General features: G+C 50.2%; 9 protein-coding genes across 13 annotated transcripts; 6 read left to right on the top strand and 3 right to left on the bottom strand.

Annotated features, from left to right (window-relative positions):
* The first annotated feature begins 2,654 nt into the window (after window positions 1-2,654).
* DPP3 (dipeptidyl peptidase 3) lies at window positions 2,655-23,933 on the top strand. The gene is made up of 18 exons (XM_016208360.2): window positions 2,655-2,706; window positions 3,857-4,134; window positions 10,837-10,926; window positions 11,489-11,626; window positions 12,211-12,285; window positions 12,786-12,879; window positions 14,526-14,656; window positions 14,766-14,896; window positions 14,972-15,030; window positions 16,468-16,662; window positions 16,841-16,953; window positions 17,281-17,373; window positions 18,035-18,097; window positions 18,195-18,319; window positions 18,429-18,549; window positions 19,623-19,802; window positions 22,568-22,730; window positions 23,384-23,933. The coding sequence occupies exons 1-18, from the start codon at window positions 2,655-2,657 to the stop codon at window positions 23,554-23,556; spliced, it is 2,274 nt and encodes a 757-aa protein (XP_016063846.2). The 3' UTR covers window positions 23,557-23,933.
* A 604-nt stretch (window positions 23,934-24,537) lies between these two features.
* BBS1 (Bardet-Biedl syndrome 1) lies at window positions 24,538-41,092 on the top strand. Its single transcript, XM_016208358.2, has 17 exons — window positions 24,538-24,584; window positions 24,885-24,961; window positions 25,079-25,113; window positions 28,277-28,549; window positions 28,658-28,704; window positions 28,839-28,877; window positions 28,982-29,054; window positions 30,936-31,067; window positions 31,784-31,890; window positions 33,238-33,358; window positions 33,524-33,682; window positions 34,634-34,703; window positions 35,140-35,298; window positions 35,860-35,993; window positions 36,976-37,110; window positions 37,541-37,627; window positions 37,872-41,092. Exons 1-17 carry the CDS (start codon window positions 24,538-24,540, stop codon window positions 37,956-37,958), a joined length of 1,782 nt encoding a protein of 593 aa, XP_016063844.2. The 3' UTR covers window positions 37,959-41,092.
* A 77-nt stretch (window positions 41,093-41,169) lies between these two features.
* Window positions 41,170-49,076, bottom strand: ZDHHC24 (zDHHC palmitoyltransferase 24). Its single transcript, XM_016208359.2, is given in 4 exon segments — window positions 41,170-43,498; window positions 43,501-43,773; window positions 47,225-47,502; window positions 48,796-49,076. Coding segments are annotated over 4 exon segments (852 nt in total). The 3' UTR covers window positions 41,170-43,478.
* Window positions 49,077-50,032: 956 nt separating this feature from the next.
* ACTN3 (actinin alpha 3) lies at window positions 50,033-63,350 on the top strand. 2 transcript variants are annotated; one of them, XM_016208301.2, is made up of 21 exons: window positions 50,033-50,173; window positions 54,244-54,358; window positions 54,532-54,651; window positions 54,985-55,071; window positions 55,158-55,245; window positions 55,723-55,801; window positions 55,888-55,969; window positions 56,713-56,798; window positions 57,087-57,179; window positions 57,613-57,843; window positions 57,968-58,115; window positions 59,350-59,500; window positions 60,052-60,160; window positions 60,262-60,402; window positions 60,652-60,834; window positions 61,250-61,384; window positions 61,461-61,640; window positions 62,049-62,195; window positions 62,282-62,347; window positions 62,875-63,033; window positions 63,114-63,350. In XM_016208301.2, exons 1-21 carry the CDS (start codon window positions 50,033-50,035, stop codon window positions 63,270-63,272), a joined length of 2,700 nt encoding a protein of 899 aa, XP_016063787.1. In that variant the 3' UTR covers window positions 63,273-63,350. The 2 variants fall into 2 exon arrangements, with proteins under 2 accessions (XP_016063787.1, XP_087678556.1); XM_087822430.1 differs by lacking the exon at window positions 50,033-50,173 and having other exon boundaries at window positions 54,299-54,358; window positions 62,282-62,374.
* Window positions 63,351-63,547: 197 nt separating this feature from the next.
* CTSF (cathepsin F) lies at window positions 63,548-68,449 on the bottom strand. The gene is made up of 14 exons (XM_087822431.1): window positions 68,198-68,449; window positions 67,898-67,996; window positions 67,530-67,614; window positions 67,379-67,440; window positions 67,176-67,251; window positions 66,511-66,624; window positions 66,242-66,387; window positions 66,056-66,152; window positions 65,896-65,976; window positions 64,989-65,108; window positions 64,843-64,907; window positions 64,656-64,746; window positions 64,191-64,249; window positions 63,548-64,107 (listed from the first exon to the last, which is right to left on the bottom strand). Exons 1-14 carry the CDS (start codon window positions 68,405-68,407, stop codon window positions 64,033-64,035), a joined length of 1,380 nt encoding a protein of 459 aa, XP_087678557.1. The 5' UTR covers window positions 68,408-68,449; the 3' UTR covers window positions 63,548-64,032.
* A 4,266-nt stretch (window positions 68,450-72,715) lies between these two features.
* Window positions 72,716-75,433, bottom strand: CCDC87 (coiled-coil domain containing 87). The gene is given in 1 exon segment (XM_016208268.2): window positions 72,716-75,433. A coding segment is annotated over 1 exon segment (2,718 nt).
* A 236-nt stretch (window positions 75,434-75,669) lies between these two features.
* On the top strand, window positions 75,670-85,069 carry CCS (copper chaperone for superoxide dismutase). Of its 2 annotated transcripts, none has more exons than XM_016208353.2 (8): window positions 75,670-75,734; window positions 76,067-76,139; window positions 79,234-79,371; window positions 79,586-79,763; window positions 80,301-80,361; window positions 84,392-84,469; window positions 84,544-84,647; window positions 84,754-85,069. In XM_016208353.2, exons 1-8 carry the CDS (start codon window positions 75,696-75,698, stop codon window positions 84,905-84,907), a joined length of 825 nt encoding a protein of 274 aa, XP_016063839.1. In that variant the 5' UTR covers window positions 75,670-75,695; the 3' UTR covers window positions 84,908-85,069. The 2 variants fall into 2 exon arrangements, with proteins under 2 accessions (XP_016063839.1, XP_016063840.1); XM_016208354.2 differs by having other exon boundaries at window positions 75,706-75,792.
* A 6,892-nt stretch (window positions 85,070-91,961) lies between these two features.
* RBM14 (RNA binding motif protein 14) lies at window positions 91,962-101,334 on the top strand. 2 transcript variants are annotated; one of them, XM_016208346.2, is made up of 3 exons: window positions 91,962-92,382; window positions 98,227-99,688; window positions 100,447-101,334. In XM_016208346.2, the coding sequence occupies exons 1-3, from the start codon at window positions 92,046-92,048 to the stop codon at window positions 100,652-100,654; spliced, it is 2,007 nt and encodes a 668-aa protein (XP_016063832.1). In that variant the 5' UTR covers window positions 91,962-92,045; the 3' UTR covers window positions 100,655-101,334. The 2 variants fall into 2 exon arrangements, with proteins under 2 accessions (XP_016063832.1, XP_016063833.1); XM_016208347.2 differs by lacking the exon at window positions 91,962-92,382 and adding an exon at window positions 92,594-92,883.
* Window positions 101,335-107,926: 6,592 nt separating this feature from the next.
* On the top strand, window positions 107,927-116,017 carry LOC107533594 (RNA-binding protein 4). 2 transcript variants are annotated; one of them, XM_087822013.1, is made up of 4 exons: window positions 107,953-108,085; window positions 109,039-109,461; window positions 112,796-113,489; window positions 115,581-116,017. In XM_087822013.1, exons 2-3 carry the CDS (start codon window positions 109,050-109,052, stop codon window positions 113,479-113,481), a joined length of 1,098 nt encoding a protein of 365 aa, XP_087678139.1. In that variant the 5' UTR covers window positions 107,953-108,085; window positions 109,039-109,049; the 3' UTR covers window positions 113,482-113,489; window positions 115,581-116,017. The 2 variants fall into 2 exon arrangements, with proteins under 2 accessions (XP_087678140.1, XP_087678139.1); XM_087822014.1 differs by lacking the exon at window positions 112,796-113,489 and having other exon boundaries at window positions 107,927-108,085.
* The last annotated feature ends 723 nt before the right edge of the window (window positions 116,018-116,740 follow it).

A 116,740-nucleotide genomic window follows, 5' to 3' on the forward strand; every position in this document is an offset into this window, starting at 1 on the left:
GGAGTGAGGGCTGAGGACTTTGGGCTGGGGCCTGGTGGGCTTTGGTTGCCATGGAGGCCAAGTCTGAACTGGATCCTTACTCATCTTGTATTCATCTTGGCTAACTAAGTGTCAGCTCTCCCTGAGAGCCAAGGCAAGCTGGGGGGCTGCTCAGGTTGCCCCCAGGCCATTCCTAGGGGGAGCGAACTAGGAAGACAGGTAGATAGAGGTTCTGGAGATATAAAAATCTGAAGAAAAGGCTCTGAATACAAGCCTGACCTAGGCATCATCCCCAGTGGAAGACGGCTGCCTTAGGGAGTACAGATTGCTAGGGGAGGGACGTGCCCCAGGCCCCACAGCCTGTTGGAGCCACAGGGACCAGACCTGGGGCTATTGAGAGGACAGAGGGCACCCATGAGTAGTGAGAGGGGGATGTGATCAGTCTTGCTTCCAGAGCATCACACTGCCACAGTAGGGGAGCCCAGCTGGGGATGCTGGGGTGGGTATGGAAGTATGACAACCACACACACACACACACACACACACACACACCCCGCACTAGGAATCCATCTCTTCCAGTGATTTTCTCTTTTGACCTGGTTGGGAATCAGATGGGAACATTCTGGTCCCATTTCTAGCAGGGAACCTCAGATCTGGAAGAGAGGTGAGCAAAGGACACAGGCACAACCTCAGGGAGAACCCAGAAGTGATGCTGGAGGGGGTCAGACAGCCCTGGCCGTGGCCCAGCTCTGCCCCTTTCCAGCTCTTGGAGTCTCCATTTCCTCAGCTGTTAAATGGAATAAAAGTCCCGTCACCAGGTGGTTGTGAATTATGGAGGGCCCCTGTAATACAGCAGGTACTTAATAATGTTACTTTTTCACCTATCTCTTCTTCATTCCCATGGAAAGAGGCAAGGCTGGGACAGTCATGACTCCAGTGAATTGACTGCTTCGTGTGTGTGTGTGTGTGTGCGCGCGCGCGCGTGTGCTGGGGCAGGTGGAGAGAACTGTGGTGGAAAGTCTGAGGAAGGCTCAACTCCCTTTCAGGGACACCTGAGGATATGCTGGGTGGCTTTAGAGAAGTCGATGAACCTATTAGCCTCAGTTTCCCCATCTGTCCAATGGGCAGAATGATGATATCCTATCTCAGGTTTTTTGCAAAAATAAAATGAGATCCTCCATGTGCAGCTGCTAGCACAGGACCTCAGTAAGGCTCAGAGTAGCTGTGATCATAAAAATGCAGCTTGGTTGAGGCTCTCAGGAGTACCGGGATCTTTTGCTGGCCTGAGCTACCCACTCGTGGAAGTGGACAGCACTACCTCCTTTACCAGTGTACATTTCAACTTCACCCAAGTCAGGCAAGAAAGATTTTATACTCAAAGACAATGAAAACAGGCACAGAAAGAAGAGGGTGATGTTTCTAAGGACATAGACCAATTTATTGAGCTCTTCCTGTGATAATCATATCAGAGCTAATAGTAGCACTGTTTCAAGTAGAGCTTGGGCACTTTTGTGAACAAGCAGCTGGTGCTCATGTTGGGCAGATGCTGCTCTGAGGCTAGACACAGGTGCCGCCAAGGCTGGCGAGGAGGGGGTGTGTATTTCAGGTATTCCCTTCTCCCCGCACGACTCTCCGCACAACACTAGGGGGCAGCACTGACCAGTCAACACTTCACTCAAGCAGACATCCCTCAGAGTGGAAACAATTATTAGCCCGGTTTTTCTGCTAGGCAAGCCAGGACTCAGAGAGGTAAAGTGACCCACCCAAGGACACAGCCAGCAGGCGGTGGAGGCCAGATTCGACTTCCGATGGCCTGACTCCGCCCCCACTCTGACAGGGGACCCTCAGGATACTCCCCAGTCGTTCCCGCTGGGCCCCAGGCACTTTCATAGCCGCACCCCACCCAGGCCGCGCTCCACTGAGACCATCCGGACAAGCAAGGGTGGATCTCGGGCCCGGCTGTGCCGGGCAGCCTTCCTGGTCGCGGGTGACTTTCCCATCCATCAGGCGCCCGGCAAGCGCCAAGAAATTGCCAGGCCCCTCGCGTCCTTGTGCTGAAAACACTGAGGCTCAGAGATGTTTAGCGGCTGCCGCCACCCCCCTTTCTGCCCACGGTGGGTCAGTGGTAGTGCAGGCACCGGGGGGACCATCTCGGCCCCGGCAGCAGCCTGCTCTTCTGCAGCCTGGATTCCCTGCCTGGAGCTCTCGGCCGACTCCAAGGAACCTGCACCCACTGGCCATCGAGTCCCGTGAGGAAGGGGGAGCCACATCACCCCCCCTGTGCAGGCTCCCACCTGCAGAACACTGAGGTCAGGGACTGGGAAAAGCCCCAAAGGAGCGCGGGGTCGGGGCCGTCCGTGTGGGGCGGGGGCGGGGCTCCCTGGTGCCCCGCGAGTGGCACCCATGCCGCCCCGCCCGCGCTAGGGGGACTTTGTCAGGCCGCCCTTCCAGTACCAGGCCCGCCACGCAGGTCCCCGCCCCCGCGCGAGCGCTGCGGGCGGACAAAGGCCAAGGCCGCAGGGCCATCCCCCCGCGACCCCGTGGAGTCGCGAAGAGGGGAGCCCGCGGCCAGGCGGAACTCGCCTCAGCGCTCCTATTGGCTGGAGCCGACGCCCATCTGAATCCCGAGGCCAGACAATTGGCTGGTGGGGGCGGAGTTCGCGGAGCCCCAATGAATGGGGGAGCCGGAAGCAGGAAGTGAGTTTGCGATCGGAGCAGCTGCTGCAGGTGAGGCGCGGCGCCCGGGTTTTGGGTCACCGTGTGTCATCCTTGGGGGACAGGGCGAATCTGGACCGGGTGCAAGATCATTCCCTTTCTTTCCCCCATCCAGTAGCCCTTCTAAAGTCATCGAGGCCCAGAGGCTGAAGAAAGATCTCGCAGCAAAGGGTTAACACCCCTTTCGGAACCCGGGTGGTTGTGCTTTTGGGGCGGAGCATCGGGAGTGGCGGGGGATGCTGGAGACACTTTACCTGTAAGGGAGGAAGGTGTGGAGAATGCCCTGGGTCCCTAGGGGCTCTGAGACCTTCGTAAGTTGCTTGGTCTCCCCAAGCCTCAGCCTCCCCATCTGTAAAGTGAGTTTTCTTTCAGCTCTGAACTTCTGTGGCTCTGCAGCTCCCCTGGCCGAGCACAGGGAGAGAGCAGGAGCATGCTGGACCGACTGAGAGTGGGACAGATCCTGGGAACACTGAGAGAGGAAAAGAGCACCAGGAAAATCATTAACCGTTGTAGATACATTCCACCAGGTGTGACCTTATCTAATTTGCACACCCACCTGGTGAGGTTGGGGTTGTTATCACCCCCACTGTACAGAGGTGGAAACTGAGGCACAGAAAAGTGAAAAGAAATGAAACAGTTGACTTGATTTTAGGAGCCTGGGGCTGAGCCAGGATTGGAACCTGGGTCTTCCAGCTGGTAGCCTTGGACTCTGTCCTTGTGAACATAGCGGTGAATGGAATTGAAGAACATGCAGGAGAATTTTGAAGAGGAGGCTAGGAGGTCAGAAAGAGGGGGTAGCCAGAGAGGAACCTGGGCTGGGAGTCTAGAGATGCAGATCCCTGCATCTGACCCTTGCCTTGTGTTATTAGGCAAAGCTCCTAACCTCTCTGGGCCTCAGTTTCCCCATCTGTAAGACTAGGTAGTTGGATTTAATATTTAAGGTTGAGGAGCCACTGGCCAAATATGGCCCACCAATGTAATCTCCTTGGGTGAGTCACCTAACCTTCCCTGAGCCTCAGTTAGTTTACATGGTGAATGGGTACAATGGCATTTCCTTCCTCATGGGCTTTTGGGAGGATTAAATGAAGTCATGAGAGTGCAGAGCCAGGTGTGCAGTTGATGTGGGGTAAATGATGGCTGTGATGATGGTAATGGTTCTCAGCAGGACCCATGGCGGACACCCAGTACATCCTGCCCAATGACATCGGCGTGTCTAGCCTGGACTGCCGGGAGGCCTTCCGCCTGCTGTCGCCCACAGAGCGCCTCTATGCCCACCACCTGTCACGCGCCGCCTGGTATGGAGGCCTGGCTGTGCTGCTGCAGACTTCCCCCGAGGCCCCGTACATCTATGCCCTGCTCAGCCGCCTCTTCCGTGCCCAGGATCCTGACCAGCTACGCCAGCATGCCCTGGCTGAGGGCCTTTCTGAGGAGGAGTATCAGGTCAGTTCTTTCAGGCCAACTTGCATTTTTTAAATGGTTTGTGGGTGGGAGGAATCAGGAAGCAGAAATACAAAGGTCTTTCTCTTTGGATTAAGACCCAAAATTACAAATACTGGAACTTTCCTCCTGGAGCCTCAGTCTTCTCATCTACAAATATGCATGAGGGTAGTTTATACCTCTTGGAGTTGTGGTGACCCGACTTCAAGATAAAGTGTGGCTGCTGTGATTATAAAAGGGCTGTGACTAAAGGAAACAGCAGGAGACTCCGATGGTAGAAGAATGAGTCCAGGTTAGGAATCACATCCGTGTCTGGACCAGGTCTCCCTTTATTGTGTTTTGTGTCCCTGGGCAGAATATTCTTCCTGTCCCTGGTTTTTGTTTGTTTGTGGGTCTATTGGCCAAGTAATACATAAATGCATTTTTTTTAATCCTTACCTGAGGATATTTTTTCCCATTGATTTCAGAGGGAGTGGAAGGAAGGGAGGGAGGAAGAGAGAGAGAGAGAGACATCAATGTGAGAGAGAAACATTGATTGGTTGCCTCCCACACGCCTGGACCAGGGCTGAGATCGAATCTGCAATCCAGGTATGTGCCCTGACCAGAAATTGAACCCGTGACCTTCCATTGCACAGGACCATGCTCTAACCCACTGAGCCACACCTGCATCCTTAATGTATTACAACAATACAGAAAGACAATAAGCAAAACACAAAGATCATTCATTATCAGTGCCTTTCCCAGAGGTCACCACTGAGGACGGCAGGGTATCCAGCCTTTTCAATACTCTCTATTACGTACTTCCACACACACATGTGTCAGTTCCTTATTTTCTCTTTTACATAAATGAGATAATTTTCTCCATGTTCTGATCCCTGCTTTTTCCACTGACCACCATGTCTTGGAAAACTTTCGTGGGGTGCATAGAAATCCACCTCATTCTTTCTTATTGGCTGTGCAGCATTCCGCAGCAGTGCACACCATAGTCAATATGATTTTTTCTTTATTGCTGGACATTTAATTGTCCCGGTTCCTACAAACAGTACCACAATGAACATATCTGTGCACATGTGTGAGTAGGATCTATTTCTGAAAGTAGAATTGCTGGGGCAAAGGCTCTGTACACTTACCATTGATTGGTGCTGCCAGATCATCTTCTAAAAAAGCTTCACCGAGAATGTATGAGACTGTGGCTTGTCTTTCGATATGTAAAATAAAGGGATTGGATTGCTTATCTCTAAGCTGAGGCCCAGGCTGTTTTTTCCATCTTTTTTGAACTTTTCATAATCACATCCCACCTCTAGGCCTTCATTTACTCATCAAAAGAGCTAAAAGCTGGGGAAGTGCTTATAAGTGGAAAAGCGCTACCCAAGTATTACTATTTTCAGTGGGATTCCTTTGTAAGAAGCAGAAGCCCACCTCAAACTAGCTTAAATGAAAAAGGGAATCATAATTTCTAGTTTCTGGCCCCACATGTAAGGAACTTAGAAGTTGCCAGTCTCTTTTAATGACAAATAAAAAGCTGGACAAACTGAAAATGAACAGCTCTTCTTAGATCATTAAGAGAATGAGGTCACATGGCAAACTGTTGTCCCCCAAATTGGAGAGAGACAGGCAGGTACAGAGAATTACAACTTCTCAGAGCAAAAGTTCATGAGCAGAAACCTCCACTGGAACCAGTGCTGGGGTAGAAAAACCCGAGCTATAATTGACGACTTGCTATACACGCAGTGTAGATGACTCTTGAGTTTTAAAAAACCCAGAGGGACCCAGTTATAAGGGGGCCCCCACACTTTGGGGATGTTACCTCCAGGAACTTGATTTTGTTCTCACTATGAATTTCAGAGGTAAAGCCCCTCGTGCCACTGGCAGGAGGAGGCGAGAAGGAACCATTTTTGAAATGTGCTAAAAATTCTGTTCTTAACGTGGTCTACCCTCAGGAGAAACTGTTTAACCAGAACATTATGCTAGGGTTTAATCAGAACATAACTGACCTGGGGGAAGGGAAATAACCAACTCCAGCCTGCTCTAACCATCCTATCCCACCTAAAGGGGAGGCAGGGACATGGGACTGAGAAACACACGCAAAATTCTCAGTCCAGAGGCAAAGGACAGAGCAAACATCAGAACCAGACTCAAATATGGCTGGGATGTTGGACTAGGAATTAAAACAACTATGATCGGTATGTTAAGGGCTCTAATGGATAAAGTAGGCAACATGAAAGGAAGATGGTCAATGTAAACAGAGAGGTAGGAATTCTAAGAAAAAACCCCAAAATGCTAGAGGTCAAAGACACTGTAATAGAAATGAAGAATGCCTTTGAGGGGTTTATTAAGAGACTGGACTCAGCTGAGGCAGGAATCTCTGAGTTTGGGGATATCTCAATAGAAACCTCCAAAACTGAAAAGCAAAGAGAAAAAAGATGGGGGTGGGAAACCAGAATAGGATATCTGAGAACTGTGGGACAACTGTAAGAGGTGTAATGTATATGTAATGGGAATACCAGAAGGGGAAGGGAGAAAGGAACAGAAGAAAAATCTGAGACAATAATGACTGAGAAATGTATTGCCAGTAAACTTGCTTTACAGGAAGTGTTAAAAGTTCTTTAGAGAGAAGGAAATGATAGAGGTCAGAAATGCCTATCTACATGGCAGATGTAGGAAGAGCATTGGAGAGGGAATAAGTGAAAGTAAAACAAAAGCTTCTTTTTCTGATTCTTAATTGATCTAAGAGATAGCAGCTTGTTTAAAGTAATGGCAAAAGTGTGTTCAATTATATATGTGTATATGGATATAAGTAAAATGTAGATATGCTATGTATAAGTGAGATAGATGACAGCAGTGACATGAGGGGGGAGCAGGAATTAGGATTATTTTTTTATGATAAGGTACTTCCACTACCCATGAAGCAGTATAGTGTTATTTGAAAGTAGACTTGGGTTAGTTGTAAATGTTGCAAATTCTAGAGCAACCATTAAAAAAAGTAAAAAAAGAGATAAAACTAGTATGCTAAGAAAGGATAGAAAATAGAATCATATAAAAAGTTCAGTTAAGAACCACAAAAGGCAGAAAAAGACTGAAGAGAAAAATAGTAACAAAGAACTAGGACAAGCAATAACAGACATGGTAGGTATTGATCCAACTTTACTAGTAATCGCTTTGAATGTCACTGGCTTAAGTGTATCAATTAAAGACGTCAGAGTGGATCAAAAAAATAAGACCCAACTGTATGTTGACTACAGGAGACCCACTTTAAATATAAAGACACATACAGATTAAAAGGGGTGGAGAAATATATCCCATACTAACGCTAATCAAAAGAAAATAGGTAGCTATATTAATTTTGGAAAGACCAAACTTAAGAGTCTGGAAAGTTATCAGGGATAAAGAGGTGCATTACAAGTGATAAAAAGGTCAGTTCTCCAGGAAGACATAATAGTCTTCAACATGTTGTATGTGTCTAACAACAGAGCATCAAAATATGTGAGGCAAAAGCTGACAGAACTGCAAGGAGAAATAGATAAATCCACTATTATAGTTAGAGATTTTAACACCCCTCTATCAGAAATAGACAGATGCAGCAGGCAGAAAACCAGGAAGGACATATTTGAATTCAGCAATTCCATCAAATCAACTGAATATGTACGACATCTATAGACTACTTCATCCAACATCAGAGTACACATTCTTCTCAAGCTCACATGGGACATTCACCAAGATAGACCACATTGCGGGCCATAAAGTAAATTGCCTTCTTATAGACCAGCAATGAACAAGGATTTCAAATTAAAAGCAATACCATCTACAGTACAAAAAAAGGAGAATACTTAGTTATAAGTTCAATGAAATGTGTTTAAGACCTATATGAGAAAAATGACAAAAGTAATGAAACATATCGAAGAACTAAATAAATGGGGAGGTGTTCCATGTTCATGGATAGGAAGGCTCAATATTGTCAATATGTTATTTCTTCCCTACTTGATTTATAGCAAATCCAATAAAAATGCCAGCAAGTTATTTTGCGGTATTAACAAATTGAAACACTAATGTTTATATGGAGGCAAAAGACCCAGAAGAGCCAACTACAGTAGTGAAGGAAAACAAAGTTGGAGGATTGGCACCACTTGACTTTAAGACTTATTATAAAGCTACAGTAATCAAGACATTGTGGTATGGGCAAAAGAATATCCAAACAGATCAATGGAATAGAATACAGAGCCCAGAAATAGACCCCCATAAATGTAGTCAACTGATCTTTGACAAAGGAAGAAATGCAATACAGTGGAGCAAAAATAGTCTTTTAGCCCAATGATGTGGGAGCAACTGGACATCAACATGCAAAAAACTGAAACTAGACACAGATTTTACATTATTCACAAAATCAAAATGGATCACAGGTTTAGGTGTTAAATGCAAAACTATGAAACTAAAAGATAGCAATGGACAAAATCTATGCCCTTAGGTATGGAGATAACTTTTTAGATACACCACAAAGCGTGATCTGTGAAAGAAATAATTGATAAGGTGGGTTTCATTAAAATTTAAACATTTCTGCTCTGTGAAAGACACTTTCATGAGAATGAAAAGACAAGCCACAAACTGGGAAAAATATTTTCTTTTTCTTTTCTTTTTTAAATCCTCACCTGAGGATACCTTTTCCACTGCTTTCCAGAGAGAGTGGAGGGGGTAGGGAGAGAGAGAAACATCAGTGTGAGAGAGACACACTGATTGGTTGCATCCCACATGGTTGCATCCCGCATGGACCCCTGGACTGTGGCCAGGATTGAGACTGCAACCCAGATTCTGTGCTCTTGGCCAGAATCGAACCCTGGATCCTTCAGTCCGCAGGCCGATGCTCTAACCACTGAGCCAAACTGGCTAGGGCGGGAAAAATATTTTCAAAAGATTTTTTGATAAAGCACTGTTATCCAAAATATACCAAAAAAAACTAGCAAGCAACCTAATTAAAAAGTGAGCGAAACTCCCTAACAGATACTTCACCAAAGAAGATACACAGATGGCAAATAAGCCTATGGAAAGATGCTTCATGTCATATGTCATTAGGGACATGCAAATAAAAGAAATGAGATACCTCTCTACACACCCATTAGATTGGCCAAAATCCAAAACATTGACAACACCAAATGTTAGCAAGGATGTGGAACAGCAGGGACTCTCATTCATTGCTGGTGGTACAGCCACTGTGGAAGAGAGTTTGGCAGCTTCTCGCAAAGCTAAACACTCTTAACATACAATCCAGCAATCGTGCTCCTTGGTATTTACCAAGGTGAAAACCTGAAAGGATATGAAAACTTATGTCCACGCAAAAACCTGCACGTGGATGTTTTGGCAGCTTCATTCATAATTGCCAAAACTCAGAAGCAACTGACATGCCCTCCAGGAGCCCAGTCGATCACCTGTGGTCTGTCCGGACAATGGAATGTTAGTCACTGCTACAAAGAAATGAGCTGTCAAGCCGAGAAAAGATACGGAGCAAGCTAAATTCATATTATGAAACGGAAGGGGCCAATCTGAAAAGGCTACGCACTGTCCGATTCCCACTGTCTGCTGTTCTGGAAAAGGCAAAACTATGGGGAGAGTAAAAGGATCAGTGATCTCCAGGCATTGGGGGGAGGGAGGGGGAGGCACAGAGGATTTTTAGGGCAGTGAAACTACTCTGTGATACAGGGTGATGTACCTATCATATGTAATGGATATATGTCATGCACCTGCCCAAACCCAGAGAATGCGCACCCAGAGTGACCCTAATCTTAGCTGTGGTCTTTGGGGGATAATGATGGGTCAGTGCAGGCTCAGCAGTTGTAACAAATGCACCCCTCTAGCAGGGGATGTTGATAAAGGGCCAGACTGCACGTGGGGGGCATGGGAATACCTGGGAAATCCTGTACCTGCTATTTAATTTTTCTGTGAAACTAAAACTGCTCTAAAAAAAAATAAAGTCTATTTTTTAAAAGAGAGAATTATTGGCTCACATAATTGAAAAGTCCAGAGCTAGGGGAGGCTTCAGGCATGGCTAGATTCAGGGGCTCAGTGATACCACTGCGATACCATCTTCATCTCTCAGCTTTGCATTCTTTCCTGACCCCAGCAGGGGAGCTCCAGGGACTCCAGGCTCAGTGATCCCTAGTATGGAACAGGCTCTTTGCACCTGGGAAATTACCTGGGCTGGCAGGGCTCTTACCAGCTAGAGCGGATTCCCACCCCTGCAGTGGGGGAAGGGAGATCCTCCCCCCCAAAGGCAGATGTGAGGTTTTGTTGCCAGGGGGGAAAAAGAGACTAGCTTTTGGGGGCAGCAAAAGCCATAAAGTAGATGGCCAGTACCCCTCCAGCCCTGACATTTGATGCTTCCGGTGCCAGCTGACTGCCAGGCTGGGGGCAGAGGACAGCAGGCTTTCTGCATAAGGAGGTGGTGATCGAACTGGGCCTTAAAGGTGGCCGAGAGGATTCTGGGCGAGTGGAAACGAAGGTGGATGATGCTGAGACCAGTTTGGCGGGACAGTGGGTGTGTGGATTGCTCTGTGAAAACACATTGGGGCTAGATGGGGGAGTCTCAGGATCTGGATCCTGCCCCCAGATTTCCCAGCCTCACCCATACTGGTTCATCTGGATGTTAACATCTCAGGAGGGAACCTCCCTGGGGCTGGAGGCTGTGCCTCTGGGTGTCTGATGCCCACCTCCCCGCAGGCGTTCCTGGTCTATGCCGCAGGGGTCTACTCCAACATGGGCAACTACAAGTCCTTCGGCGACACCAAGTTTGTTCCCAACCTGCCCAAGGTGAGCTGAGGGAGGGCTGGGGAGGTGGGGATTTCATGGCTGGCAGGGTGGGAGTGGGGCCCTGAGTGGAGCCTTGACTCTGTCACTGCCACGCTGTGTGAACTCGGGTCAGCCACCCAGCCTTGCTGGGTGCTGCAGCCTCCTCCTGGCTGTGCTGACCCAAGAAGCAGGCAAGGGGGGGGATGTGAAAGTGCTCTAGAAACTGTTAGGTACTTGCAGAAATTGAGCCTGTTGGTCATCACGGGACAGTAGAGAAGCCTGGGCATGGGGAGTCCCTGGGACTGGAGCTCCGGCCCACCTAGAGCCCGGGCAGCTGTTACATCAGGGCTCCCGGCCTTCACTGTGCACATGGACTGCCTGGCAATCTTGTAGAAATGCAGCTTCTGATCAAAAAGCCTGGGGTAGGGCCCGAGGTTCGATATTTCTCAGGCAGTGCCAACGCTGCTGGCCTATCAGTCGCTGGAAGGTCTTAGATTGTGGGATAAGAGCTTGGGGCAGACGATGAGGCTCCAGAGGCAGGTTTGGGCAGTGTAGCCAGGCCAGTGGACTCCTTCCCCTGCAGGAGAAGCTGGAACGCGTGATCCTGGGGAGCAAGGCCGCAGAGCAGCACCCAGAAGAAGTCAGGGGCCTCTGGCAGACCTGCGGGGAGCTCATGTTCTCTCTGGAGCCGAGGCTTCGACACCTTGGGCTGGGGAAGGAGGTAAGGCTCCCAACCAAGCATGAGAGTGGAGGGCTTCCTTTGAGGCCACCTGGTGGTGTGGAGAGAAGGGGCCTGATGGGCAGGCAGTCAGTGGACTCTACCTTACGCTATTGAGGCAAAGCCGCTCGCCACTGCAGGCCTCAGTTTTGCCATCTATAAAATGGGAAGCAGGTTGGATGGAAAGCTTTCTGACATCCTGGGAAGCTGTGTGCAGGAGGGAAGGAGGAAAGAGCTGAGAGCTAGAGGGAGTTGCGGAGGGAAGGAAAGGAGGGGGGCTCAGGCTTCCCACCTCTGGAGGCTGCTTGAGAGCTGTATGAGGTGAACGACATGACCAGCCTTAGGGTTGGGTCTGCCTGAGAGGCTGGAGCGGAGCCGCAGGAGGCTGGAGATGGGCCTCTGATTCCTCTGTTGTTTGTGTTACAGTTTTTTCCCCTGGAAAGGAATGGAGGGGGGCAGGGTGGAGGCTGCTGAGAGGAGAGGCAGGAAGCCTGGAGCTGGAGAGGGTGCGCTGGGAAGAGATTGACCAGCAGCCCCGGCAGCCCCGGACCTCAGCAACTCCTTTCCATCTGCCCCCTTCCCCACAGGGCATCACCACCTATTTCTCTGGGAATTGTACCATGGAAGATGCCAAATTGGCCCAAGACTTTCTGGACTCACAGGTTTGGGGAACTTAGGGCAGTGGTTTGATGGGGCCCCCTTGCCACTGGCACTTCCTGCTGGGTCTCAGTTTGGGTCCTCGAGGTAGAGAAGACTTGAGGGTCCTTGTCTAAGAGTCAGCCTGGCTGCAATGAAAATGCCCCCCACTCCACCCCAGGCTGAAGAGCCATATGACAGCCTCAGGGGAGTCACGTGTGGGGTTCACCTCCCAGCTCAGCCGCTCAGCAGCTGTGTGACCAGTTTTTTTGTCCGCGAAATGGGGCCTGCCTTGTGCAGCCCTGAGTTAGCTGAGGTTATGCAGTAACCTCGACTGGCAGTCAAGTCAGTACTTAGTAAAAGTTAGTGCTCAGTGCACTGAACAGAGCAGGAGAGTCTGCCCTGGCTCTCTCCCCTCCCAGCTGACTCGGGCAGGTCTGAAGAGGTCCTAGCACTCTTCCTCCCCCTCCCCCACAGCCCTATCTAAACTTACTGTCCCCCAAACCCCTGCGCTGGTCTTTTCCAGAACCTCAGTGCCTACAACACACGGCTGTTCAAGGAGGTCGACCAGGATGGGAAGCCCTGCTATGAGGTGCGGCTGGCTTCTGTGCTTGGCACAGGTGAGCTCCTTGACTCTGTTTCCTAAATATCTCTCAAGGTACCCTCAGGATAAAGCCCAAATCTACCTTTAAGGGCTTTGTTGATCAGAACTCTTTGGTTACAAGTGAAGAAACCTATTTCAAATTTGCCTAAACCAAAAGGGGACTTTACAGACTTGGGTAATTAAGAAGCTCAGAGTATGAAGGCGTCAGACACACAGTCGTCTCAGAAAATGTCTCCATCTCTTGACTGGGCTGTCTGGCTGCATCCACAGCAGGCTGCTCTCCCACAGTTCTGCTGATACTGGACACAAAAGGGCCTGAGCTGCCCGCTGCAACCAGAGTCAAAAAGTAGAGACGAGGTTGAATCATTTTAAAAAATATATATCTTTATTGATTTCGAAGAGAGGAAGGGAAAGGGAGAGATCTAGAAACATCAATGATGAGAGTCATTGATTGGCTGCCTCCTGCATGCCCCCCACACTGGGGATCGAGCCGCCATGTGCCCTCATCGGGAATGCTCAACCGCTGAGCCACACCGGCAAGGCGAGGTTGAATCTTTATGGTGCATTTTATTTATCAGGTAGCTGGCAATCTAGGAGAATGGCAAGTGTAACACCCAGAAAAGTCTGCTCTGACATTTCATTTCAAATAAGCTCTTATATAGGATTAGTGGGTGGGGGAAAATCTGGTTAGTGAGTTCCCAGGGTCTGCCGCCTTTCAGTGTCCTTGCAAAGATTAGCCTCCAAACGCTGCAAAGATTAGCACCAACACTGTCTCCCTTCAGACAGGTCCCGTCCTTGATCTAGGCTCTAGCTGCCTTATCTCCAGGGCCTGTTCTTCCTTTTGCAACGCATCCTCCAGTTTCCCAGGGTCTGTAAAAAAAAATCTCTTTATAGTGAGTAGCTATTAAACAACAGCGATTCTATTTCTATCACGTGCGCCTCCCCTATCACTGCTGGCCACAATCCTGGCCATTCCAGCAGAAGGAGGTTCCTTTTCCCTCGGAATTTTCTTAATAAGGTCCAGGAGTGGCTCTAATTTCTCTATTTTGGGTCCCATATTTATCTGTGAACCAATCCCTGTGGTCAAGGGCCAAAGTCTAAAATAAGACTCCAGTTCCTTCTAGAGCCTTGGGGGTTGGGAGGGGCGGCTCTGTTTCCTAGTCTCTTTCGGCATCTAGAGGCTGCCTGCATTCTTTGGCTCATGGTGTTTCCTCAGTCTCTCCAACTTCTTTCTTCTCTTACCACACCTACTTCCCATTTATCTTCTTGTCTCCCTATAAGGACCATTGTCATTACATCTAGGGTATGGCTGTCTTTTGAAAATACAATCTGACACATTGGGTTTGAATCCTGCTTGCCATTTGCTGCTTGTGTGACCTTAGAAAATTTAATTAACTTCTTGATGCCTTCGATTCTCCATCTGTAAAATGGAGATAATAATTTTCCTCCTCCCCCAGAATTGCTGTGAAGTTGCCACATGTAAAACACTTAAAACGTTTCATGTTACATAATATGTTTACTTTTTAAGATGAAAGTTTATACTAATTTCTGTAGGCAATGGGCAGCCATGGAAGAGCTTAGAGTAAACATGTCATGGTTAGAAGCCTGCTGGGGTGTCTTACACTCGCCTTTTCCCTGAGCGATCCCCCTTTTTCCCCTCAGAGTCTGCTCTAGACTCTGAAATGACTTCCAAGTTGAAGAGCCACGAATTCCAGGGGAGCCATTTCCAGGTGACCCGGGGGGACTATGCACCCATCCTCCAGAAGGTGGTGGAGCACCTGGAGAAAGCCAAGGTAGGGCTGACTGGGGGTTGAGGTGTGTGGGCTCCAGACCCCTGGGCAGCAAAGGGGGATAGGGGGTGGGTGGGTGGCCTGAGGCTGACCAACCCCTGCTCACCCCCAGACGTATGCAGCCAACAGCCACCAGGAGCAGATGCTGGCCCAGTACATAGAAAGCTTCACCCAGGGCTCCATTGAAGCCCACAAGAGAGGCTCCCGCTTCTGGATCCAGGACAAAGGCCCCATTGTGGAGAGGTGAGGGGCCCAGCCTTCACCCAGCCTCACCCTTCCTGCCCACCCCTCCTCCATCTCTGTCCTTCTCTCCCCCAGTTACATCGGGTTCATTGAGAGCTACCGAGACCCCTTCGGTTCCCGTGGAGAGTTTGAAGGTAACTTCTGGGAGGCGGGAGGTCAGATTGGAAACCCTTTCCCTGTGTCCTCTGAGGGGTCTCCCCTTTCCCCTTGGCAGTAATAATAACAGTGACAACTGCCAACATGGATGATGTGCCGTGTACAGGGCACTTACCTATATTAGCTCATTAGACACCATTATCCTGTGAGGAATTCTAAACTCACTTTACAGATGTGGGAACTGAGGCACAGTGGGTGGGTGGCTGAACCCAGGTGCCTTGGCTCTGAGCCACCTTGGTGCCGCCTCTGGTGTCTGGGCCAGACACAGGCTCTGTCTGTTCCAAGCCTGGCTTTGCTACGCACCGGCTATGTGACCTCGGGCCAATTAACCCCATGTCTGGGCATCAGTCACTCCCTTCTGGTGTCAGGGGACGGGGGCAGTGAGATGTTATATGCATACTGCTCAGCACAATGCCAGGCACATAAAAGCGCTGGGCGGTTGGAGCATAACTGTGAACTTGACTCTGCTGCTGCCGTCCCAGGGCAGGTGGCAGGCTGCCTCCGCCCCCATGCCCACCCCTCCCACAGTACCCACCTGTGCAAGGCAGGGCATCCAGCCTGAGGATTTAGACTTGTCTCTGCCAAGCTCCTGGACATAGAGTCTGGAGCATCCAACTGCCAGAAGCCAGAGAGATTAATGTGGGAGGAGAGAGGAAAGCCCCAGTAGCCAACGGGGGCCTTGGATCTGAGCCCATAGATCCAGGCCCGCGAAGAGGTGTAAGGGAGCTGGCGGGCCAAGGGCCTGAGGGAGGACAGGTGTGCACAGCTGCAGCTTTCCTGCCCGGGGCCTGATTCACCAGGGCTGCTCTGAGGGCTGAGACCCTTGGGCCTCCTCAGCAGCCTCAAGCTGAAATGTGAAATTCCTCCTTTACTACCCTTGCCTGTGTCACTCCCCTGTCACTCCCCTCCAGAGGTCACCGCAGGTCACAGTTGATGAGAGGCTGCTGAACAGAAGGGCTGGGACTGGTCCTGTTGATTTATGTAGTTAGAGCTTCTGACTCAGCAGTGTTTCCAGAATTACACCCACAGAACACGTTTTCTGTGAGGCCAACACAAGCCAGGTGCTCTCACCAGCAGGACAGCGCACAGCTCCCCGCAAAGAAGAGCGCCTGTGTTTGTCCTGCAGTCCCTTCCACTGGGAATCCGGCCTCTCCACCCCCCCCCACATACTCCCTTTAAGACCCATCTTAGATGTTACCCACTGAAGCCCTTCTCTCCAATTCCAACCACCCCGGGCAGTGACCTTCATGAAGGCAGGACCTAGCCCTGGGTCACCGCTCTCCCCGGTGGCCAGCACAGGGTCCCTGCACGCAGTGGGCGTGCACTCATTGCATGAAGCCTGGAGTGTAGAGGGGTTGAGTAGGGTGAGGACCCCTCCCAAACCCTGCCAGCCCACAGCCCCCTCTCCCCCGCAGGCTTCGTGGCCATGGTGAACAAGGCCATGAGTGCCAAGTTCGAGCGGCTGGTGGCGAGTGCGGAGCAGCTGCTGAAGGAGCTGCCCTGGCCCCCAGCCTTCGAGAAGGACAAGTTCCTCACCCCAGACTTCACCTCCCTGGATGTTCTCACCTTTGCTGGCTCCGGCATTCCTGCTGGCATCAACATCCCCAACTGTGAGCTTCCTCCGGCCTCAGGCCACTCGAGCCATGACAGTATCCCCCAAACCCCCTGGAGCCTCCATTCACAGTCGCCCCCTCCCCCTCCAAATTGCCTTGCTCTACTCACCATCCCAGCCTGTTGCTCTTGTCTGGATTCCTTGTGTGTGACCCTGGACCTTCGCCCCTTCTCCAGATGATGACTTGAGGCAGACAGAAGGCTTTAAGAATGTGTCACTGGGGAACGTGCTGGCCGTGGCCTACACCACCCAGCGGGAGAAGCTCACCTTCCTGGAGGAGGAAGACAAGGTGGGCACCGGCAGCCCAGGGACAGGGACGGGGCTGTGCCTGGCCTGGCCTCCAGGAGGGCAGACCACCCAGCGCAGGTGGGGAGAGCCCGGCTTCCGTCCTGGCTCTGCTGCTTCTTGGCCACATGACAGTGTGACTTCGGAGCCTGTTTCCTCACCTGTCAAAAAGGGGAGGCAGTCCATTCCTGCCGGGCTGTTGCGGTGCCCGGTATGGAGCCTGGGGTGTCGTAGGCCTCTATTAAACCTGTATCCTGATGGGCCCTCGACTTGTCAGGCTGTGTGGCTGTGGTGGCACAGGGGACAGTATGGGGCTCTGATTGTCTTGCAGGACCTCTACATACGCTGGAAAGGGCCCTCCTTTGATGTGCAGGTGGGTCTGCACGAGCTGCTGGGCCACGGCAGCGGCAAGCTCTTCGTGCAGGTAAGGATGCGGCAGGTGAGCCCCCAGGCGCAGGCCCACAGCTCCCCTTCCCCACCATCAGCCCTGCTCAGGGGTGAAGCTGCTCCAGTCTTTGCCTTCAGGGGCTTTGGGTCAGGTGACAAATATGGCCCCTTAAGCAGTCCCTGTCTCCTCCTCCCCCAAGATGTCCCGGCAGCTCCAAGGATTGAATGAGACAGTCCAGCTGAGGTCCCCCCACCGCAGAATCTCCCCCACAGTTGGATTGCTGGGCTCATGCCAAGGAAGCCGGCCCTGAGGGTGGGACTCAGGCAGCCCTGGGGACAAAGAGGCTGGCAGGGGACAGTCACTGATGCTTGTGGCCCTGAGGCTGTAGTACTGTCTGTCTTTGTACTCAGTCCCTAGAGCTTGTACATTTTCAGGCGTTGTAGGGAGCTGCTGCTCCCCAGAGTGGTCTCTTCCTGCCAGCTGGCAGGAGTGGCTACAGCCCCTGCGACACCCACTCAGGGGATATAAAAAAGACAGGATAGGCTTTCTCCCAAGCTGAGTAATGCCCGTTATGTGCGCCCAGCACAGAGCTGCAGAGAAGAGATGACTGGAGGGTGCGGGGTGAGGACTTGGGAGAGTGTGGGCTCTGGGCTGGGCACCTCTTCCTCACACACCCGTGTCAATGGCCCTTCTGCAGGATGAGAAGGGAGCATTCAACTTTGACCAGAAGACAGTGGTCAACCCAGAGACGGGGGAGCAGGTGAGGGTGGCCTCAGCGGAGCCCAGGGTGCAGGGAGGGTGGGCACAGGTGGGGTGGCGGCCGCCCCTAAACCTGCCTCCTGGGCCTCGCCTCCCAGATTCAGAGCTGGTACCGGAGCGGGGAGACCTGGGACAGCAAGTTCAGCACCATTGCCTCCAGCTATGAAGAGTGCCGGGCCGAGAGCGTGGGCCTCTACCTCTGCCTCCACCCCCAAGTGCTGGAGTATGAGTGGCAGGCGTGGGGTGGCCTCCTCTTTGGGCAGAGGGGGGGCCGCAGGGAGGGTAGGGCCCAGGCAGCCTCTGACCCCCCTGCCTCCACCCTCTTCCCCCAGGATCTTTGGCTTCGAGGGGGCCGACGCGGAAGATGTGATCTACGTGAACTGGCTCAACATGGTTCGGGCCGGGCTGCTCGCTCTGGAGTTCTACACCCCCGAGGCCTCCAACTGGAGACAGGTGGGGCCCCGGGGAGCCCTCGGGAGGGAGCCTGAAGAGAGGGCCAGGATCAGGATTCTGGGTACAGGGATGGGACGACCTACGAGGCACATGGACTGGGTTTAATCTCAGACTCCACCACGTATGGGGACAAGTCACACCACTATTGTGAGCCTCAGTGTCTGTCTGTGAAACAGGAGTAATAATCTCCCTGCCCACCTTTGAGGGCAGATCAAATGAGATGCTTTATTATGACTCCTAATAGATGACTCATAGGACTGACTCCGTGCCACACACAGTTCTGAGCACTTTCCATGAATTAACTCATTTGTTCCCAGTACCAACCCCGGGAGGTAGGTACTATTATTGCTCTCATTTTAGAGATGAGGAGATTGAGGCACAAAGAGATTAAGTTACTTGCTGGTAAGTAGCAGAGCCAGGATTCAGATCCAAGCGTCTGCCTCCAGAGCTGTCAGGCGAGACTGCTCGGTTTTGAGATGCCCTTTGGGAACAGGGTAAGCAGTAGAAATGTTTTAAAAGTCAGGCAAGCATGCTTTAAGGAGGCAATGTTACATCATCAAAAGAACTCACATTTTAGAGTCAGGAAACTTGGATCTGAGTGAGTCCTTGCTCTCCCTTAGCAGCTGTGTGACCCTGAGCAAGTCACTTTGCCTCTCTGGGCCTCTGTTTTGTCATCTGTAAACTGGGAATAATGATGCCCTCTTGGTTGTCTGTTGAATGCAAACAAAACTGTGGAGGAGAAAGTGCCTGGGGTCCGCGTGGTGAGGTTACTTGGGGATAACTGCTGTCATGAGGGCAGAGTTTGGGGCAGCAGAGGGCATACAGGTGGCAGAAGGGTGCACAGGTCCTGCCTGGAAATGGTCTCCCTGTCCTCCAGGGAAGCCTGCGCTCCCTTATGAGCAGAGGAAGGAGGGGGCGTGTGAGGGAAGAGGGGTAGGCAGAAAAGAAGAGACTAAAAGAGGAAGAGGAACTGACAGTTAATGAGCATGTGCTATATATCAGGCCTCAGAGCAAACATTTAATACATCTTGTCTGGGGGCTGCAAATAACTCCTTTCTCCCTGGCCCCTGCAGGCCCACATGCAGGCCCGGTTTGTGATCCTGAGGGTCTTGCTGGAGGCTGGCGAGGGACTTGTTACCGTCACCCCCACCACAGGCTCAGATGGACGGCCGGATGCCCGGGTCCGCCTTGACCGCAACAAGATCCGGTCGGTGGGCAAGCCTGCCCTGGAACGGTTCCTACGGAGGCTCCAGGTAAGCAGAGGCTCCAGGTAAGTGGAGGCCTCTTGCCTTGGAGTCCCCTCACCTTGGAGTCCCCTCACTCTATTTCCCTACCCTCTAGCACTGCCTCATAGCCTCTTGATTGATTTATGGATTTTTTCATTCATTCGCTCTGCAAGTCTGTACACTGAGAGTTACCTACCATGTGCCAGGCACTGAGAATACGCTGTGAGCAGTTTCTTATATTGTAGTGAGGGGTGGCAGACGACAGACGTGAACAAGATAATTTCAGGTCATGACAAGAGCTGTCAGGGCAATAAAACTGGGTGATGTGACAGCGAGTGAGACTGGAGGGGAAATTGAGGTTGCAGAGTGAGATGTGCTAGCGAGTGAGATTGCAGAGCCACCTTAGCCTGGGTGATCAGGGAAGGCTTCTTGGAGGAGGTGGCATTTCAGTGCCAAGAACTCTGAGAGCAGAAGCTAAAAGCACAAAGGATGGTCTTAGGACTAGAATGAGCTTGGGTTGAGGGACAGAAGGAGGCCTAGAGCTTGGTGAGTGCAGGAGGAAAGGACAACAGTCAACACAGCCCTGCTCTCCTTTCAGGAAGTTGGGAGGCCTTTTGGGGTTCTGGTGCCAGTACTCACCAGCCTGTAACTGGGGCAACATACTTCTCCTCTCTGGGCTCCGCTTTTCTCATCTGTCCAATGGGTTTATCCTAGAAATGCAAGGTTTATTTAACATTAGAAAATATACTGTATTTATGAAAATCACCATATTAATAAATTAAAGGGGGAAAACCATGATCATCATCTCAATAGATTTATAAAAAGCTCTTGAAATTAATTTATATGCATTTATGATAAAAACTTGTAGAAAGCTCAAAGGTGAGAAGAATTTTTGTAACTGATAATGCCCCCACTCCCAAAATAAAAAAAACAATAAATGGCATCTGGTGAAACACTAAAACTTCCCTTTAAAATAAGGAAACAGAAAAAAAATGTTCCCTATTTCCACTTCTGATTAAATGTACTGAAGGTCCTAGCTTTCGGAAGGAAAAAAGGAAAGTAAATGAAAAGTTTAGGCCTCACAAAGGAAGAAACAAAACTCATGTTTCTGCAGTGGTAGGACCGTCTGCATAGACGAGCCAAAAGAATCTGCAGGCAGGTTGTTGAAATTCATGGGTTCAGCAAGGTTGGATCGAGTCCCAAGAGGGTTTTCATGGAACTTAACAAGCTGATTTTAGAAGTCAGGTGGAAGCATAGAGGACTGAGTAAGAGCCGAGACACTGCTGAAGCAGAACAGGCTGGGAGACTTGTTCTCCTAGGTATCAAAATTTTTCCAAGGTTACTGGGTTCAGGGTTGCACTGGGGCAGGAATGGACAAGATGACCAGTGGAACAGAACCAAAAACCAGGCATCGACTGTTTGGCTTATGACAGAGGTGGCATTGCAGAGGACGGGAAAGGAGGGACCGCTCAGTAAGTGGTGCCGAGACAACAGGTTATCCTTATGGAGACTAGTTGGATTTCTTCCTTACACCACACACAAAATCTGCCCCAGAGGGTAAAGGCTTACATATGAAAGGGAAAGATTTAAACTGACCTCAGGGTGGAGGTGAGTTTCTCCAAACAGGAGAAGCAAAGCCATCAAGGAAAAGACTGATCCCTTTAACTCCATCAGAAATAACTTCTGTTCAGTACAAGTTACCATATAGGAAAGGGTATTTATCACATTTATGTGAACAAAGGCTAGTGCCTAAATACATAAAGGACTTTTTAAAAGTGAAAAGGAAAAGACAATGCAACAGAAAAGTAAGCAAAGCTCATGAACAGAAGAGGAAAGCGAGAAGCCACCAATTTATGGGAAGATGTTAGAGCTCGTTAGTAATCAGGGAAGCACAAGTTAAACCACATGAGATTTATGCCCGCCCACTTGGCAGAAATGAAAACTGCCCGCAGCAGCCCGGCATGCGGAGCAATGACTGCCTCCTGCTTCCCCGACCGGGAGCCAGTGCGATTTCGGAGGACATCCTGGGCATTGCCTGTAAGGTTGTGCTGTCACCGGCCTCCAGATCGAGTCTCCTGGGCAGTTTGTCATACAAGGATATCCCAGCAGCACTGAAAGCACAGGCTACCCATCAGCAGTAGAAGAGGTTCACTGGTGTGTGTGTGTTTTGTTTTTAATATATTTTTGTTGATTTCAGAGAGAGGGAGAGGGAGAGAGAGAGAGAAACATCAATGATGATGATTGATCGGCTGCCTCCTGCACACCCCCGGCTGGGGATCCAGCCTGCAACCGGGGCATGTGCCCTGACCGGGAATCAGACTGTGATCTTTTGGGTCATAGGTTGACACTCACCCGCTGAGCCACACCGGCTGGGCTGGTGTGTGTTTTAAGTGGAATACTGTACAGTGGTATGAACTAGGGCTGCGTGCATGAACGCAGGTGAATCTAAGACATAGCTCCAGCAGATAAAGCAAATCACAGAACACGGCAAAATTTACATACTATATGGTTGAGGGGAAACGGGAATAAAAGCACAGAATTGAGGGCTGTTTCCTCAGCCCGGAGGCCGCAGGCCGCAGGGTGCGGTCTCAGAAGGGCAGTTGGACTAACTTAAGCTGGGCGGCGGTTGTGTGGGTGTCTAGTTCTTTATAAATATGCGCTAGACATTTTAATGAGCATTTACTCTGTGCTAAGCAGTTGGTCTGCGTTTTGCCATCGGCTGTGGCCCCGGAGGAGCACCGCGGACGCAGGTGGGCGCCACCCAGGCACTGACTCCTTCTGCCGTCCCGCAGGTGCTGAAGTCCACAGGGGACGTGGCCGGCGGCCGGGCCCTGTATGAGGGGTACGCTGCGGTCACTGATGCACCCCCCGAGTGCTTCCTCACCCTCAGGGACACCGTGCTGCTCCGCAAGGAATCTCGGAAGCTCATCGTTCAGCCCAACACTCGCCTCGAAGGTAACGGACTGCTGAGCCCTCTTTGGTGGGGGCCGTGCAGCCGTACTCCAGCACAGAGGCCCACAACCAACCAGGGGTGCAGGGAAGGCTACCTGGGGTGACTTCTACCTCTCTCCCCATGCCGAACCTCAGGCCAAACCTTGGCCTGTACCATCACCACCATCACTACCACTGTACACAGCCGTGCTGGTTGTAAGATGGCATTATTGTATTTAATCACTATAGCTTCTTGAGAGAAGAGGCACTGTGCTCACCCCTATTTTACGGATGAGGAAACTGAGGCTTAGAGGTTGAGAAACTTGCCCAAGGTCCCACAGCGGACAGAGGTGAAGCAATTGCCAGACTGTAAGCTCCTGGAGGCCAAGGACTGTGTCTGTTTCACCTAGGATAGCACCTGGTATAAATCTTTTATTAAATGAATGAATTAATGAATGCAGAAATTCATTAAATATTCCCCCTCTAATGTTTCCTTCCTCATAGGGTTATTGTGAGGATGAAATTAGATAATAAACCTAAAACATGGGAAACAGTTTTTGGCACATGGTAAGAGCTCAGGAAGAACTAGCAGCTCTGATAATGGTGATGGTGATGATAATTCTGCTTCCCTATTAAGACCTTTCCTTGCTGCTGTTTTCTCTCCATCTCCTCCCCAGGCTCAGAAGTGCAGCTTCTTGAGTATGAGGCCTCTGCTGCTGGTCTCATCCGATCCTTCTCCGAGCGCTTCCCAGAGGATGGGCCCGAGTTGGAGAAGGTTCTCATTCAGCTGGCCACAGCTGATGCCCGGTTCTGGAAGGATCCCAGTGAGACCCCATCTGGCCAGGCTTGAAGCAGATTTGTACAGCCCCTCCCCCCACTCCATCAAACCAAGGCTGCAGTGGCCCCATTTTCGTGTGTGCATTAGGGGCTAGGGAGGGGCAGGAGCTCGGGCCTTGGTGCTACCTCAGCTGAGGGTGGTGACACTAACCCCTTCCATTTGTCAGCACTTTCCACTTTACCAAGTACTTTTTCCCTGTGTTATCTCATTTGATCTGTGCTGCCCTCTGTGGAGTGGGCAAGGCAGGGTGCCTTATCCTGCTTCCCAGAAGAGGAAATGGAAGTTCTGAGAAGTGACCTGTCTAGAGCCTGCAGGACTCAAAACCTCTCCCTGCCCAGTGCTCTTCATGTATTACTTTTATAACCAGAAAAATAAATATTAGAAACAAACACCATCTTTGCGGTTCAGCAATTTCTCCTTGTCTTTGGTTCACTTCTGTTCTGTTCCTAGCAGGTAATGAGATCAAGGGCTGGGGAGGGGGCGGGAGGGTCGTCTTCAGGCTTCCATCCGCCACAGGACATTGGCATCACCTCTGAGGGTACGCACACAGTTACGAAAACGAACACAGCACATTTTTGGCAGCCCTCCTTTGCGGCATTTCTTGCATTCTGAAATATCCCGGGAACCTAAAAACGGGAAACCGTCGGCTTCCGTCAGAATCCTAGGATTTAATCTCTTGAGCCTTGTGGTTGGTTTTTCTGAGCCTGGACCTGGTCCCTTACTTTTGAGGCTCATGAACACTGGAAGGGCTCCTCTCCAGGCTTGAAGCCAAAGCGCCCTGCCGCTGACCCAGAGACTACAGGGCCCAGGACCTGCGGCTGGGAAGGAGCAGAGATACATCCTAGGAGCTGGGATGCGGGGCTGCGCTCCAGCCCGCACACGCCCTGCTGCTGCGCGCCCGGAACCTTTGTACGCGGGCTTTCCGGAACCCGGAACTCTTGGGTGTTGCACGACGGCTGGCCAGAGCCGGTTGCCAGGGCGACGCCCGCGAAGATGGCTGCGGCTGCTGCGTTGGATTCCGACAGCTGCAAAGCCGAGAGGTGAAAGCAGGGGCGCTCTCGGCCTCCTTTCCTGCAGACGTGAAGAGGGTGCCCTGGTTCCCTGGATGGGGGCTTCTGCGGTTCTTGAGCAGCGCTGGCTTTCCTTGAAGGGCTCTTAGAGATCAAATAGGGAAACTGAGGCCCAGACGGGTGTGTGTGTTGCGGTCACTGCGTCAGTGGTGGAGCCTGGGCTTGGACTCAGACGTCCTGTACCCCCAGTTCGGGGCTCCCCACATCTCCCTCACGGTTTTGTTCCCCTCCCTTGGTGCTCACTCCCCAACTCCTTCCCTCCTCTCCCAGCAACGAAGCCAGTTCCAAATGGCTGGACGCACACTACGACCCCGTGGCCAACATCCACACCTTTTCCGCCTGCCTGGGTGAGTCAGAGACCTGGAATCCCGGGTTCTGGGGAGATGGAGGAGTCAGATAACGGTTCTGTAGTGAAGCCTCTGGGGTGCTGAGACCCTGACTTATGGCCCTTTTGTGTTTTCCAGCGCTGGCAGATTTGCATGGGGACGGGGAGTACAAGGTAAGGTGTCACCCCAGCAGAAAGATAATGCCAGAACTGAAGGGAAAATGCCAGAATTAAGATTTCCTGGAGGCTCCAGAGAAGCTCAGCATACACTGGAATTCATGAGTACTCTGAAGAAGCACATTTAGTGTTAAATTTTATCTTTATGTGGAAGGTGAAGAGATCCCATAGGTTTCATAATTCAGATTGCAGAGAGTAAAGCTGAACAGTTGCTGCTGGGGATTTGACTAAGACAAAGCCTCTTAATTTTGTTAACTTGACATAATTCTTTGCTAGAAGGGCAGGCACATCCCTTGGTTGGATGTGAGGTGTTAGAATCTGGAGGGGAAGTAGAAGGAAATTGAAGTAACTTTTATGTTTATCAAAAGGGCATAGATTTTAAGATTAGCCGTGAGCTGATCATTGTTGAAGCTGGATGATGGGTATTTGGGGGTTCATTATAGGAGTCTACTTTTGTGTATGACTGAAAATTTTCCATAATAAAAGGTTTAAATTTAAATTAAATTATTATTTTAAATTAAAATATGAAGATAAATAAAATGTAAACAAAGAAATAAATAACTTTAAAGGCACAGGTTAGCCCTGGCCAGTTAGAGCATCAGCCTGTGGACCAAAAGATCTCTGGTTCAATTCCCAGTCAAGGTCACACACCTTGGTTGTAGGTTCCCTGTACCCAGTCGGGGCATGTGTGGGAGGCAGTCAATCCACGTGTCTCTCTCACACCCATGTTTCTCTCTCTCTCTCTGCCCTCTTCCTCCCTCCCTCCCTCCCTCCCTCCCTCCCTCCCTCTATAGAAATCAATGGAAAAAATATTCACGGGTGAGGATTTGAAATATGTATAAACGGACAGGTTCTTTGTTTTTATTTATTTAGTCCCTATCTGAGGACTTTTTTTTATTTTTTATTTTTAAGAGAGAGGGAAAGGAAGAGAGAGAGAAACACCATGTAAGAGAGAATCATCGATTGGTTGCCTCCCATACATGCCTGGACTAAGGATCAAACCTGCAACCTAGGTATGTGCCCTGACCAGGAATCGAATCCGTGACTTTTCAGTGTATGGGATGACACTCCAAGCAACTGAGCCACATCTGCCAGGGCTAGGCACAGTTAATTTTTTTTTTAAGATTGAAAAATATATTGGGCTAAAGAAAGGAAGTTAACATATATTGAGTATCCATTTCTGGACTAGCCCCTCTTCAAGGTATTCTCAATACATAGATAGTATTGATCCCCATTTTCATTAATGTGAAAATGGATTCAGAAAGGCTAAGTTTACTGTTTGTAGAAAGTGGCAGACCTGGGTCTGTCATATTCCAAGTTATGTATTGGTTCCTTACATAGCTCAACCTTTGCCATGGGCAGTGAACCCACAATGGGCGTATTAGGTGAGCAGCTAAAGGATAGCCCTGGAATCATACCGTACATGGAAAGTAGAGTAGGATTTGTTGCCTTTTGCCCCCAAATTCCTAACTAAAGCATTCAGCAATTCAGCGAACATACAGTGAACCCCTACAGTGTGTCAGGCATTGTGGAGACACTAAACTCAGAAATGAATCAGTACACAGTTGGGAGAAGATTGAGACACTGTCCTTAATTTATCTGTGATATTAACTGAACACTAGTGTGTACTTGGCATTGGGTTTACAGCAGTAAAGGGTAGAGAAATCCAATCCACTATCATGAAATGTTAAATGCTTTGATGTGATAACTTTTTTAGTGGCTAGTTTGTTTACTGTTGGTTCCCAACATCTAGCCCAGTGCCTGGCACAAATTAGGTACTTGATAGATGTTTGTGGGGTAAATGAATGGGTGCTAAAATAGAGTAAATGGAAAGCATTATAGGAGCACCAGTGAGAGAATAAAGAAACCTATCTGGAGGCACCAGGAGGCAGTTACATGTGAAATAGGTGTTGAAGGATGAATGAAGGCACAGAAGAGAGGAAGAGGAAGGCAATCCAGTATCACAAGCAGAGGCACAGAGGCACACTTGGAAAGAGTACATTTGGAGTTAGAAGTTGAGGCCAGTATAAAATAGTAGTTGAGGCCCCTGGCTTTGGATTCAGACAGACCTAGGTTCCAGTTCCAGCTCCACCACTTACTAGCTGTGGGACTTTCATCTAACATCCCTAAGTAACAGCTTCCTCATTTGTGAAAAGGGGCTAATAGTACCTACATCATAGGCTGTTGAAAGGACTAAATGAACCTCCGGGCACACTCCTGGTACACTGCGCATGCTCAGAATCCAGCCGTCGTGTGGCAGCCTGCATTCTGGCTGGAGCATAGCATGGGTGGGGAGGTGACGGAAAGCAAGTTGGGAAGCAGGTCAGAGGGGCCTTGAAGGCCTCAGTCTGGAGAGTGAGCAGCTGCAGTGACTTGCAGGATGGGTTGGAGGGTGAAACACAGAGACTGACCCTGGCCCTTGGCTCAGTTGGTTGGAGTGTCGTCCTGCACACCAGAAAGTTGTGGGTTTGATTCCCAGTCAGAGCGCATACCTAGGTCGCAGGTTCAATGCCTTGTCGGGGTGCATGCGGGGGTCAGCGATCAGTGTTTCTCTCTCATGTAAGTGTTTCTCTCTCTCTCCCCCTCTTTCTCTCCCTTCCTCTCTCTAAACATATCCTTAGGTGAAGATTAAAAACATACACACAAATAAACAACAGAAACTGAAGATCTTGGCCACTTTCACAGAGCATAGTCTACTCTGCATGCTCGCTACTGCTTCCTTAGTTCTGTTCCCATTTGGAAATCAGCCTTGGAAGCCCAGATAGGAGTTCCCAGTGCCCCCTAACCTCTGCCACTGTCCCGGTGTCTAGACAGTGGCAGGCACGGAGCAGGCCCTGAAATGTTTACTGAATGAATAATGAAAACTCCAGCTGCCACCTACTCCTCACTCACACTTGCCAGGTTCTGTAATTCATTTTCTCACTTGATTTTCACTGCAAGTGTCATGAAATTGATATTCCCATTTTGCTGGTGGGAAAACAGGCTCAGGAAGTTTCATCAACTTTCCCAAGGTCACAGAGCTTGCAGGCCTCATTGCAAAGCATTCATTGTTGTGTGGGAGTGAATGAACATGCACCAGCAAAAAGACTGAGCCCAGGAAGAGGGTCAGTGGCAAGGTCTTTAGACTCTGAGCCTGGAGTAAGCCTGCCTTTCTCTACAGCTGGTGGTGGGGGACCTTGGCCCAGGTGGGCAGCAGCCCCGCCTGAAGGTGCTCAAAGGACCCAGAATAATGACCGAAAGCCCACTGCCTGCGCTACCAGCCGCTGCTGCCACCTTCCTCATGGATCAGCACGAGCCCCGAACACCGGCTCTGGCACTTGCTTCAGGCCCCTGTGTGTATGTTTATAAGAATCTAAGACCCTACTTCAAGTTCAGCCTGCCCCAGTTGCCTTCAAACCCCCTGGAACAAGATCTTTGGAACCAAGCCAAGGAGGTAAGTGATGTGGGGTATGGGAACAAGAAGGCAAAGTGGCAGCCACTGAGTCATCCTCCTCTGCCTGGCTCTGGAGCTCACAGGCTTTACCTTCTCGTACTGTCACAGGACCGGATCGACCCCTTGACCCTAAAGGAGATGCTGGAGGGCATCCGGTGAGAGCCCACCTCCACTTCAAATGCACCCCACCCCTCCTTCCTCCTTCCCAACTCTCATCCCAGAGCTCTTGGTCTGACCTCGGGGCCCTGTTCCTCAACTAAACCTGCCATGGTTGCCCCTTTCCTTGCAGGGAAAAGGCAGAGGTGCCTTTGTCTGTACAGTCGCTCAGGTAAGCGCCAGGGCTCCGGAAGCTCCAGGGGAAGGGAGTGGCTGAGGAGTGGCCTGTGGAGGACAGGCAGGCCCAGGGCATGCAGCTGCCGATTCTCTGTCCAGGTTTCTGCAGCTGGAGCTGAGTGAAATGGAGGCATTTGTGAACCAGCATAAGTCCAAGCCCATCAAACGCCAGGTAACACCCCTTCTCTTTTTATTTCCCCATAAAAAATATGGATAATTTTTTTAAAACCATGTAACATCAGTGGCAAATTCTATAACAAAACCTGACTAGTTTCACTTTGCAGTTTCCCTTCCACCTCATGCCACTCAGATATGACCACAAAGCTGCAGGGCCTTCTAGTTTTTAATTAACAGGGACAGCTTTGAGTTGATCTATAGTTATATAACTTTATAGAACTTTCATTGTCTTAAGGGTAAAGGTAATATAGTCTCATTAGAGAAAATTTGGAAAATAGGGAGGAGTATAAAGAAGAAATAGAAATGACTACAGTCTCACTACCCAGAGGTACTCACTCTTACTGTTTGGTACATTTCTTTCATAAATATGCTTTTATATCCTGTTTCCCTTGGCACGTAGCATGACATGTTAAGCATTAGTCTTTCAGAACTACATTTTTAGTGGCCACTTGATCATTTCATTGATTGTTCATTATCTTGTTTAGGGCTTATGTAACTACCGTATTCCCACGCAGGCCATCGGGCAAGGAATGCTCCCTCTTATTCTCTTCATAGCCTTTTTGTTAGTTGTACATATGTGTGTGTGTGTGTGTGTGTGTGTGTGTGTGTGTGTGTGTGTGTGTGTGTGTATATATATATTGATTTCAGAGAGAGGAAGGGAGAGGGAGAGAGAGAGAGAAACATCAATGATGAGAGAGTCGTCATTGATCGGCTGCCTCCTGCATGCCCCTGACTGGGGATCGAACCTGCAACCCTGGCATGTGCCCTGACCGGGAATCGAACCTCGATCTCCTGGATCCCAGGTTGATGCTCAGCCGCTGAGCCACGCCCAGCTGGGCATTAGTTATACTTTTAATGGCTTCATTGGTGAACCTATTCACTGATGAACTCTAGTGGTCCCTGACCTAGGGACTGACCCTTAGTCCAGGAACAGTCTCCCAGAGCTGCTCTCTGCATTTTAGAAAGCCTCGTGAGAGCCATCCACTTTCTGTAGAGGTCACTTGAGCTAAACACATTGACCAACACAGTCCTCAGCTTTTGGATAGTCTTAGACCAATTCTGTGAGAAACAGATTCTCCCCTGCTGATCAGCAGCTCAGATCCACAGTTGTCAATATCTTTGAATATTTCTAAAATCAGGAAGTTAATTAATTGTTGCTCAAAAGATGCAGTTTGGGGTAGGGGGACTATCTTTCCAAATGTGTGTCATGGTTACATGATCAGGAACCACTAAGTTCCACCTTTCTGTAACCTTTCTCCTTCCACTTGGCATGAGAATGATTCCTCTTTGTTAATCTTAAAGATAATCACACAATGAGCAGCTTTACCCAAAGAAACATTTTAGTCCTGCTAAAATATTTCCATAGGAGAAATTCCTAAACAAGGGATCATTCCCTTCTCTTTCATTTTCTCTCCAATCACAAAAGGAACATGTGCCCACTGTAGAAATTACAATGAAGCACAATGAAGAATTTCAACATCGCTGTGATCTTGTTGCCCAGAGATAACCAGTGTTCATATTTAAGGGGTTAGCCTTTCAGCATGTTTTTCTATTCATGTATTTTTTAAAGTGGGATTATACTAATGTAACTTTTCACCTATTTTTTCTCTCTTAATACATTAGAAGTATTCTCCCTGTCATTGAATCTTCTTTTAAAATGTGATTTTTTAAAATGACTGCATGGTTTAGGATCATATGGATAGTTCATAATTGACTTAGACAATTCACTTTTGTTAGAAAGTTAGGTTTGTTGCAATAAACACCTTTGTACAGAAATCTTTTGCATCTCTGATACTCTTCCTCCTGTGGTATCCTGGGGGCACCTGGGAGGAATAGTGTATGGAGATCCTGGGGTGACCCTGGAGTCCTTCTGCAGACAGTCATCACCACTATGACCACCTTAAAGAAGAACCTGGCTGATGAAGATGCTGTGTCCTGCTTGGTGCTGGGCACTGAGAACAAGGAGCTCCTGGTGCTGGACCCGGAGGCCTTCACCATTTTGGCCAAGGTCAGTGTGGGGCCTGACACTGGGCACACCTGAGGCCCAGGCTGCTCCCCCACATCTCCTGCACCCAGTTCTTGGTAATATATGCTCATTGTAGAAAAATTATAAAATATAGATAAGCATAAAGAAAAAGTATATATCCCAAGATCCCACCACCCACAGATATCTACTATTAAAGTTTCATCATATGTCTTTCCTAACATTTTTATATTTAGACAAGATATATACTATATATGTTTTTTACAAAAACAGCCTTGTGGTACAAGATCATGTAACTTACTCTTTTCATGTAGCAGTAGCTCATCAGTGCCTTTCCACATCTATATAAAACCACATCCACCTTTTCAAAGGCCACACAGTATCCATTTTATAGATGTGCCATCATTTATTTACCCTGTCACCTATTTAGGTTTCAGTTGTTTTCCGTTTTCACCATTATTAACACCGCTGCAGTAGGCTTTCTGGATTGAACGTCTTTGCGTGCTTGTTTAAATGCTTCAGTAGGATGCATTCCTAGAAGTGCATAGTTTAGTCCAAGGCTTGTGCTACATATTGCTGAGTTTCCCTCCAGAAAAACTACGAGTTTAAACTGACCAGCTGGGTATAGTGAGGAAGTTGGGACTTCAAACAAGGAACTGACTTGGAGTAGTAGGTTCCTTCAAGGTAGGGAAGGACTGGGGCTCCAGAGAAATCTGGGTATTCAAGCCTCTTCTTTGCAGATGAGCCTCCCCAGTGTCCCTGCCTTCCTGGAGGTTTCTGGCCAGTTCGATGTTGAGTTCCGGCTTGCCGCTGCCTGCCGAAATGGGAGCATCTATATCCTGAGAAGGTAGCCACGTGGTCTCTGGGGCCGGAAGGAACATCTCAGATACCTGGTGGTTTGGGGGGTTTGCAAGATGAGTGGGGATTTGGGGCTGGAATGTGGGAATGGAAAGAGCTGAGAAGTTTACACAGGAGGCTGAGCCCAGGAGCGCAGAGGGTATCTGGAGGCTTGTGTGATGGGGGCTGGCAAAGTGAGATACCAGGCTGGGTAGCTGTAACGCATCAGCAATGCAATCTGAAGTTGGAAGAAATAAAAATAATTTCTCATATCTGTTATATTGCTTTATAGGTATGTGACACTTCCCAGGACAGTAGTTTGATATTCCTTCACCATTCATTTTTTAATTCAGAAATGTTTTTGAGCATTGTATATAAGCACTGTATAAGGAAAGTACTGATGAACAAAATAAACATAGTTCCTGCCCTCATGGGAAGGCAGATATTAAAGTCAACAAACCAAGATAATATTGCAAATTGGATGCATGCAGTGGAGGGAAAACACAGGCTCAGTAGGAAAAAGTAATGGAGTCAGGGCAATCACTAAACGCCTGTCTGTGGAAATGACTGGAAGGTGAAGAAGGGGCCAGTTGTTCACAAAGTACAGAAAGAGTGTTGTAGGCAGAGGGAACTTAAGCAGACTCAAGGTGGGAAAGACACTGGCATGTGCTGCTCGAGCAGGGTGGGCAAGGAGGGTGGACAGAAGTGATGTGGAGACCAGGCTGACTCATGCAGGACCCATTAGGATGTGGTCAAGATTTTGGATTTTATCTGAAGTCCAGTAGAAAGCTGCTATGAGATTTTAATCAGAAGAATGACGGGATCCTTTTGCATGTTTAAAAGATTACTCTGCTGGGTGGAGGGTAGATTGGCAGGAGGCCTAGAGACCAGTGGAGGTTCTCGGCTGGGACATGATGTTGGCCTAGACTTGGTGATGAAGAAAAGTGGGCCATAGCCTGTGGTTGGTAGGCAGGAACTACCCTACTTTCTGGGTAAGAGAAACTAAGATTCAGAGGCCAGGACACGGGAACAGTGCACTTACACAGAGCAACTCCGTGCTTTTCTGATAAATTACTAATCGCCTAAGTCCGCTAGCCCTTCGTCTAGCTTCACTCACTGTAAAGTCAACTGCCAGGGTATCATACAGATCACTGCAGTACAGGCGGAGAGAGATCAGGAAGGAGAACACACTTCATATTATTCAAGGTCTCACAGCTACCAGGTGGTGCAGGTGGAAGTAATACCATGATCATCTGCCTTGGGGCCGGGACGATCTGTGGGGCTTAGAAAGAGGAGGGTCAGCCAGGGAGGGAGAGAGGGTTTCTCTGGGCTGGGAGAATCTGTCTTTACTCCACAGAGACTCCAAGTGCCCCAAGTACTGCATCGAGCTGAGCGCCCAGCCTGTGGGGCTTGTCCGGGTACACAAGGTCCTGGTGGTGGGCAGCACCCAAGACAGCCTGCATGGCTTCACCCACAAGGTGTGGCCTCCGGGCAAGCACCCCACCCCACCCCTCCACGCATGTCTCCCAGGTCCCCCTTAGCAGGGAAGCCCTTCTCGTGTCACCTTTCCAGCAATTCCAGCCACCCACTCTTTCTGTTCTAACCCCTGAGCCCCCTGCAGACATTTGGCTGCTCCCTCCCAGGGTAAGAAGCTGTGGACTGTGCAGATGCCCGCTGCCATCCTGACCATGAGCCTGCTGGAGCAGCACTCCAGGAGCCTGCAGGCTGTCATGGCGGGGCTGGCCAATGGAGAGGTCCGCATTTACCATGACAAGACCCTGCTCAACATCATCCGCGCCCCTGTGAGCCCTGACTCCTTACCCCACCCCCCTCTCTAGGGCTGCTTAGCTCCCTCCTTATTCCACTCCATCCGCAGTCCTCGGCTCTTAATGCATTTCAAAAACATTTGTTCAAAAACATTTGCTGAGCACCTCATATGTACAACTCATTGTATGGGGGATAAAACAATGACTAAATCCTTGCCTTCGGGGAGCTTAATATCCAGGTGGCAGCCAGCCAGGACACAGTTAATTCAAATACAAGACAGAAGCCAAGTGCTGAAAAAGCAGAGCAGGCTGAGTATTGGGTGGTAGATAAATGGGGATGGAACTCACGGGACACTTCACAGAGCAAGGGACAATTCAACTGGCCTCAATGCAGTTTGCCAAGTGGCTCAGTGGAGGAACAATATCCCAGACAGGGAACAGCATGGACAAAGGCTGAGAGGCACGAGTATTCTTGATTAGGGAACCCAGGTAGTTTGATGAGTTTGGACCAGAGATTTTTAAACACTAAGTTGTGAGTCATTAAATCAATTTAATGGGTCACAACCAGCAACATAAAAAAATTCAGTGTATATTACGTGTGAAACTTACGTATGTGTGTGTACAGAGTGTCCTATGTCAAAATAGAAAATATGAGGGCAGGTGTGTCCGTTGGGAGAGGTAAAGAGTGGAGAACTGACAGAAGAAGCAGGTTGGAGTCACATGTAGAAGGGGGACAGGGAGGACAAGAGCCATGGAAGGTTTTATAGAAGAGAATTGACATGACCATGTTTGGTTTTGAAAGGCAGCAGAGGCAGCCATGAAGGACAGGGTAGGAGAAAGATGGGCTGACCCCCAAAAGGCCAGAGCTGCTTCAGAGGCAGCACAACTCACAACTCACATCTGGGGTCCCCCAACCTTATCCCTCCATCCCCAGTCTTGCTCTCTCCAAGATACTTTCCCAGATAAACTCAAGTGTCTCCACCATAGGACGCAGTGACCAGCCTTTGCTTTGGCCGTTACGGGCGGGAAGATAACACCCTCATCATGACTACGCGAGGTGAGGGGCGTCAGACCTGGCAAGGGTTTTCAAATTGGAAGTGAAGGGGACAGGCCAAATCCTGGGAAGAAGAGCAGGTGGAGGTGAGGCACGGGAGGACCTAGGTGTGGAAAGCAAGGCTGGCAGACACTGGGGACAGCTCATCGTGACCTTGGGGCCAGGCCCTGGGTTGGATTGTGTCTCCGGTTCACCCAGTATCCCCAGTGCCTGCCACACCACCGGAACATCACGCTAGTCAACAGATAACTGTGAAATGCATAAATTAACTATGGTAGGAGGTTATTTAGACAGACTTCATTCCTCCCTGACACTCAGAGTCAAGGCAGCGAGACCAACATGTACAGAAATGGGTCTATATGAGGCAGACTGTTGAGGGAAGAAAGACTGAGATCAGGGTGACTGGGGAGGACAGACCTTTTCTGTTTCCACTTCCCAGGTGGTGGCCTGATTATCAAGATCCTGAAGCGAACAGCAGTGTTTGTGGAGGGAGGAGGCGACCTGGGCCCCCCACCAGCCCATGCCGCAAAACTCAGTGTGCCCCGAAAGACCCGGCTTTATGTGGATCAGACTCTGCGAGAGCGGGAGGCTGGCACTGGTGAGACTCGGGCTGGGCTCTGCCTCTTCCTCGCTGCTCTGAAGCAGCCAGAGTTGGGTGAATGCTGCCTGGGGCCTGAGCAGTGGGAGGAGGCCTGGGAGAGCTGCGTGGGCTTTGTGCCTCTGGCAGTCCAGGGACAGCCTAAGAGGTACATCCTGCCTACAAATAACTGTACCCAGGAGGAAGGTGCTGTGGGTGAGGGCAGGAGCCCTTGGAATTCAGGGGGAGTGGTCGTGTCTAGGTGCAGTTCTCGTGAAAGAAGCCGAATATGACTGAGGTTCTTCCTTTCCTGTCAGTTTTTCCTGCCATTTATTCATTCGAAACCTATGATTATGCCCGCCTTGCACCAGGTGACTTGAATTAACTCCTACCCAAGGAGCTCAGGCTACCTGCTAACAAGGAAGCGGGGAGTGGCCAGCATCCAGGGTCAGAGGCTGGGCTGGTGGCCCTCGGCCCTCCCTTGGCCCACGTTCCCAGCCTCTGTAGACCCTGCGCACTGTGCCTTCCCCTTGTACTCTCCCCTCCTCACTTCCAGCAGCAGCCCTTTGTGTCTCCCCTCAGCCATGCATCGGACCTTCCAGACTGACCTCTACCTGCTGCGCCTCCGGGCTGCCCGCGCCTACGTGCAGGCCCTCGAGTCCAGCCTGAGCCCTGTATCTGCTACAGCCCGGGAGCCACTCAAACTACACGCTGTGGTGAGCACCCAGGTGTGGGGGGAAGTCAGCAGCCTCAGGGCCAGAGTGGCAGAGGTCAGAGGTGGGTGGGAACCCTTCAGCCCCAGAGCCGATTCCAAGCCAACTAGGTTCTGTTCCTCTCACCCACTGCACCCTCTCACCTTCCCACAGGCTCTGTGAGAGTGCGCTCACCTTCTCTCCTGCTGCGCCTCCTCCCCCAGCTGGCTGCACAGGGACAGGCTCTGTAGCCCCTCATCCTGTGCTGTGCCTCAGACAAGCCCCAGACTTGGGGCCGGGCACACAAGTCTTCACCTTGGGATGTTTCTTCCCAGGAGCCTGGAGGGACCCTTCCCACTATGGCTCAGGGAAGAAAGCTGTTCGTGTCAGTAACTGTGGCTGCCCAAGGTGTCAGGACTGCAGGGTACAGGGAAGGGGCCCTCCTGAGGTTTGCACAGGCACCAGGAGGAGGAGCCCACACACCCAGACACAAGCGGCCTCGAGTTCATCAGGGCTCCAGCCAGGTCTCAGTGGGTCCCCGAGGTGTGCCCTCTGTCCCAACTGGGTTTCTGATTTCTCTTTCCCGAAAGAAAGTGGAGAGAGAGGAATAAGCTACAGAGCAGCTGAGGGTAAGAGGGAGGAAACTGAAATTGACGTGGATACCACAGGTTGAGAGGGGAGGTGGGCCTGGCCCTGGGAAGAGGGGCAGCGGCAGTGGTGGGGACACAGGTGGAAGTTGGGGCCTGTGTCCCGAGGCCAGCTCTTCCTCTGACCAACTTGCCCAGTGGCCTCTATCAAGCCTCTTCCCCTCCCCGGCCTTTGCTGATCCCTGTACCCACTGGCGCCAACCTTCTGGGCCTTTTGAGGGGTACATGGACAGTGAGAACAGTTGGAGGGGGACTTGACATTGACGAGGAAGCAGGCAGGCAGGGCCAGAGCACTTTGTATTCCACGCCCAAGGCCATTTGGTCCTAAGGGCTTTCTCTACCCAGTCCACCTTCCACAGGTTCAAGGCTTGGGCCCCACCTTTAAGCTCACACTTCACCTGCAGAACACCTCGACAGCCCGGCCCATCCTGGGACTGCTGGTCTGCTTCCTGTACAACGAGGCACTCTATGCTCTGCCCCGGGCCTTCTTCAAGGTGCTTGACCTACCTCCGTGAGACATGGAGTGAGAAGGTGGGGTTGGGCCTGATGAAATGCCCACAGTGCCTCCACTAGGTGAGGTGAGGCCTGGCAGGTGGCTGCAGCCACAGGTCAGGCTAGGGCACAGCAGGCGCCTCTGGGGGAGCACCCAGGACCCCTCAGCTGCCTCATTCCAGCCTGCATGAGGTCTCAGAGCCACTCAGCAAGTGCTGGGAGAACAGCTGAGCCAGGTCCCTCTGTGTCTCTCCCAGAAGCGTGTTGATGCTGGTGGGGGGGGTGGTCCCAGAGCCCACCCTGCTTCACAGCCTCTCCTGCAGCAGCTGTGGGAGCCTGTCTCTGCTTCCAGGACAGTCTTCCACAGAGTGAAGGCCTGGTTTTCCCCGGGCATGAGGGCTGATTTCCTAACCTCTTTGTCCTGGAACTTAGGTCCCCTTGTTGGTGCCAGGGCTCAGCTACCCCCTGGAGACCTTTGTGGAGAGTCTCAGTGACAAGGGCATCTCAGACATTATCAAGGTAGGTTGTCATTGGCACTGCCTGGGGAGGGCAGTGGGAGAGCGTGTGGACAAGGCCCCCAGGTCGCTGCCTGCCGGGTGGCGGGGTATCTGCGCAGTAGAGGCCTCTCAGCCTCCCCATCCCTTTTGACAGAACCCTTATGGCCTGTCATTGGGGCCAGTGCAGACCAGGCCAGGCTTGGCCTTTGCAGGGAGCAGGGGCTAAATGGGGCATAATCCCACTGCTATGGGCACCTTTTGCACAGGTGCTGGTGCTTCGAGAAGGCCAGAGCGCACCCCTGCTGAGTGCCCACATCAACATGCCTGTGAGCGAGGGGCTGGCAGCTGCCTGACCCCTGGGCTGTTGTTAAAGTCCCTGTGGAATCAGGACCAGAAGATCCAGCCCCTTCCACTGAGCTGGGCAGTTAGTGGCCCAGGCCACTCCCTGTGCAGCAGGATGCTGGACGACAGCTTCCCTCTCCTTGCCTAAGCTCCCTTTTCTCACCACCCTGACTGCTGGATGACCTTTAGCAGCAGGTCAATGTACCCAGGAGGTTCAGCTCCGTTCTTCTCATGAAGATGCAGGCACTGGCTCACTGGGCTACTCCATCCTCTGCACTTTCCTCCAGAAACCACATCAGGTCCCAAGGAAGAGCTCTGAAGTGGTCAAGGTGAGATGAGGGGCCCAGGCCCAGCCATGTCCTTTGCCACTCCCCTGAGGCACATCACTCATTGCTGCTGGTCCACGCTGGAGTTGGCTGGGGCCTGGCCTGGGACAATCAGAGGATTTTCTTGGATGAGACTGAGCCCCCAGTTGCTCCCTGGGGTTCCAGAGGCTTGGCTACTGCCAGTTCAGCTTGCAAGAAAAACACATGCTCTGATCTCCCCTCATGAACTGAGCAGGGGCCCTTCTTTCTATTCAGGGGGCCCAGACAATAGTTGCCTCCCTGTAGGGGGCTTTTCTGAAATCTTGGGCTCAGTCAACGTCTCAGGCCTGCGACACTCCATGCAGAGGGCCAAGGGTGCCCATGCAGGGACCTGGTGGCCCCCACCCCAACCAGGGTCCTGAAGAGCACACAGCCACTGCTCCTGACTAGAACAAGCACCCAGGATAGGAAGGCTCAGCTAGACAGAGCAGAGAGGGCGTTGGAGGGTACAGCAGGGGCATTTCTGGGGCCCTGGGAGGTGGCACAGGAGGCAGAAGCCCAGAGCTGCCAATCAAGATGCTCTTCTACGCCCTGGAGCCCAGAGCAGTCCTATGAGTGAAAAGTTCACCTGGCAGTGATTAGATGGAAAGTATGAACCAGAGGCCTGAGTGAGGCAGAAGATAGAACAAAGGCACATGTTTAGCCCTCAAGGGCCAGAGACCCACAATGTGGCCCTCGGTGCCTCGGAGCCCTGGGCAGTCTGCCTGGCCACCTCACAGCTACTGGGAGGCCACTTATGAGCCAGGAGCCCTGTTCCCGGAGGACCTACCTCTTCCCCTCTGTGACCAGGAACAGCCCAGTGTATGGTGACAGCTCAGGCTTGTGGGAAGTAACCCAATCCCCGGGGACCTCAGTTTCCCCTTGTGTAAAATGAGACAGTTTGACCGGATTCAGCTCTAAGATCCTGTGAGCTTGGCAGCCCCTCTAATGGAATGAGTCAGCTCCAGACAAGGGGTACAGAAATAACTGCCTCTGTGCCCAAGACACAGTGAGGGACTGGGGTGACAGCCCACAGCCACTTCCCCAGGAATGCATTCTGGGGCCAGGTTAAGAGAAGCAAGGGGTCTAGACCAAACAAGAGCTCCCACTCCTCTGTAGGTCCAGCCACTCGCAGATCTAGACCAAGTGGGTGAGGACAGTGAAGGGTTTCTGGGTCAAACCAACTGGGGCACAGGCGGAACCAGCAGGAGGTTTAACCTGGAAATGGACAGATGGGTAGAGGGGGTGTCACTGTCAGTCAGAGAGACTTCAACTTAACCTGAAGAGCTTTCTGAGAGAGCTTGTCCAAGAAGGAAGGGCCTGCCCTAGAAGGCATAGCCCCATCACTGGCGCTGTGTCACTGGGGCTGGGTTGTCACTGCTCAAGTGGGTATGCTGAGCCAGATGACCTCACAGTCCCTTTCACCGCAGTCAAGTGATGATCTGTGTGAACTTGGAACAGAAATATCTGCTCTGGGTTCTCTGCATAGCTGTTCACAGTAAAAGCAGAGAAACTGCTCCATGCACAGCAACTAACATGAATGTATCGGAGGAATAGCATGTACTGTGACTAAAACACGCGACTGTGCTGGTGTGGTGTACATGGAGCAACATACAGCAGGAAACTGCGCGGTACGCAGGCCCTCACTAGTTAGGACTCCAGGAAACTGCGTATGTTAAGGATGAGGAGTTGGTGTCTTTAAAAAAAATATTTATCTAAAAACATGTACCTACTTAGTACTATGGAATTAGTTCATATGAAGACAAGAGCCTCTTCCCATCCCCGAGTGCTGCTCCCCTGCTGGCCACTTTCAATGATCTTAGCTGTTTATTTCTGTGATATGCTTACACTAGTCTCGCTTGATTTGTCAATCTCAGACACTATCTGGTGGCTCTCTGTCATAACAGATGAGGCTTTGGCTCTCCTGTGACAGCACCCCATCCCCTCCTTCTCTCCAGTTTTAAGTAAATTGATACTCAGTTTGGATTACATTGTATATTACTATGTGAAAGTTAATTACTTCGAGCCAAGAACTGGGCTATCAGTAAACTACTTTTGGGGTACTTTTTAATTTTTCATGGGATTAATAATTACCCTGTTTTTTTTCATTTGCTTAGTTTTCTGTGTATACCAGGTGCTAATTCTTCCCCCACCGGGTCTGACAGTCCTTTTTTCTGGACACTTGCCTCCATCTGCTGCTGCAGGGAGGACTGGGCATGCTCTAGAGCTGCTGCAGGGCAAGTCTCCCGGGCTCCCTTTGCTGGTCCTGGGCCAGCGCCCGATTTCTGGGCCCCTCCTCCATCACTCTGTACCCCTCATCTGGTGAAGCATATCTGCAGGTACCTTCTTTAAAAAGTCACTAAAGTTAGCATTTTTAAGGCACTGTTTGTACAAAATTTTCTTTATTCAATTCATACATGTATGTGATAGTCTGGATCATAAAACTTGAAGTTGAAAATTATTTTCATGCAAGAAGATCATTTTGAAGCAGTGCTCCCGTGTATTTTACCTTCGGTAATGCTCCTGAGAAGTCCCGTGACCTGTGTGCCCTGACCTCTTTCTCCGAGGCCCTGAAACGTCAGGACCCACCTCAGCGTGTCATTATCCGCTGTGCTGAGGGTGGAGACGCACCTCCTTCCGTGCCGGAACATTTTCCCCATTTTCCCTGTTCTCACTGGAATTCTGATTCAGCCCAGCATCTGATAAATCCGGAGAGAACAGGATCGATCCTCTGATTTTCTTCTCTCTTCTCTCATATTGTCTTTTTGTTCTATTTTTTGAGAGTTTTATCTTCTAGTTCTTCTCTGAAATCGTTTTAAAATGCTATTATTTTAATTCTCAGCTCTTTTTGTTCTCTGTCCAGTCTTCAATTGTGGTCTTTTTAAGGACATAGTTGAGCTCAACACCATCAATCAACTGGATATAACTGACAGCGGTAAACTATTTCACCCACAGCAGAATACACACTTTCTGAGGCTCACGTGGAACATTTACCAAGATAGACCCCATTCTGAGCCATAGAAGACACCTTCACAAACTCAAGAGCATAGAAATCATAGTGTCTGCTGTAAGACCAAAATGGAGTTAACAGGAAAACTCCGTTTCATGTAGATGTTGATTTTCCTCAAACTGATCTATAGATTCAATAGGTTCCACTCACAACCTCAAAGGGGTTTTTACTGGTGGAACTTGACAAACTGATTCTAAAATCTTTATGGAAGCGCAAGGACCAAGAATAGATCTTAGGGGGTCATACACAGGGGTAGATAAAATGGCCAGGGGGGCAAAACAGAAAAATGAATTATGGCATATTCCAAGGGTCACTACAGCAAGGAGTGCCCTACAGCCACCACATTAATTGGGACAAATCTCAGAATAACTGAGTGAAAAAGCAAGTCACAGAAGAATAAACACTGTGATTCCATTTATATAAAATTCAGAAACATGCAAAACCAATACAAACATGTAATAAAATTACAAAGCAAAGCCAGAGAGTAATTAAGGCAGCAGTGTGTCCTCTACCAGGGAGGCCACAGCAGGGGCGTCAAAGGGAATGGTATCCACTTCTTAAGTGGGGTGGGAGGGTGTTATTTCTCTTTATTTTATAAATATTTTCTTGCATCTTTTTAATTAAACACCTCCCCCACACACAAGATATCCTGGAGAGGGAGGGGTAACACAGAGGACATGCTCCTGTGCAGCACAGGGTGCCAGGCACCACGTTCCCCGACGCGGGTGAGAAACAGCAATAGAGCCTGCCCTTTGGGAAAACAAAAGTCCTAGCAGCTCAAACCTTGGGGGGCATGGGCAGGGCCGCCAGAAAGAGGGCCTCCTCTGAGGGTTCTTGGCCCGCAAAGCTGCCACGTCACGGAGGACACCCTCAGCACCCTCCTGAGTCCTCCTGGGCTTTCACTTCACCCCACTGTTGGTCCTGCCCCGCATCCCTTCTCTCCTCTGTGCCCCCAGACCCAGAGCTTCTTCCAACAGCCCCCTCCGCCACCTCAGGGGGTCGCTGCTGGGCTGTGAGGTGGGGCGGGCGCTGGAGGGAGGGGCGTTGATTCAGACTGAGGGTCAGTCCCTCCTGCGTCAGCCCCACGCCTTGCCTTCCATGTCGCTCGTGGAATTCCTGAGCGTCTGCAGGGTTCTGGGGGGCAATCTGGCTGCTCTTGGCCCCTCCCTCCGGGGACACAATTTCTACTCTGCTAAGAGAATAAATGAGCCTCCATCCACTTTCCATCTTTCAAAACACCAGGCTCTTTGGTCTACTGCTGTCTCCTATTTTTTCTCCTTGTAAACATATCTTATTTCTTTTCTGTCATTTCAGATTTTATGAGGAAACAGCTAAATGCATGTGCTTAAACCTGCCACATTTAACTCTAGTTACTAGGTTTAAATAAAAAGTTTTAACAGGTAGCTCCTGAACGGCCCGAGAGGAGCATAGCCCTGTCAGCACCACCCCTCACAGGCACTTAAACACCCCGCCTGATTTCTCTGCCTTGATTGTCCCGCTCTCCCTCCCTCAGCTGCGCACGAGTGAAGGAAAAAGCACAAAGGTTTAGGTTCAAACCCTGCCTCCGTTTGGTAGTAAATGACTTCATCAACTCCCAGAGCTTCAAGTTTTCTACCTACATAATTGCTGTCCAGTTACCAGGTTAGCTAGGGAGGTTCAGTGAAGTTGTAGTTATGCTCTAACTCTAAAGCACTGAACCTGGGAAAGAATTAGATGTTCATGCCCTGGGTCACTACATGCTGCCCCACCAATGCCACAGAGGCAGAGCCCTGGCCCCTCACAGCCTCAGGCATTCTGTGGTTCCCAGATGTGACAGAGGAACCTAAAACAGCAGCCAGGCAACAGTGAGTGACCAGAAACCCACAATGGAGGGAGTCCAAGAACCAACTGGGCACTTTATTAACCTGGTAAAAGGGGCAGTGCGACTGGCCAAGCAGCCCCTTGCCAGTGGCCTCCACTGCACTTGGGGGCCACTGACAAGCAGAATCGCAGGGCCCAAGCCCTGAGTACTAAGTACAAGCTGGGCAGGGGCAAGGCCAAGGATGGGGCTGGAGTTGCTGAAAGCAAGCTTTAAGTACCAACCTGCCTCCCCCCCGAGGCTGGGGGTGGGCCTGAAATGAGTTATGAGCGCCCTCTCCCGCTCCCCCCTTCCTGCACAGCTCTGGCTCTTCCTGGAGTCAAGAAGCCATTAGTCCCAATCAGCTGTGGTCTGAAAGGTGATCCCGTCCCCAGGCAATGGGGAGGCCAGGAAGGGCCAGAGCCAGACAAGGATCCAGCGGGGTCCCAGGGCTGCCTGCAGGTTGTGGCACAGGCCCAGGTCATAAGAGTGTTGGCCCCTAGCCCACTCCCATGTGGTCTGGCCCCGAAGCAGCAGCATCCCATGGAAGAGCAGCCCGGCCCCGCACAACAGCGCACCTGCCACACACGTGTCGGTCACAAAGGCCAGCGCGAAGTGTGCCAGAGACACTCTGCCTGCGAGGAGAGAGCAGAGATGGTCAGGGGGCAGCAGTGGGCCCAGTCCCCCCAAAGCCCAGCTCCTGCCCTCCTTTCACCCTACCCTCCACCATGACGCAGAGCTCACTCCTCCCCCAGCAAACACTGAGTCTGCTTCCTGGCTGCCCGGCTGGGTGATAGGAACACACGAGTGAACCAGGCAGACACACCCCCTGCCGTATGTACGACTCTCATTCATGCATCATGAACTTTGAGCACCTCCCATGTGCTGGACACGGTGCCAGGCACGGCGAATATCAGAATGAACGGTATACAGCACCTCTGACCTCAGGGAGCTCACAAACATTCATGAGATCCCTTCTCAGTTACTTAATTACAGCTGTGCTGTGTGTTACAATGGAAAAGTAGAGCGTCTCATGCCATCCTGGCCCACAGGACGTAAAAGTATCTGCTGAACTACAAGATGCCCTGAAACATTATGCTCAATGAAAGAAGCCAGACGCAGAAGGTCACATATTGTATGATGCCACTTAGATGAAATACCCCAAATAGGCAAATCCATGGAGAGTAGTTTAGTGGTTGCCAGGAGCTATGGGGGGGGGGGGGGGGGAGAGGAATGGGGAGTGACTGCTTGATGAGTACATATGGGCTGCTTCTTGGGGTGATGAGAATGTTCTGGAAATGGTGGTGATGGTTGTGCAACACTGTGAATGTACTAAACGCCACTGAACTATACACTGAAAATGGTTAAAATGACGACTTTCCTGTTATGTGAATTTTACTTTGATAAAGAGCCTACGGGGCCCCAGCCAGCGTGGCTCAGCGGTTGAGCATCGACCTATGATCCAGGAGATTGCAATTCAATTCTGGGTCAGGGCACATGCCCAGGTTGTGGGCTCGATCCCCAGCAGGGGCGTGCAGGAGGCAGCCGATCAACGACTCTCATCATTGATGTTTCTATCTGTCTCTCTCCCTCTCCCTTCCTCTCTCTGAAATCAATAAATATATTAAAAAAAAAAAAAAGCAGGAAATGCAGTTCAAACTTATTAAGAGGCTAAGGGAAATGGACTTCATCTATTTCGATAAAGTGATATTTTGGGTGGTGCCTGAAGGTTAAGGACGTACTTGCTAAGTGAAGAGGGAGAAAACATCTGTTTGAAGATCCTGAAGTAGGACAGAGAGGTGCCTGGGAGACAAGTGAGTGGACGGTTCTGGAAGCTCAGAGAGAAACCCGGGCTGGAGGGATTTGTGGGTAGTTGGTACACAGGCAGTTCGGAGATGCCCCAGAGTGTGTAGAGAGAGCTAAGAATGGCACCTCGACCTCAGCACCACGAAAGCAGGTCCTTAGGAACCAGATAAAGAGACAGGGAAACCGGAAAGGGGAGGAAACCCAAAGTATGCGCTGTCAGAGACACCAAGGGTAGAGAGCCCTTCAGGGAAGTTAGAGGTCAGCAGTTTTATGAGGCTGAAAGGTCTTGTGAAGCAAGAAAACTCGAGGGTCCCCTGGGTTTTGTGGAGATTGAGGCCTGGGACCATGGCAGTCTCTTGGAGGAGTGGGGGGGCAGAAGCCAGTTTGGAGCAGGTGGAGGGATGGGTGAGAGGCAAGGAAAAGCAGCCCATGAGCCCGGCAAGTCCTTGGAGAAGCTTGGCTGCTGAGAGAAGAGCCAGAGGCAAGAGCTAGAGGAAGAGAATGTGGGGGGAAGAAAGGGTTTGGGGGGGCATGAAGGCAGCCAGTAGAGGGATCTTGGGGAGGCAGGAAGAGAGACCAACCCAGTATGAGGCCTCCCAGGAGGAGAAGCTGAGGGCAGCTTGGCTTAGAGATCTACAGACAGGACGATTCTGTAGGTACCATCTGATGTCTCGTCGTCTTTCTGATGGACTTTCAAGAGATGGGGGCTTAGAGGCCAGGAGAGTGGGAAAGTTTGGGCTGCAGTCATCAAGGGGAGCAAGCTAACGAGAACCTCGGGCAGCCAGGCACAGTGGGGGCCTGTTGAGGTCAGTGGCCAAGAATATAGCATATACCAACCTGCCATGAAGCACCACGCATCTCTGGCAGCTCTCAGCAGCCAGGGGCCGGCATAGAGAAGCCGGGAAGGCACAGTGAAAGGAAGATGGATCTAACAGGTTTGACATGTTGGCAGGAGAATGGGGGGAATGAGGGCTCCAAACTAGACACGGAGGCGGTGAAGGCGGGAAGGTACTGATGGACAGAAAGGTGAGGGCCAGGAGCTAACAGAGCAGGTGTCATGGAGTAAAAGAGTGAGAGACGGATAGAAGAGGCAGTGGGAGCAGAGATGGGGCGACTGAGGGTGATTTGGGAGGTGGCACATTTTGGATTCTGACAAGGTCTGGGATGTGGACATGGGAGTAGGGGAAGGAAGGAAAATGGAGAAGGTGAAGCGGCTGAGTGATTGGGGCACTGAATAGGTGGTTCGCCCAGACTTTCAGACACCCATGATTTCAACAGGGCCCAGGGCTGAGGGGAGGCTGGGCGCCGGAGCCATTTTCAGTGACCAAGGGCAGTAAACAAGAGGCCATGGATGGCTGCAGGGAGGCGGGGTGCAAGGAGGTGCAGCGGAGGGCTTGAGGCTCCGTGGAAGTAGGGGATCATCAAGGAGGACTGCCCAGGAAGCCAGTGTGGGCAAAGGAAGACACTGCCAACCCCACTGGGTCTCCCAAGGCTTCCCCCCGGGCTGCAGGGAGGGGGTCCTTGGGACAGAGCTGGGCTCAGATATAAGGAGACAGCAACTACTCAGAATGGTCAGGGAGTTTAGTAAGTGAGGACAAGGTTACAGAGGGGACTGCATGTGGACATCAGGAGGAAGGAGTGAGGGGAAAGTTCAGAGCATTTTGCAGGAGAGAAAACAAAGAGTATAAAACACCAGTGGGGCTTTTATCTTGGGTGGTGGCAGAGGAAAGAGAAATAAATGTCAACCAGAACCTGGCGTATCAGCTTCCTGATCCAAGTCTTCCCCTCCCAACTTGGCAAGACGGGACCTTCCCCTGCCTGTAACTTTCACTGGCTCCCCCCTGCCCAGTCAAGTAAAGGCCATCTCCTCACACCAGCATTCAAGGCCTCCACCATCCAGTCCTAACCTACTGTCCTAGCCTTAATTCTCACAATTCCCATCAAATTACCTTCACTGCTCCCTGCTGAACATCCAAGCCCTCAATTAGAATGGTCCCCTTTAGAATACTCCCCCAGTGAACTTCCACTAGTCTTTCCCCCTCTGCCAAAACCTCCTGGAACCCTTCCCTAATTCTCCCAGGCAGGTCTCTGTACTTGTGTTCAGGCACTGTATTTTACCATACTGAATACCAGGCTCTCCTCACCCCCCCCCAAAATAAATGACACTGGGACTGGGTCCCCAGGGTATTGCCAGCAGAACCAGCCCAAAGTCTCATCTCCTAACAGAATGGCCCACTACTAGAGCGTCTGCCTCTCTGTGGAGGCCTCCCAAGCTCCCACCTGTGAGCAGCATGAGCCAGGGCAGCAGGAGGAGGGCAGCGGTGTGGAGGGGTGTGTGGGCTTGCAGCAGAGCTGCCAGGGCAGGGCCCAGCAGCACAGAGACGTGGAGCAGGATGCCCGCACCATGAAGCAACAGGCACAGGAAGGGCCGGTAGTTGTGAAAGCCTACGCAGCGGCCCAGCAGGCGGCAGTGGTGGTCCCGACGCAGGATGCAGACGCGGCAGGCAGAGCAATGCCCGCTGCGTGGCGGCACCTGGCTCTGGCACTGGTAGCAGTAACTGCAAGAAAGGAACCACAGTGTCAGTTCTCCCAGTAGCTCTGAGTTCCCCGTCTCATGCCTGTGAGCCCATCCTGGGGACGCAGAGGGTGCCCTCAATAAGCCTCAGGTTCTTCATAGGTAAATGTAGGCTGAACACCACTTCCCAGGCCCTCCCAGTTCTAGCACTGCAGGTCTGAGGTCACTTCCAGCTCTGACATCCTTAGTCCTCAGGCCTTTCTCTGGCCTCTAACATCCAGGAGCAAACTTCTGACTTCCTCCACAGTCACCACTTGGCCCAAGTCACCATGAACTCTCACCTGGATTATTGCAATGACCTCTTAACTGATCTTCCTGGCTCTACCTTTGTGCCCTCCTAGTCTCACCCCAGCAGCTAGACTGATCCTTAAACATCTAAGTCATGTCCCACCTCTGCTCAAAACCCTCCAATGGTGCCCTGGCCAGTATGGCTACTAAGTTGGTTGGAGCATAGTCTCAAGCACCAAAGGGTCACAGGTTCGATTTCCGGTCAGGGAACATACCCAGGTTGTGGGTTTGATCCCCAGTTGGGGTGCATACAGGAAACAACCAATTGATGTTTCTCTCTCATATCAATGTTTTTCTCTCTCTCCCTCTCCTATCCTCTCTAAAATCATTTTGAAAAAAATCCTCAGGTGAGGATTTAAAAAACAAACCTTAAACACAACAACAACAACCCTCCAGTGGCTCTCCATCTCATTTCTAGTAAAAAGCAAAGCCTTCAATGTTCTACTAGGGGCTTTACATGTCTAATCTCTCTCCTCCCCTTCTCTCACTCCAGGTTGGCCACACTGGCCGCCTTGCTGTTCCCAGAACGTGCACACAACTGACTCATAGACTTTATGTAGTCTGTTCTCTCTGCCTGGAACACTCTTTCCCAATTCCTACATGGCTAACTACCCCACCTTCTTCAAGTCTTTGCTTAAATCCCACCTCAGTGAGGCCTACCTTGACAACTCTATTTAAAACTGCAACTTGCACCCCTTCTACCCTGCTCTACTTTTTGTTTCCATACCACCAACACCTTCTAACATTCTATATAATTTGCTTACTTACTATGCCTATAGTTTACCTTGCACATAGTAGGTGCTCAGTAAATATTTGTAAGTGAACAAATGATACCCCTTCTATCTCTCCCATCCAGGTTCTAAATGAGTTCTCTAACAGGCTCTAACAAGCGGATCCTACAGAATCTGGTTCTAACATCTTCGGGTCCTAGGGCCCCACCCCCTGTCCAAGGCTCCCGCTACACCGCCGGATCCCGCGCCCCACTCACGCCCAGCCCTGGCCCAGGCTGCGGCCGGCTAGCATCACGCCTCGGATGCTGGGATCCGAACGCAGGAAGAGCCCCACGTTGCCCAGCAGGTTAAGCAGCTGGAAGGCGGCCAGCGCCAGCTGGAAGGCCCGGGCCAGGGGTCCCAGCGGGGGCGGCCCGGGACCCAGCACAAGCACGTAGGCCAGCTCCAGACCTACCGCCGCGGCCCACAGCGCGGTGAGCACGAGGGGAAGCCGCGCGGGCGACCCCTCCGCGCTCCCCACCGCCCAGCGAGGCCCCATGGCCCGGACCCACCGGCAGTCGGATCCGAGTACCCCGCCGCTTCCGTATTGGGGCGGGGATAGCGTCAGACGGAAGTCCACAGCGACCAATGGAAGCCCTGAGGGGTGTGCCGTGAGAGTTTAGGGTCTCGTGGAGTCGCCCGCAGATGCCGAGCTGTGATTGGACGGCCGGATGAGCGGAGAGGGAGCTTGGAATCCTGCTGGCGCTAGAACTCCGTTAGGCTGCGACACTGTAGCACCGCCCACCCTTGGAGGCCCCGCCCACCCTCGGAGGCCCCGCCCCGCCCGCCGCAGCGGGCTCGCTTGTCTGACTGTCCCGTATGCCTGCAGGATTGAGTTGCACCCTTGGTGGCGTCGGGGTTTCTCGGCTCAGCACATTCTCCCTCACCCCCCAGCCTCCCCGATATTAATAGCCCTGCATCGGGCCATCCAGCTGGCCTGGAGCCCCTCCCCATGCTCGAGTGTCTCCCTTAGTCACCCCAGAAAACATTCAAAACATCTCTGTGCCTTGGTGTTCCTGACTGTGAAATGGGAACAGGGCTCCCTGTTTCACACCAGAGCCGCGCAGAATGAGGGCCAGGAGGAGGCCCAAAGGGCAGCTTCTAGAGCGATCTTAGGTCACTATTATAGTCGTCATCTCCGTTGTACACGAGGAACCAGACTCAGAGAGGGCCCGTGACTTTCCCAAGCTCACACAGCGCCTAAGCCGCAGAGCTGGAACGCGAACCCCGGATTTCCGCCACGGGATCCACGCCAGCGCCCCCAAGTTATGCAGTCCCCTGGCCCAGGGCAACATCTTGCCCTGTCCCGACCCGAGCACCCTCGCCCCCATTCGGCCCCTCCCTCCTCCCCCATATTTAGCGCGAATCCGATCCGGGGCTGGACCCGGCGCTACTTAACGCGGCCCCTGTGTACTGGAGAGCGCCAAACAGAGCAAAGCCAGGAGCCCCAGCAAGATGATGATGGTGATGCAGCCCGAGGGTCTGCGGGCCGGGGAGGGGCCCTTCGCGGGCGGCGGCGGCGAGTACATGGAACAGGAGGAGGACTGGGACCGCGACCTGCTGCTGGACCCGGCCTGGGAGAAGCAGCAGCGGAAAGTGAGTACTAGCCCATCTCCTGATGGCAAAACTGAGGCCTGAGAAGCTGATCGGTTTGTGGTTGTCATCTCAGCAGGTCAGGAGTAGAGCCTCCAGAGTGCCACTCCCTCGCCCAGGCTTTGCCCATCAGTCCTCTGGGAGCCCTCAGGAGGGATTTAGGAAGACAAGGAGAGTTTCTGGGGTGACCCCCAGGATTCATTCCCCTGGGTCCACTGCCGTACTTCTAGCGAAAACGGATTGGGCTTAGCTCAGGAGATCCAAGTTTGGCGGTTTCTGGAAGAAAAATCTTTCTGCCCACACCCACCCCACCAGTCTAGTCAAATATTCCCAGGCCCCACCCTGAGGGCTTGCAGCCAGGCAACTAGTAAAGAGAGGGGAATGTTGGGGAGAGGGCTGCCATCCCAGACCCTTCCCACCCTCTCCTCTGTATTCTCTCCAGCATGATGTCCGTAGACTCTATTCCAGTTGTCAAATGAGGAAACTGAGGACTAGAAAGGGGCAGAAATAGAACCCAAATCACGAACTGTCAGAAAACAAGACCCCCCACCACAACCCGAGGGTCTTTGCCCCTTGCTTGCACCATCCCCACTCTTTCCCAAGATACCCCTCCCTGCCCAGTGGCCCTGAGTCTGCTCAAAAGGCCACAGGGTTGGGGAGGAGGGAGCCCTGGGTCCCCTTACGCAGTAACCTGACTCTCCAGCCAGATGGACACTTTGTGCTGAGGCAGCGGCTTGGGGAAGCTAGAGAGGGGCACGTGGGCAGCTGCTGCTCTGGCCCAGCCTTGTAGGGTACTCAGGCCCCCTCTCCCTGAGCTATTTTCACTCCCAGACTTTCCCAAGTGGAGAGGGCAGAACACCTGGGTTCCCAAAAGAGAAATGATCCGGGCTAGAGTGAAAAAACTTTAGGGAGTGGCAGGCCAGGAGTAGGGAGGACACCATGAGGTTATTGGACCCTGCTCAGCATTTGCCAACAGTGTATGACTCCAGGACTGGGCGGGGAACAGGGGTGCTCAGTGGAATCTGCAGGATCTGAGAATCCCAGGATTTAAAATCAGAGCCCTTCTACTGGGTTAGGGGACAGGAGATAACTCCAGGGACCAGGAGGCTCAGCCAGCTCGGCTGGGGTACCCCAGGTGACAGCCTCCCCCACAGGCTCCTCTTGCACCTGCCTCCAAGCAGGCTGGCCCAGCAATCTCCTGGTGATGTCATTCCTGCCCCTGACCCCAACTGCCATCTGCTATGCAACAACTCTTATCCTCACCCCCACCCACCCAGGCCTCTCCCCAATCCAGGTCCATGTGCCCCTCTTAAGATACATCGCTGTCTGTAACTTGCCTTTGTCATTTAACAAAATATGAGGAATAGCCTTCTAACCCAACTGAACAGCTGCCCATCCCATCCATTCATTCAGTGGCTGAAGAGTGTAGATGCTCTGTAAATTAATCAGCATCTCCAGGATGCCGGACATTCTGATCCTTTCTCATCCAACATTGTTTTTTTACAATGTAATGAACATCTCTGTGCTCAGCTTTAGCCCTGCCTCATCCCTGCTACTCCCCTGCATCTTGGAACACTCCCACCTTCTCCCACCTGATGCCCGAGTCCTTCTCATTCAACCTCATTCAAAAATATTCATGCACTATTTCTTGAGGAGGTCCTACTATGTGTCAGGCACTCTTTTAGGTGCCAGGAGTTCAGCAGAGGACAAGCTCAGGGAGCTTATATTCCAGCAAGGACAAGTGTTTCTCTCTCATCCACCTCATCCCACCCCATTCCCTTCAACTGACACTTTCTCTCTCACCCTAGTCCCAACCACCGCCTCCTCACTTCTCCCTTCTGCTGTGCCAAGGCTTCGGTCTCCACTCAGCAACCAGGACGAGCTTTTAAAAACACAGTTCTGCCTGCCTCCCTCCTCTGTCTGAAAGCTTCCCTGCCTCCCTGTTGCTCTCAAGTTCAAACTCCCTGGCTTAGCACCCAAGATCCTGCATGACCTGGCCACTGCTGCCCCTCCGGCCTGCCTCTCACCGCTTATACCCCAACACCCCCAGCTTCATTCCAGCAGTGCCTAGAGAGCTGTAGCCCTGCAAACCTAGCAACAGTTTCTCACTGCCAAACACTTGCCCACGTGGCTGCCCCTTCCTGGAATGCCCTTGCCTGCCCTTTCCTGGCTGAGTAACTCCTGCTCTTCCATCATAGCTCTGATAGAATATTAGCCTTCCCCAAGAGGTTCCCCACCCTATTTGGAGAACTCCTCCCCTAAAATCCCTGATGCCAGTCTCTCCCAGCTCTTCTCAGACCAACATGAGCCTTTGATTGGCTGTGAGTTCCTTTAGGGCAGGGACCACACCTCATTAAGAATCACGTTTGTCAAATGAAAGAATGCCCCGCCCAGCAGGCTTGGCTCAGTGGTTGATCCATGGACCTGAAGGTCACGGTTCGATTCCCAGTCAGAGCACATGCCGGGGTTGCGGGCTCCATCCCCAGTAGGTGTGCAGGAAGCAGCCGATCAATGACTCTCATCATTGATGTTTCTGTCTCTCTCTCTCCCTCTCCCTTCCTCTCTCTGAAATCAATAAAAACATATATTTTTAAAAAAGAATACCCCTCGTCTGACCGGACGTGGCTCAGCAGTTGAGCGTCTACCTGGGATCCAGGCGATCAGGGTTCGATTCCTGGTCAGGGCACACGCCTGGGTTGCCGGCTCGATCAATGACTCTCTCATCATTGATGTTTCTGTCTCCCTCTCCCTCTCCCTCTCCTCTCTCTGAAATCAATAAAGATATAAAAAAAAAAATTTAAAAAAAAGAATACCCCTTCCTTTTCCATGGAGGCCCCACCCAGACCTGTCTTTCCCCCTGCCCTATCCAGTTCCAGGGCATCCCAGACTCCAGGGTTGGAAGGAACTACAGAGAATCAACTGCTCTTCCTGTGCTTGGGACCCCATCAAATAGTGCTCAGCACTCACACACCTCCAGTGACAGGAAGCTCACCCCCTTTTCTTAGCAATGACAGCCCTCAAGAATATAAAGCAATATGTTCCATGTCCCACTTCTAGGGCCTCTGAAAAGCTGGTCTGAGGAAGGGAAACTGGCTGAGGGAAAGAATTCCTAATAACTCCAGGGCCACCTTCCAGGAGTTTCTACCTTGTGGTGGGGGAATGCTCTGAATTCTAGAATCCTGCCAGGTCAGGGAAAAGGGACCTGAGATGTCATGTAGTCTGACCCCTTAATTGTACAAATGGGGAGACTGAGCCTAAGAGAGGGTAAGGGGCAGATCCTGGGTCACAGTGAGTAGCACAGCTGGGATTGGAGCCCAAATACGGATTTGACCAAGGACTTTATAGCTAATGGATCCAGGAAAATCCAGGGCCTGAAAGCTTGGCAGTTTGGTGGAAACTTGTGCACCAGGCTCCAGGTCACCTCATCCCCAGTAGACACAGCCATATACCAGCCTTTCCCTCCAAGATGGAGACTGAGGCTGAGGCTAACTTTGGGAGGCAGGGGGGGACAGTTGACTCCAGAAGCTGGGTCAGGCTGGGCCCGAGCGCTGATCCTCCACGTCCCGCAAAGCTCTAGCACATTCATAATCTACCTGGAGGCCAATTCACAACAGCCCTGAGAGGTCGATAGGGCTGATATAAAAAGACACAGGTGCACAGTCCCTCGGGCAAAACCCTCAGAGCCAGATGTGCTTAGACCCAGAATCTTTCCGATTTTAGAAAGGCAGTGCCACCCTGCATTGGCCCTTGCACCTCAGAGGGCCCCACACTTTGCAGTGTCTGCTTTATGATTTTCTAAATGCCCCTCCAGTGCTGGAGACTGGTCAAAACTGGAGTGCTGGTGGTGAGGTGCCCCAAGTCCAAACTGATACCTGCATGCACCCCAGACCCCATTTCTCCTCTTCCAGAAGAACTGAAGCTCAGAGAGGGAAAGAGGCTGGCCCAGATACACAGCAAGTAGGTGCCTGATTCAGGACTTGAATCCAGGGCCTTGGGCTCTGAGATCTACCCTGACCCAGGAGCCTGCACACTGTCCTCAGCACTAGGGTCTGAGCACTGTTCTCTGCCCCCAGACCTTCACTGCCTGGTGCAACTCGCACCTGCGCAAGGCAGGCACCCAGATCGAGAACATCGAGGAGGATTTCCGCAACGGCCTCAAACTCATGCTGCTCCTGGAGGTCATTTCAGGTGAGGGGTGCAAATCCATGTACCGGGACCCCAGGACCTAAGGGAATCCAGAGAGCTGGGGGATATGGCAGCAGAGACTGGAGGAGACTTAGTGGTGGAGGGGAAAGTTTGAGGACAATGTCTCCAGCTTCCTCTTGTGACCTTTGACCCTTGACCTCTCCTTTTATACCCAGGAGAGAGGCTGCCCAGGCCAGACAAAGGCAAGATGCGCTTCCACAAAATTGCCAATGTCAACAAGGCCCTGGACTTCATTGCCAGCAAAGGGGTTAAGCTGGTGTCCATCGGGGCTGAAGGTGAGGAGGTGGCAGAAGGGGACGTAGGCGGGGGGCAAGGGGTGCTCCTGACATCAACAAGTCACCTCTGTGAGTTTCCTCATCTCAACAATGGGGATAACCATCCATGCCTCCCAGGAGGGACCGTAAGGAGCAAATGTGCCGAAAATGCCAGCCTAGGACCTCGCATCTAGAGAGTGTTAGAATCACTTTTAAGTAAAACAGTTGAGTACCTACTAGGTGCCAGCCCTGGGATGAGGGACCAGGGCCAGAGAGCAGAGCAGGAGGAGGTAACTGAGGTGGTAGCACAGGCCTTGAACACCAGGTGGGATCTGTCCCGCCCCCACCCTGTAGAGATCGTGGACGGGAACCTGAAGATGACCCTGGGCATGATCTGGACCATCATCCTGCGCTTCGCCATCCAAGACATCTCTGTGGAGGGTAAGCAGGGGATGGGGAGAAGCAGGTAAGGCGAGAGGGCCTGGCCCAGACCCCTCCCCAACTAACATGCGCCCATCTTCTCTCAGAAACCTCGGCCAAGGAAGGCTTGCTCCTGTGGTGCCAGCGGAAGACAGCGCCATACCGCAATGTCAACGTGCAAAACTTCCACACCAGGTCTGTCAGCGGCCAGCAGGAGGCATGGGCCTCTGCCAGGCCCTGGGGCACAGGCCCCTGTTGCAAGCCACAGGGGAGGAGAGGTCACAGCCAAGTTCCTGGAACAGTGTCTGAAAATAGGAGGACTCTGTCAATGTTGAATTGACTCCAGGGGGGTGAGGGAGACTTCCTGGAAGAGGGAGCATTGGAGACATCCCTGGGAGGCCATTGCAGCCAGAGAGATCTTGTGGGCAAAGACCTGGAGGCCAAAAACATCTAGAAATTGGTGGGACCTAAACCTGGGGTATGTCAAAGAATCATGAGGAGCTTGGAGGAGATAGTCCAAATCTGGTAATACAGGGCCTCAAATGCTAAGGAGTTTGGACTTTACTCCATTTGACAAATGAGGCTGCCTTGATGGGGGTGCTTCTGGGGCGAGGGTAGGACAGGGCCTATGCTCGAACCTAGGCCTGACCTCCACCTTTTCTCTCTGTCCAGCTGGAAGGATGGCCTGGCCCTCTGCGCTCTCATCCACCGACACCGCCCCGACCTCATTGACTATGCCAAACTGCGCAAGGTAGGCCTCCGACACCCCCAGCCCCAGCTCCCCCAAATCCCTGCCCTCAGCTGACCTTTAACCTCTCCCCCCTCATACCCATGTAGGATGACCCCATCGGCAACCTGAACACTGCCTTTGAGGTGGCAGAGAAATACCTGGACATCCCTAAGATGTTGGATGCAGAAGGTGAGAGTAAGCCTAGCCTGGGGAGGACTCGCTATCTCACGGTCTGACCTCCACACCTTTGCCCCTGCTCTTCCCTCCTCCTAGGACGTCCTGCCCTTCACTTGGCTCCCTGGTCTGAATCCTTTGTGCCACTGGCCCTCTTTTCCAGGCGCCCTCTACCATCTCCCTGCCCCTCTCCACCCAGTGGAACCAGCCTCCCTTGCGTCGCCTCTTCTGAAATGGCTCCACCCTCTGCCTCATATCCCAGTTACCTGGGTCACTTGGGGACATGTTGGTCCCTCAAGACTGGGAGCTCCTCTGGGGAGGTCCTGCCTCTGTGGTCCCTGTGCCCGAGCAAGGCTTTAGTCAACTGAAACAGCAAACACTTTCTGAGCACCTGCTGTGCCTGGTGCCCTGAATGTGTGGGCATTGATGGATGAGAAGTTGGGGGAAAGACAGACAGACAGACAGACAGACAGATAAAGTCAGGGGATGGTTAGAGACAACAGGCAGTGTGGACTAGTGCCTCCTGAGGGCTGCAGTGTCTGTTCACTCACCCAGAGAGGAGGAGGCTGCTGGGCCCTGGGGTGATCAGGGAGGGATTCAGGGAAGAGGAAGGTGGTTTGGGGTAGCTGGCAGCTAGTGGCTATGACTAGATGTCGCTGTACCCCTCCCATTTCGAGGGAGTCTCTGCCTGGATGGGGACATGAGCCCATTTCTCACCACTGGCGTTGGCCAATAAGCACCTCGCTGCCATCCCCCAGACATTGTGAGCACCCCAAAGCCCGATGAGAAGGCCATCATGACTTACGTTTCCTGCTTCTACCATGCCTTTGCTGGCGCTGAGCAGGTGAGGGCTTGTGGACCCAGGGGCCCAACCTTGGAAGCATCCCAACTCTTGGCGATGCCAGGCCTGTGGGTGGGAGTGCCACCATCCCAGCTGCACACATGGTCCTTGGGGAGCTCAGGAGCAGAGGCCTGAGCCTGGAAGCTCCTTTTTCCGCCCTGAAAGGTGCGCTCCCCTTACCCTTTGTCTAGTGGCCGGGCAGGGTTCATAGGCTCCACAGAGGGAAGCCGGGTTGGGGGGGGTGTGCAGCTTGTTCTACGGGAGCCACTCTGCCCCCCATTCCCACCACAGGCCGAGACAGCCGCCAACAGGATCTGCAAGGTGCTGGCTGTGAACCAAGAGAATGAGAAGCTGATGGAGGGATACGAGAAGCTCGCCAGCGAGGTGAGCCAGGGAGGCCGCCCCGCCGCCGCTCCCGGCCAGCCGGCTCGGCCTGTGCTGGCCAGGCCTCCCTCCATCAGCATGGCCTTGGCCTCCCCCAGCCCCCTTATGGCATCTTCGCCCATCTCCTGCCCCCTTCTGCCTTCCCAGGGCCTGGTTGGTCACTCATCCTTCCTTCATTTCTTCATTCACTTGTCCACTCACTCGTGTGTAGGCCGTCTCACGGTGTTTGCTCTATGCCAACTGACACTGGCCCCTGGGCTCAGAAATTAACCCTCCTACTCCTTCCCTGGCTAGTGAGGATTCCCCCCTTCAGCCCCCCGCTCTGCTTGAGGCCGGGGGGTTTGGCCACAGCCTGGGTGTGGGTGTAGCAGGGTGGGTGAGGTGAACAGGCTGGCTCGGAGCTCTCTGCTCTGCCCCTGCCCGGCCCTGGCAGCTGCTGGAATGGATCCGCCGCACGGTCCCGTGGCTGGAGAACCGTGTGGGTGAGCACAGCATGAGTGCCATGCAACGCAAGCTGGAGGACTTTCGTGACTACCGGCGCCTGCACAAGCCGCCCCGCGTGCAGGAGAAGTGCCAGCTGGAGATCAACTTCAACACGCTGCAGACCAAGCTGCGGCTGAGCCACCGGCCCGCCTTCATGCCCTCCGAGGGCAAGCTGGTCTCGGTGAGCTGGGCAAAGGGTGGGGTGACCCTGACTCTGCCCATATTCTCTGGGTGACCTTGGGCTCTGTGTCCCCTTCTGTACAATGGATGAGCTGTGACAGAGGGCACCTCTGCCTGCCCCACAGGACATCGCCAACGCATGGAGGGGGCTGGAGCAAGTGGAGAAGGGCTATGAGGATTGGCTGCTCTCGGAGATCCGGCGCCTGCAGCGACTCAAGCACCTGGCTGAGAAGTTCCAGCAGAAGGCCTCCCTGCATGAAGCCTGGACCCGGGGTAGGTATATCTCATGGGGCTTGATTCTGTCCTGGCGTGGAGACTGGTAGAGGGTGGGACTCCTGGCAAAATGCACAGGCCAGGGGATGTTCTCCGGGAAGCTGGAGACCTGTTTCCTAGTCCCACCTTGCTGTGCAACCAAGTCACTGCCCCTCCCAGGGCCACAGTTTTTTTATGTGTAAACTCGGCCCCTCACTCTCCTGATTCTGGCCTTCTGTAGGTCTGCTCCAGTGTATTTGTCATTTAGCATTTTATTTGTATACGTAGCATGTATCCAAAGGAGAATCCCCAACCCTAACATCACTTATACTCAAAATATATTAATGCCAAAATATTGCATGAGTCACATATATTACTCTGCATAAACACAGTTTTCTATATTCTGTCAGGAATTTTAGTCCTACAAATGAATGACTGCTGCCTAAAAATAATGAACCAAACATTAATAATGGATTATGGGTATAATAAATAATGATGGTTTCATATAATAAGAATTCCTTAAGTATAAGGCCACTTATATGACCCTGAGATCTCCAAACCTTTAAACCTCAGTTACCTTTTCTGCAAAATGCAGAGGCACTAAAAAAATGGTTGCTGCTGCCGTTATATTTTTATTTGCATAATTTTGGTAATTGTATTCTTAAAGCACTTTTAGGTTCATTATTCATTCATCCAACTAATATATATATTTTAAATATGTTTATTGGTTTCAGAGAAAGGAAGGGAGAGAAATATCAATGATAAGAGAGTTGTCATTGGTCGGCTGCCTCCTGCATGCCCCCAACTGGGGATGGAGCCGGCAACCCAGGCATGTGCCCTGACCGGGAATTGAACCTTGATCTCCTGGATCCTAGGTTGACGCTCAACCTCTGAGCCACGCCCGGCCAGGCCATCCAACTAATATTGATAGAGGGTCTACCAAGTGCCAGCAGCCTTCCCAGATGCTGGGGAAACTGGAATCAGGAGCTCATCAGGCCCAGAGTCGTTGGGAGGTAGTTCTCCATCAAATACCAAAACAGTACCAAGGGCCACTCTGCACCATGCAGGCTCAAGGGCGCAGGCGTCATTTGTGGGCCATGTCCTGGAACAGGAGTTTGGTTTAACTTATCAGGCCAGCGCCTCAAAACAAACCGCTAGGGTAGGAGAGGCAGGTGTGACCGCCTGCATTTCACAGATGCAGAATGTCCACCATCACACAGCCCTGCTGGAAGCCCCCGCTCCTCTCTCTGAGCAGGGAAGGAGGAGATGCTGAGCAAGCGCGACTATGAGTCGGCGTCGCTACAGGAGGTGCGGGCGTTAATTCGGCGCCACGAGGCCTTTGAGAGCGACTTGGCTGCGCACCAGGACCGCGTGGAGCACATCGCCGCGCTGGCCCAGGAGCTCAAGTAGGCGTGGCCTGAGGCCGGGCCCGCCGGTGACCACGCCCCTTCCCGGCCCCGCCCCTCGGCCCCAAGCCCCGCCCCGACGCTCATTGCCTTCAGGACCGTTCTCCCTAGTGCGGCCATCCAGCCTTGGTACCTTGTCCTTCCCCGTCCCCGCTTGCCCCGCCCTCCTCCCTTATCCCCACCCCCATCTCCGGACCCCGATCTGCCACACTCTTCCCTCCGGGCATTCACCGGCTGCACCCCATGGCTTGCCCGCGTCCTTCAGCCCTAGGGCAGGGTCTGCTACCGCCTTGACACTTCCTCCGGTAAACCTGCCCCTTTTCACATAACCCCGCCCCTCCACTCAAGCTTCTTGAGGGACTGGAGCTGAAACCAGTGGGCACCCCTTTTTCCCTACGGCCACGCTCGGAACGCCCCCTTCAGGAAAGCCCCGCTTCACCTCCACCTGTCCCACCTGTAGCCTACGCTACACCTTCACCACAACCCGGGGTGTGGGTCAGGAGGAAATCTGGGCTGCGGCCTGGCCCGTCACCCCCTCTTCTCGCCCCCAGTGAGCTGGACTACCATGAGGCCGCCTCAGTTAACAGCCGCTGCCAGGCCATCTGCGACCAGTGGGACAACCTGGGCACGCTGACCCAGAAAAGGCGAGACGCGCTTGAGGTGAGGCTGAGGGCTGGGAGCTGGGGGCTGGACACTGGAGATAGGTGACGGGGGCCTGTTGGGCAGACTGCTGACCCGGCCTCCATTCCTGCGGCCTTCAGAGAATGGAGAAGCTGCTGGAGACCATCGACCAGCTGCAGCTGGAGTTTGCACGACGGGCAGCACCCTTCAACAACTGGCTGGACGGAGCTGTGGAGGATCTGCAGGATGTGTGGCTGGTGCACTCGGTGGAGGAGACCCAGGTGGGTGTGGGTCTGCATTAGATGACAGAGAAACTGGCCTAAAATCCTGTCAGCCACTCCTTTAGGCTCTTGGGGAATGGGGACAGAAGGAAAACCTGAGTTCCTGAGAGCTGGACTGGGAGACAGGACTGGGTTATTGAACCAGCCCTTCCCTAGACCCACTGGATGGCCTGGAGCACGTTGCTGCCCTTTCTGTCACCTACAGGAAGTGGGGGATCCTGGCTGATCCTTCCTGCCTGTTGCCCCCAGAGCCTGCTGACAGCACATGAGCAGTTCAAGGCAACGTTGCCCGAGGCTGACCGAGAGCGGGGTGCCATCCTGGGAATCCAGGGTGAGATCCAGAAGATCTGCCAAACTTACGGGCTGCGGCCCAGCCTGACCAACCCCTACATCACCCTCAGTGCGCAGGACATCAACACCAAGTGGGACACGGTCAGTGCTGTCTATGGCCACTCCCCGCCTCCCACCCGCTCCTGAGGACTCAAATCACCCTGAAAGCTCAGGTATCCCAAGATAAAGATCTGGGGTCTGCATAGGCTCCATGTGGCATTGGACAAGCCACCTTGCCTGTCGGCCTCATCTGTAAAGTGACCATCACAGCAGCATTTCCTGTCAGGCCTGATGTAGAGTGAAATCTGGTGTGGGAGCATCCTTTACAAAATAACCTGTTCGTTATAAATGAAGTTGCTGCCCCATTTAGTGACGAGGAAACAAGCCTAGAGAGGTTAAATGATTTGCCCAAGAGCCTGCCCATCAAGCCCTGACACCTTGGCTCAGAGCAGCAGGGGCTGTTTGAGGGGCTGGATTCCTCAAGAGCTGCCCCTGGCACAACCACTCTCCTTCCCAGGTCCAAAAGCTGGTGCCCAGCCGTGACCAGATGCTGCAGGAGGAGCTGGCACGGCAGCAGGTGAATGAGAGGCTCCGACGACAGTTTGCAGCCCAGGCCAATGCCATTGGGCCCTGGATCCAGGGGAAGATGGAGGTAAAGCTTGGATGGGGAGGCAGGGGCCAGGCCACCAGGAGTTGGGAGTCCCCATCCTGCCCTGGTCTCCCTGCAGGAGGTGGGGCGCCTGGCAGTGGGGATGATCGGCTCTCTGGAGGAGCAGATGGCTGGACTGCGGCAGCAGGAGCAGAACATCATCAACTATAAGAACAACATTGACCGGCTGGAAGGCGACCACCAGCTGCTGCAGGAGAGCCTGGTGTTTGACAATAAGCACACTGTCTACGGCATGGAGGTGGGATCACTCCCGCTAAGAGGGGAGGTGGCACTGGCTGGTGAAGCCTAGAGCGGCCACAGCTGGACACAGCATGTCTGTCCCAGTTCAGCTTGGCCAGGTCTCCCAATGTACCCAAGGGGATACTGAGACCCAGCGAGTGAAAAGTGACCTGTCCAGAGTCATATAACAGTCTAAAGCCAGGCCAGGCAGGATTGGTCATGGATGGTTGATCAATACTTAATTATATAATCATCAAACTTTAAGGCAGGAAGGGGCACTGGAGGTCACTCAGTGGAACCTCCAGATGGGTAGAGGCCCAGAGAGAGTAGGACTTGCCCAGGGTCTCATAGTGGATTGGGGGTGGAGCTAGAGCCTGTAGCCAGACACTGGCTGCCCACTGACTTAGCCTGTCTCCTACTCTCCCAGCACATCCGTGTGGGCTGGGAGCAGCTGCTCACCTCCATTGCCCGCACCATCAATGAGGTGGAGAACCAGGTACTGACCCGAGATGCTAAGGGCCTGAGCCAGGAGCAGCTCAATGAGTTCCGGGCATCCTTCAACCACTTTGACCGGGTCAGCAGGGGCCTAGCCTTATGGGGTGGTGGACTTGGGCTAGTGGGGTTTGAGGACCACGCCTGACACCCACTCACCCACTACAGAAGCGGAACGGGATGATGGAGCCCGATGACTTCAGGGCTTGCCTCATCTCCATGGGCTATGACCTGGTGAGTCCCCCCAATCCCATCCCAGGAGTCCCATCAGTGCTCTGTCCTGCTTATGGATCACCTACTGTGTGGTTCCCACCTTAACATCCATGATCTCATTTTCTCATCACACCCACTAGGGCTGGGCAGAATTACCCCTTTTCAGACACAGGCTATCAAAAGCTGAGAGAGGTAGATTAACTTGTTCAAAGACGCACAGCTGGAAATTTGGACCTAGTTCTGTGTGACTCCAAAGCTTGAGCTTGCAACATTTTTACTCAGAGAAACAGCACTACAGAGAGCCCCAGAAAAAAGATCAGGACCAATGGGCAACAAGGGGCATTGCCACAGTCAGGAAGCAGATTTCAGCCTAGTAGATGGACTTTCTAAAGTCAGACCTGACTAAGGCTGCAGGCTATGGAGGAAGGGAGCACCCTGTTACTGGGGTTGTCAAGCCAAGCCTGGACTGTCCCCAGGAGGGGACATTAGGAGCCCTCCTGGCTTTAATACCCATGGACATGATGCCCGGCCTCTATCCCTCCCTGCAGGGGGAAGTGGAGTTTGCTCGCATTATGACCATGGTGGACCCCAATGCAGCCGGGGTCGTGACCTTCCAGGCCTTCATTGACTTCATGACCCGAGAGACAGCTGAGACTGATACAGCTGAGCAAGTTGTGGCCTCCTTCAAGATCCTGGCGGGAGACAAGGTAAATCCCTGGCATGGAGGGGCTGGTGGGTTGGGGCAGGGAATAGGACCTGTGAGCCCTCAATACCTCTTCTCCCTCAGAACTACATCACCGCTGAGGAGCTGCGGCGGGAGCTCCCGCCTGAGCAGGCTGAGTACTGCATCCGCCGAATGACACCTTACAAGGGGTCTGGAGCTCCAGCTGGAGCCCTGGACTACATGGCCTTCTCCAGTGCCCTCTACGGGGAAAGCGACCTCTGACCTTAACCCCTGAGGTTCTCCATGCGAGTAGGAAAGAGGGTGCTCCCTTTGACTGATCCCATCCATCCCTCAGGACACAGACCCTGAGAATGACCAGCTGACTATTTCTGAATAAAGACCCATCCCCACCCGTGGGTCTCACTCCATCTCCTTTTGGTTCCTGAAGCAGAAGCTAGGCCCTCAGGCTCCTGGGCAGGACTAGTTGCCTGACCTTAACCCTCCAGGGGTCCCCACCACCCCTCCTTGCCCTCAGGGACTGAGCATTCATACCACACTGGAGCTGAAGACACCCCTTTATTGTTAGAAAAGGGTGGTTACAACAGTTTGTCTAGACATGGAAGGGAACACTGTCCCCAAATCCAGGGGGACCAGAATTTATAGTATCAGACAGAGAAAAGCCAGGTCAAGAAGCCAGAGCCTGCTGAGGATAGGCTGGATTTAAAACCAGAATATCTGCTTCCCACCTGTCCCTTGCCCGAGCCCAGGGTTCCTGCCCCAGTTTCAGCTGCCAAGACATCACCCTTCACCCAAGACCCTCTTAGCTACCACAACTTAACAAAGGTGCAGCTGGGGAACTTCAGAGCGGGGGTGAGGTGGATGGGGTAGGGGCTGTACCCCTAGCCCAGTGCCCTTTGCTCACCCTGAGATACACAGTGCCCATCCCTGAGCCAGCTGTGCCTCCTGGGGAGGGGCCTAGAAATGGAGGTCAGGCTGGGGGAAGGGTTGCTCTGGTCTGCAACAGGTCCTGAGCTAGTGCTCTTCAGTTCACCACCGCCGAGCTGGCCATAATGTTCACACCACAGGCCCCAGACCCTCGATGCAAGTAGTAGTAACCCTGGGGGGGGGGGGGGAGAGTTGGTGAGGGCACTAGGACGGAATGGAGGCTGGAGGGCCAGGGGCCAAGTAGGCAAGACTCACCTCCTCACCCCAGTCAGTGCCCCAGCTGTTCTTGATGGCCCAGAAAGGAACATCTGAGCCTGGGAAGCAGAGGGGAGTGCAGGGGGTCAGGGCCTCAAGCACTATGTACTCTTCAAATATCTGCTGTGGGCCTACTGTGTGACAAGTACTAGGCAAAGAGCAGAGAAAAAGACAGGCCCACCTACCACCCTCCTGGAGACCTGGTGGGGACCTGGGATTTGGGAAGGGTACCTAACTACCCCCCTCAGGCAGGTTAGTTGTCCATACAGTTCGACCTTCCACCGCCTCAGCTTTCCCATCCACAGAGGCGGTGGATGATCCAACCTGGCCCACAGCCGGAGAGAGGGGTAAGGACAGGGTCCCTAGGCTTTCCCCAGACTTTCCCCTAGAGGTCCTGAGATGCTGTGGTTCAACCTCTGCCTGTTACCTGGGGTGGTGGGCAGAGAGGGGGTCAGAGGAACTCACGGTTGCCGTAGCCCACGAGTAGCACAGCATGGTCAATGAACCAAGGGCTGCAGAGAAGCCGCAGGGGGTGGGAGATCCCACGGCGGTAGAACTGAGGAGGGAGAACAAGTAGTAGGGGGCCAACTCCACAGAGAAGTTGGGGAGGAGTCAGCAAGAAATGGAGTGGGGTAGCGGGGCTGGGCCTTACCTGCATGCCGAAGGCGTTGATGGCAATGGAGATGGGGCCCTTCTTGGCCAGCCAGGCTGCCATGTCTGAGACAGGGGAGGGGCAGCATCAGTGGCACCCAGGCCCCAGCTCCATGTGGCCTGTCCCCATCCCCATCCCTCACTCACTTTGCTCATTCCGGCCTAGCTCCACTGAGTCATTGATGTAAACCTTGACCTTATCTGCAGAGAAGTTGCAGGTCTGCAAGTGGCCACTGTAGCTGTAGTCATCCTCTGTCTCCAGCCCTCCTGTGGAACGGTGTGGGGTAGATGGGGGAGTAGAGAAAAGGTGGACCCTGTTTACTGTACACTCATCTTCTCCTAGCCAGAGGCTGTGCTAAGCCGCTTATCCACAAGGCCTCACATTCTTCACCCAGCCCGGGCCACAGGCCATCCCCTCTAAGAAAGTGCCTCATTCTAGAGATGACACAACTGAGGCTCAGAGGGCTGAGGGAGTAACCAGCGAGAAATATGGCAGAGATGGAACTCAGCTCCCAACTTCTGACTCCTCCCTTGTCCCTGCTTTCCTAGGACTCTTGACCTTGGCTTGCTTGTCCTGCTCTAACAGGACCCAGCCCTGACTCTGTCCATCTCTTATAGGACATGTGTGGCTCCCAATCTGGCCCACACCCCCCCTACACCAGGCTCCCAGACCAGTTTCTATACAGCCACTTCAATCACTCAGCCTTCATCCTTCTGCCACTGCAACCCACTGCTTAACTGAGTTGCCAATTTAATTCAACGCCTCCTCTCAAGGAGGTATATGTCTACTTGGTTTAGCAGCGTCTAGAAATACAGACATCCAAGCAGCAAAAATACCAAGGCCCCGTTAGGTGCCAGGAACTTTACACATATTTCCTCATATGATATTCAAGGCAATCCTATGAGGTGGACATGAGCCCCATTTCACAGATGAGGCAACTGAGGCTCTGAAAGAGCTGACTTGCCCAAGGACTTCAACCAGAAGGGTGAGCACGAAGACTTAAACCCAGTTCATGTGACTTCCATGCTCATGTCTCTACCCATTAATACATACCCAGAGTCTTTATGGCTGAATAGGCATTGGAGGGCAAGCCGCCCATGCAGGCCTTGTCCACTTTGTCACAGTCCACGAGCTCTAGGAGACAGAAGGCCGGTCCCAAGAAGCCCTCAAGAGGGGCTGGGCTAGGGATAGGAGGGTAGAGCAGGATGCTCACCCTGCTCAGAGAGGGAGAGGAGGTCCCCCCGTTTCAGGAACCACTGGCCCTCCACGTTGCCTGTAACTGAGAAGGCCCAGCAGGAGCCACACATGCCCTATAAGAGACAGGAAAAGTCAGGGCTGGGTCCCTTCCTAACCCCAAGGGCAATCCTCATGTCCCACCCTCGCTTCTGAGGGGTCCAACCTGGTTCTTGACTTTGGTGACAGCCCCTTTATTCCTCCAGTCCCACTCAGGTGGGGCAGGGTCGTCAAGGGACTTGGCTAGGCGCATCTTCTTGCCAAGCCCCTCTTTTAGGAGAGGATTCAGGTAGATGGTGCGGAACTCCTCCTCTGTGGGCAGAGGTGGGCAGGGATGGGGGTGGGGGGAAGTTTTCTAAGCCAGACCTCATCACGGCCTTGGGAACAGGTCCTGTCCCTTCTAGGCTTCATGATGGTTCTGGCTACCACCCCTACCTGTGAGGTCACTGAACTTGGTGACTCCATACTGAGCTGTGCCACGGTCCAGGGCCTGGATCTTCTGAGCTCGTACCATGTTATTGATAAAGACGGACATGCGCCACTGGGCTTCTGAGGACCAAGGAGCAGGAGAGGAGGGGCTCAGACCCCAGGCAGATCATAAAGGAGGGGCACTTGGGGCTAACAGGCAGAGGTTTCCCTGGGGAGTAGGTGGGCTCTGTAAGCTCAAGGACAGAACCCCAGGGCAGGTAGAGGTGGGGGGCCAGACCTGCAAGTGGTAAGGGTAGAAGGTGTGATCAACTTTTGGGGCCAAACTGGGGTAATGACTTCTCAGGTGTGAAGGCAGAAACCAGAATGGGCTCCAAAGAGCATCCCCAGACAGGAGGTCATGGGAATAGGCCACCATGCCAAGGGCTTCCAAAAGAGAAAATCTGGCCTTTGCCCCATCCCACTCTACCCAGAATGATGGAAGCCCATGGTTTCTGACCAGGAAGATCAGATAGGAGAAGGGGCCAGGTCCCTGAGGCTGCCAAGTCCTGGGTGGTTAGGCAAGAACTTGGGGATTTAGGGGTCTCTGAAAGGATGCACTACCTCTTCTGTCCTTCCCCTCCCAACACCAAGGTGCCGAATTGGGGGAAGGCCTGATCTGATTGGGTCCTCACCCTCCTCTGTCTTATATGTCCGGTTATAGGTGGTGACAAAGTACTTGAAGAGTGAAACCATTTTCACAGAAAACTCCTGGAAAGACAGGGGGTCTTTACAAGGAGTCCTTCTCAAACTGACCAGGGAACCCCAGGCCAGGGTGAGGGGAAAAGAGGGGACATAAGGCAGCAGGCAGCTCCCCAGAGAGAGAAGGGCTTCTCACCTGGGACAGGGAGTCCCTGTTCAACAGTGGAAGGAATGAACTGAAAGTTTCATTTTTGTCATCTGGATAGGGTTGGAACAAAGAAATCAAGGCTGAACCCCGAATAAGGTCTGATCCGGGCTATCCCAGCATCCCTGGGCTATCCCAGCACCTTTCATCTTGGTATCCACTGCACCACAGTCCTGCCTCAGCAGCGAGTGTCTTCCTAGCTCATAGAGGACTTCAAAGCTGCAGAGCTAGTGGGAGAGGAGGAAGCCAGCCTGTGGGGCCCTTGGCTAGATGGCGCTGGAGTCTCCCCAGATGAGGACCACCCCCAAGGCAACCACCCCCACAGTGGAGAGTGAGGCACCGCCAGCACCCCGACGTTCTCCCTTTTCTGGCACGGTCTCTGGCCCTCAGGTCCCTGGAGGTGACCTGGGTAGCTGCTGCCTCAGACCCCTTCCTTTTGGCTTGGCTCATCTTCCCAACTGCTGCCAGAGTCCGCCCGGGGGCGGGAACTTTGGGAGCCCCATCACTCACCAAGGTTTTCTTAGACGCGGAGAGCTGGCACGCCGTGGGGTCGTTGCAGCGCGGCTCCTCCAGCGTCACCTTCAGGGAGTACAGAGACCCCCCGCCTGCCTGGGTGGAGGGGCGGGTGGCGCGGGTGAGGAGGGTATAGCCATTCCCTCCTCAGCCCGGCCGTCTTGGGTCCCACCGCCTCACCGCGCCCCCTCCCCCCTCCCCTCCCCCTCCCCAGCGGTCCAGTGCCCCGCCCTGCCTAGGTCAAGGTTCCTATCCCTGGGGCCAGGGCCCCGCGCCCCCGCCCAGCCGCGTCCTCACTCGGCGGACGCGACCGCTCACGGTCCCCAGGACGGCTCGCGCCCCGGCAGCCAGGCCGCGGTTGTACATCCCCAGGGCGTAGCGGGCGGGCCGCAGGAGCTCGGGGGGCGCGGGCTCCCAGGCCTGACCGCCGCTGACTCGGCGCGGCGGGGCGGAGGCAGCGCCCGGGAGCAGCCCCAGCAACCACAGCAGGGGCAGCCAGGACGCCATGGCGAGGGCGGCCCGCGACCCGAACCCAAGGACGGCTCGGACCAACTTGGCCGAGCAGCCGGCGACAGAGGGACCTGAGTCCCGGCCCGGCTCTTAGGGCGGCGGAGCGCCAGCCAATGGGCGTCTGCTAGGGGCGCCTGCGCGCTCGCTTGTTTGCGCCAGGCACGTGGGCCGAGCCAGAGGCGCTGGCGGGTGAGGTCCCGCCCCTCGGGGACAAGCTGGTCCTTGCACAACACGCATCGGCGGGTAGGGGGCTGGAGCCCCAGCCAGGGGATAATCCTTTAGGTCTCTGAAGCTAGCCTGAGAATAAAAATAACTACTAACATTTACTGCATGCTTATTATATGTTAATATATAATCGTCGTAGCGATCCTGTGAAGTAGATGTGATCCCAATTTAATAATTAAGGAAATAGAGGCCTAGAGAGATTAATCGGTTTACCAAACATTGGCTAAGTGCTTCGAGCTGGGCTTCAACCCGGGGAGTTGGCCTCAGAGGCTGGATTCGCAGCTTGATTCCTCTTTGAGGCCCCTCTTCTCATCAGCAAAATGGCAAGTAATGTTCCCTGGACTGGCAGTTCCTGGGGCTGTTGTGAGGAATAAAGGCAATCATGCAGGCATTCCGTTCTCAGTGCCTAGCAAGAGGACGTGTTGGGTAGGACAAGGGACTCAAGGTCCGGGCCACTCTTACTAAATGCTATTCTTGCTAATGTTAAAATGTGGCACAGTATTTTGCAGACCATACTTTGCAGACCAGCTGTAAACAGGATGAGCTTGACAGAAACCCAGTCCAGTAAGTGTTAGCCAACTGAATGAAATCAATGAGTAATTGACCGAATAGTGTATGTAAGCAATGACTAAGCTTCCAGGAGACAGCTTTGGGTATGACTCCCCCCTTCTTTACTTGCTGTGAGTAAATAAAACTACCTTGCAACAACCACATCTTCTTGAACAGAACACCCCAAGCAGGGAACTCCTTGAGTTGGGTAACAGAGGCATGAACAGTTATATTAAGCATAGCGCTGCCTACTGGAGCTCACAGTCTAGTGGAGAAACAGGTGAGAAAAGGAAATATTCCTGCAAGATGTTCCAAGCTGAGGGAGAGGAAACAGGGAAGAGAGAGTTTAAGGGAACTGAGGAAATCACAGAGTGAGTGGGGCGTTAGTTTGCACTTGGAGAGTGGGGGAAAATGATTCTAAAGAACATCTAGTCCAGCCCTGGCCTGCATGGCTCAGTTGGTTGGTGCGTACACTTTTTAAAGGGCTGATGCTGTTGCACTTTGGCTAGCACACTACAACCTGAGGGCCAAATCTGGCCGGCTGCCTGTTTTGGAGATAAAGTTTTATTAGAACACAGCCCCATCCATTTACTTATATATTATCTGTAATTGCTTTCACATGATAAAAGCAAAGATGAGCCTTGTAACAGAGACCATATAGCTCACAAAGCCCAAAATATTTTACTATCTGATCCTCCACAGAAAAAGTCTGCCCACCCTGCTGTAGTGTTTCTCACCTGGGTTATGTGTAACTTAGAATGCAGCAGAATGCCAGGAGAGAAGCCAAAATATAAATGCTAAATATATCTTCCCAAGGGGCAGTTTAATTCAAAGATAATTTCAAGCATAATTTTTATAATAAAACAAATATGAAAATATTATGTAGAATGCAAATTTTGCATAAATTTCAAAAATAAAAGACTTTAAAGAAATTTCTGCCCAGCCTGTGTTGCTCAGCGGTTGAGCCTGAACCCATGAACCAAGAGGTAACTGGTTAGACTCCCTGTCAGGCCACATGCCCAGGTTGCAGGCTCAATCGCCAGTAGGGGGCGTGCAGGGGAAGCAGATGGATGTTTCTCATTGATGTTTCTCTCTCTCCCTCTCCTTTCCTCTCTCTAAAAATCAATAAAAACATATATATATATAAAAAGAAATACAAGAGACATAATCTCTTTCTTAAAGAAAAAAAAGAAATCTCTCTCATGCCTTTAAGCACTGCTTCCCTCTACTACCTCAGCATCCCAGTCTCATACCTGAGCAAGATGCTTGTTTATGTTCCTCCACTCAAAGGGGAACTTGGGTGGGAAAGTTTGAGAAATGCTGTTTGTATTGGGAAAACAAAACAAAGTGGAAGTTTATGTGCCAGCAAATGGTGAGTGGAGATCTGAGGTGAACATTACCTATGCCAGCAGGTGAGGCAGGCTGTGTATAAGGGCTCTTACCACCCTATCTCACAGAATCAGTACACCTGGAAGACACATGTAGGCTTCTGGGTCAGACAGACCTGGGCTTGGTTCTGGCTCTCTAATTTACTACCTTTATGACCCTGGGTCAGTTACTTTACCTAGCTGAGCCTTCATTTCATCAGCTGTAAAATGGTGATTAAAATACATACTTCACAGGTGGTTATGAGGAGTTTAAGAAATCAGGCAGGGAAAGTGTTCTGCAAAGGTAACTACTATGATGTTAGCTAAATTTCCTGAATATATAAAGAGTGCTCAAAAATCAAGAAAAAAAAATAGTCAAAATCAATTGAAAGTGGGCAGAAGGCATGGGCATTTCAGAGAAAAGGAATAAATATAGCTTTTATATATATGAAAGATGAAACTTCACTCATAAAAGAAGTGAGAACACAATTCAAAAAAGATACCATCTTTCACCTACTAGATAGTAAAGATTTAAAAATTTGATAACATCCTATTGTTGAGAGCGGGGAAAGAATAATAGTTGTACAATATTGATGATAATGCAAATTGTGGAGAGTAATCAGCAATATCTATCAAAATTATAAATGCTTATGTTTAGACATAATTCCACTTCCAGGAATTTAAACTACAGAAATAGTTGCAATCCTAAGTAGATGAACAAGGATGATTTGGAGCATTGTTCTGTTTGTAAATGTCCAATAATAAATAAATAAAAAGAATAAGGCAGCTCTATTTATACTGATATGGAATGAGCTTGAGGCATGTTACATGAAAAAAGAAAGGAGCAAAACAGAGGTATAGCCCTGGCCTAGTAGCTCACTTGGTTAGAGCGTTGACCCAATATACCAAGGTTGTGGGTTCAACCCCTGGTCAGGGCACATACAAGAATCAAACAATGATGCATCAATAAGTGGAGCAACAAATCAATCTCTCTCTCTCCCACTTCCTCTCAAAAAAAATTTTTTTTAAAAATGGGTACAGCATGCTACTATCAGTGTAGTTATAAACATACACATAGATAATATATACACATATGCTCACATGTGCATAGGCTATCTCTGACCTAGTTCATACAATGGCCTACAAGGCTTACATGATATAACTTGCCTCTTGGCACCTTGTCATGACCCCTCTGATTCATCTCTCCCACAACTCTGCTCCACCTACACTGGCCACCTTGCTTTTCTGAGACACCCCAGGTATCTGTCTGCCTTAGAGCTTTGCAATGGCAGTCAGGTAAGTTGTCCTAAATGTCCATGGGGCTCACTTCTTCCCCTCCAACCCTTTGCTCAAATTTTTCCTTCCCACTGAGACCTATACTGACTACCTTAATTAAAACTACTTCCCTCACCCTTTATTTTCTCTACTCTTCCCCCCCCCCCCCCACAGTACTTATCACCTGCTAACATTAGTCAGTGTGCTTAGGTGCTATGTTTATGGTTTATTGTCTATTTCCCTCTGATAGAATGTAAACTCTACAAAGGGTAGGGATCTGTTCTGTTCAGTGATATAAACCAAGCATAAAATACCTAGTAGGTACTCAATAATTATTTGCTGAATAAGAGAATGGAAAGATACATAAGACACTGGTAACAGTTGTAACTCCCAGGGAGGGGAACTGGGGTACTAGAGGTAAGGATGGAAAGAAGATTTACTTTTCAGTACATACCCTTGTGTACTTTGTACCATATGCTTGTACTAACTGGTAAAAATTTCATAAACATTTTTATGCTAGAACTGGAAGAAGTGACTACCTGGACTGAACCCTTCACCTGACATGCTGGTCCAGGTACAGAGCAGTTAAGTAATTTGCCTAAGGTTACATAGCTAGGATTTAAACCCCCATCTACTAACTCCAGAGCCCTAGCTCTTAACCATTAGCCACAGAGCCTTTGATTTGGGGCTCTGTCAGCCAATTTAATGTAGCATGATAGAAATGTCCAGGTATTCTAAAGGTGATGGTTTGCCTCTGATATTTTCCATTACAATGAACTCCAAAGGATGGTCTCAGTTCTTTTGACATATGAGATTTTGGCTGTACTTTGCTTAGCTTGACATAAATAGAAATACTGGGCTTTGGGATTCTCTTATGAGAACTGCACTGTCAAAACAAAGTGTTAATCTCCGTCCTTTGGTAGTTGGAAGCACAGAGTTCCTGAACCCTGCACTCCCAGATATTTCTTCTTCCAAAGCAGCCAAGAAGTCTGGATGAGCTGCTGGGTGTTGGGGGCTGAGGGAGGGACTAGAGGGCACTTGGTCTAGGAGTATTCCCAGGGGCTATTAAAGGCTGGTTGCTGAGCCTCTTGAAGATGGCTGACTGGTGCGAGGCCTTCTGGGTGTTGACTAGGTGGTGCAACCGCCGCCCCTGCTGCAGCCAATATAGCATCTCCACTTTATCATATTTCATCTTGTCCAGGTAGCGCCGCCCCTTGAATGTCACTGGCTCACCAAAGATCAACTCAATCTTCTCCAGGAGCGAAACCAATCGAGCCTCTATTAGATTAAGCTTCTTGTGTAGACTGTTTCGGATCTGATTCTCCTCCAGGAAATGACTCAGATCCACGCCAGTCTTTTGGAAGAAACGGTTGGGGTCAGAGGCCTGTCGCTCAAACCACTCCAGTTTCCCCAGCAACATCTCCCGAAGCTGAATGGGCTGCAGGGTCCGCTCCCAGGCACTCAGCAATGAAGGCAGCTGCCTCAGACGGGCGTTGGAGCTGTACTTGATGGCCATGTCCAGCTGGTCCTTCCTGGGAACCTCAAGCATGGACCACAACCGCTCTAGACGCTTCTGCAGGCTCAGGATTTTGTGGGGTTCTCCCAGGAGGCTGGTCCTCCTAGTTTCTAGACTGTGCCCCAGCACTGTGTTCCAATCCCACTCTCCTGGCACAAAGTCTGGCTCTTCGTCTTCTAGCAATGGAGGTGGCTGCTGAATCTTTAGGGAATCTCTGGCAGGGGCCACAATCTCCACAGGAACTTCCTCTTCATACATTTGGAAGATGACATGGAGAAAATCTGTCTCCTGGTTGGTGAGGTATTTGAAGTAGTCATTCACAGACAAGGCGGTTTTCCACCAGTTTATCCCTGAGGTCTTGTTTGACTGCCCCTCCCACCCTTTGCTTGCTTGGAGTGATGTGAAGGAGGGCATTCTATCAGTGTTGGACTGTGAAGTGTTTACTCTCTGGGAATAAAGACCAGCCAGCTTGGGGTTGATAACACAATACTGTTTTTCTTGACGCAGAAAGGCTGAGGTCAGGAACATTGACCAGTCTTTACTGGCTGCAGGCTCTACCAGGGGTCCCTGGTCAAAAGAGAAGTGGTCAGTAGAGACACGGCTCATCAACTCCTTGTAGACCTCTCTGATGCTATTACCAACAAAACGATCAATATCCATTTCCTCGATAATTTTGGGTTCCAGATCACCAGTCAGGTGGTTGTATAGGGCTCCCATCTGCTCAACGTGGAAGGAATCCAAAAACTTTCTCTCGGAGACCTGTACACCAGCTGCCTGGACCACGACCTGATTTCTTAGCTTCAAAGTAACAGTCACTGGTTGTGGATGAAGTGGAGGGGATTTGGGGGACTGGGGACCCCACTGCCCAGAGGCTGCTTCTTCCTCATTCAACATTCTCTGAAGCTCTTCCATGCGACGTGCTGCACCTGGGTGGTGGGTCAGGGCCCCCAGGAGCGGGCACACACCTGAGTCCATTGGTGAGCAGCGAGTCCACTCCAATTTCATGTTCTTCATTATCTGTTTCAGGTCCTCAGCCACCATGTCCTCTACTAGTTCTGGTTTGCTCTCTGCAAACAGGACAAGCGGGGTTAAGGGACGAGGGAGGATTGGAGGAAGGCCCAATTCATCTGCTAGCTTCCAGCCCTCACGCAGAGAGAGCATGGACTGGCCCTTCTGGAGGTGGGAATAGAGAGGCAAATGGGACGTGGGGAGAGACCCGCTGGTGAGAGCCACCGAGTACCTGGGCAGTGACACAATCTGTGAGGAAGTGAAGCTTTCACTCTTTTTTTTCATGGCGGGGAGCCAGCGGAGAGGCTTTCTCCTCTTCAGCTCAGGGATGGACTTCAATTCCTTCACTGGATCGGGTCTAGGCTCGCTGAGAAACTCTGTCGAGCGGCTGAGTTGGATGAGATAGGTCAAGTTGAGGTTGCAAGCTGACATTTGGGTGAAGCGGGCGCTGTGAGGCCTAAGAGGCCGTGGCTTGAAAGGCGCAGGGGTTCCGAAGGGGCGCAGCTTGTATATGTTGCCCTGGGCCTGCTCTATTTTCAGCAGGGCGCGGAAGTCGGCGAGCAGGCCGCGGTAGACCTCAGGGCTGGTGAGGAAGGCTGTGCAGTCCCTGGCGAGGCTAGCGGCCAACCGGGTGAGCGTGGCGGATTCCGTGAAGACATATGAGGACGTCGACATGGTCTTCAGCAGGTTCAGGTAGCGTAAGAGGAGCTGCTCGCAGCTGAGCAGCACGTAAACCAGCAGTCGCTTCCGCAGCCTCTGGTTGTTGTAGTGGCTCAGACTAGGTTCGGTGGGAGGTTCCTGCCAGCTGCACTTTAGCTCGTTCAGGATGACCTCTGTGAATCGCAGTCGGCCCTCAGGCGGCATCCGCTCCGCCGGCTCGCAGCTGGCCAGCCGCTTGGCCACCTGGCGGCACACCGATGCCACGGTCAGCCGCGAGACGGGTAGGGAAGGTAGCATCCGGACCTCCTGCGGGAGGCGCTTCTGGGACTCTGGGCGCGTCTCCCTGCTGGGGAAGAGCGACAGCGGACGCAGCAACCGGTGGTAAAACCGCTGCAGCTCGGGCTCCGGTTTAAAGGGCTCCATTTTAGCTCCGCCGGCGTCAGTCGTGTGGGTAGGCGGCCAAGCGGTTACTAAGGCAACCAGGGACCAAACGGCCAGAGTGCGCTTGCGCGGCCGGTGCCCGCCTAGTTTTGAACGTGGGGGGCGGGGCGGGCCTTGTGTGCGCGCGCACCAGGAGGCGGGACAAAGTCTGGCTTCCGAGGCTCCGCCTCCTCGCGGTGCTGCTCGGGATTTCCGGTATTGGACTCTAGCAGTGCAGGTCGTTCTGCCTGTAACCGGGTCCGAGATGGCATCGGACTCGGGGAACAGTGGGAGCGCCTGCACGGTGAGGGTCGAAGCCTCGTGCGGGAGCCTCGTGGGACAGAGAGCCTCGACCCCTGGGGGTGATTGTTTACTCGAGAAGAGGGGAAAAGGCGGGCACTAGGGGAGAGGCCTGGGAACCCGGCGTGAAAACTGCGATAGTAGGAGGGCTCTTGGTGATAAGGTTGGAGGGTGTTAGTCCTGAAATGATGTTGAGTGATAATGAAGAAGGCGCTTGAGGAGGGGTCACGTGGGGCGTTTCCCCAGGGCTTTGGGGTGGTCTTAGGAAAGGTAGTGAAACAGGGTCATGCAAAGGGGTTCTCAGCTCTCATCGGCCGGTCCCTGCCGCCCTTGCAGCTGGAGTTCGCGGTGCAGATGACCTGTCAGAGCTGTGTGGACGCCGTGCGCACGTCCCTGCAAGGGGTGGCAGGTAAGAACCAGTAAATTTACGGCGAACCGTCCAGAGCCTCTGGGAGAGGTAGGCAAATCTCTTAGACCAACCCTACTCCCATTTTATAGATGCATAAATTGAGACCCAGAGAGAGGAAGGAATGTTCTCAGAATCACACACAGCCTCAGAGACAGAGCCTGGAGTACAGGTCTCAAACCTGCCCTGCCAGCAACTGCTTATCCTTCTGGTGTCTTAAACCTCAAGTGTCTGGAGAATGAGGAGCTAGGCTAGGTATAGCCCCACCTACAGAAGGAGTTCTTGCTTATGACGCAGCATAGTCTTGACAAAGCAAGCAGCAGCCCCAGCCATGTTCCATCCTAGGCAACTCCTGGTTCTTTTTAATTTTTTTTTTTTTTTTTTAGAAAAGCAAGCAAGAATTTATTGACTGCAGTAAAAACACACTTAGGACAGTGAAACAAGGAAGGGCATAGAACAGGAAAGCCTAGGCTGGGCTGCTTTGGCTCACTGGGAAGTCAGAAAAAAGGGGGCCTTGGAGACAGGTTCAGGGGTTAGCCTGGATGAGCTGCTGCTGGCCACTGCTCCCTTGGTTGCAAGTCTGGTGGGGTCCCTTGGAGTTTAGGAGATGAGTTTAGGAGATATGCGCCTGTGGGGGGAGAAGACGGGAAAGGGAATGGCACAGGTGTACTCCTTGGAGGGAGAATGCCCGCTCCTTGTTCTTAAAAGTCAGCTAGCCAGCCCTGGCCCTGGCTGTGTAGCTTAGCTCATTAGAGCATTGTCCCCAAACATCAAGGTTGCAGGTTTGATCTGCGGCCAGAGCACATACAAGAAGCAACCAATGAAGGCATAAATGAGTAGGACAACAAATCGATGTTTCTCTCTGTCCGTCCCTCCCTCCCCCTTCCTCTCTCTGTCTAAAAATCAATAAAATAAAATAAAAAGCTAGGAAACTGGCCTGGAGGTGACCTGGCACAACCAGAAAGGCCTGAGAAGGCAGAGCCACCAGGCTGGCACTGGGAACTACCTTCCTCTGATTCTATTAAATGTTATCTCAGTCATTCAGCAGATATAGACCAGACACTAGGGGCTTTTTAGGGAGAAGGGTTCACAAGTATTTGAGGCACAGCCCTGCCTCAGGTAAAGATGAACACACAAGCATTTCTCCTGGAAGAGCAGGTCTGGGAGGCAATGAGGTGAGATGGGTTCTAAAGCTGGAACAGTGGTGGCACTTGGCTCTGTATAGGGCAGCAGTGTGTCGTTAGTGTTAGGGGTATGTGCTCTAGAGTTAGAGTGTTTGGATTCAGATCCCCTCTTTGCCACCTTGAGGCACAGAGATCTCATATATGTTACTTTTTGTGCCTCTGTTTCCTCGATGTTTTGTTTTTTTTAATCATACAAGGACATGCTTTCCATTGATTCTAGAGAGGAAAGGAGAGGGAGAGAATCATTGATTGATTCTGAAGAGAGAGGAAGGGAGAAGGGGGGGGAGAGAGAGAGAGAAACATCGAATGGTTGCCTCACACACACTCCCGGACCGGGTATCGAACCCGCAACCTAGGTATGTGCCTTGACCAGGAATTGAACCCTTGACTCTTTGTTACACCGGATAACCACCGAGACACACTGACCAGGGCTCCTTAGTGTTTAAATGGGCATGCTAATGGAAACTACTCTGGAGGATTGTCTTGAAGAGTAAGTTAGTTAATTAGCACTTTAGAAAAGTCTTTGGCATAGAGTGAGAACGCACTAAGTCTTAGGAATTATGAGAGGAAGGGCTTATAGTAATTCTGGTTGGGCAAAGGAAGGAAGGAAGAGGTCTTGAAGCTGGATTTGCTATGTGTTTGGGGATGGTGGGCAAGGTCTGAGGAGACTGAGCCACTCCACCGAGAGTGCACTGCTCTGACCAAAGCTTTCCAAGGATGTTGGGCTCTCCACTTCCTGTAACACATTCTTGCTGGGAGAGCAGACAGCTCGACTTTCTGTTGGACACAGAACAATTTTTAGCCCTCAGCAGGTTTCTTAGGCACAGAAAAAGACCTCTGGTGACTACATTTTATATTCTGGGTAACTGGAACCAGTTTGGCTTTTTCATGGGCTGAGCAGGGTAGTTGTAGTTCCCCAGAATGCAGAGGTACAGGGGAGAGGGATAAGCCTCTCCAGGAGGCCTGGGGCTTTGGGGAATCAGGCTCTGCTCTCCTTCTGGGTATAAGTGGGAGGAGCTCCCAGCCCAAGGCTCACTTCCTTGAACCCCTATCCCACACCCTGGAGTTCACTGTGGTCTTTTCTCTCTTACTGGGTTCTGAGCTAAACTGAGGCCTGGCCACACTCAGGTTCACCAGCCAAACTGAACTGCTGCTTAGCCTTCTTGGTTCAGACTCAGGTCAGGAGTTCAGGAAGTGCATAGATACAAAGAGCTTCCTGCTTGGAGCCCTCCCACATCAGGAGCAGAGTCAGCTCTTCTTAAGAGACCCCAGACCAGGAACCCATCTGCACTGAAGCCAGTGCACCATAAAGTTTTGTCTGCTGTGTGTTTAAAACATACTCAGAACCCAGCCTCTCTTTTTCCATCCTTCGGCTTTCATACCAATTCAATCCACCTCACCTCTCCCTGACCCAAACAAGAACCCTGTTAATATGTAGCCTTTTGTGACTGGCTTGCCCATAGTAATGTTTTCAAGGTTCATCCGTGTTGTAGTATATATCAGTGCTTCATTTCTTTTTATGGCTGAATAGTATTTCACTGTATAGAAATACCACATTCTGTTCATCCATTCATCAGTGGATGGGCACTTGGGTTGTTGTCACCTTTGGCTTTTATGAGTAATGCTGCTCTGATAGCCCACTTCTATAAAAACATCTTAAAAAAATTATGTATGTTTCAAAAGTTATAAATAACACCTGGCATGTAATAAGGACTCAACCATTCTGGGAGTGCAGTGACGTCATCCCCACTTCATTTATAAAGAAACAGCCTCGGAAAGGTTAGGGCCTCACACAGCTAGAAGGCAGCTTCCGAGCCTGCCTTCAGCCATGGAGGTTGGTGAAGATGGGGATGGGAGTCACCTTCTGCTTCTCTCCTCGCCTCTGCTGCCCTCTGCCCCCTCTCTCCTCCCAGGTGTTCAGAGTGTAGAGGTGCAGTTGGAGAACCAGATGGTCCTGGTGCAGACCACCCTGCCCAGCCAGGAGGTGCAGGCCCTCTTAGAAGGAACGGGGCGGCAGGCGGTCCTCAAGGGCATGGGCACTGGCCTATTGCGTGAGTATCCACTGTGACCTTGGCCTTGCCTTTCTGGGAGGGAGGTGGCCTGGGCTGGTATAAATATGACCATAGGATGACGTGGCTTTGGGTTGGAGAGGCTTTGGAGAAGGTGTGAAAGTTATGTGGGACTCTCTCCATGCCCTTCCCCAGCTGATGAAGGGGTGGGGCTGGGTGAGGTGGCAAACCAACCCAGGTGTCTGATACCTTGCAGAGAATCTGGGGGCAGCAGTGGCCATTCTAGGGGGACCTGGCCCTGTGCAAGGGGTGGTGCGCTTCCTACAGCTGACCCCTGAGCGCTGCCTCATTGAGGGAACCATTGATGGCCTGGAGCCTGGGCCACACGGACTCCACGTCCATCAGTTTGGGGACCTCACAAGGAACTGCAACAGGTAAGTCATCTGTAACCTCCCTTGTAGCATCTACATCCCCCCAAGTTGTGTACTCCCTTTCACTTCATCCTCATAAGTACCCTGTAAGGCATGTACACACAGGCCCAGTCTACAGGTGAGGAAACTGAGGCTCAAGGAGGTTAAATGATTTGTCAAAGGCCCCAGAGCATGTAAATGGTAGAGTGGGAATTTGAACCAAAATCTGACCTTGATATCCCTGCTCATAGCCACCTTACTGCCTCTGAGATGGAAGATGACTCCTGGACAGGGAAAAGGCAGGTCCCTGTGTCATGGTGTTTGTCATGCTATGATACTATTAGTTGTTTACTAATAGTTGTTTACTAATAGTATCATTAGTTGTTTACTTACTGAGGGCAGGACCCATGTTTTAGTCTTCTTAGTGCCCTCAACCCAAAGCATGACACAGAGAGGGCCTATTTGTTGAGTGAATGAAACAAATGTAGTTAAAGTAAGAGGATGGCTCACCTGGCCTGTGAGCTGCTGTTTCACTGCCCACCTGCTACCTTTTCTTCTTAGCTGTGGGGACCACTTTAACCCTGATGGAACATCTCATGGGGGCCCCCAGGACTCTGACCGGGTAAGTGTCCAACTCTGCGAGGCTTGGGCTGAGACAGAGCCCAAGGTCTCAGAGGCAGGGCGGGCAGCTCTTGGGGCCTTCGAATAAGATTCCTTTTTGGTGGGGTCTTTTCCCGTCACTTAATTTTGGTCCAGTTAGAAGCATTTATTGACACTTGCTAAGACCAAGGCCTGCCCCCTGGAGCTCACAGCCTGGAGGGGGAGATCGCTGAGCACTCTGGATGCAGCATAGTGAGATAATCCTGGTTGGAGGCCCTGGGAGCCCAGAGCAAGCACCTGATTCAGCCTGAGGGGCATGGGCAGTGGGAAAGCTTCCTGGGGAAGTGACACTGTAGAAGTTGAAGGTTTTACCTAGACTAAACAGGCCATTCCCCATGCTCCAACTCCTGGCCCTGGAGTTTCATTCCTCTCCCCCACCCCTCCACACCCTGAAGTGTTTTCCCCTCGACAGTGAGTCATGTGCTGCCTTAATGATTTTTTGCCTTATCTGAGTAACTGCTTGTTACTCAATGTTTTGATTTAAATTGACTCATTGTTTTTCCTTAAATTTAGTTATTTCTAGTGCTTCAATCTGTCATAAAGTGTCAAACATATCCCAAAGTAGGGAAACTACTGTCCTGAACCCCAGGTCCCTATTACCCAGCTTCAACAGCCAGTCCTATTTTAGCTACACCTCAGCCCTGCTCCACCACTATTTTGAAGCAAAGCAAGACATTATTTCATGTAAGTAAGGTAGATTGATTCTTAATGAGAAACTTGACATTACCACAAAGAATTAAAAACCAGTACTTCTAGCCTTAATAGAAGGCCCATTATAGAAATAAATCAGTTCAGGCTTAAAATGTGTTCTGTGTCCTGCCAGGGACTGCGGTCCCTTTATCTTTGTTAAAGTGATTCTAAATGTTAGAGAGGTGCTAAAGGCCTGTCAACACCAAATGGAAACTGTCCTAGATGTCAAAGCAGTGATTTAAAATTTCCTAATGCCCTGTCCTCACACTCACACACCTAATACCATCTCCTGTGTGTTTCCCCTACGTGAGTTTCAGTACCAGGTAGGCTCTGGGTCCTGGTCCTGGGATCTGGGGACTCCTCTTTACGACCCCCCAGGATTGACAAGCCTCCTTGTTTTTTGTTTTTTATCTTGATGAAAGTTTGCATCATTCTGCCACAAAACAAATAAAACATGGTGTGTGTTTTTAATTCATGTAACTGGTATTTTTGGACTTTTGACAGCTCTGTCACATTTCTCATGGTCAAAAGTTTTTACTCATTCCCCCCCTTGGAAAAGCCTTTCTGTTGGTGCATTGCACAGTGCCATGCTTGTGTTTAGTGTATCAGTTATCTATTGTTGTGAATCAAATTACTCCAAATTTAGTAACTTAAAACAACAAGCATTTATCATCTCACAGATTCTCTGGGGAGTTTAGCTGGGGGCCCCTGGCTTAGGGTCTCTTACAGGCTGCAGCCAAGGTTTTGGCTGGGCTGCAGCCATCTCAAGGCTCGAGGTAGGGAGGATCTGCTTCCACATGGGCTCATGTTGCTTTTGGCAGGCCTTGGGGCCTCTCTGGCTGTTGGCCAGACATCAGTCCTTTGCCACGTGGGCCTCTCCCTGGGGCAGCTCACAGTATAGCAGCTGGCTTTCTTCAGAGCAGGGGAGTGAGAAAGGGCATCCAAGACTGAAGCCACACTCTTTTTGTAACTTAATCTTGGAAGTGATGCTAGGTCCAGCTCACCCTCTGGGGAGCACATAAGGGTGTGAATACAGGGAGGTGCATCTTAGAGGCTGTCTTCCTCACTGAGCCGTGAATGGTGCTGAGCAGGAATTAGGCAGGTGGCCAACATGAGTGGGAATGGCAGGCAGAGCCCTCGAGACATGAACCAGCGAGGAGCATCTGGGAACTGGCAGCTGTGTCTCTTATGAAGGTTTTTGAAGGGCAAGAGACCACCTTGCAACTTATGCGCTAGCCTGGGCCCCTCTCAGGGCCAGGAATCAGAAGGAGCTGGAGCCAGCTGGTTTATTGTGCCCAAGCCCTTGATATAGACAGCAGAAGACGAGTAAGATTTGCATGGCCAAGGCCACCATGACGTCTGGCAGGTTCCTTTTGTGTGTGTGTTTGTGTTTTAAAATATATTTTTATGATTTCAGAGAGAGGAAGGGAGAGGGAGAGGGAAACATCAATGATGGGAGAGTCATTGATTGGCTGCCTCCTGCACGCCCCCTGCTGGGGATGGAGCCCACAACCCAGATGTGCCCTGACTGGGAATCGAACCTCTACCTCCTGGTTCATAGGTCGATGCTCAACCACTGAGCCACACGAGCTGGGCTTGTGTGTGTTTTTGTAATCCTCATCCGAGGACATTTTTTCCATTGCTTTTTATAGAGAGTGGAAGGGAGCGAGAGAGTGAGAAACATTGATGTGAGAGAGACATATCGATCAGTTGCCTCCTGCACATGCCCCAATCGGGTCCAGAGATCGAGCCAGCAACCAAGGTATGTGCCCTTGACCGGAATTGAATCCGAGACTCTTCAGTTCAGAGGCCTGCGCTCTAACCACTGAGTCAAAGCAGCTAGGGCTAGTAGGTTCCTTTTGGATTTCAGCAACTGGTTTTGGCCAGATGGAAATGAGTTCAATGTGAGAATTTACATCCAAGCCTGGCTGTCCCATTGCACATCTCCTAAGTGGTCTCAGCTTTCTTCCCTTCTCTTCTTGTCCCCCTCCAGTCCTTTCTCTTCATACACTGTACTGGAGTGATTGCTCCAAAGCATGGGGTCACCATGTCAAGCCCCTACCTGAGGGTACAGGCTCTCCCAGGCTACTTGGTGTGACATTTGAGGCCACCCTGCCCAGTTTCACCCACCATGTGTAGGGGAGGGACTGGAAAGGCTGCCTCTTCTTACCCTCTGCTGCTGGGTTTACCTCTGAGCCACACTGCCCACTGCTGGTCCCTTAGCCAAGTCCTGAAAATGATCCCCAAAGTTCTATGTTGTTGCCTCCCCATCCTTGATCTTCCTACCACAAAAGCCCAACACAGGACGTAACAAAGGTGCCAGGTATAAGCAGCAGGTATCTCTCTGGAAAACAAGATAAAACAGAAGTAGCTCTTCCTGCTGCTTGTTGAACCCATCATGCAGGGACATGCTTTGTGACCACGCTTTGCAGCAAGGCCTTGTGTAGGTATAGGCCTTGCTGCAAAGCGTGGTCACAAAGCATGTCCCCCTATAGGCCCCCATAGGTATACGCACTTGCTTCTGCCCCAAGTGTCAGGTTGGGGACAATTTATTTGCACAGATGTGAGTCTCTGTGATTCATCAGTAATGTCCTGTCACCGAGATACACACAGTTATACTAACCCTGCGTGTCATAATCACTCATCTGCTCCATATCTGGCTCCCACCAAGCTGTGAACCCTTGAGGGTAGTGACTGCATGTGCACCCCCATTCCTGGCAGAGGGTGTCTGGTTTAGGAGGTGCTCAATAGGTGTGTTACAACATTTTTATTACCTTCCAGGGAAAAGATAGGCAGAGCCAGCTTCGGGGAGGGGGGCAGAACAGGCCCTTTGCCCCTGTGTTTCCTCTCTCTGTTCCTGGAGGCTGGATGTCAGGGAAGGGATGCTGGCTGCCTCTGATGGTCAGGAAGCCAAGTTCGGCCAGCATGAGCTTATGGGAACTACAGGTTGCCAAGGGCTCACAGAGTCATCAGGAGGCTGGAGAACCAGGCTTGGAAAGGAGTGGGACCTGGGCTGGCTTCTAAGACCAGGATGCAAGGCTGCGCAATGGCCTTGTAGGAGAAACAGTCTCGTCCAGTGGGCAGGACTTCCTAGGAAGGGGGTCACTAGCTGTTTTCAGTGCACTGTCATCCTGCCCAGGATTTCAGTTCCAGGGAGGAAGCGTCCAGTTGGCTTCCTTGTGCCCTGGGCCATCCCCTTCATCCTACCTGACTGGTGCTTTTGGGAAGGGGACTCAGATACTGGGAAGCCAGGACCTAGCAGCTGTGCCCCACGTGCTCTTTCCTACTGGGTCTCATTGCAGCACCGGGGAGACCTGGGGAACGTCCACGCTGATGCTCATGGCCAAGCCGTCTTCAGGATAGAGGATGAGCAGCTGAAGGTAAGGTAGAAAAGCAAGTGGGGCCTTTCCTCACAGGTAGGTCTACTATCTGAGGCCATTGTCTCCTCTCAAAGGTGTGGGATGTGATTGGCCGAAGCCTGGTTATTGATGAGGGAGAAGACGACCTGGGCCGGGGTGGCCATCCCTTATCCAAGATCACGGGGAACTCAGGAAAGAGGTGGGTAATGCCACCCCGGGCCGAGGCTGTGCTCTGCCAGCCGTGCATGTGGAACCCACGAGGGGCCCAGATTGGTGCCCCCTCTTGACCGCACATTCTTCTGTAGGTTGGCCTGTGGCATCATTGCACGCTCTGCTGGCCTCTTCCAGAACCCCAAGCAGATCTGCTCCTGTGATGGCCTCACCATCTGGGAGGAGCGAGGCCGGCCCGTTGCTGGCCAGGGTCGAAAGGAGCCGGCTCAGCCCCCTGCGCACCTCTGAGCAGGGCCTCAGCCTCAGGTCCTCACTGTCCTCCACTGGATGCCATGCTCCTCCAGGGGCGGGGAGGCCCTCCTGCCCGGCCCGAGGAGAACGAGGGCCTGGGGTGTGCAGGGGTTGCTGTGATGCTCCCTTAGCAAATTAAAATTTTATTTTCATATGGAACTCTGTGTTATGTCCTTGTTCCCATGTCCCTTGGACGTGGTGAACAGTCCCTCTGCCTCTGCCCTCCCCTTTGAGGGCGAGCTCCTGACTTTTGGAGCCAAACAAAACTGGATTTAAGTCCACACACCTCCTGAGGGCTGTATCCTCCTCAGGATGACAACAAAGGGCCACAGCAGTCATATTTCTCCCTGTGCCGTCTCCCTCCCTCACCGTGGCTGTTGGAACCCAGTGGACACTGATCTGTGCAGAGCTCCCTCTCTCCCTGAGAAGTCCGAGCAGATCCAGCTTGAGTTTCTCCCTGTGGTTAGAGCTGGCATGTGGGACGTTGGGAATGGCGGGTGGTCTCTCCTCTCTACTGTGTCGACTGAGTATCAGAAAAAGCTTGCCTGCTGAGGAGGAGGAAGGAGGTGATGCACAGGGAGAACCGAAGAGTTGCTGGACAATGCTAGATGCTCCGGAGTCCCTCACTCTGGGCCCTTCCTGAGGCCAGCTACCTCCTGACCCCCAGGGGGTCAAGAGATACTCCTGTGCACACCCCCCGCCTTTTAAAAAAGTAATCTGTCCTGAGTTGATTTCTTTACTTATAAGTAAAAGAATTAATAAGTGAAGTGCTTGGCAAGGGCCTGGCACATAGTAAGTTAAAGGAGCAGTGGCTGTGATTCTGAGGCCAAACGGGGCCCTGGAGGCAGCCCCAGTCAAGCTCCCCTCTCACAGAGATGGCTCATACTCAAGGTCTAGTGTGTGGGGCCTGGGATTCTGTGTCTCCGCACTCATCTGCTTTGCCCCCCACCCCCACTGGACAGTGTCAGGCTTGCTCATCCATGACAAAGCTGCTCTTATGACACAGTGGGCTGTCAGAGTGCAAACTTTGCCCTTGATGCTGTCTGCATGGAACCAGGTGGGTGGTTTTACAGTTAGTTGGCCTTGGCTGAGATATGCCTGGCTCTGTTCCCATTCTCCGGGCCCTGCCTGGTTCCCCCTGAAGGCTGCTGGCTGTGCCTCTAGCCCCAGCCCTTGGACCCTGCTCTTGCCTAATCCATGCTGGTTGCTTTCCAGCTCTCCTTGTTTCCTGGGGAACCAAATCCTTTTAATCCTGGGGCCCAGGCTGTCTTTCCCCATGTCCGCCTCATGGGGAAACTCCTCTTGGACTCTGCCCACAGCCAACCCCTGACTTCCACTCACCTTCCTGCTGGAAGTATAGCTGGATTTAACCCTTTTATGGCTAAACTGCTCACCATACTACTGTTTTGACTCCTAAGGAATCAGCTTTTCCATTAGCTTTTCTTCTAAACTCTTAACCGATAGTTTGCAAACTTTGTTTTTAATCACAGAATACTGTCCAAACATCTTGAAGCCCCATCTCTAAAGCAGAAGTGGACTGTTCTGGGGCTCCAGGGAGCACAGTTTGAAAATCTTTGCCAAATTCAGGCATTTTTGCCATGTCCGCAAACCATCTGTACTATCATTTACCAAATACTTTTCTTTAAATTGACTCACTTTTAAACTTATGTAAAAAGGAAACTGTACTCATATTTGCTAATACCACACTTATACAGTGATTATTAAGTGCTAGCCTCTGTTCTAAGCACTTTACATGCAGTAATTAATTTAATCCTCATGACAATACTACAAGGTAGGTTCTGTTACTTTCCCATGTTACAGATGAGGAAACTAGCACAGAGTGGTTATGTAACTTGCCCTACGTCACACAGTAACATAGCTCAGGTGGTCTGGCTCCAAGTCTGTGCTCTTAACCACTATATATAGGGTGTTCCAAAAAAATGTATACACACACATTGAATAATTATTAAGGCAGTGTCACCCTAGCTGGTTTGGCTCAGTGGTTAAAGCGTCGGCCTGCATACTGAAGGGTCCTAGGTTCTATTCTGGCTAAGGGCACGTACCTTGGTTGCAGGCTCAAACCCCGACCCCAGTTGGGATGGGTGCAGAAGGCAACCAATTGATGTGCCTCTCCCACATTGATGTTTCTCTCTCCTCCCCCTTCCACTCTGAAAAGCAATGGAAAAAATATACTCGGATGAGGGTTAAAAAAAAAGTTACAAAGGCAGTGTTTATTAAAATACATTTCATTTTCAAAATTAAGCCATCAGCTGTTAGTATGTATACATTTTTTTTGGGACACCCTGTATATTTGTTCTCATTGTAAAGTATGGAAAGCAAGATTCGTGTCATAAACAGAAGTTTGCTAGAAAAAGAACATACATAGCTATTAAAAATTGTTCAGCAGGAACTGCCCCAAATTGTGTGTAAATTCAGCGGCTTTTGCACTGCAATTCAGGGAACCCAAACACTTTCTTTGCCCCCTGTTCTCTCAGCCACCATTTATTACCTCTCCCTTGCCACAGCTGCTTTCTCAGTGGCCCCAGCACCCAGCCTCACTGTCCTCATGTCTTAGGGACCTCCTGTCTCTTCTGCCCTCCTCTCCCTGGGTTCACCCCTTCTGGCATTCCATTCTCAGTTCTGCCTGGGATTCCACATTGTGGGTTTGTAGAGCTGTGAACACTTGAAGAACCTTCCGTTGTCCCTGAATTCTGGCAGATAGGCCCTACTGGAGTCCTCTTCAGAGCAGTGGCAGAGCCTCTTCTCAAGGACTCCTGGCTGTTTCCACTACCAGTGGCTCTCAAGAGGGTACCCTTGTGGTCCCGGTTCCAGCATCATGAGTGTCACCTGGAAATGTTTGGAATGCAAGTTCTGGGGCTTTCACTCCAGATTTATTAATCACAAACTGTGTGGGTGGGTAAAAAGAAAATAATTTGAAAAAGAACAAGGAGGGGTAGGGGAGAGGAGGAGAAGATGAAGAAGAAAAGGAGAAGAAACAAAAAAATTAAATGAATTTAAAAAAAAAGAAAAAGAAACTGTAGTGAAGCCTAGAAATCTATCTCAGCCTTCCAGGTGATTTTGAAGCATATTAAATATTGAGAACTACTAGTCTTGACTTTTTTAAAAACTCAGGGCCGCCTGGCCAGCTGGCAGTTGGTTGGAGCATCACTGTCCTGTGCTCCAAAGAAAAGGTTGCAGGTTCCATCCCTGGTCAGGGGCGTAGGGGAGGCAACCATCAATGTTTCTCACATTGGTGTTTCTCTCTCTCTTCCTCTCTCTAAAAATCAATAAAAACATATCCTCAGGTGAGGATTAAAAAAAATAAAAATAATTAAAAAATTAAAAGTTCAGGGCCCAGCATCCTCTCAGAGGGCTGTCTGCCTGCTGCTCCCTATCCTGGTGCTGGAGTAGAGATCAGGACTATCCTCCAGCCCCCAGAACTTCCCTGTAACTTAAATACATGCATATCACCTACTTAAGGTATCTTAGCCAGAGATGGAGAGGAGATTATACCTAAAACCCTCAGTAAAGGAAGCACCATAACAGAGAGAGAGAGCTCAGCTTTCAGGCAAAGAGGAAAATGCTCTGGGTTCCCTGGGTCTGATTGTCCAATAATATCGCTATCAATTTCAGCAGGAAAGAATCCTGTCACAGTGGTTATGGTGTACATTAGTGGTATCAGTGCACTGAAAAGACTCTTAGCATTAGTGATGGCTTTTTTATTTTTTTTAAATTACTATGATAGGCTGATAATGGCCCCAAAGTTATCAGGTCCTAATCCCTAGAAGCTGTCAATGTTAAGGGTCTTTGCAGATGTGATTAAAGATTTTGAGATAAAATTATACTGGATTATCTGGATGGGCACTAAATGCTGGGTAGGCAGGTGCTCCAGGCATGCATTGGGGGAAGGGTAGGGGTCCTTGCCAACCTGCAGTGTGCAGGATAGTATGGCATAATGAAGACTTGTCCCATTTTCTGCACAACTTTCAAATGCCCCACTGGATATACTTGTATGTGAAAAACATGTTTATAATTAGAACTTCATTTATTAATTGTTTTATATATAAACAACAAAGCATTTCTGGTACAATTTTAATAGACAAAAAAATTTCCTGTTCTTTGTTTGATTTGGAATATTATTAAGAGTTGTTGCCCTGGCTGGGTAGCTAAGTCGGTTAGAGCATTGTCCTGATACACCAAGGTTGTGGGTTTGATCCCTCGTCAGGGCACATACAAGAACTAGCCAATGGGTGCATATAAGGGGAGTAGCAAATTGATGTTTCTCTCTCTCACTCCCTTCCTATCTCTCGAAAAAGTAAATAAGTTAGTTAATTAAAATACCAAAACAGCCCTGTCCAGTTTTGCAGTTTTGCTCAGTGGTTGGAGCATCGGCCCGTGGACTGAAGGGTCCCAGGTTCAATTCCTGCCAAGGGCATGGACCTTGGTTTGCAGGCTTGATCCCTGGCCTCTTTCGGGGCACTTGCGAGAGGCAACCAATCAGTATATCTCTCTCCCATCAATGTTTCTCTCTCTCCCTTCCACACTCTCTGAAAAGCAGTGGCAAAAATGTTCTCGGGTAGGGATTAAAATAAATAATAAAGAAATAAATAAGAATAAAATACCAAAACAAACCATTGCTTAAAAGAAAAAAAAAAGTAGTTTACCATTTTGGAGAGAGGTATTGCCAGTGGCAATGGCAAAAGTACTTTTTGAGTTGCCAGTGCGATGCCTTTGTATCAGGCTGCATTTGTAGCCAAACAGAAGACATAGTTCATTACAGATATTTCATATGATATTATTTTATTAGAAATGTCTTTCCTTTTGGTTCTCCTTTTTATTACAGTTAAGGTCATTTGGGAAGCCACGATGGGCTAGTTATGTCTCTGGGCTCCCACATGAGAGAGAAAGCTTCAGGGAAAGTCTAGCATCATTATCAAAGAAATTGATGCATTGTGGGTGTGAGGTATGGTGGAAACCTAGAGGGGTGAATTTTATTTTTGTTTTTAATCACATACAGGACATTATAATTCGAATTGACTGTTGTTTCAGAAACTAGAAGAATGCCTGGCAGTTAGTAGGCGCTTAATAAAATTCTACTTGGGCTACTATAGGTTCTTTTTATTTGACTTACAATAGAATTCTGTAGCAAACTTTTCTAGTAGCTCCATTTATTGAGCTTCTTACTTTGTGACTTATACAGTGCTAAACACTTTATTGTACCTTGTTTAATGCTCACAACCACCTTGTGGTTCACAGGTATTTACCAAGAGAAATTAAAACTCTTGCTTGCACAAATACCTGTATGCAAGCTTTAGTCATAACTGCCAAAAATTGGAAACAATCAGATGTCCTTCAACTGAGAAATGGAAAAACAAACTGTGGTACATCCTGGCAATGTAAATCATTGATAAAAGGGAACTAACTACTGATATGGGCAAGGACATTGATGAATATCAGATGCACTATGCTAAGTGAAAGCTAGACTCAGAAAGCTACATACCATGGGGAGGGTGGCTGCTTCCAGTTGCTCCGTGTCATGTTTGACTCCTCTTTCACAACTCACATCCAATCGCAGCTCTGCGGTCAAATCTGACCACTTCCCCTGAACTCCACTGGGCTGCCTTGATCCATGTCACCATCATCTCTCTCCTGTATTTTTGCAGTAGTGGTAATTTTTCTGAGCAAACAACTGTTTTCTCTTTGTTTTTGCCTATTTTAATAGCAGACATAATGACACGTATAAAACAAGAAAAGTCCTGTGAGTTGAACCCCTCTGCTCTACACCCTCCACAGACTTCCAGCCTCACTAAGAGTGAAAGCCAAAGTAATTCCAGTAGTCTACAAGGCGTTACGCCTCCCCGTACCCCCATCCTCACGCTCTGTTATTCACTTGGTTTCCCACTTCCAGCCTATGAGCTTCTTGTAATTCCTTGAACAGGCTTTTTGATTTGTACTTTCTGGCTGGAATGATTCCTCATCCTGGCTTGCTTGCTCCCTCGGTTACTTCAAGTCTTTGGCACTACTCAACAGGCTGTATGTTTTACTTGTTTATCTGTCTCCTCACCATAATATAAGCTCCAAGGTGGGGATTTTTGTGACTTTGGTTTACTGCTGTATTCGCAGTGCTGCCCGCATGGTAGGTGGTCAATAAAATTTGTAGAATGAATATGTAGGCAAATATTTCCGAGTTTGTCACAGTATTTGTTTTTGATGTCTTCTGCCATGCAAAATCTTTACGTACATCTGTCGGTTTTGAAATTTTTCCATTTATATTTTCTTAAAAGGCTCAACTTTTGCCGCCTCAAGGCCATTCTTTCGACCAAACTTTTTATCTTATTAAACTTTTTATTGTGGAAAAATTTCAAACATACACAAGGGAGCTACATCTCATTAACCTTGGTTTGTCAATTCCATAAAGGCAGAGACGTGCTCTTCTTTTTCACGCCTCCAGCGTCTGCCAGGACCTCAGCAACCTCAGAGGATGTGTTTCCAAAAAATCAACTAATGGCACGAGGGTTCTTCCCCTGGCAGTTGCCCCTCAGATTGCCCTGCACAGCCCCGGAGGCTGTAGTTCCAGGAGCCGTTAGCTGATTGAAGGCGTTTGTTTGTCCAGGTTTTTCCTGCCAGGCCCGGCCTTCCCGCGTACTTTCTTCCTGCCACCTCCAGACGCGGGTTGGGCCTAAGCTCAGAATGGTTGAAGCTCTAACTTCCAAGAGAACCAAGTTTTTCTTTGCGTCCCGCCAATCCCTGCCCCACCCGGGCAAGAGGCCACCTCTAGCACTAGGCCGCTCGACTGCCGACGCTCCCCTACAGCGTACCCACCCCTCCACCCCTCCTTTCCCCTCCCCCCGGCGGTGGCGGTTGGTCGCGCGCCGTCGTTCTTCTCCCACCCCTCCGTTAACGAGCGGGCGCCAGGCCCTCTGGGATTGGTTGTGCTTCTGTGCATCCTTTCTTCAACTCTCTGATTGGCTGCAGGGCGCGCGGGATGCGAGCCCTGATTGGCTAGATCAGAGCGCCTGCGCGGCGGGGTTCTCAGTCGCCAGCCATTCCTGGGAGGACTGCCGGCTGGCCGGACGTCTCGCCTGTCGCTTGCGGAGAGGTCCCGGGTCTCCGGGAAGGCGGCTGCAGCGGCAAAATGAAGATATTCGTGGGAAACGTCGATGGGGCGGATACGACGCCGGAGGAGCTGGCAGCTCTCTTCGCGCCCTACGGCACAGTCATGAGCTGCGCCGTCATGAAACAGTTTGCCTTCGTGCACATGCGCGAGAACGCGGGCGCGCTGCGCGCCATCGAGGCCCTGCACGGCCACGAGCTGCGGCCTGGGCGCGCGCTCGTGGTGGAGATGTCGCGCCCACGGCCTCTTAACACTTGGAAGATTTTCGTGGGCAACGTGTCGGCTGCGTGCACGAGCCAGGAATTGCGTAGCCTCTTCGAGCGCCGCGGACGCGTCATCGAGTGTGACGTGGTGAAAGGTAACGCCGAGGCGCGCTTGGGGGCGGGCGCGGGCGCGCGCGGGGCACTCTGCTTGTTAGCCACGCCCCTCTCCCGGGGGTCGGTCACTGCGCGGTTTGGGTGGGGTGGGGGGGAAGTCCGCGGGAGCGAGGCCGGAGTTGTTGGGGGCGCGATGGATAGAGCCACCCTCCTTCCCTGAGGTCCAGGCACCATTCACAAAATGGGAGGAAGCGGCTCTGGGTGGGAGCGGCGGCCACTGTTGGCTGAGCTTCGGGGCCGGGGACGCGCCTGAGAGACTTGCGAGTGTACCGGGGGCGCGCCTTCCACTGTTCTTCTGGGCCTGGCACCGAGCGGAAATTGGGAAGTGACGGGCACAGCCGGATCAGAGAGCGGGGAAGAACTCTCCACTTCCCCAGACGTCGATCAGAGCGAGGGAAGAGGGAAAAGGTGGGGGCTGACGCCCCAAGACCACCCTCGTGTTCCCTCCCGGTGAATGCTCCGTGAATGCTCCCGAGCGGAAGGTAACGGGGCCCTTGGACGTTTCTTGGGCTGGGATCTTTTTAGTGTTTTGTGGCGTGGGGCGCTCATGGGTGTAGTTACTCGTGGGTACAGGAGGGGCCCCTTCCGAACCACATTGGCCTTTCAGTATTGTTAGGTGGGTTAGGCGTGGCAACTGTGCGCTTTCCATCTCCCTCAAATTTGTTTTTTTTCCCTTTGGGCTCGATTTTACATCTATAAACTGGAAATGCCGACCTTCCGAATGTAGAAAGAGGCTTATTTTATGAAGGCCTCTTCTCGGTAGACTTTCCTTGCCAAACCTGTGCCCCAGGGCAGTATCATTCTTTTATAAGCTTGGTGATTTTGTAAGGGGACATACTCTGTGGCTGAGGGGGGGAACATAGGTCTTAATTCTTTAAACATTGGTTAAACAGATTTACTTACTAGTTGGCTTTGCTTGGGTAGTTAATCATCAGGACAGATCCCTAGTTTGCCTTTTAAACTTTGAGAAAAATGTATCACCATAGTTTTGGCCCGACCTCTGTTTTAAAAATCTAGTTGATTTTTAAAGAAATCATACTATGGGTTTTTACTCCCTAAGCTCTTTTTATTTCATGTTGGCAGGGTTTGGTGGGACAACCCTTGTGTATGTGGCTACTCTCTGCTCCACTTGGGAACAGATAAGAGTTAACTTTCCCCTGCCCTCTTTGAGGATGCAACCTGGGAGTCTCTGATGCCCCACTCCTGGTGTTGGATTCATATGTGTTCATAACCTGTGTGAGAAGTTTTGAGGATAGGAAAGCACTGTGGGTGTGGGTGCTTATTCATTTCCAAGATACTTCATTTGCTGTCCTGGAGAGTCACATCTTTTGGGCCATTTCTTGTCCTTTCCATAACTGGGGGAAATGTAAAGGGTTGGAGTCTCCACTCCTAGGACCAGTTCTTTGTTCTGCATTAATACTACATTCTATTTTCCTCAACTCAGGTTATGCAAGTCCTCGACTATCCGGAATTGGGCTTTCCTGCTGAGTGCTCTGAGGCAGGCTGTTTGGTGCATGGATTTTTGCTTTTGTTTAGAGTAAAAGAGTGGGAAGGGCCTCAAATTGGGCACCTGGCCAGGAAATGGATGGGGGTATATGTGGCTCATTATGAGAATTCTGTTTAATTGACCTACTGTGTTTTATTGTGGTTTTTAGGCAGGGTGGCTACTAGATTGGAGTCTAGAAACTAGCCTCTTCAGGGACAGTTTCCATGGAACTCATTGGTCAAGAAGCTGGCTTTCAGGTGGTAGAGAAAGTAGAAAATTTGCCTGAATTTGCTTGGGAGAGACACTAAGTGGCAGTGGAGGGCAGAGTGAAGTGTATAACTGCATGCAGTTTTTAGAACTCTTGGCTTTAGAATGAAAGTTTTGTGCATTTTGTCCCTTGTAAACATTTGATTAGCAGAAATGCCTTGATTTCCTCAGGGAGTGGTGGTCAGCTGTTAGTTGTAGTTATGCTGATATGTAACAGCTCCTGATACACTTTGATGTAAGGGACTGTGGGAAAGATTTGAGCGTCATATCCTTCACTGATTCCTTTCTATGTCTTTGGGATGAAGGAAAATGAAGTTTTTAAGTCGGGAGTGTAGTAGAAGAAACTAGTGCTGGCTTTATAAATAGCTTATTTCTTAGGCTGGGAATGGGCATTTTATTGAATCTTGTGTTGACTGTCAGGCCTTAGAAAAGCACAGAAGCTTGGCATAGCACAGGACAACCAGTTCTGTTTTATTTTACAGGAAAAAAAAATCATAGTTGCTTGGTTACCCTAGGAGCATAGATATGATTTGATTTTTAGAGTAAAAATCTCCATAGCAAGAGTGGATTATAACCACTCTCCACAGCTGCATTCTGTTGGGTGTTCAAAGATGGAGTAAGAGATTACCTGCCAGGTAGGAACTATCTCGGCTTCAGGGGAGGTCTGAAAGGCAGAAGAGGAAACTGTTTCCCCTCCTTTTTTTGTGGGTGGCCGTTCTTTCTCCTATACACAGCTCTGTAGTTTCAAGTTAGAGGTGTTTACTCCTCTCAGGATAGGAAAACTCATTTTTCTGGATTCTCTTGGAGGAATCATATGCAACCAGGCAATTAGGAGATTTCTGTAAAACACTGTTTGCTATTCCCTTTAAATGTAGTGTTTCCTTCAGAGGTCACTGTTTCTTGAACTAGCTCTCCAGGCAGATGGGTCTCGGGAGTTCTTTAGGTCTCTGTTCTTTCGTTATTGTTCTAGGAATAGTTGGGTTCCTGGAATCTTTGATGGGGCTAGGTCTGTGCTTGGCTGTTCACTGATAGGATTAGTTAGCCTAATATGATTGAGTCAGCTGGACAACCTATTCCTTCCAATATCAGGCTTAGGAAATTTCTGATATAAATGGATTATAATTGTATCTGATGGCTTAAAAAAAAATCATTTGTATAGTTCAGGTGGGTCATTAATGGAGTTGTACCTGTGAAATCTCAATTTTCAAATTTCCAACTTGGTCTCTTAAAACCCAACTAAGTAGAGAGTAGACAGTGGGATGTCCTATTGCTCTTGTTGGGTGTTTTCCCCCTAGCTCATTCTAGTCTCAGGTTAGCCAGGAATGTAGTATGATCCTTTACTATTCCTCATCGTGCCTGGAGGGTTTTTTTCCATTCCCATTAATCTACCTACAAGCTCCTGTGTTCTGCTTTCCATTGTATTCTCCTGAAGATCAGCTCACCCTTTGCTTTTAAAGAGATCTCCAACCACTAGCATCTATTTTTAGCACACTCTACCCAAAGTGGAGGTGAGAGATCAGAGAACAATTCTAGTCGTGCCCTGTGGCTAGGCCCAAAGGAACGCTTTAAAAAAAGAAGTTTATTGATTTTAGAGAGAGAGGAGGTGAGAGAGAAAAAAACATCAGTTGCCTCCTGTACTCATCCCAGCCGAGGTCGAGCCTGAAACCTAGGTATGTGCCCTGACTGGGAATCGAACCTGCAACCTTTTTGGTGTATGGGATGATGCTCCAATCAACTGAGCCACTGATCAGGTTTGGAAAAGAACATTTTTGTTTTTCACAATTGGTAGATAAGGATTCAGGTTCTGGCCATGGGGGTGTGAGGACTGAGAGTTGTAATAGTTCAATTTCTTTTATCATCTCTGGCCGGTTCGAAGTTTGCATGTACAGATGGCATTGTATCTCTTGTGTTTTATTAGATATGAAAGATAATATTCTGTAGGGAAATAAGCTTGTAGTTATTCCTAGGCTTGAATAATCATAATCCTTTATTATATAGTTATTTTTACTTTATAAGGCACTTTTATCTTTTCATTTGACTCTCTTAACTCTGAGGTAGGTAGGACAGATTTGTCAGATGGAGAAATAAATTATAAGTTCCTTAAGAGCTTATAGCAAATCAGTGATATCTGGATCTGTAACTGAAGCCTTTTAGCTCCTAGCCCAGGGTTCTTGTGCTACGCCACACTTCTGACTTCTGTTTAAATTTTTATTTTCATTTGTATGGGAGTCGGTTGGTGTGGCATTGCCTTAGATCCAGGAAAATGACTTGCTCTTTAGGAGTGGCAAGAGAGGGGATCCCAGTATGAAAGTTTCTAGAAATTGCAACACTTTTTTAGAGGCCATTAAAAGGAATTCTTATTTTTAAGAATGGAACCTTAGTAATTTCATCCAGGTAGTTCTTCATTTCCTAAACCGATATCAGAGAGATGGGGTCCTGGTACTTGGACTGTGTCTTAAAGTAGCCATAGGTCCAGATGGGGTTAAGTGCGTGATTTCCCACAAGCATGATCTTATCATTGTTCTTTTTTTCTTTTCCTTTTTTAAAATTATCACTGAGGATATGTTTTTTCCATTGCTTTTTAGAGAGGGTGTAATGGAGAGAGAGAGAGATGTGTGAGTGAGACACATTGATTGGTTGCTTCCCGGAGGAGCCCTGACCAGGGCTGGGATCCAACGTGCAACCCAGGTATGTGCCCTTGAATGGGAATCGAACCTGCGACCCTTCAGTGCATGGGCCGAAGCTCTAAACACAGCCCACCGATCAGGGCTTATCATTGTTTTTCATACCCTGTTTGCACCACTGAGGTTTGTGAGTTTGGATATTGTCAAGAATTTCCTCCCACTCCTTTCCCTCCTAAAATTTTCTTTTTGTGGTAGATGCATAGGTCTTTGAGATCAACATCCTATCTTAGAGCCTATCCCACCACAGCTCATTCAGATCCTGAATGAGGACCTTAGGAGTAATCTGTTTAGCAGCGCCTGCGTGCTGCAGTAATTGCAGCTTCTCACCTTGAAGCTGAGAAACCACATCTTTCTGTAAACTGTCTGCTCTGTGAACAGGAACCCAAGGGGTAAGGTACACCGTTGCCCCTCGAAGAGGAGCGAATCGAGGATGTAATGCAGCTTGCAGGAGGAGGTGTGGGCCTGAAGTAAGCCAGAAAGCTCAGTTTGCATTCCCACAGCTTGTTGGTTTACGTGGGGTCCAGCTTCTCCCCTAGTACACACTGAGGGCTGGGCCCTGTAGGCAGCTGGCTGGGCCGTCATAGTATTAGTATAGTCATAGTGTTAAACAGTCCTGCTTATACATTGACTTTTTGGGAATAGATTGATGTAGTGAATGGCATGGAGAGCTGGGATTCTGTTCATGGCTCTAACACATTTTGATTTGGGACAAGCCATATAAATTCTCTGAGCGTGTTTGCCCACCTGTCAAATGGGGAGAATGATCCTTTGCTCTGCCTACCTCTGGATTGTTGTGAGGCCCTGTTCATGAAAGTGCTTTGGAAACTGGGAAGTACTTTGGGAAAAGGGGAGATCATATTGGAAGAATTTCATGTACGTTGCATTGCAATCTAGCTCTCTTGCCTTAATTGGACCCTGGAGTGAGACTGGAGTCATGCCAGGACATAAGTGGTCATTTCCAGTGTTTGAGAGTTAAGCAAAGGTGGGCTGTAGTGTTTGGTGACCTTGGGTTAGAGAATACTGAATGAGTGATTCAGACACACTTTCTGCGTTTTGTCTGCTGGTTTATACTTACAGGAGCTGTGAAGATTTTTATCCTGTGATGCAGTTCATCTTTGCTCTTTCCTCTCTCACCAAGAAGTTGGGTGAGGTGGCGGGGGGAAAGGGAAGAATGGGGAGAAGGCCACAGGCAGAGGTGGCTGCTTGGGACAGTCAGAAGCTTTGTTATTTGGGAGCCACATTTTATGACATAACTCCTGGAGAAGAGGGTTTGGAGGCCTGGAGGTAGTTGGCAACAGCTGGGTGCTGTTGCTGTGTCCAATTTGGGACCCATTGGGTAGCATGCCCTGCCCCCCTAATTGCTAACCCTCTGTCTGCTGCTTTATCAGACTACGCGTTTGTTCACATGGAGAAGGAAGCAGATGCCAAAGCCGCCATCGCGCAGCTCAACGGCAAAGAAGTGAAGGGCAAGCGCATCAACGTGGAACTCTCAACCAAGGGTCAGAAGAAGGGGCCTGGCCTGGCTATCCAGTCTGGGGACAAGACCAAGAAACCAGGGGCTGGGGATACGGCATTCCCTGGAGCTGGTGGCTTCTCTGCCACCTTCGACTACCAGCAGGCTTTTGGCAACAGCACTGGTGGCTTTGATGGGCAAGCCCGTCAGCCCACACCACCCTTCTTTGGTCGCGACCGCAGCCCCCTGCGCCGTTCACCTCCCCGAGCCTCTTATGTGGCTCCTCTGACAGCCCAGCCAGCCGCCTACAGGGCCCAGCCCTCAGTGTCGCTTGGAGCTGCCTACAGGGCTCAGCCTTCTGCCTCTTTGGGTGTCGGCTACCGGACTCAGCCCATGACAGCCCAGGCAGCCTCTTACCGCGCTCAGCCCTCTGTCTCCCTTGGGGGCCCATACAGGGGCCAGTTGGCTAGCCCTAGCTCCCAGTCTGCTGCAGCTTCCTCGCTTGGCCCATATGGTGGAGCCCAGCCCTCAGCCTCAGCCCTTTCCTCCTATGGGGGTCAGCCAGCTGCAGCTTCTTCACTCAACTCCTATGGGGCTCAGGGCTCCTCCCTGGCCTCCTATGGTAACCAGCCATCCTCTTATGGCGCACAGGCTGCCTCTTCCTATGGGGTTCGTGCGGCTGCCTCCTACAACACCCAGGGAGCAGCATCCTCCCTAGGCTCCTATGGGGCCCAGGCAGCCTCCTATGGGGCCCAGTCTGCAGCTTCCTCACTGGCTTATGGGGCTCAGGCAGCTTCTTACAATGCCCAGCCCTCAGCCTCTTATAATGCCCAGTCGGCCCCATATGCCGCACAACAGGCTGCTTCCTATTCTTCCCAGCCTGCTGCCTATGTGGCACAACCAGGTACAGCTGCTGCCTATGCCGGCCAGCCAGCTGCCTACGCTGCACAAGCCGCTACCCCAATGGCTGGGTCCTATGGGGCCCAGCCAGTTGTTCAGACCCAGTTGAATAGTTATGGGGCTCAAGCATCAATGGGCCTATCAGGCTCTTATGGGGCTCAGTCAGCTGCTGCGGCCACTGGCTCCTATGGTGCCGCAGCTGCCTATGGGGCCCAGCCTTCTGCCACCCTGGCAGCTCCTTACCGCACTCAGTCGTCAGCTTCATTGGCTGCTTCTTATGCTGCCCAGCAGCATCCCCAGGCTGCTGCCTCCTACCGTGGCCAGCCGGGCAATGCCTACGATGGGGCAGGTCAGCCGTCTGCAGCCTACCTGTCCATGTCCCAGGGGGCCGTTGCCAACGCCAACAGCACCCCGCCGCCCTATGAGCGTACCCGCCTCTCCCCACCCCGGGCCAGCTACGACGATCCCTACAAAAAGGCTGTCGCCATGTCAAAAAGGTACTGTATGCCCCCCCCGCCTCTGCCCCCAGTTGGGGCTTAGGTCGGCATGGGAGGGAAACTGGAGCCATCGGCCCCTTCCTTGGTCTTCTCTATTCCCGTGGGATGTCCAAAGGCTGAGGGGGATGATGTGTGTGAACTTTCCTGGTCACCAGGGTTCAGATGGAGCCTAGTGCTCAGCCTGGGGTGGTACCAGCTAGTCAGGCTGGGAAAAGCGTCCCATGTTTAGGCTAGCCCAACTGCCATTGGAGCTACTTCCTGCAAGATTGTGGCCTATAGCCTTTCCCACCGTCTGTAGGATCCTTAAGCCTGCTCTGTGGTTGTCCTGGCTTTGGTGGGGGTAGGTTTGAAAGAGTAGTCCCTTTGGCACTCAGTGGCTGAAGGCAAGGTGTATGAAGTGCGTCCACTCTATGGGAAGTTGGGGACCTTGCTTTCGTCCGCCGTTCTGTTGATAATCAACCACGGTCTTTCTGTGCAGGGCCCAGGGGTGGGAATAGCTTGTGGTTTAGGAATGTAGACCAAAATCCACCTTGGCCAGTTCAGAAGGGAAGGCTTCAGTGGCGAGCTTGGTTTCCCACTGAGTTGGACTGGGCTTGATTTCTTGCCCTGGGTAGGATGATGAGCCTTCTGACAAAATCTTGTTTGTTGGAGACCAGTGTGATCACACCCTCCCTATCCCCATTGGCATCTCCCCCATGCCCACCTGGAGTCCTCCCCTCAATTGTCTCATTCACCAACTGTCTTCTTCTCTCGACTAGGTATGGTTCCGACCGGCGTTTAGCCGAGCTCTCTGATTACCGCCGTTTATCAGAGTCGCAGCTTTCGTTCCGCCGCTCGCCGACAAAGTCCTCGCTGGATTACCGTCGCCTGCCCGATGCCCATTCCGATTACGCACGCTATTCGGGCTCCTATAATGATTACCTGCGGGCAGCTCAGATGCACTCTGGCTACCAGCGCCGCATGTAGGGCCTTCCTGGGATGGGGCACCACAGGGAGGGAAGGGGAGAAGTGGGCTAGGGTGCAGACCCAGGTTATAACCAGTGGCCCATACCTCTCCCATCTGCGGTTTTTCATCCCCTCTACCATGTGGGCCTTCCCCAGGAGACGATCCTTTTGAGTGTTTGGCAGTAACATACTTTGTTCCTTCGCCTCAGCAGCAAATCTTGCTACTGGCTCTAGATCTGCGGTTTCCCCCCCTCCCCTGCCTCCCATCTCCCCAGGATGGGAATTTCTTTTATGTTTTTATTTTTCCCTGGCTCCCTTTTATTTTTGTGCGCGATATTTAAGGTCGTCTGGATGGGGAAGCAACCTGCAGCTGAGGTTGCAGCTGAGGTCGGCGCCTTTTTCTTTTTAGATACGAGGGAGGCCAGGAAAGGGTTAGCTTAACCATTTCCTATGCGCCACGCTGTGCCAGCAGTCCAGGGGACCCTGACTGTCCCTCTAGACTGTGTTGAGACTGAGTTCCTGTTGGGACAGTCAGTTGGTATATGTCCAAATTCCTACTGACCCCTGATGTTTTAGCTGATGCTGAGCCGCACAGTTCCACTTCCCTATCTCCCCAAGTAGGTGGTGTTAGAAAAACTTAATTTTTTTCCCCCTTTTGTATGGACTACAAATAAAACTTGGGGCAATTTGCAGTTTGGAAACCTGGTTGTCATTGTCTTGATTGCACTCAGTTTCAGAGGAGCCAGTTTGACATCCAGGAAGACATGATAGCCAAAGGAAGGCAGCTACAGAACCCAGGGCTGATGAGGAAGGGGGTCTGAACATGGAAATTAGGGTGATTTCCCTGCTGCCCAGAGGGATTTAGCTTGTCGTCCTGCTAGTTTGCCATCATTAGGAATGGAGAGTCCAGACCAAGTTGCTTAGGCTTCTTTAGCCATCAACTTGAATTAATCACACCCCAATGCAGTAAAATTTATTGCCCATTTTTCTCTGCCAGTGTTTGACCATTTTCCCTGACTTGTTTCCAGTTGAGAAACAACCTGTGCTTCAGCAGGGTGGTTCTGGGGTTTGGCTCCTCAAGTGATAAGTGGGAAAAGGGCTGCTTTGGTGCTTATGAGGCTAGTGGATCCTTCAGGCTGTGGGCTCGAGTGAGTGCTGGGGCTGGGATTGGAAAGGAGCTATTAGTCGGGTGGGGGTGATGTCGGTGTCTGATACTGCCCTGTGGTTGGAGGAAGGAGGGGCAGGGACAATTGGAAGAAGGTATGGGAGATTCTGTTCACAGACCTGATACTTTGCTTGTTGAACATCACCATGGAGTGTCCTTCCTGCGTCCTGCCCAACCCCTACCATTGTGATCACCTGAGACTCACTTTCCCTATCTCCATTTGTTAGCGTTGCCAGATGTTTACATGCTGGGTTTATATTTGAAGCTGTCATGATAGACTCTGGGAATGAGTTGAGGTGCAAACATAGCCAAGTAGGGATGCTGGGATAGGGTAAGGAATTGAAGATCCTTTCTATACTTTTATTCAAGGGCTGGGAGTTGAGAGGACCTGGGTGAAAAATAGGGAACTCCAGCCAGGGACAAGATGGGAGGCTCGGGTTTAATGATGGACGATTAGAAGAAGAATGGTTGGGTGGGTGATAACAGGACAATCTATTGATGTTATTTTGGGTAAAGCAATTTTGGGGAGGTGTATATGTTAGTCATGTGCAGTTCAGGTGGGTTCTCTTCTGCCTCCTTCACTGGCTTCTTGTGAATTTGCCCATGACAGAGTAGTTTGCCCCAGATATTCTCTTCCCTCTGCCCAATGGGCAAAAGCATGTGTTTGGTCTTTAATAACCATGAGCTCTTGTGGATGCTTACTGAGGTAATCTTGGGGTACTGGGGCCATAGCTCTTTTTTTCTGCTCCTGCTTTGCTTTCAGGTGCTTCACTGCTCCTTTTTATATCTTTGCAGGTCTGAGGTGGGGGGAGTTTGCTAGGTTTCTTCTCACTTTTCTGAAATGAGGGTGGGTGATCTGAGGGGCCAAGCTAACAAGCTTAGCTCTGGTTATTACCCTGGAAAATGGAGAGTTGGTTGATTGTAGAGCTCTGATTGTGGCCTGTGTATTTGTAATGTTTGTCAATGTGGCTTTATGTCTTCCTTTCCAGTGAGGGTTCCTATGAAAAACCGCTTATTGTGCTCTTAGGGCCAGTGTTTATATTCTGTATTGTAGCCCAAATTCTTCAGGGTGACCTGGCCTAGATGATCACTCTGTCATCTTTAGGTGCTGATGCCCTTGCTGCCTCAGTGCCTCAGGCTTCTCATTGTTTAAACCAGAAGGAACTACAAAGCTAAATCATTTGTCAGTTTCCTCTTTCTTGCAGATTGTTTTAAAATTCCCTCTCCTTTTAAATTATGCCACCTGTGTTCATTCTGTAGCCTACTCATGCTTTGCTTTTTGTGGATTTCTGATTTTCAGGTGCCTGTAACTTGGAGATGGTTGGGTTGAGTGAATGGGAGGACAGATGTTTGTGTTTTGGGAAAAAGGCTGGGGAATATGGGCTCCCAGTATTTTTCAGATCTTTGCACTTTTGCATCTATCACCTCTACAACTTTGCCTTCATTCATTGGAGAAGTTTTAGATGGTTTATTCCTGGAACATGACCATGTAGAGGCTTCTAGCCTTGTCAGCCTGCTTTTCTGAAGTTTGGACCTTGTTCAAAATTCTGTCTGGAGTAGGCCTGTGACCCCACCCCTTGTGCTGGAGGTAATGGGACTATCACTGAGTGGTAAGCCTCTATGGGTAGGCGACCTTTCTAGTCTTGCCTATCAGCTAAGCTATGGGAAAGTCCATGCACAGACTGTTGGTTCTCTGGTCATTTTGTTCTATCAAGCCAAGTAAGCTGACTGTATATATAAAATGGAATGGCTGATGTTGTAATGAAAATAAATTTTCTAGGTTTATGGACTAGTATGCTATGTAATATGGATAATAGAGAAGATAAGGTGGATGGCAAGTGGAAAATTTATATTCACACAGATTCTATAGGTACTTTTCAAAAGGTCATAAAGGGGCCCTGGCCGGGTAGCTCAGTTGGTTAGAATGTCATCCCAGTACGCCAAGGTTGTGGGTTTGATCCCTCGTCAGGGTACATATAAGAGTCAACCAACGTATGTATAAATAAGTGGAACAACAATTGATGTTTCTCTAAAAAAAAAAATCAATAAGTCAGTAAATAAAAAGGTCATAAGGGTAGAATCTAGAGTTCTCCAGAAAAAAAATTCTTAAATGACTTAGTTCTTTAAGCCTGGCTCTAAATCATTTGGAATACTGTGTCTCGTGCTGGAAGTAGTGTTTAGATAGCTGAGCACTTGGTCTGACCTTGAGGAATTTATAGTCTGGGGAGTCAGGACCTACCTTAATGAACAAGTTACAGTAATAAGCAATGCTAGGGGAGTGATAGGTAAGGAAGGAGAAGATGGGGCAGTCCCAGTAATTAGAGGAAACTTTTTGGAGTTAGGATTTGATTTGAAAACTAACTTGGCACCAAGAGAAAGACTAAGGGGTGTTGGCTCTAAAATCAGGTTTCCTGAGTTTGAATCCTGGTTCTACCACTTAGCTCTGTGATCTTGGACATGTTATGAACTCTACCTTAGATTTTTCATCTGTAAAATGGAGACAGTAGTTAACACTTATTGAACCATGTGTTAAGCATTGTAAAAAGTGCTTTTCATATATTAACTTCATTTAATCTTCGCTGCAACTCAAATGCATTAGGTGTTCCTAACCGTGTTTTATAAAGGGTGAGTTGAGGCTGTAGATTAGTAACTTAAGATCACATGATTAGAAAGTAGTGGATCAAGGAATTGAACCATCTAGGACTTGTAATCATTACGATAATACTGTTGGAAGGATTAAATGAGAACATGTCACAAGTGTAGGGCCTCATATATAGTCATTGCTATTTACGTGCTAGCCATCTCATAGAAATGAGTTAGAACATTCTACGGAGATTGGGATGGCCTAGTGGAACACATAACTGAGCAAAGGAATTTGGATGTAGATATGAGTGCAATATATACGAGTAACAGTGAAGGCAGTGGATTTTGTAATGTGTGGTACCTAGTAGTGATGTAGGTCACTAGACCACACTAGTTTTGGCCACCTCCAGTCTCAGGCAGCACTGAGTTTGGTGTCTTAGGATCAGATTCTCCTGGATATGGAGAAGAAAGGTAGTGGGGCTGCAGAGACATTAAGGGGAGGCTGAGAGCATGTAGCTAGGAATGGGATTGGAGGTGTAGGAAGCTTGCTTAACTGACCTAGTGGCTCCTGAACCTCTCTAGGGAACACTGGTTTTTAATTTGAGCCCTCATTAGAGTAGTAACTCATTTCTGGACCAGGAACTAGTTATTTATTAGGTGTATAAACTATATTCACCCATAAGGGTATGAAATGAACACAGATTGCTTATTCATGTTTGAGTAGTTTTCACTGATACCGCCAGTGTTTCCCTCCCTAAATTTGGATTTGTCTCTCATTTTCCTTTCAAGAGTCCAGGCTCCAGGTGCTTTCATCCCTTCAGTATATAATTACACCTACAGAACATCAGCTTTCTAGATGATTTTGGACAAGTCACTTTACCTTTTAGGGGCTTGGTAACGTGATCAGCAAATTAATCATTAAAATGGCATCCACATGTTTCAAAGTACTTTTGAAATATCCCATTCAACCCCATTTTCTATAGTTGAGGTAAAGGTGGTAAGGTAGAGGATTTGGACTAGTTAAAACTTTAATGGGAAAAAAAGTTAAAAATCTAATGGTTTTTAAGGGACAAACATTAAACTCCTTTAGTACTCAGTAAAATACAGTTGGTTAGATGAACACTGAACACTAGGGGAACACTTGAGCTATAAATTTCCTACCTAAAGCTTCGTTTTGCAGCATTTGTCAAACTGGTAATCCTGGTGATGAAAAGCTGTAGCATAGATTGCCCCCTGGCTCTTGGGCACCTGCTTGTTTTTAGTAATAACTATCCGTCATCTTAAGCTGATATTAACTGAAAATCCAGTCATGTCTCTTTTTGGTTATCAGGAAGTTAACACATGTGTTCATTCATCCATTTGTTAACTTAGTCAACAGATAAATTTGAGTGCCTACCGTTTGCCAGGTGCAGTTCTAACACTGAGGATATAGAGAATAAGAAAAGACCCTGTCTTTGTAGAACAAGTATTTGCTTGAAACAGGGTGGGAGGAAGGCAGAAAAAGAATGAACAAGTAGGATTTCAAGTGGTGGTAAGTATTTGGGAAAATAACATGCAATCATGGGATAGAGTGCCTAGGTAGGGTTGGAGTAGAGGGATGTCTTTTGAAGGGTGGCCAGTGAAGGCCCTGGAGAAAGAACATTACAGTCTGAACTTGGGACAAAAAAGGCCAGTGTGCTGGAGCATAGTTGGGGGTGGGGGGTGTTGTTAGATTGGGAGATTCTGGCAGGAACTAGATTGGGTAGGGTGAGTCTAATTGCAGTGGGTTTTTTAAAGCGGGGATGATTTAATGTGGTTTATTCAGTTGGATGAACTTGCAAAATGAAATATAATGACCTAGAGAGCTTTCAGAAGGTAAATCTAGTAATTGGTTTTGGGGATGGGCTTGGGTAGTGGTCTGCAAACTGACTATGTGATTCTGAGAAGATTTATATTCCCAGTCTCCTGTGGACTTGGAGATATTCCTAGTTTCATAAAGTGAGTTGATTGCATATGCTTTGGTATTTTGGAAGAAAGTTTACGTCCAAGGCTGTTAGGACAAAATATTTTGGAATATCTAACTGAAAGGTACTGAGAGAATTTCTTTACCAGATGTGTTTCCTGTCCAGATGGGTTGTGACCACCTCCTGTTGCTGGCCCCCTCCAAAGGGTGGGCTTACGGAGCAGCTGACTAACATGGAGTTGCTTTTCTTCATCACTGATCACATAGCTTTTACTCAGTCTCAGCATCACAACCGGTAATGAAAATGGACCGATTAGTGACCACCATGTGTAAATGTTGCAGTTTGGAGTTTCTAGGTCCTTAACCTTTTCCCACTCTGGAATAAGTTTTTCACCATTTGATTTCAGTCATGTCATGTTTTAAAACCCATTTTCATAACCTTGCTTCACCTTTCTCTTTATGACCTCACCCTTTTTGGGGGGTTCTGCTTTGGATGGTAGTATGTTCTACTTGTGTCATTTCCACTCCTGAGGACCCCTTCCTCATAAACAATTCACTGATTTTATGTTTGAAGTTCTTCCACCCAGTATTTGTCTTTCCCCTCTATTTAACTCCCTCTTCAAAAGCTGCCTTGCAAAGGGATCATTGCTTGCTCAATGAATTTGGGGTTATGTGAAGAAGCCAAAGGGTAAGAAAGAAAAATTGAGGAGGGAACTGGACCCTCTGGAGAATGTTTTGATTGTATTTTGTTTGTAGCTGGTTGTGATTAGGCTCTTCTCGCTGAGGTCCTTTCAAGTTTAAACCTACAGCTCTGGCTGATGGCGCCCAATAAAATAAAACAAAAAAACTTTTCTGCTCCAGTTTTTTCTCAGGGCAGGGTGGGGGTGTTTTCTCAATTCCCATGGCCACAGACACAAGCTGCTGCTTCATCTTGGACTCCTGGAGGCTGGTTTCTCGGGGGAACTTGTCTTCTGAGTGCCTCCTGAATAATGCAGCCCCAACCAGGCCGACTTTGGGGCCATTTACCGCCTAATTGAAGCTGCGTCCATTAACCGTTTAGAGTTCCTTTTTAATACCACCTATGAAAATAGTTTTAATTTAGGGGAGCTCCGGGACTCCTAGGACTACGGTATGGATTCTTGGTCAAAGGAGGAGGTTGATTTCCTAAGGTGAAACGCTTCGCTGTTTTTCTTACCGACTTTTGGGTCTGCATAAAGCTCTCGTCCGCAGCATCCGGGCTGCGAGGGGTGTTCTGGGAGGTTACAGGGAGAAATTTGGAGTAGAAGGCAAAATAGAGCGCGGAATACTGCCAGGGTGTGCACAAGGAAGTGGAGAAATGAAGATTAACGAAGTTGGCGCCCTGAAGCTAAAGACCGCCGCACCTGGGCCCTAACTCGCTCCGCCTAATGGCGGGTCGAGCCCTGCCGGCGAAGCCCACGTTTGTAGTTCCTCCCGCAAGCCAACCTCTTACCCAATCAGTGACTTCGGCTTCGCGAGGTTGGTGCTCATTGGCTTTCGCGTAAGAGCTCGGGGGTTACTGACGTTTCCACCTCTTCCCGGCCTCTCAGGTAATTGGCGTTCGTGACAACCAATCAGGAAGAGGATCTGCGCTAACGCCTGCCTTTTACTTTACTGAGTGGCCAATCCGGTGGTGGGCTCACCTCCCCCTCTACCCAGAGTCACTGCTGCGACTGCCGCCATTTTAGCGTTTTGTCAGAAGCATCGGCGCGGCGAGGAAGAGTTCCTGCCGATTTCCTTGCGGGTGAGAGACTCCAATCCCCTCCACTGTCTGTATTTAGCTCTGTTAAATCTTATTTTGCGTTGTAAAATCTTACCTCACTCCTTTGGGCTTCAGGAGTATCCTAGTGGGGTCGCGGCCTCCACACCGGTAACTGAGCCGATTTCGGTGCTCGGCATTTCGCGGTAAGCGTGGAGCGTCCCTTCCCCCACGAGCTCCCCAGATAATACTTTGCTGTCTTCCACCCTGCCCTCTCTCTGACGTGGCTCGGCTTTTTGCCTCGAGGTTTCCACCGAGATAACCGCGCTTCCCTTAGAATTGCAACTCCGTTTGGAGAATTTCTCTGGCCTTGAGACATTGGTGTCTGGCTCAGGAGCGTGAAGCCCCCTCTCTCTGGCCACACATTTCTCGGTTCTGCAGGAGAGAGGCGTTCCGCACTTCAGCACTTCGTGTACTTTTCTCGCCCCTTGCTATTTGGCCCTAGTCAGTTCGGTTACTGCTTTTAAAGGAAACCGTAAAACGTAGCTATTATAAGGCCCACTCCTCTGGAAATGGTGGCTACTCGGTTAAGAGAGGGAGAACCAATTCAGAATTTCAGGCAGTCCAGCCAGCCAGTATTTAGACTTTTGTTTTGTGACAGTGTTTATAGGGGATAGAAAAGCCCAGTTGCCACAGCGCTGCACTTACGCTCTTGCTTTCACTTCCATTCCTGTTTGAAACTATCCATCTCTTACCAAATCCTTTGTGTACTAAGGACTTCTCTATTACTAACACGTTTGATTCTTAATAGGCCTGTAGCTAGTACTCTACAGGGCCTCCTTATACCCACTTCCCTTTGTTACTGTTTGGAAGTGGTTGTGTGAGAGAGGAAAACCTGTTTGGAAATATTTGCTAGAGTGAAAGGAGGTGACAGTATTTTTTTTTTTTTTAATTGACGTGGTCCTAAGGTCTTGTTAAAATTGTTTCTTCTCATCCAGGCAGTGTCGAGATGGTGAAGCTGTTCATCGGAAACCTGCCCCGGGAGGCCACAGAGCAGGAGATCCGCACACTCTTTGAGCAGTATGGGAAGGTGCTGGAATGTGACATCATTAAGAACTACGGCTTTGTGCACATAGAGGACAAGACAGCGGCAGAAGATGCCATACGCAACCTGCACCACTACAAGCTGCACGGGGTGAACATCAACGTGGAGGCCAGCAAGAATAAGAGCAAAACCTCCACAAAGTTGCATGTGGGCAACATCAGTCCCACCTGTACTAACAAAGAGCTTCGGGCCAAGTTTGAGGAGTACGGTCCAGTCATCGAATGTGACATCGTGAAAGATTATGCCTTCGTACACATGGAGCGGGCAGAGGATGCGGTGGAGGCCATCAGGGGCCTCGACAACACAGAATTTCAAGGTGAACCACCCTCTTTGGGAAGAGGGCTGAACAAAAAAAGGCTGTGTGCAGAAAATAGGTTGGATAAGTAAAGGGAAGGGTTTGGGGTACAAACACAGCTGGTGGCTGGCCGATGATAAAGGATTAAGTATGGGTGATGGACCTAAAATGGAGAGTGCTTGGAATTTAGAGGCTTTACTTTAGGCAAATCAAGACTCTGGTAGAAAAACCACTTGGCTTTAGTTGGGAGCCCCTAAGGCTTTTATGCCTATTAGTGCAGCAATCCTTTCCTCCGAAGATTTGCCTAGTTATGTTGTCTTGGGGGGGGGGGTGTAGTAGAGCACATTGCAGTTTTTCACTTTGAATTTATTGCCTCAGCACAGTACAGGCATACCTCGGAGATATTGCAGGTTCAGTTCCAGACTGCTGCAATAAAGCGAGTATTGCAATAAAGTGAGTTGCAGTCTTTTTGGTGGTGGAGGGTCTTGACTTCAGTTTGAGGAAAAACAAAAACATCTGTGAAGCTGGGTAAAGCAAGGTATGCCTGTATCAAAATTATGTGTCATTTTATATATGAAGAACTTGGCAAAAGCTGCTTAAGCAACACATTTAAGAGTAGAATCCCTGTTAAACTCGTCCACCTTATCCCAACCTATAACTTTTCAGTAAAGATAATTAGTCTTTAGATAATTGGCGTCTTTAAAGGGCTGCAGCTCTTGGTGCTTGTGCCAAGATTTTCTGTTTTCTAGCTTATGTCAGGACAATTAGAAGGCTAACTTCAGGAGTTTCTGTAAAGGAGGTATTGAGATATGGGGGGTTGGCAGTAATGACAATGTCTTTTCACTGGTTTGGGATGGTGTGCACTTGAACATCTTTCATGAATAGAGCACTTAGTTGGGTGTTATCTTGAAGCCTTGACTAGATGGATTGTTTTAGTGTGCCTGGAGGGCAGCATGAGTGATGCTGTGAACTCACTTGAAGATCTAAGCTTCTGTGCCAATAGTGGCAATCATGAAGGGGGCGATAATCATGGTGAGTTGTTAACTCTTCTTTCACCCCCTTTGGGTCCCCCAGTATCAAAAAAGAACCTTTTCCCTTTGATGTAACTGTTTCCAAATTGTTGGGTGTTCCCACAACTCCTTGCTACATTTTTAACCTATATTTCAACCTTTTTAGTCCAAACCAAGGTAGTGGCTGCTTTCCCTGAGAACTACTTTTGTTCAGAGTAATTGCTGTTATCTTTGCTGTTTATTTCCCTTAAATTGGACCTTTCCTAGAGCTAGAGGTCTGATCATCATTCCCCCAAGTAACGGATGCCCTATGTCATGGGTATTAGTTTGCATTATTAAGGAGAAGTGCCACAGGTCTCTAGGGTCTAGTTGGTTTTCCTTTTTTAATTGGTAAGTTGAGAATTACTTTGTGTCAACAACTTGATTGGGAGCAGAAGCTGCTCTTGTGGAAGGTTTGTGGTCTGATACCTAATTTTTGGACACACTTTTATACTTGAATGCAGTCATAGAAGAGTTGGTGATGTTTACTTGTACAGTTACATGTGTAAGGGAGGAACAGTGTGGACTGATTCAGGATAAATCTTTTATCACTTGAACTCTAGGCTCTCTACTAGCTGTACTTAGTTGTTCTTGCCCTATTTTTCTTACTGTTAGCTATTTTCCTTAATACTGCCTAGTAGGGTTTTATGTGTATGTAGAGTAGTAGTATTTATTAGTGGTCTTTTCCCATTTCAGTTTCTGAGTATTGGGTATACAGCTGACCCTTTAACAACGTGGTAGGGTTAGGCCTGCTGTGTCACTCCACAGTCAGCCATCTGCATAAATGGATTCCCATCATCCGTTGAAAATACAGTTTACTCTTAGACAATACAGGTTTGAATTTTGTGGGCATAAGTGGGCCTACGCAGTTCAAACCCACATTGTTCAAAGGTGAACTGTATTGTTTGCCCAATTTTAGATATTTTAAAAAGGTAACTTCATTTTCTAGCTTATGTTAGGACATTTAATAATGACCTCTTAGGTCTTGAATGTGCCTGGTTGGTTCCCTGGCTACACTTAATTTCTCTGATTTTGTTAGGTGCCAAAGTGGCCCTGTGGGCAAATGCCAGGGGGACACAGGTTAGCACTTTAAAGCACCCTCACATATTTAATTGCATATCTTAACTCTTAACCTGCAACCTGTACTTACCAGATGTAATGTTTAAACCAGGACTCGTTTTTTTTTGGTGTTTTGATCTTTCTACCCCTTTTCCCTTTTCTAGTTTCCCAGAACCTAACTCTAATTTTGCAAGTGAAATTGTGTATTTACTACTTTCTGTAATGTTAGGTGAATAGATGACCTGTTGACTCTCCCTTGGTTCTAACCATTTACTTCTTTGACATCTGCATGTTTGGGTGTATCACAGCCAGTCGCATTAGAAAGTTTTTGCTGGACTTTTGTCTGTCATTATATTGGTAGATCATGTTAGGTGGAAACTGATTCTGTGAAAGGGTTAAAAATGTAAACTTTTTTAAAAAACTTAAACTTTTCCAGAAAAGTTTTTTTGTTTTGTTTTTTGGTTAGGTTTTCAGAAGTAATATTTTGCATTTCCAGAATGCAAATTGTAGTTTTTGGCAGAAAATAGTAATAAGTGCATATTCTTAGAATGTCAGATCTCTAGTTTAAGGAGAAAAGTAATCTTGCTAAAATGAACAGTTTGATCCACTGACTAATATTACTGGTTGTTAATCACTTTTCTCAGCCCCCTCTTTCCTCCCCCCTCCATGTTTTTCATAATTTTTTAAAAAGTCAGGCTTCTTGTGAACTCCCTGCACTGTTCCTTTGATTCCACTAGGGGTCATCAAAGTTAGTATCAGATTGTCAAGTATCCTTGCTAGGATGAAGAGCAGAACCAGCAATTTAAAGGATCCAGCTAAAGAGTGGGCAGTCCTTCAACTTGTATTTCACTCCTCTTCCTCCAGTTCATGAATGTTTTTTCCAAAAATCTGAAAATTGCCTATTATACTGCCACTGATCAAGTCGGGATCACACTCTGTCATTAGTAATTTTAGAGTCTTACTCTGTTCTTTTTGATTCTGGAGAGGGGTGGAAGTCAGGGGGACTGGTCTTCCCCTGCTTAATGAAATCAGAGCCTTTGATAGTGAAGATTGGAGGTTCCAGAATCTTGTCGAGCAGTCTTGTGGTTTCTTTTGACATTGGGCTATGGACTTTATAAAATCTTTCTGGCATTGAGTCCTGCATTAGCGTTGTCTAGGTAAAGCCATTGCTATGAATAGTGTCTGGGGTAGGGGCTGGGGCCATGACCAAGAGTGATAGCAACCCTTCTTGCGTCTGTTTCTTCAAGGCAAACGAATGCACGTGCAGTTGTCCACCAGCCGGCTTAGGACTGCGCCCGGGATGGGAGACCAGAGCGGCTGCTATCGGTGCGGGAAAGAGGGGCACTGGTCCAAAGAGTGTCCGATAGATCGTTCGGGCCGAGTGGCAGACTTTACCGAGCAATATAATGAGCAATATGGAGCAGTGCGTACACCTTACACCATGAGCTATGGGGATTCATTGTATTACAACAACGCGTACGGAGCGCTCGATGCCTACTACAAGCGCTGCCGTGCTGCCCGGTCCTATGAGGCAGTGGCTGCTGCAGCTGCCTCCGCGTATAATTATGCAGAGCAGACCCTGTCCCAGCTGCCACAAGTCCAGAACACAGCCATGGCCAGTCACCTCACCTCCACCTCTCTTGATCCCTACGATAGACACCTGTTGCCGACCTCAGGAGCTGCTGCTGCTACAGCCGCTGCTGCTGCAGCAGCCGCTGCTGCTGTTACTGCAGCTTCCACTTCATATTACGGGCGGGATCGGAGCCCCCTGCGTCGCGCTACAGCCCCAGTCCCCACTGTTGGAGAGGGCTACGGTTACGGGCATGACAATGAGTTGTCCCAAGCTTCAGCAGCCGCGCGGAATTCCCTGTACAACATGGCCCGGTATGAGCGGGAGCAGTATGCGGATCGGGCGCGGTATTCAGCCTTTTAAAGCTTGAGGTGAGAGCGGTGGGGTGTCACCTGTTCTGGTTTTGCCGTCCCTCCTGCAGCCTAAAGGCTCTAGTTAGGCTGTCCTGCTTGCTTGCTTGCTTGCTTGCGCAGGGTTACGGTAAGGTTACTAGCATGGTTCAGAGGCTAGGAAAAAGTCCTGACTAGTTAACTTTTTGAAAGATATAAACATTCTTAGCCCTCATGGCTATTTTTTCAGGGCTCCTGGTAGTGGGAGTCAGTTTGATTCTATCTGTATCTGGAAAAACGATGTGATGAATCTTGGGTCACATCTATGAGCTATAAATGAACTGAACCTGAGACCCAGACATTCAGGTGTGCTGTTTTTCAGAGCCTTTGTTGAAATTCCTGGGTATGTGACATTACTAAGGTCTGCAGGTTTCCTGTTTTGCTTTGTGCTGTGTGAAAGGTCTGGTATGACCTGTAATGATAAAATCAACTATAGTTAACTGGTCATCACTGCTCAGGTCCCAGTTACTATGAAGACTACTCAAATGGCATCTTAATCTTGAAGCAGCGTATTTCTGACATTCCTGAACAGTTCACTCCCTATGAGCTTTACAGAAAAAATTCATTTGATGCTAAGTTGGGGCAGAGAGGATTAGAAAAGGTATCTTTTAATTTATAAAATTGAGTTGAAAAAGGAATCGGGGGCATAGACTGAAACCCAATTTCTCCATGCAGCTCAGATTCATTTTCTGAATAGTGCACCCACTCCATTGCTTTATCTTCAAATCCCTCCTCTAAGAGCCTGTTTACTTTGTTCTACAAACTGTCCCCACAGGGTTAGATTTGACATTCTCTCCACTCTTCAAGATAGATAATATGCGTGCACACCTGTTAATTGTACTCTGTTTAGCAACGTTGAAATCCAGGGCTGAGAACTTTGCCTTAAGCCAGTGATTTTCAAGCCAGTGATTTAAAGCCTCAAGACTTTTTAAAACATGCAGTACCTGACTGTTTAATCAGGGGCACTGACCTTTTTTTCCTTAGATTGCCAAATTAAAAAAAATGACAACAGCCAACATAACCATAGCTGCCCAGGGTGAATGAATCAAAATTATACTTTTTTTTTTTTTTGGTCAATTTGACAAACATTTTTTTGGTGTGCCACAGAACTTTAGTAAATTATTTTATGTGTGCCATGAGATGAAAAAGGTTGAAAATCGCTGCCTTAAGCAGATCACTCTCTTCATCTTCCCTCTAGTTATGGGCATTTAATCCTCTTGAACAATCAGCTCTACCTTGAGTCCTCTGGCTTTTTCCTCTATTGCACATATTGAGCCTCATGATCCATTTGGCTCTACTTGAGCATATTGTGATGCTTGCCAGCTTTGGGCTCTAGGTGTTTGAGATTGCTGTTGTGTTAAAGGGTGATTCTTAATGCCCTTTTGTTTTAAATATCCCCCAGTGTGTCCCAGACATTGATTTGAAATCCTGTAGTAACAGGGTGGGTGATACTCCGTCATCTTTTCCATTAGGGCAGAATGTATGTAACTTGCCTAGGGTTATTAGATTAGGGCTGGAAAAGAAACTTGATGTGGAGTTTACATTTGCTCTCCAGGACATTCTTTTAGTTTCTTCACTAGGCAGAGTTGGATGCCCTCAGGTCTTATAGCTTGTTGAGTTGATGCTGCTTTTTGCCTAGATTTTTTAATGGTTTTTAACTTGGACCTTGGTAGTAACTCCCAGATTCAAACATACTTTTTACTTTTTACCCCAGAGAGCTAATTGGAACCTTTCTCTTTTTCCTGCCTTCTATCACAGTTTGTGATGTGGAGTTACCTTCTCTGAGGAATGCTAATGTTAACATCAAGGGTAATGCAATGTCTTTGCCTACTCTCATGAAAATTTACAATTTAATTTAAAGAAAGGCCGCAGTCTGGGATTGCTTGACCTTCCCTGTTACTCTCTGGCCTTCAAGCTCTTTTCACCTTTAGAGATGATTGTGATATTGTAGATGGATACAAGTAAACTTACGAAGTCATGTTACCAGGCTTTGTAGAGATGTTCTTTGAAGTTTTAACTGGGAAAGCCCTTTTGAGCTTTGCTGTAAAGCCCCTGTATTGTGCTCTCTTTCAGGTGGGATGTGTGTGGGCTGAAATTCCAAGCTGCGGTTGTGCATGAGAATACACCCTTCATGGTACCCCGTCTCCGGGAAGTTCTCGGCTCTGTGCGTTCAGTCCCTCAGGAATCGTGGACCTTAATTTACCTTGCTAAGTTCAGACCACCTCTTCCTGTCCTCTCCTGCCCGTTTCCTGTTCTTCCTGTCCTTCGATACCTCCATAGCTTCCCATTCGTGTTCTGTTCTCCTAGCAGGCCTCATTGTGTGCAGAAACTGTGGTGGGGACTATGCCATCTCCCTGCCTCCTGCTTCCAGTGGGTGTTGGATTTGGGAATGACCCTGGTGAGAGTGTCACTGCTTCTGAGTCTTTGGCCCAAAGGCTTGTTGCAGGTGGACACACAGAGTTGGATCACTTTTTTTTCTTTCCAGTGAAATAAATGGTTTTTCAACTTAGGATATGTGTGCTTTGAGAAAGTTTTTGCTCGGGCTTATGTCTGGGTTCTTTATTTGTCCCTGGAAGAGAGGGCGGGGGATGTAAAGTTCAACATTCAGCTCTCAGTAGATAACACTGTGTTTATTTTCTTTATTGTAGATAGACTTAAAGGTGCCAGAGGAAAAAGAGGGGTTATACAGAAGAATGCAGGCAGGCAGCCTTACCTCCAGTAAAGACTTCCTCCCATTGGTCCACCTTTGTTATAAAACTACTTACTACTAGTTTTGAGATGTAGGTCTTTTCCTGCTAGAGAAAGTCATCACCCACCCCTTACTACTACCATTCCAACCTCCCAATCATTACATCTAATTGGACTTAATTTCCAAGAAAGAGGTCTTAAAAAAAGGATGGGTTTATGTCATATGGGGAAAAAATTGTGGCCCTGACAGCATTCTACTACTCTAGGCTAGTAAACACTTTTTAATGCCTTTCACCATCTATTTGTATAGCTTTGACAAAATCCAAAGAATCTCACTAGCATCTTGTTGCTTGTGCTTATAGCCTTTAGAATGATTGGCATAGGATAAGGGCCTAGCATTGAGTTTTAGATTATTTAACAGTGAGATGGATTGGTGAGTGCCAGGAAGAGCCACTTCTTAGCTCTGTGCTTCTATGTAAACAGACTGTCTTTCAGATTTTTTTTGGTCTGTACTTTCTTGCTCCATTTTTAACATAACAGTAGGA

Source organism: Miniopterus natalensis, chromosome 11 (assembly GCF_054644295.1).
Source record: "Miniopterus natalensis isolate mMinNat1 chromosome 11, mMinNat1.hap1, whole genome shotgun sequence".
Taxonomy (NCBI): domain Eukaryota; kingdom Metazoa; phylum Chordata; class Mammalia; order Chiroptera; family Miniopteridae; genus Miniopterus; species Miniopterus natalensis.

What these genes read in the sequence shown, in the direction of transcription:
- DPP3 (XM_016208360.2), top strand. Translation starts at nt 2,655, where the DNA reads ATGGGGGAGCCGGAAGCAGGAAGTGAGTTTGCGATCGGAGCAGCTGCT. An exon ending in ACCTTGGGCTGGGGAAGGAG is followed by an intron (nt 11,627 to 12,210) that starts GTAAGGCTCCCA and finishes CCTTCCCCACAG; the next exon opens with GGCATCACCACCTATTTCTC. An exon ending in GGTTCCTACGGAGGCTCCAG is followed by an intron (nt 19,803 to 22,567) that starts GTAAGCAGAGGC and finishes GCCGTCCCGCAG; the next exon opens with GTGCTGAAGTCCACAGGGGA.
- BBS1 (XM_016208358.2), top strand. Translation starts at nt 24,538, where the DNA reads ATGGCTGCGGCTGCTGCGTTGGATTCCGACAGCTGCAAAGCCGAGAG. An exon ending in CCAAGCCCATCAAACGCCAG is followed by an intron (nt 29,055 to 30,935) that starts GTAACACCCCTT and finishes GTCCTTCTGCAG; the next exon opens with ACAGTCATCACCACTATGAC. An exon ending in TGCCCCGGGCCTTCTTCAAG is followed by an intron (nt 37,111 to 37,540) that starts GTGCTTGACCTA and finishes CCTGGAACTTAG; the next exon opens with GTCCCCTTGTTGGTGCCAGG.
- ACTN3 (XM_016208301.2), top strand. Translation starts at nt 50,033, where the DNA reads ATGATGATGGTGATGCAGCCCGAGGGTCTGCGGGCCGGGGAGGGGCCC. An exon ending in GGGAGAAGCAGCAGCGGAAA is followed by an intron (nt 50,174 to 54,243) that starts GTGAGTACTAGC and finishes CTCTGCCCCCAG; the next exon opens with ACCTTCACTGCCTGGTGCAA. An exon ending in CCTTCAACCACTTTGACCGG is followed by an intron (nt 62,196 to 62,281) that starts GTCAGCAGGGGC and finishes CACCCACTACAG; the next exon opens with AAGCGGAACGGGATGATGGA.
- CTSF (XM_087822431.1), bottom strand. Translation starts at nt 68,407, where the DNA reads ATGGCGTCCTGGCTGCCCCTGCTGTGGTTGCTGGGGCTGCTCCCGGGC. An exon ending in CCGCGTCTAAGAAAACCTTG is followed by an intron (nt 67,615 to 67,897) that starts GTGAGTGATGGG and finishes CTCTCCCACTAG; the next exon opens with CTCTGCAGCTTTGAAGTCCT. An exon ending in GACATATAAGACAGAGGAGG is followed by an intron (nt 66,625 to 67,175) that starts GTGAGGACCCAA and finishes CTTGGTCCTCAG; the next exon opens with AAGCCCAGTGGCGCATGTCC.
- CCS (XM_016208353.2), top strand. Translation starts at nt 75,696, where the DNA reads ATGGCATCGGACTCGGGGAACAGTGGGAGCGCCTGCACG. An exon ending in CTCACAAGGAACTGCAACAG is followed by an intron (nt 79,764 to 80,300) that starts GTAAGTCATCTG and finishes TTTTCTTCTTAG; the next exon opens with CTGTGGGGACCACTTTAACC. An exon ending in GCCCCCAGGACTCTGACCGG is followed by an intron (nt 80,362 to 84,391) that starts GTAAGTGTCCAA and finishes GTCTCATTGCAG; the next exon opens with CACCGGGGAGACCTGGGGAA.
- RBM14 (XM_016208346.2), top strand. Translation starts at nt 92,046, where the DNA reads ATGAAGATATTCGTGGGAAACGTCGATGGGGCGGATACGACGCCGGAG. An exon ending in CGAGTGTGACGTGGTGAAAG is followed by an intron (nt 92,383 to 98,226) that starts GTAACGCCGAGG and finishes CTGCTTTATCAG; the next exon opens with ACTACGCGTTTGTTCACATG. An exon ending in GCTGTCGCCATGTCAAAAAG is followed by an intron (nt 99,689 to 100,446) that starts GTACTGTATGCC and finishes TCTCTCGACTAG; the next exon opens with GTATGGTTCCGACCGGCGTT.
- LOC107533594 (XM_087822013.1), top strand. Translation starts at nt 109,050, where the DNA reads ATGGTGAAGCTGTTCATCGGAAACCTGCCCCGGGAGGCCACAGAGCAG. An exon ending in CGACAACACAGAATTTCAAG is followed by an intron (nt 109,462 to 112,795) that starts GTGAACCACCCT and finishes TGTTTCTTCAAG; the next exon opens with GCAAACGAATGCACGTGCAG.